The sequence below is a fragment of the Furipterus horrens genome, unplaced genomic scaffold (genome assembly GCF_987537825.1).
Source record: "Furipterus horrens unplaced genomic scaffold, mFurHor1.1.pri manual_scaffold_2, whole genome shotgun sequence".
NCBI lineage: Eukaryota > Metazoa > Chordata > Mammalia > Chiroptera > Furipteridae > Furipterus > Furipterus horrens.
This window is the reverse complement of record NW_028327172.1, coordinates 171,457,311-171,581,193: the sequence shown is the minus strand read 5'-3', so window position 1 is coordinate 171,581,193 and position 123,883 is coordinate 171,457,311. Positions and strand designations below refer to the sequence as shown.

The 123,883-nt window shown below is 36.9% G+C and overlaps 2 protein-coding genes across 5 annotated transcripts; one reads left to right on the top strand and one right to left on the bottom strand.

Moving 5' to 3' along the window:
* Positions 1-4,535: 4,535 nt before the first annotated feature.
* LOC150019987 (alpha-fetoprotein-like) lies at positions 4,536-37,548 on the top strand. The gene is given in 12 exon segments (XM_090267384.1): positions 4,536-4,667; positions 5,983-6,194; positions 7,970-8,102; positions 10,711-10,812; positions 11,827-11,955; positions 17,862-18,076; positions 19,580-19,712; positions 21,289-21,386; positions 25,067-25,205; positions 26,159-26,385; positions 36,847-36,979; positions 37,495-37,548. Coding segments are annotated over 12 exon segments (1,707 nt in total).
* Positions 37,549-50,158: 12,610 nt separating this feature from the next.
* On the bottom strand, positions 50,159-108,988 carry RASSF6 (Ras association domain family member 6). Of its 4 annotated transcripts, none has more exons than XR_016509105.1 (12): positions 108,934-108,988; positions 98,261-98,359; positions 79,290-79,368; positions 75,079-75,215; positions 64,768-64,865; positions 63,444-63,628; positions 59,434-59,535; positions 59,058-59,109; positions 54,620-54,738; positions 54,415-54,512; positions 53,796-54,313; positions 50,159-51,820 (listed from the first exon to the last, which is right to left on the bottom strand). XR_016509105.1 is itself a non-coding variant. In XM_090266769.1 (12 exons), exons 2-12 carry the CDS (start codon positions 98,317-98,319, stop codon positions 51,787-51,789), a joined length of 1,017 nt encoding a protein of 338 aa, XP_090122895.1. In that variant the 5' UTR covers positions 98,320-98,359; positions 108,934-108,988; the 3' UTR covers positions 50,159-51,786. The 4 variants fall into 4 exon arrangements, 3 of the variants coding, with proteins under 3 accessions (XP_090122895.1, XP_090122897.1, XP_090122896.1); XM_090266769.1 differs by having other exon boundaries at positions 50,159-51,825; positions 54,265-54,313; XM_090266771.1 differs by having other exon boundaries at positions 54,265-54,313.
* Positions 108,989-123,883: the final 14,895 nt, after the last annotated feature.

The window sequence follows — 123,883 nt, the reverse complement described above, 5'->3', positions numbered from 1 at the left end:
AGATGAGCTATTTGTGTAGGGTCATATGACTAGTGATTGGTGGAACCAAGGTTTGAGTCCTCTAATTCCAGAAGAATATTCTTAGCCCCTGTACACACTATCTCTTGGTATGGCCATATTGTGTGCCTTATAAAATCTGCTATTTAGAGAGAAGGGGGAGGACAGTGATTCTTCTCTCTCTTCATTCCAAGCCAAAATCGCTGTTATGTTGGAGCTGTAAGTGCTTGGCAGAGATGTTTAAGGAAAGGTAATGATAGGAACTGCGAAGCCAGGAAATGAAGGTTGGTCATGGGTTCAGGGCCTGATCATCCTTATCAGTCTCTAAAATTTTAAGGCTTTTAACCTTTCAATGTCTGAAATTGAAGGTGATGATCACTTAATAAATACTACCTGAGAATATTCATAGAGTTCCTTCAGAATAACATTTAGGGCATAGTTTTGGGGATTCTTATTCATTTATGCAACAAATATTTATTAAACTATTATTGTGTGTCAGTTATTGTGGATACAAATATGAGCCAATTATATATGGTTCTTGCATCTTGCAGGGCAGGGGAGAAGGACCATAAGCAAGCAATCACATGTGATGTCATAGGTGCAGGGATGGAAGATGGCCCAGCTGTGGGTGTACCTGGCACAGGCACTTAGTGTAAGCTGAAGATGCTGGGTGAGAAGGGGGTGTGGGGTTTCAAATTCCTACTACCATTAACTTGCCGTATGGCCTCAGACAAGTTCCCTACAACCTACGACCTCCATTTCTTTGTGTAGGATGTGAGAATAACCTCCATGTTACAAAGGTTTCAGAGAAACATATTAAATTACTCTACTATAACATACCAATACAATGGCCAACAGATAACAACTATTTATTTCATAAAGCTATTTTGTCCTTTAACCATTTTTCTAAGTACTCTCACTAATGAGGATATCAAGGAAGAAAGTTTTACTTAAATAATAAATTATAAGTTCAACAAAGAGAAGTGAAACAGAGCACAATTAGCTAATTCAATTTCGTACCTAACAGTGGATCCTATTCTGCATCCAGTACTATGCTAACAGCAGCAACTATGAAACCTGAGACCCAGGAAACATGTTACCATCCTAAGACTCTATCACAGAAGAAGCTGCCATACAGCTCTCCTGATGTGTCAGAGAACAAACTAATACTAACCATTGCGATATGAGGGGGAAAAGGAATGATGTATTCAAAACACATTTTTTTTTCATGGGGAAGAGAGGATTCAGAACAACTTACTTTGTGTTGCTCAGATAGAGCTTATACCAGCAAATAAAACATACCTAAACTTAATGCAGGAATAATTTTTTAGTGCTAGAGATGGTTATAAAAGTGATAAGTCTTGTGGTGCACTAATGAATGTCAAGACTAATGAATGAATGAGCAGTCAGCACCCAAGCTTTTGGTGGGATTTAGGGCTCTAATTGTGGTTATTCTAAAGGTTGCTGTGAAAATAATATCAGTTAAAAATCATCAGTGTGTTTGTACTTGTGTACCTTCCATTTTTTTATACTAAAGGTCAGCATGAAGACCTTATTGTCTTAGAGAACAAATTCTTTGCTGTCTTTTGAGTCCTGCCTTTACTTAAATCATCCCCACTACTTGTCTTTCCTCTGGTGTAAAATTCTACCATTAGGCACTAGGAGAGAACTTAACATCTTTTTAAGCTTTCCAGAGTTTTACTCTGAGAGGATAGTTCCCCTGGGGAGTTAATTTCATGCAATTTTTTAAATGGGGAATTAATTTAGAACACATACAACAGGTTTTTTCCCCTTAGCTGCCAACACCAATCAATTAATAGTGGCTGTCCTGTGGCATTGTGCTATAAATGATTTTGAGGCTGAGTCTTCAGAGGGAAAGAGTGCAGTCACCAATTAGTAATGTCTGCAATGGTGACAGTGACAGCTCTTGCCCAAAGTATTTGCCATCCCTAGAGTAACAGGTCGATTTCTGATACCCAGAGATTTAGAGTAAGATATCAAGGGAACAGCTCTAAGGATGCATGACAGAAGAGGTGTTGAGCATTAAGACTATTTAGAGGACGCTGGAAAGGATGATGAAACCCTGCCAAAGACACTCTTCTGTTTGCTCACCCAGGCTTTCTATCACACTTGGCCATCGATATTCTTTACATTAGCCAATGTGTTCCAAATTTAAATTATAATAGTCTTGTTGTTGTTTTCCAGGCAACCCTATCTCTCTTACTTGTGATATTCCTTTGTCTTGATGACCAGAAATGAGAATATGTGGGTAACAGAATCAAGCAATGGACTGTCAGCCTTGGAGTTGACCTGGTCCAATCCTCCATCTATAAATGAGGAAACTGAGGATAGGAATGGCTAAAGCAGTAACCAGTGATCTCCCATTTCTAAAAATTTTGGACTTCACATTTATTTTAGATTTTTTATTTAATCAGTAATAATCTGTTTTCTATCTTAGACCCAAGAATTGAATGACAGGCAAAGCAGACAGTAGCTGAGGAATGTTGGGACCTCAGCTTTTGATACTAGTTCTTGGCTGATATAGGATCTGAAGTTAAACAAACATTCATTTCTACTTGTGAGTTCATGAGCAAATAATATGACCTTGAGTTTAATTATTCATTCAAAAAATGAGTATTGCTATTATGTAGTCATATAAAGTGCTAGACTCACAGCACGCACTCACTAAATTCAGTCCCATTCCCTTAGGTTTTCTCCAAAAGTTCCTTCTCCCTGCTCATCCCATGGGCTTGAAAATATGCCTAATGCTGGGACTGGGGCCTTAATCATTTATTTGACTCTGGGGTAATACATGTTTGTCTTCTCCCCTGACATTTTAGAACTTTGTACATGTCAACAGACATTTCCAGGAAATGAGGTATTTATCAGAAGTGTTTATTCATTACAAGGCCTACATGGTGTAATCTTGGAAAAACAAGTACATTGACATGATTTATTTTAAAATCCAGTGTTCATTAATGAATGGCTATCTGTCAACATTTCTTCATTGCCATGAATTCAATTTGACCTGGCTCATAGTCGCCTGGAGAAAATATTCACTAGAAAAATTAATTATTAATATTAACCACTTAAAAAGATTATGAAAGGATTCTTCAATTCTATCAAATGGTAGAACACCTTCTATAAAAGTTCATCTGAAATAATGAAGGCTGTTAGACTCATATTTTTTTCTTGTTTTTTTCAGCTACATTAAATGTCAGACTCTTCAAAGAAGTTTACTAGATGCAGGTAGTATATCCTATTTCCAATGTATGAATTCCATGTGCCAGGAGTAAGACACAATGACTACTAAAGTGCATATGAAAAGACTTACCATTCTCAGTGCTCATCACTGTCAACAGGGTCATTGAAAATTGCTGGAAATTAACTTGTGGAATGAGTAAAGGAAGAGGCTATTATATTGAGACAACCCACAGAAGACCTCGTTTTAGCCTTAATTTCACTGTAGGAGAGAAAATACTACATTTAAAACTTGTATTTAATATTGGATAACTGGCTTTAGCTAAATCAAAAGTGTTCATGGTAGCAGGAATACTATTAGAGCTACATTATTTAGTACCTATTATGAGCCAGGTACTGTGCTCAGTGCTTTGCACATATGATTTCATTTAATACAAACAACTATCTGTGTTAATGCAATTTATGTACATTTCACAGATAGAGAAACAGAAACTCTGAGAGCTTAAGTTATTTTCCCAAGGCCACATTAAGCATCAGAGCTCAAAGTTGAACTCAGAATAGCTGTCTCTAAAGCCTTCCCCTGTGTTATTATGGTAAATAATAATGGTTTCTTTATTTATTAGATAGCTGTTAAGCATTTTAGAAGCTATTAGTACAAGAAGGAAGAAATTGTTTTTAATTGAAAACATCTATGTGAATAGGGTGAGTGGAAGTGATGAAGAAGACAAAGATGATGAGCAAATCCAAGATGTGTGAGATATTACTTTTGCCAAATTAATCAAACTCCAATTTTCTTAATATTTCTTCAATGTGGTATTTAACCTAATGTGAAGAGTTAAATAACCAAATCATCAAATTTAATTAATTCAGATGTGTCAACGTAAGTACAAGCAACTTACTTGCAAGCCAGTGATAGATTTCAACTACATAATATATTTGAATAGGAATAAGTCATTCACAAAATACAGTTTAAATACAAGTAAGATATATTTGGTAATTTTTCTAATTTATGATAATTCACGCATATTTGGAAATGTATGAGTGAATAAATATAGATTTCAAAATTGTAAAGGGTGTTATCAATTTCAAAATTTTTCTCTTATGCATATAAAGTCTTTTTTTTTTCTCAGCAATGCATCACACTAACAGCCAGAATTATCTGGAGGAGAACTTTAGAGACATGTGAGTTTTATTATCAATATTCTTTTGTCTGAAACCTAAATCACATTAATTATTTGGGGGTAGGGAAGTGGGGCAATGATATAACAAGAATGATGGAGCAAAGGGGTTCAATTCTATCTTTAACACCTACAGTGTCTTGTTTCAGCATTAGCATTATGGTTGCTCAGTTTCTCCAGAAATCTATCTATGAAGAAGTACAAACCATAGTTAAAGAGTTACTAGGTTTTGCAGAGAAGTGCAAGAACCTCAAACTACATGAGTCACCTTCAGAATGCTCTCACCAATTGGTATGTGAATCATGTTCTGCCTTTCTCTCTCTCTCCATTTTTTTTTAAACTAAATTGCAATCAAAGATGTTATAACGAGGCCTTGTTGTATAAATTGGTAAGGAATTGTAATGCAGCATTATATACTATTCATACTCAAGATATAATTTATATATGTTAATAAACTTACAGTTTATCAAGTGGTTTCTTTGAATCAAAGATTCAAGAGAATGAATATAGTCTATAATGTCAATTTGTTAACTTAAGTTTGTTGCTCAGCCTCTGTCACTAAAGCACTATTGTTTGACATCCTTGTATAAAAGTTCCTGGGAAATTAAAGTACTTTTTAAAAGTTTCTTAGAGAATATGTGAAAGAAGAAAAAAGTGAATATTATTATGGGCTCTTTTCTCACTTTGTAGATAATCCCGGCAATTGTTATTGTCTCTTATAAAATATGTCCATCTTGTGATCATCAAATTCTTGATAAGCACTAACACATTCTAGCTATCTAGCTATCTGCTTACTTGATCAATTATTCTCATGCCAAACAATTTAAAATACAAATGAGTAGTTTTCTTCTTTATTTTAAATATTTTTACTACATCTTCTTGGGACTAAAACCTACCTTTTATTAGACTCTTTGTAGATATAGAAAAATCATTAGACTTATTATAAACAGATTTTAAATGAAATACTTCTGTCAGTGGCTAGTCTCACTTATTTTATAGTGATTTATTCTTATTTTTATTTCAAAAGATGAAGATTTTATGTCTTATCCCCCAAATCTGAAAACATGTCATTTGAGATTTACAGCATCCCACACATTTACTGTTATCCAAATATATTTGAAAACAAACTGAATTATTACATTTCCACTTGAAAATTTGACAATGAATATACCTTTCTTCAGAGTTCAATTCTTAAAATAAGTTGCCACAGAAACAAAACTAAAAACAATTAGGAAGCAAGGAAAGCAAACTACTATCTATTTATAGGTAGATAATTCTCATTAAAAATACCTTGATTTCTTTAGGGTCTGGATATTCTGGCTTATGGTTGTTTTAATATTTATGAACTGTATGAAAATGAAGCAATTACATAGGAAAAGAGAGAATGATAGATTCTATTTAGTCAATGTCCAACATGTGAGAATTTAGACTGAAAAACCTAAAAGGCTTTTGCTCAAAATATCTATGTCTAAGAATTATTGGATACAAAGTGTAACATTCTGTACTCAGTTGCCTTTCCTAAACAAATAATAATTCTTTACCTTTTTTGTGGTTAGGAATGCAGGACACACATGCTTCCACTTTAAGTTATCATTTCCTCCTACAGATGACTACCTTCTTAGAGCATATTTGTGATAACCAAGAAATGGCTGACAAACAAGTTCTTTCTGACTGTTGCAAGACAAATAACACAGCAAGACACAAGTGCTTCCTATTAAATAAAAAAGATGATGCAGATTACAGGGACATATTCCAAATTCCAAATAATGAGCAGATCTGTGAAATGAACAAAAACAATCCAGTGTCAGTGAAAAAGAGGTAAGTCACTTCTTCTTGCCATTGTCTTGGAAGAAGAGAATTTTTCAATTTTTTTTTTATAATAGGCTGTGAGAACACAATGCTTTATTACATGGGATTAAAGTAAAAATTTGAGCTACAATCTGTTTTTTCTCCCTTTAAATAACAATTATGGTCTCTGTGAACCCCACAGGGTATGTAAATATCTACATCAGGATGTTTTAAACATGACTAGGACCTGTAATGGACCCACCACCTTAAAGGTTAGATTAGTTAGACTGGTAGCAAATGATGTTGAAACATACAGTCAAGTAGACAATGCATAATAAACAGAGAGTACTGGAGACAGAGAGCAAGTAATAGCTCAGGCAAGGGGTTGCCATTTAGGATGTTCATCGGGAGATATCAGGGAGGGTATCTGATAGGCATGGACAAAGAGTCTGTTATTCAGAACATAGGAATAATTAGCAACCGTAGATGTCAAAGATGAATTTTCTACTCAAGAACTCTGATTCTATAATTTCTGCCTGGAATGGATAGCATTATAGCAAATGGGTAGGCAAGCTTATATTTTGGTTTTCTAGTTAACACGGGATATGTCTGTATGTTGAGAGTGGGGTGCTAGCAAGTGGTTGGGGTTTAGAGGCAGGAAATCCATACCCAGAGAGGTAGAAATGACAAGAGAAATGTAAGGCTTCAGTTTTCAAGGAATCCAGTTCTGGCCATCTTACTAATACTGTCTCAGATACCAGGAATAAGGCAAACATTTGATTGTTGGGTCTAGAGTGCAAGAGCATGTTGAAGATTTGATAGCAGACTTTAATCATGAAACTCTAGATCAGAGATGAATGAGCAGACAAAGTGACAATGTTGAATAATGTAATTTTTAAAAATCACCTCAAAAGGGCAGAATTGCCCCAGAAATTACTAATCTTTCAAGAAAAAAATTAAACAGGCTCAGCCACTTAGGGATAGAGTTTGGGCAGGTTCCCAAACCTGTCTGAAATTAGGGCAACCAAATGGGAAGCGAGCTATGAGGTTGGCTACTTATTTACTGTAGTGCTGTCTGCTGTAGGTGAGAATTATAGAATCAGATTTGGGTTGAACATTCAGAGATTAAAAAATCTAACCAATAGTCAGGCCATAATTTAATCTCTTCTTGAACATTTACAATTAAGTCAGTAATTAAGGAGTTATTTTATATGCTAATTTTAACATGTACATACAACTTTAAATATTCAAGAGAAAAATAATTTTCTAAATGCTTGCCTCATAATGATAAACCAAGACCTTTATTTAATTCTCAACTAAGGAAACTGTAATTTATGTCAAAGCTGGAGAAAAATCATCTGTTTGGGACTTAAAAGATAGCATAGCAACTTTCCTAGTCTAGAAATAACTTTTGGATGATCTTGAGAGACTCCTCTTCACCCAACAATAGCTTCTAAATTTAATTCCTCTGTGCTCATGTAAAATCCTGCATTTATAATTCAGTTTAGACTATTGAACTTTTTACCTTTTTCTACTTATAAAAGAGTAAAAAGTTTGAATTACTGATTTCCTTTCCTCATTGGACCAGGGGTACAGTTGGTCACTTCATGGGCACTCAAAATGTCTGGCTAACCTCACAGTGATCCATTCTAAACATTTAAGTATAATTGTGCCCTCATGTCTTTCACCATGATATTCTAGATGTTACAGGTCAATAAAACTAATGAATCCTAATTTTTAAGAAATAGTATCAGCACATATTCCTGAACTCCAAATCATACAACTTTGGGTTTGTCAAATTATAGGTACATCTATGAAACTTCTAGAAAGCATCCATTTTTGTTTGGACCCACTATTCTGACCATGTCTTCCTGCTATGAAACAGGTATTCAATCATGCTGCCAAGAAGAAAATAAGACTGAATGCTTCCTGATAAAGGTAAAATACTCATATGTCAACTGTTATTTAGGACCGTCCTGTGCAAAAAGTAGACCATGACCAGCAGCACACACACAGCCTGGCAGCTTGTTAGAAATGCAGAATCTGAAGCTCTTCTCCATTACTACTAAACAAGACTTGACTTTAACAAGATACCTAGGCAAGTTGTATAGTCTTTTACATTTGAGAAGCATAATCTAGCATAGATATTACTTCATGATAAATATTTAATATTTAAGTTACTATTTCTACATAACAGGATACCCCAAAATTTAGTGGCTCAAAACAGCAATCATGTCATTCTCCCATAATTTCCATGGGCCAGGAACTTAGGAAGGCTCATCTAGGTATTTCTATCTCATCATCTTTTGTGTGGTTGTACTCAGACAATAGATGGTTGGATCTGGAACTCTGAATGGCTGAAGCACCAAGGGGCTGACTCAACATCTCTTTCTTCTCATGTAATCTCAGGGTCTTCCCAAGCAGTCTTGCTGCCATTGACATAAGAATGTAAAAAACCTTCAGGGAATTTTTAAAAGAATTTGAGCCAAGATGATGAAAAATGAAGGAACCAAAATCTCAAATGCTCAGAAGAATGGCAGTTTTGCAGTTTCTTTTCTACATTTGGAATTAAGGAGGGGATTCCAAGAAGATTACATGAAGGTGGAAGAATGCAAGGCGGGAATTGAATACAGGATAGTTAACAACATTATGTGTTGTCTTGAGGGGCATGAAAAAGAAGCATTTCAAAGGTGCTAACATAGATGTACAAGGCTTGCTTAAGGGAAAGATAAACCTCTTGCTAAAGAAGTGATATGTCTTGGGCATGACTGCTCACCATAATGTGCCCAGTTAGGAATTTATGATCAGATCATCCCGTGAGATTACTTTTGGCTAGATTTATTACACACCTCTTTTTTTGTCCCCACTGCCTTGGCTAGCTTGAGCTTCCTTACAGTGTGGTAGCCTCAGGGCAGTTGGACTGCTACTTATGGCTAAAATCTTCATGAATGAGTATTCTAATGGATAAGGCAGAAAGTGTATGACCTTTTATGACCCAGACTCAGAAGATTCTTTTTCTTTCTTTCTTTCTTTCTTTCTTTCTTTCTTTCTTTCTTTCTTTCTTTCTTTCTTTCTTTCTTTCTTTCTTTCTTTCTTTCTTTCTTTCTTCCTTCCTTCCTTCCTTCCTTCCTTCCTTCCTTCCTTCCTTCCTTCCTTCCTTCCTTCCTTCCTTTCTCATATTAATAAAAAACTGAAAGTAAATGATCATGCAGACTTATGTCTTATTACCTGGAATTTCTGAAGAATGAGCTTTTTCATGAAGGTGAGTTTTGTAGATAACTTAGTGCTTACTATTTTAAGTTACAGAGTTTTCTTACCCTTCATTTTTTTTCTTGATGGATAACGTACCCCTATAATGTTAAGCATAAATGAATATTTTTAAGTTAGCTAAGAGTTCTTTCCTCCTCTACTTTGCTTTGTGACATTTACAGTCTTGATGTTTCCAAGATGTCTGTTCCTAGCAATCTGGCTCCAACCTCAGAAAAAATTATGTAACCAATTGTGCAACTTTATGAATTATGTCCTCAGAAACTCTCTTATAAAAAAATAGATAAGTATTTTTGTACTTAATTTCAAATGAATATAATACAACAAAATAAGTACAAATAGAATTATATTCATAATTAATTATAAAAATATAATTATGATTATTGTGACAGTTTTGTAGTTTGAATATTCCTTTTGTATACATTTTCTAACTTGTTCTTGAAAATAGCACTGTAAGGTTCAGGTACCCAAAGTAAAAAGTATAGAGCTCTATTGACATTTTAAAATATTACTTATCTTCCCACTGCTAAGAGTTATCAATTTTGGTATGTTTCCTTTTAATTACCTTTTTCTATTTACAGATTTTATTTTTCACTTTGTTGTGATCACACTAATAAGAGATTTAAATATCTTTCCTTTTGTTAGAAACATACATCTTTTCAAAAATAATGTGCTATTATTTACTTAACCCTCTCTCTGCTGTGGAGACATTTTTTGTCTCCAAATTTTTTCCATCATAACAAAACACGATGTTTTTCTTTTGTGTAATTATATTTTTGTTTATCTAGAAAAGTTTATTTGCAATAGTTTCAAAAGTAAAAATCCTGAGTTAAAGAATACAAACATATTTTGGGGGAATTCATTAATATATATTGAAAGACTGAAGCATACATTGTAGATAACTAGGAGACATGTCCAAGATGACAGTAACTTGAATAAAACCAAAATACAACTGTAAGACATATTGGATATTCCAGTGGCTCTCTGGACTTCACTTTGTTCAGTTTTTCCTTCTCACTTATATTTCAAATGTTTGCTCACTGGAAAAAGTGATCTCTGGGGAAGAGAAATGCTATTTTATAAAAACAAACAAACAAATAAACAAACAAGAACTCCCAAATTGTGCTGTTGCATTTGGCCTCTTTTAAGTAAGACTCAAAAACTTTCCAATTTTCAAGCAATATACAATTTTTACTTTTCTCTCTTCTTTACTAATGAGGAAATTAACTTTTTTCTGTTACTGCCGTATTTCTTTGATGAGTTCTTTTTCTAATTACAGCTGGAACCCATCAGAAAATACATTAGAAAAATATCTTTGATGCATCACCACTTATGTGAAATTGGGAGTAAATTCAACCACAAAGTGGTAAAAGCAGTGTAAGTTACCTACTTAGATTTATGCATTTTGTTGTGCTGGGTCATTCCTGTTTATTAAACTCATTAAAAACTCACTTGTCTTTCATTTAATAATGTCTCCCAGGACAAACCTGGTTCCTTTCTCTACACATATGTCACTTCACTGTTCAATAGGGAACACAAGGCTGTGCATGAAATTGCACAGTCTTCATCTCCACCCATAATCTCCCACCTCAATCTCTTCCATCTGTTCAAATCCTGCAGTCTCCTCTTCAGTGTGCAAATTATTTCAAACATGCAGAAGTGGGCACTTAATCATTAGGCACAGGAAAGACTGAAGAACAAAAGCTATTCTTTTCTCTGGGAAGATAAAGATTTGGCTCCAATGTTACACAGAACAGAAAAAGTTAGTGGTGTTTTTTGGGGGGTGGGGATGGATGAGGATGAGGTGGGAGAATAATCTGGTGTTATTCATTATGTCTCTTTCATGGCTCAGATTGTGTTTCTGCCCAAGTTGACCCCTGAAGACATGCATCTTCCTTATATCACCTTCTTCTCCAATTTAGGATGACATTGGGCTGCCTGGAAGCTCAGTTCTTATAAGGCAGGCCCATTTTTCCTATTTCTCGAGAAATTTGGGGGTTGTTGCTCAGTTGTCAACAGAGAGAGGCAAGGGATATAAGGGATATCCAAGCCTCCTGTAATTATTGTCTTTATGATGAAGAATTTTACTTGGAAAGTCAAGCCAGATAAATACCCTAATTACCTGTCTAAGAAACTCAACTCTTTAAGCAATAGTCTAAATTATTAAAATGACATTATCCATGGCTATGAGTTGAATCATGTTTGTTCTGTGCCTTCAATCCCGTATGGCTCTGGGTGCCATCACTGACGAAATAGAAAGCTTTTAGAATACACTCTCTTCAGCCTACATTTGCAAGTGCATTTCTATCCTTTTCGTTCCTCAATGAACTAGAACTGATTTTAGAAAGGAGCAAATTCACATAACTTTTGAAAATGACTTATTTTTCTTTTCAAGGAATTGGTTCTGTTGACTAAAAAACAACCTAAAGCTAACTTTTCTGATATTGCCAAAATGGCTATTGATACCAAAAATCTGCATCAGACTTGTTGTGAAGGAAATGCACTAGCATTTGTGTTTGGCAGGGTAAGAGCCTCTGTTTTCTTTTTTTTTTTTTTTTTAAGTATGTTTTATTGATTATGTTGTTATAGTAGTTTCAAATTTTTCCCCCTTTGCTCCCCTCTGCCTTCCCTCCAGCAATCCCACCCCCCTTAGTTCATGTCCATGGGTAATCATATATGTTCTTTGGCTTCACCCTTTCCTATGTTATTCTTAACTTCCCCCATCTATTTTGTACCAACAAAATATGCTTCTTAATCCCTGCACCATTTCCCCATTTCTCCCCCTTCCCCCTCCCAACTTATAATCCTCCAAATGATCTCTATACCTATGATTCTGTTCCTATTCTGGTTTGCTTAGTTGGATTTTGTTCTTATTTTTTATATTCAGTTGTTGATAGTTGTGAGTTTGTTGTCATTTTAATGTTCATAGTTTTGATCTTATTTTTCTTAAGTAAATCCCTTTGACATTTCATATAATAATGGGTTTAGCTTCACCTTGCCTGGGGAATTCTTCATCTGCCCTTCCATTCCAAATGATAGCTTTACTGGATAGAGTAATCCTCATTGTAAGTCCTCACTTTTCATCATATTGAATACTTCTTGCCAGTCCCTTCTTGCCTGCAAAGTTTCTTTTGAGAAATCAGCTGATAGTCTTACAGGCACACCTTTGTATATATAATAACTCTCTGCTTTTCTCTTGCTTTTAAGATGCTTTCTTTATCTTTCACCTTTGGCATTTTAATTATGATGTGTCTTTGTGTGGTCCTTTTTGGGTCTAGCTTGTTTGGGACTCTCTGTGCTTCCTGGACTTGCATGTCTCTTTCCTTCACCAAACATGGGGGAATTTCCTTCATTATTTTTTCACATACATCTTCAATTTCTTGCTCTTCCTCTTCTCCTTCTGGAGCCCCTATAGTTTGAATGTTGGTATATTTAAAGTTGTCCCAGAGGTTCCTAAGCCTCTCCTCACTTTTTTCAATTCTCCTTTCCTCATTCTGTACTGGTTGACTGTTTTATTCTTCCTCATGTTCCAAATCATTGACTTGAACCCTGGTTTCCTTCCCTTCAGCATTGGTTTTGTGTGGATTTTTCTTCGTTTCATTTAGCATAGGCTTCACTTCTTCCCTTATGCGTTTGCCATACTCAAGCATATCTGTCAAGCTTGTGAGCATCTTTATCACCAGTGTTTTGAACTCTGCGTCTGTTAGGTTGGCTATCTCCTTGTCACTTAGTTCTCCCACTGGAACCTTGAGCTGTTCCCCCTTTTGGGCCATACTTCTCTGTCTCCTCATTCTGACAGGCTCCTGTGTTTGTTTGCCTCTATGTCTTAGGTAGAGCTGTCGCTTCTGTTACATTGTAAGGAGCAAAGCCTTAGGTTTTCTCGTCAGTAGAGGGCGACCTGTTTCACCACATTGTGGCGCTGTATGTGGGGGAGGGGTCTGATAGGGAACAATGTCACTTGCTCAGCACTCGCCCCTTTTCCAGGCACTTCTTCCACTTCCATATGGGACTGGCACCTCTCTAGCTGTTGCCCTGCTCATTGTTCCCAGAGCAAGTGGGTCTGCGGAGGTTCTAGGACTGTGGGGGCCTTTTAAACAAGCAGACTCTGCTGACAGACTGGCAGTTTCTGCTTCCACCCCAATCCCCACTGCTTTTCACAGTCAGAAGCAATGAGGCCTGATTTTCCCCAACGCTGGGACTGTGAGCTGTGTGATCTAGTCTGGTGCTGGGAGTGCTCCCCAGGTGTCCGTTCTGACTTTTAAAATGTATGACTGCATTTTCCAGCAGCCTACCGCTGCTGCTGCTGCTGCCACTGCTGCTGCCAGCACCACACCACATCCTCTCTGCCCGACTCTGCCCCTCCTACCTGTCTTAATGAATATTTCTTCTCTATATCTTTGTTTGCTGGACCTCCATGCAGTTCGATTTCCTGGAACTTCGGTTGTCTCTAGTTTTGAGGTAGTTCTATTCCTTCCTAGTTTTGGAGGGAGATGCAGCATGTCTGTCTATGCCTCCATCTTGGCAGGAAGTCCACTGTCTTCTTAAAACTCACTTCAGCCTGTAAAATACTTGTAATTCTTACTGTAGGGGAAGAGGAATGTGGGAGGATGAAGAGGGTAAAGGCAGTCAAATATATGGTGCTGGAAGGAGACTAGATTTTGGGTGTTGTGCATACAATGCACTAATGTATCATAGAATTGTACAGTTGAAATTTGTATAATGTGATTAACCAATATCACCACAATAAATTTAATTAAAAAAAATACCCTGTAGTTCTTAAATAAAGGTAATAATGGTATAATGAATCTTAAAAACTAATTATTGTTTATCAGGGTTTGATATTCAGTTATGTTAACTGCTAAAAATGAATTAGAAAACATTTTTTCCTTTAAAATTTTCTGAAATAAAAATTAAATAGTATTGAGACTTACCTATTCTGTGACTATTTGAAGGAAGTTGTCTGTGAAATGAGCAAGGATGAAGATAGGAACTGCTGTGACAGCTGCCCTATTTCTGTTGTTGTGGAATTATTTTTACATTTTTCAGTCAATTCTCATTTCTCATGAATTCTATACTTGCCAAAATTTATTTGTAACCCCAAAATCAATACTCACAGCACTTTTGTGGTCATTCTCAGACTTGCACATGCTCATAGTGGTGGAACAGTTGAGTTGCCTGCTGTGTGTAGTCCCAGCTGAGATGGAACCAAGCCGTGCTCTGGCTTCTCATACTGTAAACAAGTGTTCATTCTGTGGTCTCTTTAGTGCCACGTTTTCTTCATTTTTGTACTTTTTGTTGGTGATTTATTAGCTGTTTAAAGTGTCCCCAAGGATAGTGCTGAAATGCTGTCTAATGTTCTAAGCATAACAAGACTGTGATGTGCTTTAGGAAGAAAATACGTGTTTCAGGTACACTGTGTTCATGCATGACTAACAGTGCTGGTGGCTGTGAATTCAATGTAAGTAAATCACCAATATATATTAAATGAGGTGTCTTTAAATAGAAAGATACCTAAAACAATGTTACTTCTTAATCTCTTGGTGAAAATGTGGCCAGAGTCCTGCAGAAACCAAACCCTGTATTTCCCTGGGGTCAGTGATTCAGTATTCACAAGTTTAGTGTTTGTACAACAGCTGTGAATAATGATAATGTATTTATTTTGGTAAAGCTTTTAAGCATATGTTTTTCTTTAAGAAGTCTCCTTCATTAGCATTTTCTCATTTAGGAATATAGAGTTGTATTACTATTTGATAATTAAAAATATCAATAATGTAATTACACCTTCTTTTCCCATGTATTTGTGTTTTCTCCTTTAATTAATTGGCTTTGGGAAGGGACTATTACTCCTCCTTTTCCAATAGGACTTTGTTGAGAAAGAAACAAACCTGGTTTTATTCAGCCAAAGAGCACATTCTCGTCGTTGTTGTCGGCAGCCGTCCGTCGCGAGAGACGATGGCGTAGCTTCTTGAGAGTCTATCTGCACCGCCGAGAATGGCTGTGCAGTCCGACTCGGGAGTGACAATCCCTGCCGCACTTGTTACAGGTGAAGGCAGATGGCTGTTGTTGCTGCTGTTGACGCTGCTTCCGCCTCGATCTTTTCTGGACCGCCTCCTCGTTGCGCGCAGCCTCTGCCCGTGACGTACCTTGCCTGACCGCGAGCCTCCAGGCTAGGCGGTCGTCTGCTTGAACTTCCCATGTGTTGAGGTTTATGGAGCATCATGTCATTTCCTTTTTGCAGATGTCTTTAAACCGCAGTTTTGGGCGCCCTGTCATCCTCTGACCTTCTGCTAACTCGCAGTAGAGGAGGTCTTTGGGAATACGGCCTGCATCCATTCTTTTGACATGGCCGAGCCACCTGAGGCGTCTCTCACTAAGAACTGCATGCAAACTGCTCATGTTGGCTCGCTTCAGCACCTCGGTGTTGGGGACCTTATCCTGCCAGGCGACATGCAGGACGCGTCGCAGGCACCTCATGTGGAAGCTGTTGAGTTTCCTTTCGTGCCTTGCGTAGGTGGTCCACGTCTTGCTGCCATAGAGGAGGGTGCTGAGTACGCAGGCTTGGTAGATGCGCAGTCTGGTTTTCTCAGTGAGGCTGCAATTGTTCCACGCTCGCCGGTTCAGTCTGGCCATAACTGTGGCTGCCCTGGCGATTCTCCGGTTGACCTCCAAGTCGACTGACAGAGAGTTCGAGATGGTGGACCCGAGGTAAGTGAAGTCGTTGACAACCTCCAGGGTGTATCCGTCGATGGTGATGCATGGGGGAGTCCCCGTGCCTTGAGCCATAACGTTCGTCTTCGTCAGGCTGATGGCTAGTCCGAACTCCTTGCATGCGTGGGAAAGGCAAGTGACTAGCTGCTGGAGTCCCTCTTCGGAATGTGATGTCAAGGCTACATCGTCGGCGAAGAGCATCTCACGGATGAGCACCTCTTTGACTTTGGTCTTGGCTCGTAGACGGGCCAGGTTGTAGAGCTTGCCATCGGATCTGGTGTGAATGAAGACACCCTCGCTGCAGTCCTTAAAGGCATATTGGAGGAGCATGGAGAAGAAGATTCCGAACAGCGTAGGTGCGAGGACGCAGCCCTGCTTTACTCCGCTGCTGACTGGGAAGGCCTCAGAGGTTGCGCCGTTGTAGGACACCGTGCTGTGCATGTTGTCATGAAAGGACATGACCACAGCAAGCAGATGTGGTGGACAGCCAATCTTCCGTAGCAAGCTGAAGAGTCCGCTTCGACTGACCAGATCAAACGCCTTCGTGAGGTCAATAAAGGCGAGGTAGAGTGGTTTATGCTGCTCGTGACACTTCTCCTGCAGCTGGCGTAGGGAGAAGATCATGTCCACTGTTGATCGGCCAGCTCTGAAGCCACACTGGGACTCTGGGTAGACGCGGGAAGCAAGGGTCTGCAGGCGGGCAAGAGCGACCCGGGCACATTCTAGTTACTTAAATAATGCACACACTCTTAATTAGGAGTCTCAACCTGATCTTATAACATAGTTTCAGTTTACCACCCAGTCCATTCTCCTTCCTGAGTTCTTAATCTATAGTGCCACTGCTTAGAGGAAAATTTCATGAAGATGCCTAATAGATGTCTTAAATCATCTTAACTCTGCTCCAACATTGAACTCTTTGGTTTCCCTTTTTAGCCATCTTTTTTGAACCTATTATTTTCTCCTGAATGTCAATTTCAGTAAATTGAGCTATCATCAACCCAGCGTCTTACATCATTCTAGATTCTTTGTCTTCATCTCACCCCCACCTCCAATCTAATTATTTTTAATTTTGTCAGTTCTAATTCTTAGTATCTCTTAAATCTACAAAACCACTAATTTTCTTCAAGCCTCTTTATTTCTCAACTAAATTTTCTTGATAATCTCCAAATATCCCAATATCCTTACAGCTTCTCTTGTAATGCATCATTACTGTTTAATTATTTAACTCTCAACCAGATTAAGAGTTCCTTATGTGTAGAAACTAACTTATTCACATACACAATTATCTGTGTGTATGTTTGTATGTATAATGAATGTTAAATATGTAAGTATAATAGTAATATTATTGTAATATATATAGTAAATGACAGGAACAAATGTTTCCTAAATTGAGATCTTAAAACAATAACCATAATAACAAGACAATATAACTCTTCACTTGTATTTTGTTAAGCTAAACATGGAAACAATATTATAGTTTGTCTTCCTTTAAGTTCTTTAAAAGATGTTAAAAAGAGATTGTGACACCTCAGTAAGGTCAAATAGAAAAGCTTTTCTTATTAGAATGAGTTATTACAAATGACTTTTTTGGTGTCTCAGTTTGCCAAGGATAGAGCAATGTAAGATGTGAAGTTTTTTCTTCTTCTGATTTTCTATTCATAACAAAATCATAAATAAGTTTAGAATGAAGTCATCAAAATAACTGCTCCTTTTTATGTTTAGAGCCAGTTTATGAACTATACCTGCTCCAACCAGGCTATCCTATCAGGGGAGATCACTCCATGCTGTGCACTGCCAGCGCCATTCCAAGGGGAATGCATTATCAACTCAGAAAATGACAATAAGCCTGCTCTTTCATCCCTGCCACTCAGCCGGCTTACAGAAGACCAGTTTGTATGCAAACAATTCACTGAGAAGCAAGATGATTTCCTGCAAGAGTAATATAGATTTTTGTAAAATCTTATTGATGGAATATTATATTTATGGATTCTTTGGAATATTATCTTGATTTGTAAACTTAAATGATGACAGAGATTAGCCAATGATGTAAATGAGTGACTAAGTGGGAACTATGGCCAAGAAGGAGATGTCTTGTGGAATTCAAATTTGGCAGCTACTATATAAGCTACTGTATAGCTCTTCTAGCCACTAATTTGCCATATTGGAATGCAGGCATTGGGTAATTGGGTCTACTGCATTTTGAGAGAGGCTGAAAGTCTTTTGATTTTTAAATGTTGACAACTTAATACAAGAATTTTTAAAAATGCAGTGCAGGTCAAGTGTTTGTAAGCTTTGCTCTAACAGACTCAGAGTCATGTCTGAGTAAGAGCTTCAGATTGATATACCTGATTAGCTGTTCTATTTTAATCAACTTAACACCCATTACCAAAGCCATGTGTGGCATTTAAAGATTAGAGATATGGATAGAATACTAATACCTGGTGTCCATTCAGAAGTAGCTATTAATTTGTGTATAAGACAAACTGAGTTCAATATATAATAAAAGATAATATTTCTGTAGAATTGAAATACTTCTAAAGTCACCTTGTGAAGCATTATCTGGAGCAACTAAATTCTAACAAAGTATAAGAATTTGAGTTTTCTTTAAAGTTCTTTGTACAATGGCTGTAGCTATATTTCTGAAATTACATTTGATGCTTGCTTAAAAAGTAAATGTAACTTTCTGAAGCCTTTTATTCCTAAACATGTATTTGGTACTGAAAATGTTGATAGGCACATCTTTCTAGTGGAATTCACATTAGACTTGAGTTCCAGTCTAGCTTTGTCACATGTAAGTTTTGGAATGCAAGTCAAGCCCTAAATTTCTTCAGGCTTTTGTGTTCCAACTGTAAATTAAGATAGATGGATAAGATGACTTCTAGGATGCCCTCTGTGATTCTATGATTCCTTTGAAAATATTCTAGAGTCTATAAATTTCCTTTCTTGTAACCCAGAAGAACGTGTAGATTACGCATGAACTACTCATACTTGAAGTTATGTATGGAAAAGAGGGGAAGATGGTGATTTAATACCTAGCTAGCATTTTCTTTCAAATGGATTTTAATGCTTATTAATTGTAGACTCAAAGATCATTGAGAAAAGTATGTTCTCACCCAAATACTTAAAATTAATTTCTAGTAAAAGTAAGTAGGGCTCCTGAGCCAGGAACTATCAGCTAATCAGTATATTTTAGGTTTAAGTTCTGGATCTGCCACTCACTACTGAGTAGTTTTAGAAAAATCACAAAATTTTATTGATTTGGTTTCTTTATCTCAACATGTAGTCAATAAAACCACCCTGACAGCCTCCCAAGGCTTCTAAATGCCTTAAGGTCAGTTAAAATATTAAATAAAGTTCATAATTATAATTGGCTTTTGAAAGAAAACTCATAGCCTTTGGATTTTACTGTTTACTTTTAAATATGTTTCATATGGGTACAGGTTTCTTTATGAATATTCAAGAGGACATCCAAAGTTGGCGGTTCCAGTGATTTTAAGAGTGGAAACAGTATATCAAAATTTATTGGAAAAATGCTGTAAATTAGAAAATCCTCTGGAATGCTATAGCCACGGGGTAAATGCTTTTTTATTTTTAACCTGTTAACTTGTAAGTGGTTACTAACATAGGAAAAATCATAGTGCTGTTAGCAGTGTCATCCTTTGGTAAGATGATTATGCATGCCCTTGCTAATCGCATCCCTATAGCCTGAATTATTGCCATCTAAACCAAAGGCCAGTAACTCTCTGCAAATCACTGTCATAGACACTGTGCTTCACTGAAGCTTCGTTGTGCTATTTCCTTTTCAAAGTGAATGTCTGCGTAGCACAGTGTGTATGACAGCATAGCCTGTTAGGGTATGGGATGGTTGACTGCTTCTACCATGCAGGCCTGAAAACTGTCCCTATTTCAGACCAGAAATCATATCGTTCACAGGCAGCAGCTCCTGCTATGCATTTGACATAAAAAATACAGGTGGCCTTAAAATCTGACTGGATGATTGGTTATTCCTGGGTTACCAGGAACCAGGTTTCTCTGGACTTTCTTATTCAAACCAATTGCTTACATATTTATAGAGATTGGGGTGAGGTAGGGGTGCAGGGTGAAGAGACTATCTTGACCTGTCTGGGCTCAGGAAGGTACATCTAGCATCCTCCTGTTCCCAGAGGGAAGCATAAGTGAAGGTGATTTAGTTACCTATGGGTTAGCACACTCATGGCATCACCAGCAGACCTCCACAATAATCATTACTATAATGGCATCTTAAAGGATGTTTAGCATTAACAAAGCAAATTTACAACCAGTGTTCCATTTGTTCCTCATAACAGCTTGGTAACATAGGTAATTCCAGAATAACAACACTTTATAGATAAGGGTATTGAGTTTCAGAAGGTTCAAAGGACTTGTGCAACATCACACAGGCAGGAAGGACAGGGCTAGGGGTTAATACAGGCAAGCAGTTTGCACGTCTGGTAAAATATTCCCTATAACAAAAGCTGCTTATTAGGACCAGGTGGAGTGGGTTTGGTGCTCATGCCAAAGTGCTAAACCTGGAAGGTCACCTACATCTTCCCACTGGGATTTATTGTGTGGTTCAAGAACTCTTTGAATTTGTGTTAGCTCTTAAAATTCAATTTGATTCATTCAATGTGTATTTGTGAAATGTTTTACTATAGTCAAGGCTGGTACATGTTTTTATTACACTGTGAGTTCTTACTACAAATCTATATTTTTACACCTATATCTTTATTTCTCTATTTGTTATTTATGTCAAAGGTGGTATTATTAAAAATAACCAACATATACATACTGACTCATCAAACTTAGATCTATAAACTACCTTTAATGATCTTTCTTTGGCTTGATGAATGATTTGCCTTATGCTTATAAAATATGCCATTTTACCCCAAATGAGTTTTTATCACAAGAAACTGAATATCAATCTTGCTGTCCCACTTTTTTCTCCATAAATACATGGCCATTCATGTTTTAGCATAATGTGTCTTTCAAGATTCGTTAACTCAGTAAGTAAATAAAACCCTGGGTGCAGGAAAACAGCTACATTAAACTCTTACAGAAGATATTTTTTCAATCTTATTTCAAGATATATTGTTGCGATGGTAGATAAACACTAATTATCTTTATTTTCCAGAAAGAGCTGTTCCAAAGAGTGGTTCGTGAAAACCATGAGCATGTTAAAAATCACTGTGATTTACGTGAGAAATTAGGAGATAGTAACTTCCATGACAGGTATGCTTGTAAGATCTTGTCCAGATTTATATTTGTTTAGTGAGTTTTTGTTAATTCCTGATGCTGAGAGTTGCTGAGAGTCTACATCCACCCTTAAAATCTCAGAGGCCTAGCTATCCTTATCTTGATAAAATAGATGTCCACATGACTTTGGATGCTTTTACACTGTTTTCCAGGCCAGATTCCAGATTTCAGTGAATGCCTGGAGGTTAGGGAGCCAAGCAGGTTCTGGCTGCCTTCCTGAAATCTCACACGGGCCTCCTCCCACATACCTGGACATTTAGGTCAGGGCTTTGCCTGCAATTTTGAGTCAAAACTGGAACAGAGATCTAATGTAAGGTCCTCTTGTTGCTTTCAGATTAGGTCCCATATAGCAAATTTAGTATTTTCACCACTGAGAGTAGAGATAAACAGATACCCTAGTCATTTGCCATAGGGAACACGCACAACTTCTTGTGTGTAAATGTTACAGTAGAATGAGCAGCAGAGGGAAAATAAAGGCAGGGCCCTCACCATTGCAATCTAAAAAGAACTTCACAGAGGAGGCTAGAAGCAGAGGAAGACAGGTCTCACCCACTAACCCAGCAGTCCTGAGCCTGGTCTGATAATATTTCCATGTGTTCCTACATCACAAGAAACACTATGTTAGCACAGGAGGAGGAAAGTCCTTGGAATTCTATGTATTATTTCTGCTATCTGGGAAGGGAAGCCTTTGAAACTGTGTTAACATCCCAAGGCTTGAAAGGCAGGAAAGAGCTCATAGGGCCTAAAGAAAGAAACCCATTAACATTGGGTATTCAAGCCCCAGTCTGGGAAAGCTAGCACCAGGTTTATCTGTCAATCAATATGTAACTTCTTCACCCCATCCCGCCAACCATATAAGTCCTCAGAACAAAGGACTCACTCTCTTGGCCCTTTTGCCACACGGGGGTGGAGGGTGGGGTGGGGGCTCTTGGCTCTCTGGCCACCCTAGGGTGAGCTTGCTGCCCTGGCCTCTGGCCACCCTTGCTTTTGCTCTCCCATTCACTAATAAATTTTACATGCATGCTGATAGGCTCACTGACCTGTAATTCTTTACTGTGTCAACATGAAAGAACCCAGGGTTCCTTCAATACCAGAGAGACTGGTAAATCCCATTGCATTTCAAAGACTAATATATCAAAAAGCAAAAGCCAAGTTTTAGGATTGTTTAGAATCATGCTAGAATAGTCTATTTAGAAATCGAATATTGAGGAAAAGTTCTCTTTGACCTAGTGACCCATATTATTGATCTTAAATGTCCAGAATAATGATCCCAAAAATGTATACTTGTTTCAGAGAGAATATTTGGTTTATTATTTTTTTCCTTTTATGTTGCATTCAGCTGCTAATGTCTAGTTTAAGGTTTAGATCTATGGTTCTCAAAATTCAGAATTACCTGAAGGACTTGTAAAAATATAGCCCCCACCCCAAGTGTTTCTGATCCCTAAGTCTGAAATGAGGCCTGGAAATCTGCACTTCTACCAAGTTCCTAGGGGAGCTGATACTGCTGGTCCAGGAATCACAATCTGAGAACCACTGGATTAGGTTGACTGTTTCATTGGATGTTATAGCTAAATTCTCCCCCCAACTCCATTATAATATAAATGTAATAATTGACTCTGATATTTTGTTGTCCTCAAAGTCAAGTCTGCAGAGTCTTCCTCTTTAAAATGTCTCTTCATATCCCTCAGTTTCCGCCACCACTCTCCTAGATCAGGCTACCCCTTTGCTCACCTGTATTACTGGAAAGGACTTCAAATTTTTCTTCACTCACTTTGCCTTGTGCCCACCTCCTAGCCATTCTTTATATAGAAAGCATAATTCTCTTAAAAACAATGTAAATCTAATTCTGTAACTAAGCTTTCTTCCTTCTCCTCTTTCCTATCCTCTGACCCCCATCAAGAAAATAAAAATCCCATTCAATGACTTCCCAAATGCTCCCCTCCCACTTTTCACTCCCCTGTAACTGACTATTTTTAATTATTGTTCAGATCTCAGCTCACTTGTCATTTCTTCCACGAGACCTGCGTCATTTCCCTGGGATGGGATTCAAAGCCTTCCTATGTGCACCTACAGCGCTTTGTACTCCTCTCACTCTGCCAAGCGTGCTTATCTATCTCCCCCACTAGCATGTGAGCCCCATAAGAGTAGGGTCTGTTTCCTGATCCTTGCTGTAATCCCTATCCCTACACATTGTAGACAATTAATAATGCTTAATTGCCTGTGCATATGTTTATTTAAGTCTGATTTTGCAGCCATCCAAATTAGCTATCATAGTTATTCTTGATAAGTAGAAAAAGAGGGATCAGGGTCGAGCAAATATTTTGTAGGTTAATTTTCCCTGAAGACAATAATTTCTAAAGTCTTCAGTGTGACAATACCAAGTTATTCAAGATTTATTTCTAAAGAAACAGTTTTAACAGAAACAAGTTGAAAACTGTTACTGAGGCAGGTTAGTAAGAAATGGGGAAAATTCCCTGGGAAATGGCATAAGGAAACTGAGCTAAATGGCTGAACAAATGGCCAATATGGCTGAGCAATTAACAGCCAGCTGATAAATCACAAAACTGTCCTCCCTAGCTTATGATGCTTAAGGGCACATGGTTTAAATAACCATAGTCAGGAAGGTAGATAACAAAGACCAATTAGAGCCAGACTAATCCAAACTAGAGTTAAACTAACCAGAGAATGATCCCAAAGCTCATTATACCATCATTATAATGAAAATTGACACCACACATAAAGGAGGAGAAGCAGAGGGTGGGGTGGGAGTGGGGGTGGGGGAGGATGAAGCTCTGACACTTCCAGAAGGGACCATATTAAGGACAAGAAGGTGGCATCAGAATTTGGCACCACAAGGCTTAGAGACAACCCTCCCACTTTGGAAACACATAACATCCCAAGGAATAACTGATCAGGTGCACAACTCACATGTTAGTTGGCCTGCATCCACTAGAATGGGTACTTTTACTTCTTTCACAGTGGCACCTGCGCCAGGGCCTCTTTCTTTTTCTCTACCTGAATAAACCTTACTTTGTTCTCACTCCAACTTGTCCTTGAAATTTTTCCTATGTGAGTCAAGAACCTGGAGGTTGACTGACATGTGAAAGGACCGAAAAGGTCCTGACAAGTCCTGGACCAGGGCAGGGCCCTCCCGTGTTGTGGAAGAGGTCTGATAGCATTATGAATATACACATATCTATAGTGTGCAGGAAATAGATTGATATTCTTCCAAATGTTCCCAATTGAAAGCAAAAAAAAAAAAATCTATATAGCTGAATCTTCTCAGTAAGCACAAATAGAAATATAGGATTTTACTAAATACTAGTGTAATTAGGGGCAGTACTAATCTTCTACATAAATAAGGTCACATGAAAGCTAGAAAGAAAACACCCAAAGCTACATTGTTTGTGTTTCTTTGAAGAACCTTTCTCTAGGCAACATGGTTAACACTACAAGGAGTGAGATTGGAAGAGAGTGCCAGGTGTATTGAATAAGCCATTGGGCCACTGGAACAAGGACTATAATGAGGGAATTAAACCCAGTTCAATGCCTTGTTCAACTTGAATAAAAAAGAATGTTGGATAGTGAGAAAAACTAGAATTCTTAATTTTAGGCACATAGTCATTTCCAGGAGTAAGAGGAAATTATTCTTTCAGGCTCCTGGTTCTTTATACTAAGAAAGCCCCACAACTACCTGCTCAAGAGTTGGTTATGTTCACGAAGAACATGGCAGCTTCTGCCACCAAGTGTTGCCCTTTGAGTGATGAGCAACAGTTTCACTGCATGGAGGATGCGGTAAGTACATTTGTGACTTCATGTTTGTCTGTTCTTCAAGTTCTAATATCTAACCTTCAGCAATCAATCTCATGTCAGTGGACACATCTATGAACCGTCAATGAAGCCTAATAACTCTGTCCTTGGGAGAAATTCTTTCAGCTCAGCTCATGCCAATTGACTTTGATTAGCAACAGGGTTAAGGCTATCATTTCCCTATCATTCAGGATGTCAGATTCAACAGGCCTTTGCCTGGACCATACCTCTGGGTCTATTTCTTGGATTTTCAAATCAATAAAAGTGACTTTGTCAGCAATTTCAAAGATAATGCTGACTTTAGACTAACTCATCCTAATCAAATGTATAGGAAAAAAATGACCAGTCTTCCTCCTCTGTTTCTTCTTTCCTCTCACACTACTACTACACTCACAACACTTTTGACACCAGACACCAGCTGGGTGTCCTGCAATTTAAATCAGTCCTAACACTATCCACCTGGAGATAGCATCAGCTACCACATGTTAAGCACTCCATTCTACAAGATTGCCTTCTACCCTCTTCAGATGGTAATTATATCTAGGTTGTAACCTGTGCTTCTGACCAATTAGCTATACAGCAGTGGATTCCACAACTCCCTTCTAGGGTTTAATTAACTTGCTAGAGTGATGCACAGAACTCAGGAAAACACTTACTTATGTTTACCAGTTGATTAAAGGATATGATAAAGGATATGGCTGAATAGCCAAATGAAGAGATACATGAGGTGAACTCAACTTGAGGGTGATAGAAAGAGGGAGGACAAGTGTCAGAACAGGTTGCTTCTGACATTTTTCCTTTTTCCCAAACAGTAAAACCCAGGCTGCACTAGCAGGAGCTAGAATTTGAGAATACTTAAATATAATTGCATCTTCTATGGGTAAGAAAATAACAAGGGCAAACCTAATGGCTCTTATTTTAATTCTCTTTTGGGAAAGGCTAAACTACTTCTTGGCACTTTATGCAGAAGACATGAGGCACAGCCCATCAATGCTGGTGTGGGTCACTGCTGTGATGACTCTTATGCCTTCAGGAAGCTATGCTTTGATGATCTGGAAGTCGATGGAACTTATATTTCTCCACCTCTATCCTGTGACCAGGTTATCAGCCTTAAAGAGGACTTGTGCAAAGCTCAGGAGGAGGAATTACAAACTGAAAAGCAAAAGTAAGAATCTTTGTCAAATTTGTTCTTCACTGCCAAGAAAGGAGTAGGTATAGAGAACCATAAAGTGGGCACAGATATACGTACTGCATAATGGATGGAGTAGCTAAATGTTACATTGGAGGTCAAGTAGAATTGAGAATATTATGCAACTTTGCACTTGTGGCTATCATGGGTGCTCCTGCAACTGGATCATTTATTGAGTTTGATATCTGTTGATCAGAAAATATTGACAGAGAAGGATATTAATATATTTTTCCTAAAATGTGAATTTCAGACATTAATTTTATAAGGGGTCTTGTACAAGTCAGGTTCCATGATCATATAAGTTTGGGAGTACTATATTTCTTTGCTCTTCTCATTATGTACACCTTCCATTAACAAGGAAGTTGGAGTTCTTCTATAATCTCTTTAGCTTGTTCTAACTTAGCATCATCTGGGCCATAGAAACTACTAAGATTCTTTAGGACCAGTATGCTGGAAACGTTCTTTGGAACATTTCCTTAGAGTGATGTGTATCACTTTTTATTATGTAATTACTTTTACTACCACTTCGACTGTTGTTAGGAATGACTGTTGTATATGTTTGAAAGAATGGTTTGGAGAGGCTTGCTAGTAGTTGGTAGCTGGGTAATAATGTAATAATGCCTGTGAATTCAACTCCTTGAATCCTAAATTTCCTTCTCCTACTTCCCCAGCCTCTGTAATACAGTTTCTTGTACTAGATAAGGCTTTGTAATAACCTCTCACAATATAGGAGAACAGGATATCACTAGAAACTCACAGTACTGGAAATAAATATTTAAATACCATGTACATCTTTTCTATGAACATGTAATACCAAAGAATACTCAAAATGGAAGGAAATTTAGGTATTAATCCATTGCCTGCACACCAAGATTAGGAAGGCCTTCTAAAACACATTGTGCAGTTTCTACATGAATATTTCCAGTACTGGGAAGACCATTTACTTAAAAGCAGCCTATTTATCTTTAGATATGCTTAACTAAAAAGCTCATCTTTTTATTTCTGAAGCAGAAATCTACTTCCTTGTCACCTCTAACTAAATCTCTACTTCTGACATTACAGAGAGAAATACTTTACAGATATTCTGTGAGCTAAATAAAGATAGATCCCTACTGTCTGACTGCAAACTGAAGATGAGGTACGGTCGTTTTACTCTTACTCTGCAGATGGACCTCCTGGGAAAGGAGAAAGGAATGGTGTGCAATGTTTTCTTAACTTACATATGACCATGGAAATGTATGTCTCTCTGTGTATACATTATGTATATAATATAAACATATATAATGTATACACAATATTTATAAATTAGAAAATTTTATCAATATAAGTTATTACTTTGCAAAGTGCTGTTCTGATTCAGTGGCTGTTACTGATACTGAAGCCTATTGATCAGAAATGTTGACAATAGAATACAGTATCTTTTTATTTGATCAGGGTTTTCCTATGCATGTTCTATGTAAAAAGGGTTTCTGCATAAACTCAGCAATAGGATTCAATCCAGTGCTCTTTTCTATTTTTCTTTCACAGTATGTATTAGAATATTTCATCATTCCACTCTATTGTCCATCCTCTTGCCCTCCTGCTATTGCATCCCATTGCCAAATCTCCTTTCCCTCATCCTTTCCTCATATGATACGCTAGTTACTTTTGCTGCAGAACAAATTATACTAAAATGTAGTAACTTAACACAGCATCACTTATCATTGCTCAAGCACCTATGAGTGGATTGGATGAGTCTGTTGACCTGGGTCAGCCTTTAACCATTCTCAGTGGTACTTACACAAGTCTGTGGTCAGCTGCTAAATCAGCTGGGGGCTGGCAACCTTGGTGAGCATGGATTATCTCTGCTGCATATGCTAACCCAGCAAGCTAACCCAAGCTTCTATATATGGTAGCTGGGGAAAAAGGGCAAGTGTAGAAGCCTCATGAGACCCAGGTTCTGAGCTGTGCAATGCCACCTCTGCTGTAAGGCAGGTCACAGGGCCAGCCCATATTAAAGAAGTGTGGAAATAAACTTTACTTCTTGATAAGAAGATTTGGAAAGTCATTTGGTAAAGGACATTGACATAGAGTAAGGTGGACAATTGGGCCCATGTTTGTAATCAGCCTGTCACATGCAAATTATTACTGTAGTTGTTGATGAATGTCAGGATGAATGATGACAATGATAAATGTCAGGATATAAGTGTGGGTCTGAGGCCATCAAAAATGATGGGGCATGGCCAAGCTTCTTACATGTAATAGAAATAAATAGGGACAGGGGATGTTAGAGTTTGATACACATACTTTGAAGGAACTATGACTTTTAAAAGAGGATGAAGGGGAGGTGTGTTGGAAGTAGTAAAAGAGAACTAGGTGGTAAGGTCAGTAGAGCTTAAGCAAAGATGGCCCCTCTTGAGAGGTCTTACAGAAGCTGTTTTCTGGGGAGCCATGTTTTCATATGGAGCAAGAAAGAGAAATTAATAAAAGAGGCTGCAAATATAAGGAAGGTTTCTGATGAGAAAGCCTCAAGTGACAAAGGAGAGAGAGGATGAGTTAGGGAGGACAGAGAGCAGGAGATGGGTCAGATTAGGCATGTGGAAACATCAGTATGGTGACAGGTGATCTGGGAGACTTAGACTTCTGACTGTGACTGAGGTGATTGAGGTATGACCAGCTTGACCTTGGAAGTAGCACATGCAGCACCCACAACTCTAGGGTAGCTGCTCTTGCCCTTGGCTACTGACAGCATAGGTGATTAAGAGCTCACAAGTGGGTGACATTTCCCTCAACTCTCCCTATTGCATCCACAGGATAGATTACATGAACAGTTACTAGCAGGTCTTAGAAAAGAGTCTACTTCCTTGCTGCTTCAGACAAAGAAATGTCCTTTTTGGTGGCATGAATCATCCATCTCTTCACCCCTACCCAACTCCTGAGCCTAGAGCCAAGATATTCCCATAGTCCAGGCATTCTCTCTTGGAATGAATTCTGTTGTGGATGGATATGATGTTAGAGGCCCACAAAAGGTGACTGTTCTAGAAAAAGCCAAAAGGTAAAATTCTGATTTCTCTGAATCAGCAGGATGCATTGAATGCCCTCCAACCTCTGTCAGTGAGACAGTTCCCTTATAGTGCCCACCATGCTTCCCACCCTCCTTACATGCCCCTGATCCTGTTCTCAGGAAAAGCAGGCCCTGGTCCTCCTTGTTCCTTCTCCCACAAGAGCATTGGTGTGGTAGCTTATTTCTAATTAATTAATTTATTCTAAGACTCATATCGTCGTCGTCGGCAGCCGTCCGTCTCGAGAGACGATGGTGTAGCTTCTTAAGAGTCTATCTGCACCGCCGAGAATGGCTGTGCAGTCCGACTCGGGAGTGACACGGTATCTGTCTCCTCCCGTGTTGAATCGACATCTTGCGATGACGCTGGAGTGTCCTCTCCAGTGAAGCTGAAGCTACAGAGCCTGGGCAGGGTGATATGGAGGGTCTGCTGTTGCCCATGCAGCAGACCCCCCCTCTCTTCGCAGCTGAAGGGTCCAAGGGAAAGACGGAGTCAATACAGCTCGGTTTCAGGTGCGCCGCAGGAGTTGCCGGTGTTGACTACAACGTCAAACCGCCTTAGGGACTCCGGCTCCGGATTTTCTGTCGGGGTTTACTCCCTTAGCCTTTCCCCTGAAGAGGTATGCCGCAAGGCAGTGGAGGTTTTTTGGAGTCAGAGTTTTCCTTCTCTGTAAGACTCATATAGTCCAACAATATTATCTTGCCAAGTGAAGCAAAGTGTGTTTGTTGCCTTGGCAATAAACACATTCTTATGGTCAGCAAGAACAAGGTTGCCACTTGTTCTGTTTTAATCACAGTATTTGCAATTCATTAGTCAGCTGACTCTTGAAATCCTTTCTTCATTTCCCAAGGTAATCTGATCACAATGTAGGCTTTAAAACTTTCCAATAAGCACCCAAAGCACATTTAGTTAATCATTCTTTCTTTAACGCAGGCTTGATGTGGAAACAAGAAGAGATCTATTTTACCACTAGAATGTAGGCTTTGCTTTCTCTTCAGGTTGTTCTTTGGGCATAGATAGGCACCACTTCATGTATGTCAGCTCGCTGAATTCTTACCACAAAATTTATGAGCTAGGTAACCTTATTACCCCATTTAATATATGAGGAAACTGAGGCTGTGAAGGGAAGAAGACCTGGTATGAGATCAGGCAACAAGTAGCTAGGTTGTTGAGCTAGATGTTGACCCAGACACCCAAGAAGTCTGGGTCAACATCTAGCAGACAGTGTATTCTAACCAAAGTGTTATAATACTTGTTACGTGTCAAACACGGAGCTCTTCATGTAAGGGCTAGGTAATAAAAAGTGTGACATATGGGGAAGTGTCGCTGTGCCAGGAAATTCACTGTGTTCTCTGTATAGTAACATAGAGACAGTTATTATGCAGATTTCTGGACTATTCTCCATGGATTCGTATTGGAAATCAAAGGCCAGACTGGAAAAAAAGTCCTCCAACTTTTTGGTACAGTGTTAAGGGCTCTCTCCACGGTGTTTTCACGCCTATATACTTCTGGCTGGCTACTGCAGCATGTTCTCTCTCTCTCTCTCACTCTCTGATACACACACAGATGCACACACACACACACACACACACACACACACGTGCGTGCAAACACAAAACAAGTGAAGGGGCTCCTGGGCTCCTGGAGGGGAAAGAAAACGTTCAGCAAGATAATAAAGGGAAAGTAGAAGTTGAAGTCATGGAATAAGATAGAGGAAATGAAAAGGACATAGAAGTTCAAAGTAAAAGAATTTCTAATCTGATTTGAAACATATTGAGTTTAAATGTGAAGATTTAAGACTATATAAAGACTAGAATGTGCTTTAAATAATAATGGTGCATAAATGTGATGAAAATAAAGGATTAGTGCCATAGAAATAAAAAAATTGAAAAAAGTTGATGTCATTGAGAATTAAAAATAAAATTTAAGATTTAAAGTTAAATTTAAAAATGTAAACTAAAAGAATAGAAAGGATCAGGGGAAATATTTTTAAATAAAAGCCATCCGATTGGTAAGTAGAGAAATCAGAGTTAGGGAGAGCTAAAAAGGGCAGGAGAGGTTAATCAGCTTCAAGCTTCTGACAAGTATGTGACATTGTTTATTGGCCAAGGAGGGTCCAGCATCCAAGTGGCACATAGACCCCAGTTGTAGAAATAGCAGCCTTTACATCTGGAGTACCAAAAAAAGCTAACATGACATCCTGATATGCCTGCTGATTCTCATTCCGAGACCTTCTGCCTTTTCTTTGAGACAATAAGGCATTTTAATTATTTAGTGCTCATAGATAATTAGAGTTATTGGATGTTTGGCTTGGGACTTTATTTTTCTGGTAAATATATTCCTTTATTGTTTTATAAAATTATACTTAAGATAGTTCTTTAGTTACAAGTATGTATCATTTTTCTTTTAAAAATAACTAAATTTTAATCTTCCATTACAGTTTACATATAATATTAATCTGTAATAGTTTCAGGTGTACAGCATAGTGGTTAGATAATCATATAATTTACAAAGTGATTCCCCCAATATTTACAGATCCCGCCCTGAACCATATATACCTTGTAGTTACTATAATATTATTTACTATATTCCCTATACTTTACATTCCTAAGACTATTTTGTAACTACCAATTTGTACTTCTTAATACCTTCACCTTTTCACCTAGTCTCCCAACCCCCTCTCTCCTCTGGCAACCACAAGTTCTCTCTCTGTGTCTATGAGTATGTTTCAATTTTGTTTGTATATTTTGTTCTTTAGATTCCACATATAAGTAATATCATATGGTATTTGCTTTCCTCTGTCTTATTTCACTTAGCATAATACTCTCTAGGTCCATTCATGTTGCAAATAGTAAGATTTCAATCGTTTTTTAATATTCTTTTGTGTATATGGACTACAGTTATTTTACCCACTTGTCTATTGATGGGCATCTGGGTTGCTTCCATAGTTTGACTGTTGTAAATAATGCTGTAATGATCATAAGGGTACATATTTTTTTTCAAATTAGTGTTTTGGATTTCTTTGGAAATATGCCTAGAAATGGAATCACTGGATCCTAAAGCAATTCAATTTTTAATTTTTTGAGGAAACTCCATACTGTTTGTTTTCCATAGTGGCTGCACCAACCTGCATTCCCACCAACAGAGCATGGAGTTTTCCTTATCCCCACACCCTTGTCAACACTAGTTGTCTGCTGATTTATTGATGGTAGTCATTCTGGCAGGTATGAAGTGATGTCCCATTGTCATTTTAACTTTCATTTCTCTGGTGATTAGTGATGCTGAGCAATTTTTCATATATCTATTGGTCATCTGTATGTACTCTTTAGAGAAATGTTGAAATCTTTTTTTTTTCCTCTAGGACTTTCTTTTTTTAAAGTATATTTTATTGATTATGTTGTTACAGTAGTCCCAATTTTTTCCCTTTGCTCCCCTCTGCCCAATTCCCCCCTTCCTTCCAACAATCCCACCTCCCTTAGTTCATGTCCATGGGTTATGCATATAAGTTCTTTGGCTTCACTCTTTCCTATATTATTCTTAACTTCCCCCTATTTTGCACCAACCAATTATGCTTCTTAATCCCTATACCATTTCTCCATTTCTCCCCCTTCCCCCTCCCAGTTGATAATTCTCCAAATGTTCCCCATACCTATGATTCTGTTCCTATTCTGATTTGCTTAGTTAAATTTTGTTTTTATTTTTTATACTCAGTTGTTGATAGTTGTGAGTTTGTTGTCATTTTATTATTTTTTTTCAGATTTAATGTGTTTTATTGATTAAAATATTACATTTGTGCCAATTTCCCTTCCCTCTGCTCCCCCCCACCCGGTGGCCCCCCTCCCTCCAGTTGTCCCCCCCTTTTAGATTATGTCCATTAGTTGTGCATACAGTTCCTCCCAACCTCTCTCCGTCTATTCCATTTCCTCCTACCTTGATCCCCAATTCCTATATCATCTCCCTCCCTTTCCCCATTCCCCCTCCCTGTTGACCTCCCCCCAATATGCTTCCCGTACCCACAGTTCCTTTTCCACTCTCATTGCCTATTTAGTTTGCCTTTGTTTCATCTCCCTAGCTTCTGTTTTTTTAAACCAGTCCCTTTAACATCTCATATAACAGTGGTTTGGATCTAATGAACTCTTTCAGTTTTATTTTGTCCTGGAAACACTTTCTCTGTCCTTCTATTCTGAATGGAGTTTGTTGTCATTTTAATGTTCATAATTTTGACCTTCTTTTTCTCAAGTAAGTCCCTTAGACATTTCATATAATAATGGCTTGGTGATTATGAACTCCTTTAGCTTTACCTCATCTGGGAAGCACTTCATCTGCTCTTACATTCAAATGATAGCTTTGTTGGATAGAGTAATCTTGGTTGTAGATCCTTGCCTTTCAACATATTGAATACTCCCTGCCAGTCTCTTCTTGCCTGCCACGTTTCCTCTGAGAAATCAGCTGACAGTCTTATAGGCAACCCTTTGTATGTAAGTCTCTTCTTTTCTCTTGCTGCTTTTAAGATTTTCTCTTTATCTTGAACCTTTGGCATTTTAATTATGATGTGTCTTGGTGTGGTCCTCTTTGGGTGTAGCTTGTTTGGGACTCTTTGTGCTTCCTGGACTTGTATGTCTATTTCCTTCACCAAATTTGAGAAGTTTTCCTTCATTATTTTTTCACATATGCTTTCCATTTTTTGCTTTTCCTCTTCTCCTTCTGGCACCCCTATGATTTGGATGTTGGTATATTTAAAGTTGTCCCAGAGGCTCCTAAGCCCCTTCTACTTTTTTCAGTTCTTGTTTCCTCATTCTGTACTGGTTGACTATTTTTTTTTTCTTCCGTATGTTCCAAATCATTGATTTGAATACCGGTTTCCTTCCCTTCATCATTGGTTTTGTGTGGATTTTCCTTCATTTCATTTAGAATAGCCTTCAATTTTTCCCTTATGCATTTGCCATACTTAAGCATATCTGTCAAGCCTGTGAGCATCTTTACCACCAGTGTTTTGAACTCTGTGTCTGCTAGGTCGGCTATCTCCTCATCGCTTAGTTCTCCCACTGGACCCTTTAGCCATTCCCTCCTTTGGGCCATACCTCTCTATCTCCTCATCTTGACAGACTCCTGTGTTTGTTTGACTCTGTGTCTTAAGTAGAGCTGTCACACCAGTTACCAAAATCTGCCTTTAAATTGGATTGTTATTTTGGATTAACACCTTATTAAATATATCAGTGGTGAATATCTTCTTCCAATCAGTAGGTTGTTTTCATTTTGTTGATGGTTTCCTCTAGCTTGTTATAGTCCCATTTGTTCAGTTTTTATTTTTAAATTTGCACTTGCCAGAAGAGACATCAGAAAAGTTATTGTTCAGAGGAATGTCAGAAATTTTACTGCCTATGCTTTTCTCTAGATGTTTTATGGTTTCAAGTCTTACATTTAGGTGTTTAATCTATTTTGAGTTTATTCTTGTATATGATGTAATAAGGTGGTCTAATTTTATATTCTTGCATACATATGTTCAATTTTTCTTACACTATTTATTGACTAAACTGAATAAACTGTCTTTATCCTATTGTATGTTCTTGCCTCTTTTGTCAAATATTAATTGACCATATAGGTGTGAATATATTTCTGGCTCTCCATTCTTCTCTTCATCTATGTGTCTGTTTTTATGCCAGTACCATGCTGTTTTGATTACTATAGCCTTGCAGTATAGTTTGATATCCAATAGTGTAATACCTCCCAATTTTTTGTTCTTTCTCAAGATTGCTGTGGCTATTTGAGGTCTTTTGTGGTTCCATATAAATTTGTTGGACTATTTGTTCTAATTCTGTGGAAAATGCCATTGGTATTTTGAGGCATTAAATCTATAGATTGTTTAGGGTGGTATAGACATTTTATTGATGTTAATTGTTTCTATCCATAAACATGGTATATGTTTCCATTTATTTGTATCTTCTTCGATTTCTTTCTTCAATGTCTTATAATTTTCTGAATATAGGTCTTTCACTAAATTGGTTAGATGTATTCCTAGATATTTTATTTTATTTTATTTTGATGTGATTGTAAATGGAATTGTTTTCTTAATTTCTCTTTCTGACAGGCAGTCTAGTTATTAGGATTTGGTTCTTTAATGATTGTTGATGTTACTATTGTAATTATTTTGGGGTGCCATGAATGTTTAGGTAAGCAGTAAAATACCAGTTAATGTACATTTCCTTTACCCTTTATGCCCTTTTTTTCTTGTGGTTAAATCTCTCTTGGTTTAGGACAGTAAAAATAAAAGGATACATAACATTGGAAAATTTGAAATACTATTTTATTAAATAGAACATAGGTTATAATTTTAAACACTCAAGGTGGTTGAAACATTTGTTCATTTAGTTGTGGGGAAAACTCATGCTATGAGAGAAATCTGTGATGATTGTGAAGGCACTGAAGTTTCAAAATAGTTTATTGGTTTTATCATTAATAATATCAGAGGGCACCCTGGCTGGTTTGGCTCAGTGGATTGAGCGTCGGCCTGCGAGCTAAGTGTCGCTGGTTCAATCTTCCAGTCAGGGCACATCAGAGAAGGAAAACTCTGACTCCAAAAAACCTCCGCTGCCTTGCGGCATACCTCTTCAGGGGAAAGGCTAAGGGAGTAAACCCCGACAGAAAATCCGGAGCCGGAGTCCCTAAGGCGGTTTGACGTTGTAGTCAACACCGGCAACTCCTGCGGCGCACCTGAAGTCAAGCTGTATTGACTCCGTCTTTCCCTTGGACCCTTCAGCTGCGAAGAGGGGGGGTGTCTGCTGCATGGGCAACAGCAGACCCTCCATATCACCCTGCCCAGGCTCTGTAGCTTCATCGCAAGATGTCGATTCAACACGGGAGGAGACAGATACCATGTCACTCCCGAGTCGGACTGCACAGCCATTCTCGGCGGTGCAAATAGACTCTTAAGAAGCTACACCATCGTCTCTCGAGACAGACGGCTGCCGACAATATCAGAGGGACTCTCGACTTCCAGATGTGTTATGCTCATAATATTTATTTGGAAGCTAGTTGTTTAGAATAAATGTTGTTCATAACAAATATTATAGGAAAAACTATTTAATTTAATATATATAACCTATATACCATCCAATGAAATGAAAATAGAAAAAAATGTTTATCCTAGTAATGATTATATAAAATTAATTAAATGTATTATAATAATTATATTGAAGAGATGAGCTTGAAGAAAACTGTGTTAAATAAAACATGAACATGGGGATGAACACTGTGAAAACTCTGTGCATTTTGAGGACCTTTATACATAGAAGTGAAAGTGGTGAAAAGGCACGTGCAGCTTGAAATAAGCCAGGTTTGCAAGCTGGCCTCCTAGAACTCAGAGGTGCTTTATTTTTGTCACTCATTCCTGATTCAGGCTACTCAGCAACCTTGTGAAGCAGAAACTATATGCAACAGAGATGCAGTTACAACCAATTATTGTGGATTTCACTCATCTGGTGGAGATGTGCTGCCAAGCAGAAAAACGTGAAACGTGTTTCCAAGAAGAGGTATTCCTGTTTTCCTTGTCTATTCTCTTAGCACTCTTAGGGTTATTAAAGTTTTAAAAAACCTTTTCTCCATTCCATCCTAACTGGATTATGAGAAACTTACAGTCTAGATCGGGGATCTTCAACATTTTTTATCTCATGGCACACATAAACTAGGTAATAAAATTCTGCTGATATGACAAAAATAGGTGTACTTTTGATGAATTTACCAAACAAAATAATGGTGTTGCAATTACCCACCCTCTTTGCTCCAAAGTGACTTTTAAAAAAAAATTAGGTGCCAATAGTTGTATATAAGGATTTCTGGTACCAAAATTTAACCAGTCATCTACAACCTTAATATGCAAAGTGGTTAATAAGATGCAACTGTATTTTATAACCTATACATTTATGGCTCAAGACAGACCATTTATATTGTTGTTATGGTTTTTATTTGACAGTCTAAGGGAAAAGAGGTCAGCGCCCCAATTAAACAGTCAGGTATTGCATGTTTTAAAATTTCTTGCATCATGCAGGTTGAAAATCATTGGTCTAGATGGATTATTGTAATTGACTACATTTGGGTTTAGGATACGTTAATATTTATGTTTATTTGAGGAAACTAGGACTGTTAAACATGATTAGAGATAAGTACAAGAGTCATGCCACTGAATGCGTTATTTAGGATTGGGCGTGATAGGAAGAAGGATGAATTGAAGACTGGTAATTATAGAGAAATGAGGTCCTTGGAAATACAGAGAAATTTTAAAGAAATAACAGTTTAAAGATTTGTCTGAGCGATCTGCAGTTTTATTCTAGAAATTTTTGAGGGCACAATCAGGAAGAGTTACAAAATGTAGTTTGGGCCTGAACTAGGGAACCTAAGGATTTCACTTTCCCAGTAGCCAGAAGGTCACTAGATCAGGGGTTGGAAAATAGAGAAATAAACAATGGCCAGAAAAGAGTATCTATTTTTGCACACACACTGAACTGACTGCCAGAAGACTATTTTCTGTTATTAATCTAATTGCATATAATTAAGAAGTAAACAATTTTTCATAAGATGGTAAGTTGTGTGACAAATTTCAAAGAATGTCATGGTGACATAGAATATTCATGTAAATTAATGGAGAGAACTTGGGAGGACTGCTCTCCTAGGGGCATGATTTGAGTAGCAGAAACTCACAAAGGGTAGGTAACAGTATCTAAGTAGAGAAAGGGTAGGTAACAGTAGTTAAGTAGAAAAATGCAAGGGTATAGTTAAAAAAAATAAGGCAGCATTTGTAGTCAAAACAGGCTGGGGCTGGTTGGGACTAGGGCTAAGTTTGCAATGGCCCAGGAAAATGTTTTTACAGGTAACAATTTTCATGAATGCCTTAATTAACTTCAGTGGTTCTTTTCTACCTATTCGGCTAGATTGTACCTGCCTGTTACATTAAAAGTCATATATTTATCGACTAGTAAAGAGTAGGCAAATTACAGCCCTCAGGCTAAATTGGTTCTACTTCCTTTTTATGTAAATAAAGTTGTATTGGGACACAACATGCCAGTTTATTTACATAATGTCTACCACCGCTTTCTGTCTACAACAGCAGAATTGACTAGTCACAGCATTAAGTTGTGAAAGAGACTATATGAACTACAAAGCACCCAATATTTACTATCTGGCTGTTTACACACAAAAAAACTGCTGACTCCCAGACTAGCTGATACACAAAATGAAAATAATCACCTATACTAGACTTCATTTATTTATTTTAAAGGCTTTTTACTCTTTTTGTAAAACATTCAGAAAACATTTCCCTGAGTAACAACCCGATAGCCACACAAATAACACTTCTGCTGAAGGGCACATGTCTGTGAATTTCCAAGGGGATTTTCTTGAAGTAATCTGGCTCTTGAGTATAAATAGTACTTCCTGGAACTATTTCATCAATAGCATAAGAAGATTTCTGTGTGCTTTTTCCCATACTCTTTGCCTAATAGCAATCTTTAACTTAATGGTTAAAGACCCCAAATATTTTTTTCTTTTCATCCTCTTCCTTTTCTATTTTATTGTAGGGTTTCTTCCCAAGTTAATGAAAATAATAGAAGTTATCTGAAAGATATGTTAATTAAAATTTGCTAGAATTACCTCTTCAAATAAAAATGCTAATTATATGTAATTATGCACCATCTCTAGAGTTTGGCCCAGTTAACTTTTGTATGATATTTCTCAGGCAGTGATTCTGAAATTTTAGCCTATATCAGAATCACTTTCAGGGCTTATTAAAAGCAAATAATTGTTTTCACCCACAGGGTATCTGATTCAGTAGATCTGGGATGGGCTCTGATGATTTGCTTTCTAACAAGTTACCAAGTGCTGCTGACGTTGCTGGTTTGGGGACCACTTTAGGAGCCAATATTCTAAGGTGAAAGCAGATAATCATGAACTGTTTCCTCAACTCCTTCTGATATTTTTATATGTCTATCTATTAGTGAGAAGTTGGAATCAAGGACAGTAACATAAATAATGAAACAATTGGAAAAAACAGGTTTATAAAAAAAAAGTGAGAGAATTTTTGGATATTAAATATAAAGATTAGTCTGGAATATTAAAAATAACCTTACAGTAAAGAAATAAGCTTAGAAAAAATGTGGAAGTAAATGAAGAAAATATTTTGGAAGTTTTATTGTCAAGAATTGTGTAAGTCTTTGTTCTGTGTGTGGGAGGAGTCTAAGTTTGACTGTAGTGTAAAGGAACACTACTTTGTGGCTCAGGAGTCTCCTTGGAACCACAATCCCAGAAGCAAAGAGGCTCAGCCACTGTCAATCTGCAGATGTTCCAAATCAGTTAAAAGACTAACTGCTCCACGGGCCTTGAGGCATTTTCTCTGTTTTCTTTTCTGAGATTATAATAGTTATATAAGTAAACCTGTTCTGCCTGTTAAATGAGAACATAAGCAGGTTTGAAGATTGCCTTTCTAGTTGTGACTCTTGGGAGGATGAGATGTTTTTAGACAAGATGGAAGCCATATTTTGAGAAGCAAGACAGAATGTAGGACAGTTCCAAAGAGAAAAGAAGTGAACCCAAGTCAATGTTGGATGTTGGCAAGAGCAAAAATGAGGCATAGGGAAGGAATAAACTAAGAAACTCAGCTGTACAGGGTGAATATGGATCATCTGAAGAAAGGTGTTTCACAATTTTATGAAATAATAATGTGAATTATAGATATCAGCAGGTTCAAGGAGAAAATGCTGTCTTTCAGTTCAGTGGGGAGTGGTAATTATAACCTGAGATATTTTCTAGCAATGAAGAGAATATGTAGAGAAAAAAGTTAATATAAATTAGCAGAAATTTGGGCAGCTTAAAATGATGATTTGAAAATAACTCATAAATTAAAAAAAAAAAATCCTTACCCAAGAATATGTTTATTGATTTGACAGAGAGGAGAAAGGAGAGAGAGGGAGAGGGAGGGAGGGAGGGAGCCGGGAGACAGAGAGAGAGAGAGAGAGAGAGAGAGAGAGAGAGAGAGAGAGAGAAACAAGAAACATTGATTGGTTGTCTCCTGCACACCTCCTGACTGGGGCTTGAACCGACAACCTAGGTATGTGCCCTGTAGGGAATCAACTCACAGCCTTTTGGTGTATGCGACAATGCTCCAAACAACTGAACCACCTGGCCAAGGCATGAAAATAACACATGAAATTAAATAATACAAATAAAAAATAAAGTTCTGCTTTTAGATGTGATTAACACAAGTTCTCATGAAAAGAGCTGTTGGTTTAAGTAGTCTGTACTTAAAACCTGATGGGTCTACTATCAAAACAACTGCAATCTTGGGATACATTTCTGAAGAAAAAAGCAAGCATCAGATTAAGCAATGTGACAGCCTCATTCTATATGGATCAGGTTGTTCTGGGTTACTATGTTCAGTTTCTTATAATACATTACTCAACTTCTGAAAATTATGTAAGTAATACATGACCATGATAAAAGTTCAAACAGAAGAGCAGGGTATGTTTCCCATTCCCAAAAGGCAATTCATTTTATTTTTTTTATTTTTACTTTTTTGACATTAAAAATTTTCTTTTAATTTTCTTTTTCTTTTATAATTGAATTTATTGGGGTACCATTGGTTCACAAAACCTTACAAGTTTTAACAAAACATCATGTGCACATTGCATCATGTACCCATCACCCCAAGCAAAGTCTCCATTCTCATCTCCCCACTTTGTCTACCTCCACTTACCCTCCACCAATTTTAAATTTTCACTTTTAGTTTCCCTAGTTATTACCATCATCACTTCAATAGTTTTAAAAATATTACCATAGTAAAGAATATAGTGTACACTGTACTTACACTGTCTTCAACAACTCTTCCTGCAGACTCTTTCTCAATTATTTTTTTAAAGTATTTTTAGTTCTTATATTGGTTATATTCTGTTTACTGGTTTCTCAACTTCAGTCAGCATCTGATAGTTCTCCCAAACATAATTAACATTTGTAAATTTTCTTTGATTTATTTGCCAACTCTCCTTTTTAAAACTATAACATTACTTCTATATTGTCTGGATTTATTCACCCTGCTTTGTGAATATAGATTTATGTATTTTGTTAATAGTTAATGCTAAAAACAGAAAACCATTAAATAGTATATTCAGTAATATATTTACTTAAAATATTATTCACAGAAATACTGTGAATAAATTGACCCGTAGGTTAATGACTTATGTATCCCCTAAAAGGAAATCTTTTTTCTTCCTACTGTCAACTGCAATAAATTATGCCTTACTGTTTAATTTGCATGTTCTAGTATATCCTTTCTGAGTTTCTAATTACCTCCTTTTTCTATGTTGACAAATAAAGCACCCACTTTCATCACACCACTAAAATATTTCAGGTTCTTAATCGTACAGATTTCATAATGAATATTCTATCATTTTAAAGCTATATTTCAAAAAGTCCTCTGACTTAATCTTTCAGTTTGAATCTAGTTCTTTCTAACACTGATTCATGGCTGTCCACATGGGGTTTCTCTTCAGTGTAATCCAGGGTAAATTTGATTATTTCTAAAATCATAGCTGTGTTTTTTTCTTGTGTTCTTCTAAGTTTTAATGGGCTGCATTCATGTGTGTGTATGTGTATATACATATATATGTATATATTTTTTCTTTTTTTTTTCAGATTTAATGTGTTTTATTGATTAAAATATTACATTTGTGCCAATTTCCCTTCCCTCTGCTCCCCTCCACCCGGTGGCCCCCTCCCTCCAGTTGTCCCCCCCTTTTAGATTATGTCCATTAGTTGTGCATACAGTTCCTCCCAACCTCTCTCCGTCTATTCCATTCCCTCCTACCTTGATCCCCAATTCCTATATCATCTCCCTCCCTTTCCCCATTCCCCCTCCCTGTTGACCTCCCCCCAATATGCTTCCCGTACCCACAGTTCCTTTTCCACTCTCGTTGCCTATTTAGTTTGCCTTTGTTTCATCTCCCTAGCTTCTGTTTTTTTAAACCAGTCCCTTTGACATCTCATATAACAGTGGTTTGGATCTAATGAACTCTTTCAGTTTTATTTTGTCCTGGAAACACTTTCTCTGTCCTTCTATTCTGAATGACAATTTCGCTGGATAGAGTATTCGTGGTTGTAGGTTTTGGATTTTCATTACTTTGAATATTTCTTGCCAGTCTCTTCTTGCCTGTAGGGTTTCCCTTGAGAAGTCAGCTGATAGTCTAATTGGGACCCCTTTGTACATAATTCTTTTCTTCTCTCTTGCTGCTTTTAAGATACTCTCTTTATCTTTAATTTTTGACATTTTGATTATAATGTGTCTTGGAGTGGTTCTCCCTGGATCCAGTCTCTTGGGAACTCTCCTTGCTTCCTGGACCTGCAAGTCTATTCCCTTCCCCAAGTCTGGGAAGTTCTCCTTTATTATATTTTCACTCAATTTTTCAAGTTCTAGTTCATCTTCCTCATTCTCTGGCAAACCAATGATTCTTATGTTGGGCTTTTTATAGCTGTCCCAGAGGTTTCTGATCCTCTCATTGTTGCTTCCCATTTCCTCTCGCTGCATTGGTTGACTGCTTGTTCCTTCTCCATATTCCAGTTTGTTGAAATGAACTCTGGATTTTTTTTTCTCACCATCTATCTCGTATGCGGTTTTGTTCCTTTCGTTATGAAAGTTTTTCGCTTCTTTCTTATCTTTTTCCTGCTCTTTTGTGAATTCTGTAAGCCACCTGATAACAATGGCCCAGAACTGAGCCTCTGACAGGTTTCTTATCTGTTCATCTGTCAGGTTCTCTATCTGCTGCCTGGTGAGCTGTGCCACCGGGATTTCTATAGTTGTCTGCCTCATTTTGACAGATGCGTTTTGTTTTCTTGGGCCGGCTGTCCGGGGCAGTGCCTGTGTATGCGTCACAAATCAGCGACTGGCGCCTGTCTGCGACCTATTTCGCAGCCCTGTGGTGCTTTCTTTGGGGGCGGGGGTCCAAGATGGATTCACACAGTTATTCAGCTAGGAGACTGGGATCCGTCCTCCTGCCCCCCTGGGCCTCACTGTTCAAGGCGATGCGGCAGCCGCTCTCCCCAGCGCCGGAGTCACGCACCGCCAGGGGCTTGACCGCAGCCGGGATTCCTCGCCGGGGTCGCGCACCGCCAGGGGCTTGATGGATCTGGGATTCCTCGCTGCCCGCCGTTGTCCAGGTGCGACCGCAAACAGCACTGCCCTCTTTAACTCTTACCTGCCCAAATGGCACCGCTGGTTTATAACTTCATATGTTGGACTTCCGTGTAGTTTTATTTTCTGGAATTTCTAGTTATCCTTTGTTTTGAAGTAGTTGTATTCCTCTCTAGTTGTAGAGGGAGACCTAGCGTGTCCGTCTAAGCCTCCATCTTGGCCGGAAGTTGTATATATTTTTTCAAATATTCACATGGGAGATAAACTTTCTGGTTCTTGTGTTTTTATTTAATTAATTAATTTATAAATGACCTGGTGACATTAAAAAATTTTTTTAGTTATTGATTTTAGAGAGAGAGGAAGGTGAGGGAGAGAGGAAAGAAGAGGAGAGAAGATAGGAGAAGAGAGAGAGGAGACAGAAGAGAAAGAAAATTTATTTGTTTTTCCATTTATGTATGCATTTATTGATTAATTCTCGTACTTGCCCTTACTGGGTATCAAACCTGCAACCTTGGTGTATAGGGTTGATGCTCTAAGCAACTGAACTACCCAGCCAGGGTGGTCCTTGTATTTTTAAATATTACTTTGTCCATATTTTTTGCATAGCATTTTTGCTGCTGTGTCAGTTAGGATTCTTTAGTTGTCAATAATAGGGTCAAATTCTATCTGACCCAAGTAAAATTTAGTTTATAGAAAGGATAGTGGTGGCTTTAGGAATCTTTAGGAAGTTTGAAAAATGGGCTAGGCAGAAGACAAGAACAAAAGCAGCTCATAATCAATGACTTTCTGGCCTTTCAATGCTGATACATCTCCTATTTTTGAACTTTGGTATATTGGTTAATGTCATACCAATGGCTTTCTTTTTGTTTCCCATAAGATCATCTATATCTCTTACATTGATATGTTTTTTATATTACCGATAGGACTTTTATATATTTTTTTGTATATTTTTACTGTTATCAAATTGGCATTTTGGAAGATATGAAAGACAACACATTTAAAAAAAATATTGACAAATTATGTCCCAAGAGTATCTAGAGTGGAAAAGGAATTGAAAAGCATGTCCCAAAGGATATGGAGAAATAGACTGGTAATGTTTATCCCAGAGTCTTAGGACGGGTGACTTGTTTGCAGTCTCACAACATGTCCAGGGTTATAGGAAATCAAAGAGTGGCTGATTTGGTCTCAGTATAAACAAGATGTTTCCTCTTTCTTTTCTCTGTTATCTACATTCCACCAGATGGGTCCATGTTGTGTATTTCATAACCTTGTTCGGGCCTTACCTCAAGATGTGGAGCTATCCTCACTGCTTTTCTCATTCAGGGCATTCTTCATTATTATAGTAGTCTTCTCCAGTGTCTTCCTCCTAACTTATCTTCACCAAAAACTCCCCCCACTCCCAGCACTGGTTATCATAACAAATTAGAAATTTACCAAAAAACTATGGAATAAATAAAGTCAGGAAGGACTGATATAGAGAAATATGAGTTATCCCACTATTGTTAGGTTCAGAGAAAATGAATAAGATTATATATGAAAGTCCTGAGGTTGCTTATGGGAAAATTCCTCATAAAGATTTATTTTAAGTCATGGGTTACCAAAAGAAGAAGATAACTTAAAATCCAGCAGTACCATAAAAAAAATGAGTCTAAATAGATTCCAATCTCTCTATATGACTTAGGTGTGGTACTGTTTGAGGGTAGGAAGGAGGACAGAATTAATAGGCTTCTAACCATTTTCCACTGGATTGTAGGGGCTCTTAGGAATGTAAGTTTTCTGTGCCCCAGGATGTGTTGTGTATGTATGTGTGTATCTCAGCAGTAGACTTCTGCGTTGCCCATCAAACTTTGCTAAAGATCTCATTTTTATTGATCTATCTGGGTTTCCACAAATGATGTTTATGTGAATAACAACAAGACAGATAAAAATTGGGGAAAAATGATGAAATTTATAGAAAAGTCTACAGCAGTATACACGAAGGGGGTAGAGATACTCTGATATAAATAGCGGTTTGTTCCTCTTAAATTCCTGTACTTGACTATGAGATGATTTAACATTAAATTAGCCTAGAGCAGTTTTAAAATTCAGTGAGAAGCTGCTGTTGATTGTCCATTTTTGCCCTGCAGCAAAATTTTTGTGATGAGACAGCAAATTTTTACATATTATAAGTCTGGGGTCCTAAAAGTGGGAGAGGCATTGCAGTTAATTAAATCCTCTAGCTAAGGGACTAGGCCTGAGAGAAGTTCTAAGGCATTGAGAAGCAGGCACCTCAGAACCCATCTCAGGCATACAATAAGGAAGTCTTAAAGACTTTCTGTTTGGGGATAAGAGCTGTTTAAAAGTTTTTGTTTGTTTATTTTTTTCCTTCTCTCACAAATGTGCTTATTTGCTTTTTTTCTTCGGAGTCCAAACTGATCGAAAAGTGCCAGTCTCTCTTGGGAGGCTAAATGAGTCCAGAAAATGTCAATGGAGGATCTTCCTGAGGGCTACATTTTATTTTACATGCATAATGAAACCCATGTCTAATATTCAAAATAACACAAGAATCAACAGTTATTTTTCAGTTACACAGGACATTACTCAAGAATACTAACCCGTCTATACTAAGTCTCCCCTTTTATACTAAGCAGAGAAACCTACCTATGGTAATCTCTATACACCTACTTTATTCTTCCTTCTCCCCATTAGCTTTCTGCTTCTTAGAAGCAGCAACAGAAATATGAAATCAAGGGGCCTTTGAAAAGCTTCAGACTGATGTTATGGGCTGCCACATCCACTAGACACTGGCTGCTGGGTGTACAGAGTCAAAAAGACCCAAATGCAACTGGAGTTTCCATCTATACCACTTCTATAAATGATTATTAAAGAATTGAATGAAAGGTGCTTTATAATAAAGTTACCTTCATAATCTTTTTGCCTTTCATGTTTACCCTTTATGCATGTTGCTGACATTAGAAACAAAGGGTCCTAACATATTTAAGTTAAGCTTTCAGTGATAATTTATAATAGTCTTTTCCCTGGATCCTGGCATAACTGACACAAAGAACTTAAGAACTTTTTACTTTTCCAGATTTTCTTTTGTGTGATAAAAAATAATATTTTAGTGCTTACTGAATAAGTGAATTATTTTTATCAGGGAAAAATGCAATTCTCATTATAGTGCTTTTTACTTGATTCTAAATATTTTTCCTTGCTCTAGTGATTTTAACATGTTTATATATACTAGCAAGTTAAACCCAATAAACATTTGTTAAGTAACTATTATGTTCAATATGCCCTACTAGGTGCTGCAGAGGATAACATGAATATGAAAAAACAAGATCACTAATGAATTAATAAAGATATAAACACATAAGGAATTATAAAAAAAGACAAGTTTCAAGTTTCTGGTGTCACAGGCAGATTTAACTGATAATATGATATACAGGAGTTTTTTGACCACACATTGTCACCGAGACCATGGAAGAACATGATCAAGGACAAAATACGGGCATAGTTTCCACAGAGAGAGATGTGGTAGAGTGTGAGGTGTTTCAAGCAATGATGAGTTAGTCTGGCTAGGTTTTTTTGTTTGTTTGTTTTTAAATATATTTTATTGATTATGCTATTATAGTTGTCCCAGTTTTTCCTCCTTTGCCCTCCTCTTCCCAGTACCCATTCCCTCCAGCAATCCCCACTTAGTTCATGTCCATTGATCATGCATATAAGTTCTTTGGCTTCTCCATTACCTATATTATTCTTAATACCTCCCTTATCTATTCTGTACCTACAAATTTGTGTTTCTTAGTCCCTGTACCTTTCCCCTATTCTCTCTCTTCCCCCTCCCAGCTGATAACCCTCCAAATGATCTTCATATCTATGATTCTGTTTCTGTGGTCCTTGTTTACTTTGTTTTTAGATTCAGTTGTTGACAGTTGTGAATTTGTTGTCATTTAATGTTCATAGTTTTGATCTTCTTTTCTTTTATAGTTGCCTTTAACATTTCATGTAACAATGGCTTGATGATGAACTCCTTTAGCTTTACCTTGTCTGATAGCTTTACTGGATAGAGTAGTCTTGGTTGTAGGTCTTTGCTTTCCATCACTTTGAATACTTCTTGCCAGTCGCTTCTAGCCTGCAAAGTTTCTTTTAGAAATCAGCTGAGTCTTATGGAAACTCCTTTGTAGGTAACTCTGCTTTTCTCTTGCTGCTTTTAAGATTCTCTCTTCATCTTGAACCATTGGCATTTTAATTATGATGTGTCTTGGTGTGGTCCTCTTTGCATCCATTTTGTTTGAGACTCTTTGTGCTTCCCGGACTTGTATGCTCATTTCCTTCATCAAATTAGGGAAGTTTTCTTTCATTTTTTTAAAATAAGTTTTCAATTTCTTGCTCTTCCTTTTCTCCTCTGGCATCTCTATGATTTAGATGTTGGTATGTTTGGAGATGTGCCAGAGGCTGTTTATTCTATCCTCTTTTTTTTTAAATTATTTTTTTCTTCTTGCTGGTCTGATTGAATGCTTTTTCTTCCTTATATTCCAAATTGTTGAAATTTGATTCTCGGCTTCATCCTCTCCACTGTTGGTTTTCTGTAGATTTTTATTTTACTTAATGCAACTTTCATTTCTACCCGGGTCTTTTTTATGCTATTGAAGTACCCAATGAGTTCTTTGAGCATCCTGATAACCAAGGTTTTGAACTCTGGATCTGATAGGTTGCTTATCTCCATTCAGTTTAGGTCTTTTCCTGGTGTTTTGTTCTGTTCTTTCATTTAGGCCATATTTCTTTGTCTCCTCAATTTGGCAGCCTCCCTATATTTGTTTCTGTGTAATAGCTGCTTTTACTCCCTTAGTGGCATGGCCTATGTAGCAAAGGCACCTGTAAATTGTGTGGGGTGGAGCCTTAGGTAACTACCAGAGAGGGCAACTTGCTTCACTGCTTTGTCAGTCTGTGTTGGGGAGGGTTCAGAGAGGGGACGATGGCACTGCCTGACCTGTGGAGATTTGTCTGGGAGGAAGCTGTCTCCCAGCACTCATCCTGTTGCCATCACTTCACTTTCTCCCATATGAACTTGTGCTCTTCTAGCTGTTGCCCTGGTGCTGCATCCCAGAGTGGGTAGGTGTGCAGAGTGGGTAGGCTGAGAATTTTGTGGGTCCTTTAAGAACAGTCTCCTGAGAATCCTGTGGTTTTTCTGCCACCCCAATGCCTACTGGTTTTTACAGGCGGAAGTTATGGGGATTTGTCTTCCTAGTGCTGGAACTTTGGGCTGGGTTGTCTGGCCTGGGCCTGAGATCACTCGCTCCTGAGGTATCCCTCTCGATTTTTATCCACTGCACATGAATGTGGGACAACCTGTTCTGCAGCCTCTCTGTACCACTCTGTATCTCCGCACCTCTCTATATCTCTGCCCCTCCTACCCATCTTGATAAATGTGGCTTCTTTAAATCCTTGGTTGAACTTCCATACAGCTTGGTTTTCTGACAAATCTGAATGATATTTGTTTTATAGTCTAGTCATAATTTTTCCTGTAGTTATGCAACGAGGTGAAGCATGTTTATCTACAACTCCATCTTGACTGGAAATCCCAATTTGGCTAGTTTTAAGACAAAAATGAAGTATTTGAGGGCATAAGATTTAATGCAAGATAAGGCTACAATGATGAATGGGGACATATGGTAGTTTAATTATAACAGCTAATATTTATCACACTTTTATGCAAAGTGCCAACCATATGTTTTAATTGCATTATTACATCTATTATTCCTATAACTCCTATAAGCATCCCATTAGGTAGATACTATTATTCCTCTTTTACAACTGATAACACATACAGAATACCAGATTGAAGAAGTGTGATTTAGAGTGAAGCCATACTATGGTGGTTTAAAAGTGTGGATTCTGAAGCCATAGATTCAATTCCTACCTAGCTCCTCTTCTAGAGTTTAGCAAATCTCCTAACCTCTTCATGAATTACTTTTCTCGTTGATAAATTTAAGTTGAAGGAGTAATTTCCTCAATGGACCATAATGAACATTAAATTAGTTGATACATGTAAAGGATTTAAAATACTGCTTGGCAAATAGTAAATGCTATTAGTTTGAACAATATAAAATTGTTGCTTTTACAGGTCAAATATTGACAATTTCAAATGGCCCAGTGTAATAGTTTTTAGCTATTATTGTTAATTTAAAAGACAAATGGGTGCCATTGAAGGCTTTTGCAATCTCTAATTGCATCCTATTCCCTTCTTTCCTTTCACATGTAGTCATACCACATAATAGTACATTGTAGTCTTATCTACCTCATCAACTGTATTGCAAATGGGCTTCTTTCCCATTCAGTTCCTGAAACCAATCTGAGCAGCCCTAAACAAAGTACCATAATAACTGCCTATCTGAATATTTCATATAACTAAGATAATGAACTATACCACCATATTAAGAAAAAGTATATAGAACAAATCTATATGTATTTCTTTAGTAGCTGGATCATATTTGTAAAAATGGAAGCACACATACAAGAAATTTTACAAAAAATGTTTCAGATAATTTATTCACTCATTCAATAATTCATTCAGTCCTTTTATTCAGTTTATTTTTATTGAGCACATCCTATACACAAGACACATTAACTACAGCAAAGTATACAAAGATGAATGTGACAGGTCCTGTGTCATTAGTAAGTATAACATTATCTGGAATTGAACTTGAACTATTGTATAACTGGTGGTGAAACATCTGGACTATTAAAACAAGGATAAATGGTTTTGTGACAAAAATTTATATTCTTCTATTTTGCAAGGATGACTGAAGTGAACAGATTTTTGTCTCAGAAGTTGTATTAATTTTCTATCATGAAGCACCAACTTATTCTAAAATTTAGCGGTGTTCTACAACACACATTTGTTACCTCACATAGTTTCTAAATACCAGGAAACCAGGAGTGGTTTAGCTGGGTTTTCTGGGTCAGGGTCTCTCATGATGTTATTTGACAAAAGATGTAATCATCTGACATCTTTACTAGAGCTATCACGTGGCCTACTCATATGGCTGTGGAAGGAAGGCCTCGTTCCTTGTTTTTTGGCAAAAGGTCTCTGTTCTCATCATGTAGGCCTTTCTCCAGGGCTGCCCTAAATATGGCAGTTGCCCCCCACCCCCAGCAAGGACGACGGCACAGTGGCCTTATGACCTCGTCTCCAAAGTTAGGTCTGTCATTTCTGCTTTCCTCTGTTCATTAGAATTGATTTACTAAGTCCAATCCATTTTCAATATGAGGAAGAATAAGCTATACCTCCAGAAAGAAGGAATATCAAAGACACTATGGATGTATTTTAAAACTACCACAGAAGTGATGTTAATGTCTCATTTAAATAATGTATTTGAACTTTTCTGGATCTAGTACAACTATTTGCATGTACTTGCTACTTTTTGTTAGTAACTTTTTAATCCTAGCTTTTCCATTTCCTGATTTAAAAGTAACACATCTTCATTATAGATTACTTAGTAAGCATAAAAAAATGTACAAAAAGTGAACCATCCATAACTCTATAATACAGACATAAGCACATTTAACACACTGTTTTGCTTTCTGAGTTGTATGTACAAATATTAGTGTTCACACACATGTAAACAGATATCTTATAGATAGTAAATATTTTATAATATTTTTATTTATAGTCTTATTTAGATACATAAAGAAAATTTACTCCTATAATTAAAATTTATTTGAAAACAACTCTAGTAGCTGCATAACATTCCATGGAAAAATATATCTTTTCTTCTTTCATCTTTTTTTTTCTATTTTTGACATTTAGGCTATTTACTTCTGTTAACAATAAATAGGAATATAGTAAGTATTTTTGCATAATGTTTTTGTATGTCTGATTATTTCAATATAAGATTCTAAACGTATAATTAAATATAAATTTATTGATAAATTCTTTTTTAAAAAATTATATACATTTGTATTTCTATCAGTAGTTTGAGGCCCATCTTGTAATTTGTTGAGTATTTAATATTATCATTTCTTAATCTTTACTAATAGACCAAAAAGTATATTTTACCTTTGTTTATTTTGTGTTTGGTTGACATGCCAGTTATTTTATTGTCTCTCTGCTCCAAATTCATTCTTTGCTGTCAGCTTTATGAAACGGATGTGAATCCTTTAAATGTTTTCTTTGCAGCTTGCGTGTCATGCTTTGTCAGTAGAGGGCGCCAGAGAAACACTGTGCTTCAAAAGAAAAAAAGTCAGTGTTTCCTGACTCCTGTGGGCTGGGTGGCCTGGCTCTTGGGAAGCTGCCTGTTTTTCTCCACTACTCTGCCCAGAGTGGTTTCTGCAGTGCTAGGTGATGGTAGCATGCAGCTTTCTCTAGCATTTATTCCTCCAATGCCTTTTCCAGTTTTTGATTGGGTTTGTGGTGGCATAGCCTGGAGTCTCAGTGCAGGCCTGTGACTAGCTCAAATCATTGCTCTGCGCACCTTCTCTTCAACTTGGTGCAAGCTCCTTCAGAGGGCCCTGTGGGGCTGATCATCTAGTGAGCCACTGGCCTGACCTTTGCCCCATGTGGCCTGAAGGGTGCCACAGAAACAAGTCATACACAGAGTTGTACTAGGTCTCTTCACAGGAGGCTCCTCCAGCTCTCAGTCCTAGCAGCGCCCTTCTTTCTCTGTGCCAACCCTGGAGCCTTGGCTTACCTGTTCCTCTAAACCATTTCCTGGGGACCTTCAGATACACACCCTATGTGACCCGAGCCTTGCACCTGCAGCAAAGTCCCAAGTCTCTCTGCACACCTGCCCAGCTGCCCCAGCAGGCCCGCCTCCCAGAGGTTGCTCCTGCTTGCTCTGTGGCTGTGGCCTCGCCCTGGCATGGGCAACCAGCCAGCTTTGTTATGCAATGGGCTGTAACCACACCTTCTCCAGTGAATTCTGAAGGCCTCAATCCAAGCTTTTCCTTTTCTGGAGCACTCTTTCTCAGCATTAGGCTGGCCTTTAGAGTTCTCTTTCCATCTTTTGCTTACTCTCCTATCATAACTTAATAATTCTTTGTACTAAATATCCCCTCTTTAAATTACTGTGTGGCCTCTCTCTCCGGGCTGGATGCAGACTCATACAGTTGATCACTGTTAAGACAAAACTTGTTTCACATGCTTAGTAGCTATTTGTATTTCCTCTTCTGTGATCTTACTTTACATGTTATCTGCCCTCCCCCCTTTTTTTCTATCCAACACTCGGTATTTTTCTTCTGCATTCTGTAGACTTTCAATATATTAAAAATAAATCTTTTGTCATGTTTATGGCAGGTACTTGATGCTACTGTAAGTTGTTTTCCTTTAAGTACACTGACTTATAACTCACATTTGCCAATTTTCTTACTAATTGATAGGTGAAAAGATAAAGATGCAAGCCTCCGTTTTGTGCAATAAAAAAAGACTTACTAGGACTGAACAGGTCACAGCACACTTCCTCTCATCCAGTTTAGGTTTTGGTGACACTAAGAAGTAATACTTTTGTCTTAAAAATGTTTCATAAACCAACAGGGTTTAGTACAGACAACTGTATCCCATAGTACAAGTATCGTATTCAAACAGTTTAACACAGCATGTATGAGGAATGCAAATGGTGGTAGTTTACTGAGTAGAGGAAAGCTGCATATGACTCCATTTTAATATAGAGTTCATAAATAAAATCATAGATGAAACTTGTGGCATTCTCAGTGTTTTCTTTTTCAAATTGGTTTAGCAACTTGTAAATAACTTGAACATTGTTTTATAGAATGAGATCTCTTGAAATAAAAGAGCAGCACTCAAGAGTCCTTGCCTAACTTCAGCTACTACAGGTTTGCATTGTCCTTTGTATTCATTCAGTAACAATGGTCATTGAGGGCCAAGTCTTGGCTTAGCTGATTAAATATGTTAGGCCTCTGTGGTGTATATGTTTGGAAAAATAAAGAAAACTAGTTTAACTGACCTAAAAAAATTCTTAAGAATACTTCTGAATGTCATCAGTGAAACAGAGTAAGAAGAACGGCTCAGGTTGAGAAAATTACAATTTGGATTTCTTAGCAGAGTCCACAAGCTTTTCCTTCCCAAAAGACTGATAGCTCTGATGTTATAGATAGCCAAAAGTCACCTGCCCACATAAAGACAGCCCTAGATTTTATGAAAATACTAGAATTTTCAAAGAGCTATAAGACACTGTTACCATCAGATTCCTTGGTGGGGGAAAGTATGTGCTTCCACTTTATTTCATGAGGTGGCAGCTTTTACTTCTGAGTCATTTCTGAGAGTTGGTTGTTGATATTCCAGTTCTCTTGATAGTTCAGGCTAAAAGATGTTTAAACTGTATGATATTGAAGACGCCATTTAAATTCCAGCTCATTGAGTGTTTCACTATAAAGGCTATTGGAATACATAGTATCCAAGCTTATTTCAGTTACTGAAACTAAGTTCAAGCTCATTTCAGTCTAACTGTGAACCTTAGTGAACCTCATCATCTCAAAGAGAGACAAGCTTTTCCAATATTCAATTTTCTACAGATTCAAGTTCATATATATTTGTATGAATGCAAGTATAGGATATATGCACTCATCAAATAATATCTCTCTGATTTTGTTGAAGTGTTTTAGCAAGAGCAGCTTGTACTACTAAACTGTCGTCTCTGTTTTTACTACCTGTTTACTTTGAAGACATTTCAGTATAATAGCCTTTTCTGTACTGAATCTGAAAATGAAAAGGAGAAAAAGAGTATTAAAGTTTGGACACATTTTGTGCATTGAACCTATTCAAGGAGCAAGCACCCGGCATGCATGTTCTTGACTTACTTTGTTGTTATTCTTTGAATCTCTCTTTTTTCTTCTTCATTTAATCTTTGAAGAATAGATTCCAGGAGAGAAAAATGAAAGTTAATGTACTGAGCCACCTGAAAAACACACACACACATACACAAAGAGAGAAAGCAGAGCATTTATGGGAGAGGTATTGAGTCAGGAGGAAGCAAAGGCAGATTCAGGGTGAGGGCACTCATACATCACTGCTAATTTCCTCGATATCTTTATCCATGAGGAAAATGCGAGCATTCTCTTTGGAAGGTCCCTGTAGGAGCCTATGCAGCAGTGGAATGTCTGTCTTCTTTAGCCGTCTCCTTTCTGTGAATGAAAACAAGAACCAACTACAGTCAAGAGGCCAAACCAGTGGAAAAGAAGAAAGATAATTTGGTCATTTACTTTCTTTTCTTTGCTCATTTTGAAAAGATGTGAAAAAAACCTCCCCTCCCCCAAAACAACAATAACAATAGTAAGAAACAAACCCAGGTACAATAGGAGACACTCATTCAAAATAATTAAATTGAAATTAAAACCTTTAAACTAACTATAAAATGGACTTATTTCTCTTATTATCCCTCAAAGTTTGACTCAGAGAATTCAATCTTGTCTTTGGTTAGTATGCTCAAACGTCCAGCCCCATTTATTTCTTTTATCGAGCAACACACTGCAAAATTTCTTTATAATTTTTCATTAGTTCATTCATTCACTCATTCACTCAATACATATTTATTCATCCTTGTCTACTTCAGTTAATGTAATTCCATTTTTTTAGTTATTTAGGTTCAATACTTTGTAATTATCTTCAATTCTTCCCTTCTCTTTTACTCCACATCCAATCCTTGGGTCTTCCCTAAACATATATTCAGAATCTTTTGATATTAGAGTATTTTATTATTTCATTCATCTGTGGGCTTCACTCATTCAGCCATGATAATAAGATAAGAAAGAAAATAACTTCTAGTTTGGTATATTCCCAGTACTTCTAATTTCCAAAAGTTGTATATAAATACTCCTACCACAAAAGCATCTCTAGCTTTCTGTCAAAGTAGCTTTCACATCTGAGTTCATTTTTATCAGAATGAAGCATGAACAGAAGAGAGTGCCCTTATAATCATCTTTTTTTCTCCTTCCTTGTTTCTCTCAAATATTTTTGAGTTCCTACTATGTGTCATGTATTTTTGTATAGTTCTGGGTACACTATAGAATAAAACAAAGTAAAATCATTTCCTTCACAGACCTTACATTCTAGTGGACGATACAAATAATAAAAAATAATAATAAAATATGCCCTAAGTTAGTAATAAGTATTCAGAAGAAAAATAAAGAAAAGAAGGGCTGGGCTAGAATGTATGTGTGAGTAAGTGTGTACAGAGGAGAAGTTTGCAATTACTGATAGGGTGACTGGGGAAGGCCTCAATGAACAAATAACATTTAAGTAAAGACCTAAAAGAGATGAGGGTGGAATCATGAAGCTGTTTGGGTTAAGGGTGCTCTAACTAGAGTAAGTAAACAAGTAAAGCAGCCCTGAAGCCAGGGCATGTAGTAAGCATGGAAAAGATGAGGGGAGGGTTAGTCAAAGCTGAAGAGAAGTAATGAGGCCACTGTAAAAACCCTGACTTTACTGTGAGAAGAGAGACCATAGGAGGAATTGAGAAGAGGCTCACATCTCAGTCTGACTTACACTATAAATAAACAGTCTCTGCTATATTGGAATAGACTGAAGGGGAAAGAATAGACCAGTTAGTCCTTTTTACATTATCATCTATCTATAACATAAATTCCCTTGGGCTCTTAAAAGTTCTAAAAGTTAGAACTTTTCTCATCCCTAGGCTGAACTTACCCTAGGGAAAACACCAAGAGAGGGTCTAGAACACAGAAGCCCACAACTGAAGTGACATTATCTATTTCTGTTTCCACAAAGTCAGCATTTACTCCTTTAATTCTTCTACCATTTCTGAAGCAATAAGGAACCCTGATAATTTAGCTCCTCTCATCCACTAGAATCCTTTTTTGAGCTCTGTATCTTATGTTAACTTGGTTTTGCATTTTCAATTTGTTCTATTCTGGATATTATAGAGCAAGGTTTCTTAATGATTTTGCTTCATGGTCGCCTGGAATAATTATTAGAAATACATATTCTTAGACTGTTCCCAGATCTGGAGGGGCTTTGGAATTTGATTTTAAATGAACTCTACAGGTAATTCTGAAGTGCGCTACAATTTGAGAAACACTATTATAGATTATGGGCCTCATCAGATAAAGGTGTTGAAATGCACCTATCTTTATTTTCCAGATTATTACTCAGACAGGTGCTGTATGTTGCATTCCTTCCTCTCTTATGATTATTTTCAGTTCTTGATTTTATGTGCAAGAAATTTTGACACAAAATATAAGTGATATTGATATTTACAGATAAAATTTTAAAGACCTACATTTTTACAGGAAAAATGGACATTTTCTCTGATTATAAAAATAACGCATGCTATTGAGGAATGAAAATGGGGTACACATTCACAGTTATCAAAAAAATAAGTTCCAAAGCCCTAACGTGCAGCATGGTTACTATAGTTAATTAAGGTATTGTACACTTGAAAGTTCCTGAGAGTAAATATGAGACGTTCTTACCACAATGGAAAAAAGTTTACATAAAGTGATGCATGTGTTATTCATCTTGATATTGATCATCATTCTACAATGTATATATGTATCAAATCATTATGTTGTGTACTTCAAATATATATAATTGCATGTCAATTATTACCAATTATTCTTCAATAAAGTCAAAACACACCAACACACACATGTACACATACACACGCACACTATTGTAATTGAAACTACAGAGAGAAGTACAAAGCAGAAAGTAAAAATCACCTGGAATCTCAGAACTCTGAGACAATCAACATTATCATTTTAGTACCATACCTTTATATATCTCTTTATATACAAAACATATAATCCGTAAAGATAGTAATGTACTAAAATAAAATATAATAGTAATATTTTATTGTAGACATTTTTTAAACTGTGGTATTTTTCATACCTTTCACCCTGATCATATGATCATATCTACCACATATTTAAAAAAGGGATTTATAATTATTTTATAAAAATAGAATCATAGATAAACATTTTAGGCATCTTGCATTTTTTCATTTAATGTATATTATAGAATTTCTTCCATTCAGTTTGTGTAAATCTAACTCATTCCATTTAATGTCTGAATGATAATCACTTATTTAATCATTTCCCTATGATGAGTAACTTTAGCTTTTCGTCATTATTAACAGCTTTGCCCATAAATCTGTAGGTACTAGTCTTTTTATTTTTTAGAAATAAATTCTCATTGGTGGGATTTCTGGGATAAAGAATACATATGTATACTGTAAATTTTAATAAATACTGCTATAGTGAATTCTGAAAAAGCACAACAGTTATATTTTCACTAGAATTGCATGGAAGTACATCTTTGTGTACACTAGCCACAGGTGGTCATTTAAAAACATTTTGCCAATCTGATGAGTGGAAGATAATTTTGCATTGTAAATTGAACCTGCATTTCCATGACTACTGCATTTCTTTGAATACTTGTATTTCCTTGAGTTCAAGCCTTTTCCTAAAAAATATTTACTGGCCATTTTAATTTTTTATTCTTTGAATTGCTTTATCATACTTTTTTCTTTTTTTACAGAACTGGTTGCAAGAACTCTTTGATATTTTAGATATTAATATTTTTTCTGATCTCCTACACAATTTACTGTTTATATATTTTACATGTTTCTACTATTTTATACCAGTCAATGTTTTTCCTAAACTAGAATATGAATATATATACACACAACCTTAGAATTTTAAAAAATTTATATGTATATTTCTTATGTTTAAGCTTTCAGATAAGGGCTTATTTTTGTATATGTTTGGAGATACAGCTTAATTTTCTTATAGTTATTTTGACATCAACATGTATTATTTTATTTTATTCATTTCTGGCTTAAACATTCTGACACTTAATTTATAAGCTGGGATACTTCTACAATCTAACATTTAATTTTTTTCAATTTTGAGGTTTTCAAAAATTTGAGTATCACCTTATTTTTTCTCTAATCTCTCACTAGCTGCTCCTAGCATCCCACAAGCAATACCTTCCCAATGCCCTAGTTCTGACATTTTACGCCCTACCAACAACTTCAGACTGTTTCTCTACCTAGAAAGAATAACACTCCTACAATGTGTCAGACACTCTGCTAAGAAAGATAACAAGATCAGAGAAAAATTATATGCAATGATGACTCCAGTTAGAGTTACAGTGAGAAGGAAAAACTAAAAAGAAAGGAGTACAAGAGATCAATAATGACTTAATGCTTAACAATTACTGGAAAAGCTTCTGGGAAACTTCATGGATTATTGAGGGCTCTAGATCAGTTTAGATAATTAAGTGTTTGGCTAAGAAGCAAACTCTTTTGTGTTATAAAGTTGTCTAGGGTACCTTATTCTTTGGTTCTTCTAGAACACCCTCCCCTCCTTTCTTCCTTCTCTCCCTTTCTTCCACAGAATGAAGTAAACTGCTCCTCTGCCTTCCTTGTGGGCAGAGAACTGTAACACACAGGAGACAGGTACAAAGAATGATCAAGCTTTCTTACCTCCTGTTGCAAAAATAATGTAAAGTGCAAAATCCTGGGCACTGTTTTCAATCTGTCAGTGGAAAAAAAATGAACAGACTTGAATTCTTTGTTGTCATATGATGTTTACTAAGGCAACCAGACCCAGATTATGTATCCATTTTCTCACATTCATTTTTCATTTTTACACCTAAAACCTTCTCTGCTCCCTGGGAATAATGTAATTTCTCAGGGCACAATTAATAAAAGATGTCATACATAGGAAAGGATTCTTCAGAACTGAACATCTAATTTAGATTTACATGTTTATAGGTCTTTTTCATAAGAGAGAATTTATGTGTCTTGTTGTTAAATTATATACAAGATATTTATACCTCAGTTCAGTGATAAAAATTACCTTAAATTTTTGAAGAAGTTGCTTTATTACTTCTTCAGTGTTCATGTTACTGTTTACTCTGACCTTAGTTTCTGATCCAAAGGCTGGAGTGAAAATTGATGTCTAAAAAAAAAAAAAAAAAAAAAAAAAAGACTGTCATATGTTTTAAAATTATAGCAAATTAACAACAGTCAAAATTTTGAAACTGGCCTTCTTTGGGAAAAAAAATAAAATAAAATAGAAATCCAAGATCACCAGTATAAAACACTTCTTTTCTTGCTTTTGCTTTCTTTGTTGTTGTTGAGTATCATGCCTCTTTTTAAGCAGACATATTGTTTCTAGAGTAAATTAGTAAAACATAATTCAGCTATTTTAAAAATATTTTCAGTAGATAATCACACCATTCTTTAGTATAATTTAAGATTTAAGAATAAGTTAAATATTATAACTAAACACAATTGGTGGAAATGCAGATTGGTGCAGTCACTGTGGAAAGCAGTATGGAGATACCTCAAAAATTAAAGGTGGATCAGCCTTTTGACCCAGTGTTCCCACTTCTGAGAATATATCTGAAGGAACCTAAAACACTAATTCAAAAGGACATGAGCACCCTTATGTTCATTACAGCATTATTTACAATCGATGAGATATGGAAGCAGCCCCAGTGTCCATTAGTAGATGAGTGGATAAAACAACAAGGGGACACTTTACACAATGGAATACTACTCGGCTGTGAAAAAGAAGACAATATTACCCATTCAGACAGCATGGATGGGCCTGGAGAACATTATGCTAAGTGGAATAAGCCAGTCAGAGAAAGACAAATACCATACTGTTTCACTCATATGTGAAACAAACTCAACTAACAAGCAACATAGAGACAGACTCATAGATGGAGAGCAGGATGACAGCTAAAGGGGGGTGCTTAGGGGGTAGAAGAACTGAGCAAAAAGGAGAAAGGACTCATGGACATGGACAACAGTGTGGTGATTACTGTGTGGAGAGGGATAAAAGAGAGCTAAATGGTAATGGAAAACTATAATAGAAAAACGTGGAAAAGAAATATTGAAAAAAAAAATTTTAATTAAAAAGTAAAACAAAAAACCAGCAAGCTGAGTTTCCAAGACCAAAGAAAAAAAAAAGTAACACAAGCAGGCATTTTTAAACTCACATGCAGCACTTTCCTCCTGCATAGAAATAATTGTTCTAAATTGTTTTTAGTTTGAACCATATGAAATCACTCCCTCTTGATTCATCAGAAATGATCCAATGTTGCCAGTTTCATATGGTTCAGCCTATATCTCAGCTGAAGGTTGGGGTAAAAGTGCCACCAGCTGAAGCTCTATGAGGTCTGTTCATAAAGTATCCAGCCATGTAATAAAAAAATAAAGACACTTATTGAAGAAGATACAAGATATAAGAAACACTGTACATAGGACATGATGCCTCAGTCCCCTGCACAACAGGCTCCTTGGACCTCACCCAGTTCTCCCAGTCACCATCAGCTCTCCCATTGTATTTTCCTGAACCTCGTTGATGGTTTGAAATCTCTTTCCTTTCAAAGGTGATTTTACTTTTGGGAAAGGTCAGAAGTTGCGGGGTGCCAAATTTGGGCTGTGGAGGGGCTGAGTCACCTGGGTGATTTGATGTTTCACCAAAAAGCTCTGCACCAGATTTGATGCATGAGTGGGCATGTTGTCATGATGAAGCTGCCAATCACCAAATGCCCATAGCTGTGGCCTTCTGAATCATCCAAATAGATTCTGTGGAGGAATGTTCAAGCTTAATGCAAAATTGGATGCAGATTCATTGCTTTACTCTCTCAGTTGTTTTGCATTTGATGGCCACAGTACACATGCTCACTCAGTGGCATCTACTGCTCTGACTGACTAGTACAGTGGAGTCATCATTGTTCACACATGAGCATTCCGGTCCACTCTCCTTGGCTGCCAGGTTACATTGATATTGTTTTTGTGCAAACCATTCTCATTATATTAACAATGGCTGGACTTTTTCCAGACAGATCTTGTATGGTTTGATATCTTCACGGAGTTTGACAGTAGCACTAGATTAGGATTCAGGAGACCTAGATTCTAGTGTCCACTAATTCCAATTTTTTCAGCTCACTTAAGATTGAAATCTGAAGAGGCCTTAATGAGTTCATTTACAAAACAAGAGAGTAGGATTAAATGATCTCCTAGACATTCTCATGTGCCAACATACAATGAATTTGAAATCTTTTTCAGAGTTTTATTCTAAGATGACTTTCTTTATATCAATTTTGTTGGCCAAAACATATAATACAACTCCATTATAAAGTTATTTCTTATTGCATGGATAGAAATATGCTACAAATCAAATAATATTCATAACTTATTTACAAATATCACAATGTAAGCTCTAATATGGGTGTTATCCACAGCCTAACAATATTGGCATTATCAAGAGTTTCATGGTATAAAAACACATTTAAAGACTAAGTCATTTAAGTTTAGAGACACTCATAATTACATACCCATTGATAGAGTGCTTTGGGTTTTGGGGTATTTTTTTTTCTCTTTTTTTGCTAGTTATAAAATTACAGTGAATGACATTTTTATAAAATACTTGTAATCCCAGCCTGATCTCTTTCAATCAACAACAAAAAAGCTAAGGTAAATTGAGTTCTTCCTTTGTTTTAGGCACTGTGCTTAACTCACCTTATTTCATTTAATCCCATTAACAACTTTGTAAAGTAGGAAAGATAAAGGAACTCAGGCTAAGAAATTGAGTAAATATTTAACTTTGCTCAGCAAAAGTTTGAAATTAGATCATCAAGCACCCAAGCATTGACTCATTTAAGCACTGCTACATGGCCAACTTAGTGCTGATTTCATTTTTATCACAGGAAATCCCATCTGGAAGCCAATCATTTGGTATAATGTGGCTTTCACAGCCTTCTTTAACACAAGTCATCTCACGAGAGCACCACGCATAGCTTAATTCTGAGAAGAAGAAGAAACCAGGGAAATCTATAGTTGCACATTAGTTGGGGACTGTCAATGTCACTTTATGGCCAGAAGGATAATCCTTGAACCAAAAACATGTCTAATTTGAACAAAGAATTTAGAAGAAAGGTTTGTTTCCACCAGCCTCCAAAGGCATAAAAGGTGGAAGAAGAAAAAATAAGATAAAAATCCCTACAGGAAAATGCTTAAGATAAATGAGTTAATATTTTGAGTTAAAGGGCTTAGAATGGTACCTGACACAGAGTAAGTACTTCTGAAGTATTTATTCAATGAATGGATGAATAATTACTAAAATACATGACACAAAAAATATTTGTTTTAGAAAAATGATACAGTTTTTACTTTCAGTAAAGTAAATGTCTTACAAATAGTATGAAAAGGCACATGTAAAATGAACACATATTAAGTGAAAAATCAGAATACAAGTATGATCTAAACTATAGCTATACTTGTATTAAAAATAGCAAGTGTATTTGTGCAAGACCTGGAAGGCAACATGCAAAATAAGAACTTTGATTTAATAGAGTAAATAGGGCTGAAAAAAAATTAAATGTTATTTAAATGTTAATGTTTCATGTACTGATTTTTTTTGCCCATGTTCTGCACTCCTTTCTGGCTGGGGCACCAGTGAATTCATTTTTATATTTCCAATGCTTGGCATAGTACCTTCCACTTAGATAAAGTTCATCCAACATGGTGGCTAAGAATTTGGGTGCTGGAGTAAGACAAAGCTGTGTTCAAGTTCAAATTTACTACTTAAAAGCAGTGTGACCTAAGACAAATTGCTTAACCTCTGTGAATCTCAATTAACTCATATGTAAAGTAGGGAAAGTAATTGTAACTACTTCATAGCATTGTTATAGTGATTAATGACAAAAATTCACCAAAATCAATTCAAAACAGTTAGTTTAATACCTAAAACACAGAGACTACCCAGGAAATATTAGATATACTAGTACTACTGTTATTGCTAGCATAATAGACAACACTATTTTAAATTTTATCAGTAGAATTATAACTCACCTCATGGTTATAAAAGTGTCCATTAATAGAGGCTCTCTGTCTCTGTCTGTCTTTTCTGTTCATCATTGGAGGCTTCATTCTTTTTCTCACCAGGGCTGCTTCACTCATGGTTCTATAGAGCAACGGTGATTTGGACTCTTCATCTGCATGAAGCTTCAGAGTGCTACTGTGACAAGATAAATACTCTGGGAAGAATAAAGATGATAAGGCCATATCATTTAGCTGCCTACCTCTTTGCGTCCTGGGTGGATTTGTAGATGTGTCTAATAAGTAATGTTGTAGCTAAACAATGGACTCTAATGCTTTTAAACAGTGAGAAAATAACTATGTTCTCATGTAGGAAGAGAGCCTGCTGGTGACATTTGTGTTCCATATTACCTTGAGACTTTAAGTATTTTTCTATTATAATTAGAATATCATAAAATAGTCATGAGGTAGTTAATCTTCCTCTAGTACTGGTCCTAAAATACAAGTGGATTTTTATGGTATCCTTGGTGTTCAGATATTGAAATTCCCCTAGGTACAGATAATTTTTTTTTCCAAGTGGCTAATTGGAAAGACCCTTATCTAAAAGATGTCTTAAGAAAAAGATAAGGGAATCCTGAAAGAAACATGTTCATTACAGAATATGGTTTGTTACAGTGACAGCAGAAGAAGCTGAATTAATAATAGTTTAAAAACAACTAAACATCAGAAGTTGTTGGTAAACTCAGGAAGGTAATGCCAAAAGGAACCCTTGTTCAGTATGAAGCCAATTTGGTAATATCACCACCCAGGACCAATATCACCCCCAGCCTCAGTCATCTTCCTTCTTGGATCTCCATCTATTACACTAAAAACAAAGTTCATGTAAAATGCAATATTACAACTGACATTTAGTAGAGTTTCAGTAAATGATAGCCATTGATGTCACCACAACAATAATTATTATTGTTATGACTACTTATGTTACTTGTTATAGAAGCTGCATTTTCCATAGGTTTTGTATGGCCTAACATAAAAAGCTACTGAGTATAATAAATTATCCTAATCCTTGAAGAAAATATTGAACAACTTTATGAATATAAACTTTATTTAAATCAGTAGCTCTCCCTAAAAATTTGGGTTCTGGAGTCATCCCTAAGTGACTTGATGTAATTTTTAAAATCATCGTATCTTTATATAACCAAGTAATGTTCTTAAACATCATACCGGAACTATAGTGATTTAAGTGTGCTCCTAAGAGCCTTTCATAAAAGCATAAAATAAGAATTATTTATGTAACAGGGAAATGGCTATGATCCATGTATCAAAGCCTCTTCGTTAATAATTGTTTGACACTGACCTTCCTGGGAATTCATTGTTTCAGATGATGGAATCTGGGTCCTGTCCAGTTCACTAATATTATGAAGATCATCAAATTCTCCCCAGCGTGTCATTCCCCTGAAAAATAATAAATCTTATAAGTGACATCAATTTCATTCATAATGAGGTCTGTGATAGTTTTTGGACTTACAGAATTAATATTATAGGGGCCTCTGTAGGTAGATACATCACCCTAGTTTATAACAATTTTACATTATTAAAATGATGTTTATACCAGAGTGCCCAGCATATATTTTAAATACTTCCTTTACATATTGTTGCCATATCTTGACACAATAATCTAGTTACAGACTGAAACACAAGATTATATAGATTCTGTAAAATGTATGTGCAAGTAGAATTAGTAGGAACCGACATAATCCATTGTTATAGAGAGAACTTATAATGTTCTTAAGAGAGATTAGACACAAGTGTTCATTCTGCCAACATGCATTGAGTTCCTGTTCTTTTTTTTCAAAGCATTGTTAGGTAAAGTGGCTTCAAAATAATCAAATGGTGCCTATCTTTAAGGCCTTGACTACTGTGAAGAATGTAATTTGCAAAAAAGGAAAGTGTATGGAAACTTCTTTTCTAGAAAACCATGATTTATATGGGATACTAACAATTGTCAATATATTCTAAAGCTTGGAATAAATAAAACTGGCAACTGCTTATTTTTTTCCATGTGGGCCAACACTCATCTATTTTTGTTTGTTTGTTTATCTGGCCTTAAGCAAGTTACTTATCTTCTCTGTGACATCTCTATAAAATGGGAATGCTACATTATAACCCAGGAACCATTAGAGATCCAAGCTATTCCTGGCCCTCTCTAGCTTAATGGATACTGTTATTGATTGGGCCAGTCTTAGTTTTACTGTGAGTTCCTTTCATAATGCCTATTTCCCTTATGACAAAAAAAAAAAAAAAAAAATTCACCCATAGGGAATTTGTGACATTAACTTCGGTGGTAACAAAAAATGCTTCCTAATATTAGTGGTCATTATCTCCAAATCAATAAAGATGATATACCACATAAACAAAATGAAGGATAAAAATCACATGACCATATCAACAGATGTAGAAAAGGCATTTGATGAAATCCAGCACTCATTTTTGACAAAAACATGCAGAAAGTGGAAACAGAGGAAACATAACTCAACAACGGACATTTATGACAAGCTCACAACATCGTACTCTATGGGCAAAAACTAAAAGCATTTCCCTTACGTTTAGGAGGAAGACAGGAAGGTCTGCTTTCACAACTCTTATTCAACATAGTATTGGAAATCCTACACATAGAAATCAGATAAGAAGAGGAAATAAAAGGCATGCAAATTGGAAAGGAAGGAGTAAAACTCATTATTTGCAGATGACATGATACTGCATATAGAGTAACCTAAAGATTCCACCAACAAAACTACTAGAACTGATAAATGAGTTCAGTAAAGCAGCACAATACAAAATAAATAACCAGAAAAGAGTTGCATTTTTTATATACCAATAATGAATGATCAGAAAGGGAAACTAAGAAAACAATCACATTTACAATTGCATTTAAGAAAAACCCAAAACCTCATAGTAAATTTAACCAAGGCTGTAAAAGACCTGTACTTGGAAAATTATAATACACTGAAGAAAGAAATTGGAAAATATACAACTAAGTAAATGTATATACTGTGTTCAGTGATAGGAAGAATTAGCATCATTCAAATGTCTATACTACCAAAGCAATCTATAGATTCAGGGCAATTTCTATCAAGATAACAATGCTGTATTTCACAGTACTAGAACAAATTTTCCAAAAATTTATATAGAACTACAGAAGATACTGAATAGCTACAGCAATCATGAGAAAGAAGAACAAAGTTGGAGGAATCATGCTACCTGATATCCAACTATACTGCAAGGCCATAGTAATCAAAACAGCCTGATACTAGCATAAAATGGACAATCAGATCAATGGAACAGAATAGAGTGCTCAGAAATAAGCCCATGCCATTATGGGCAATTAATATTTGACAAAGGAGAAAAGAACATACAATGAGTTAAAGATAGGTGATTCAATAAATGGTGGTAGGGAAATTGGGCAGATATGTGCAAAAAAATGAAAATAAGGCTGCCGTCTTACACCATACAGAAGAATAAACTCAAAATGGTGTATAGACTTAAATGTAAGACATGAAACCATAAAAATCCTAGAAGAAAGCATAGTCAGTAAAATCTTGGATATTTCTCATAGCAATATTTTTTCTAATATGTCTCCTCAGGCAAGGGAAGCAAACAAGAAAACAAATGGGACTACATCAAACTAAAGTTATTTTGCACAGCAAATAAAAACATCAGCAAAATGAAAAGACAACCCACTGAATGGGAGAAAATATTTGCCCATGATAAATCTGATAAGAGGTTAATATCCAAAAAAGAACTTATAATAATACCACCACCAATAACAACGACACCCAAACAATACAACTTAAAAATGGGCATAAGACCTGAATAGACACTTCTCCAAAGAGGACATACAGAGGGCCAATAGCATATGAAAAGATGTTCAATGTCACTAATCATCAAAGAAATGCAGAATAAAACCATAATGAGATATCACTTCACACCAGTCAGAATAACTATCATCAGTAAATCAGCAAACAAGTGTTGGTGAAGATGTGGATAAAAGGGAACTTTTGTGCACTGTTGGTGGAAATGCAGACTGGTGCAGCCGCTGTGGAAAACAGTATGGAATGTCCTCAGATTTAAGAATGGAACTGTCTTATGACCAGTGATTCCACTTCTGAGAATATATTTAATGAAACCCAGAACACTGACTTGAAAGAATATTTACATCTCTATGTTAATTGCAGCATTATTTATAATAGGCAGTATTTGGAAGCAGCTCAAGTGCCCATCATTAGATGAGTGGATTAAAAAGCTGTCAAGGAATGTGTATAAATGACTCATGGACATGGACAACAGGGAGGAATATGATTGTGGGAGAAGGGGTGGACTGGGTTGGGGGGAGCAATGGGACAACTGTAATTGAAAAATCAAAAAAAAAAAAAAAAGCTGTGGAGTACTATTGTACTTGGCTGTAAAAGAGAGGGAAGTCTTACCTTTCTCAATAGTATGAATGGACCTGGAGAGTATTATGCTAAGTAAAATAAGTCAGTCAGAGAAAGACACATACCATGTGATTTCACTTACATGTGGAATCTAATGAACAAACTGAACTAAAGAAATAGAAACAGACTTAAAAATAACAGAAAATAGACTGACAGCTGTTAGAGGGGAGGGGCATTGGGGAACTGGGCGAAAAAGGTAAAGGGAATAAGGGAAAAACCTCATAGACACAAACAACAGTATGGTGATTACCAGAGGGAAAGGGGGAGGTAGAAGAGGATAAAAGGGGGATAAATGGTGATGGAAGGAGACCTCACTTTGGGAGGTGAATACACAGTACAATATACAGATGATGTATTAGCAAATTATACATCTAAAACTTATATAATTTCATTAATCAAGGTCACACCAATAAACTCAATAAAAAATTTAAAAATACCAGTGGTGGTAAATATGAATAAACATGATCTTCTCTCCCTTGATTTTTGAATTATTTTGAAGTCTTTTTGCAACTTTTATATCATTTAAGCCTCACAATAGCCTTCTGAAGGAGACAAGGAAAATCTAATGTATTTGTTAATTAGTTTCACAGTGAACTCTACTACCTAGCATATAGCCACTCAGAACGAATGTTGTAATTCCCAAGAATTGTAGGTAATAATTTTAACAAAAGGAGAAGTGTTTAAGTCTTGACTCAGAATCTAGTTATGATTGTGAGAGATGATATTATCCATTCCCTTCAATCTACGGAAGATTAATAAACGGAGAGGCAGATAAAATTATCATAGAAAATTGGGTGGCGGTTGAAAAGACAGAATTCCAAAGAAAAGCAAAAACTAAAAAGGCAAAGCAACCTGATCTATTTCATATGGGGAAATAAGATAGATAACCAAGAATGCCAGACCAGTGATGTAGTATAAGTTCTTGGAAACTCTAGCAGACTTGACTGATACCTGTTCTCATTTTCTTATAATTTAGTGGTTTCTTATAAATCAATATATGCAGTGTTTAAACCCTTTACTTCCTACCATTGTAGGAGACTACACCAATTTTAGTTCTGGATTGTATAATTTGAAGTATCACCATATACAACTTTGTCCATGATTAAGTTTGAGGGCAGTTACCCAGAGTTTTTCAAAGAAAACTGATTAGAACTTTATGTAATCCCAAATAGTTAAATCTGCTCAAGTACAAGGCTGTTTGTATTGCTCTGACCAAACTCCAGGATGTATACTATTAGCAAATTTAACTGTGGGGAGGTTTTCTAATGAGTTGTAAACAAACAAACAAAAAAAAAGAAATAGAAATTTGATAGACAAATAGAATGTGGTCACTTCTCTACTCATATTGTAAGAAAAAAAAAAACACTATTGATATTCTGCAAATGTACACCTGTCTGTATTTTATTCTGCCATGACTTGTTCAAAATGTCCCAAAGGTGACTTTGGAAAGAAATGAAAAGAGGAAATAAAAACTGATACAAATATATAGGTTCCAGTGCCAGGAAGAGAAGTTCCCATAACTTCTGGCTGTAAAACCCAGCAGGGATTGAGGCTGAGGGAGATGGAGGGCTCCTGGAGTCCTAGGCAGTTCCTCTTAAAGGGCCTGTGCATGGACTTACTCAGACTCCCTCCCTTTGAGATCCAGCACTGAAGCAGTAGCTTGAAAGGCACTAGAGACATACAGGGAGGAACTGAATTGTCTGATATCAGCATGAGAGCTGGGGGAGCAGCTTTCTCTCAGACAGAAGTGTGGGTAGAGGCCATTGTTCCTGTGATGAGCCCTCCCACCACAGAGCTGGCAGGTGGACATCATATTTCAGTCTCCATCAACTTGGTTCACCCTGTTCACCCTGCCCTGATGACTTCCTGAGACTCTGTCCCTCCCAACTTTCAGGCCCACCCAAGCTGTTTCTCGTGGCTTTTCCATGTGAATGAACTGTCTTGGCTCATGCTTCAGATTTGCCTAAAATCTTTCAAACAAGCAGCATCTGGCCTCAGTGTGTCCCTTACCTCTTGCTAAGTGGTCCCATCCCTGGCACTAGCAGCAGCTGGTCTTAGTTTACAGCTTGGCACTACCTGGGCACCTCCTAGCCCAGTACTAGTAGCAGCCATCAGAAGATCACTCTGTAGTTCATGTAGTATGGCCCTGGGTTGAACACAAGGGTGGCTGACCTTGTCCCGCACCTCCCAAGAGCTCCCAGAGACAGCATACCCACCGGACACGTTCATACCACATTAAAGCATCACCATCTAACCATCTCCACAAATGGCACACTCAAAAGGTGAACTCAGCAGGTGCCAGAGCCTTTCTGAAATAAGTCCTGCTCTGTGGGGTGGGTGTCTGCATAGCAACATGTCCCAAATGAAAGAGCAGAACAAAACTCCAGAAAAAGAACTACAGTAAACAAAATGGAGACAAGCAATCTATTAGATGCAGAGTTTAAAACCGTGGTTATAAGGATGCTCAATGAACTCAGTGAGAACCTCAGCAGCATAAAAAACAACTAGTCAGAAACAAAGGATACACTAATTAAAGTGAAGAATAATTTACAGGGACTCAAAAATAGGCTAGATGAAGCTGAGAGTCAATCAGTAATTTGGAATATAAGGAAGCAAAAACACCCAATCAGGACAGCAGAAGAAAGAAAGAAAAAAAGAAAGAAAGAAAGAAAGAAAGAAAGAAAGAAAGAAAGAAAGAAAGAAAGAAAGAAAGAAGGAAAGAAGGAAGGAAGGAAGGAAGGAAGGAAGGAAGGAAGGAAAGAAAGAAAGAAAGAAAGAAAGAAAGAAAGAAAGAAAGAAAGAAAGAAAGAAAGAAAGAAAGAAAGAAAGGAAGAAAGAAAGGAAGAAAGAAAGAAAGAGAGAGAGAAAGAAAAGAACCCAAAAAATTAGGAGCATGTAAAGAGCATCAAGTGCACCAACATTCACATCATGGTAGTTCCAGAAGGAGAATAGAGAGAAAATTGAAAGCCTGTTTGAAAAAACAATGACAGAAAAATTTCCTAACTTGGTGAAGGAAATAGACATACAAGTCCAGGAAGCACAGGGAGTTCTAAATAAAATGAACCCAAAAAGGTCCACACCAAAACACATCATAATTACAATGGGAAAAGTAAAACACGAAGTCAGAATTTTAAAAGCAGTTAGTTATCTACAAGGGAGCTACCATAAGACAGTCAGTTGATTTTTCAAAAGAAACTTTGCAGGCCAGAAGTGATTGGCAAGAAATATTCAAAGTGATGAAAAGCAAGACCTACAGCCAAGATTACTCTACCCTGCAAAGAAGGAGTAGGAGGAGGAGCAGGAGGAAGAAGAGGAGGAGGAGTAGAAGAAGAGGAAAAAGAAGAAAAAAATGGTAATAAATACAAAAAATAAAACTAGCATGACAAACTGATGATTCTCTCTAAGGATGAACTGAAAGACAAGATGGCAGCCCTTCCTGCAGCTGAACACACAACTTCTACTTCTTTTACTCTATATCCACCCATTGAGAATATCAAATATGTGATCCTGTGACAGCAGAGGTGAAATTTTGCCCATAGAAACCCAGTATGGGGAAGGGGACATGAGGCAAGTTTTACAGAGTGATGGAACAGTCCATTTTTTTTCACAATTTCATTTGAAGCTCAGTATTTAAATGAACGAGGGCATCTATGATTGAAATGAAACAAAGACTAGTACCTTAGGGACTATGCATCCCACTATGTAAGGAGAGGCCAGGAAACAGACATTCTAAATTATGCTGCACCTTCCTGCTGAGAGTTCAGTTTATACCCAAGAGGGATTCTTGGCTAATTATTCACCACTGAATCTAATCTTTCTTGTGTGGGTGAAAGAGAGGAATGAGATCTTTTTATGACAATGCTTACCCACCAGAAAGATCTTATACACTGCAAGTGCACACTCAGACATTTTCCCATAAGTCTCATTACTGTGGTAAGAATCAAGGAAAGTTTTCCAAGGAATTCTTTCTCAATCTTAAATAAGAGGAGATAATTATTGTTTGATTCACAGAAATGTTCTGATAAAAAATGAAAATGGAGTCCATGGAGGTATATCATGAGGATGTTAATTTATAATCTACCACAGTATGTGGACAGACATCATTATTGCCTTGTGTACCTGGGCTCTTGAAACTCAACCTGAAAATCAGAATTCATAGGAACAAGTTTCTATATTTTATATTGAGATATAAAAATATTATATTGGGATATTTAAAATAATGATGGCCTAATGTGATAATATAATACCTTACTGCATCCCCTTGACATTTTCCCATAATATTACATACTTATCAAGTTTTCATGAATCAAATCATTAAAATGATTCAAAACAAGCTGTTTGCTCAGACAACTTTGCAGCTCAATGAGTTCTTAGGTAATATGAAGAATGAAAGCTAATTTTGCCAAATTCATATCTTGTACAGTTCTTTAAAAGCAGGACCCAATGTCTCCTTTTCAGTGATGCACCTACTCATTGAGAATCATCAACCTCATCAGTCATATAGTACCTGAGGGTGAGGGATGCAGGACTTCCTCAGGCTGCCTAAGTCAGTGATCTCCCTTCCACTCTTCCATAAGTCTTGGACTCTTTGCCCATTGCCAGTCCTTAGCTTGGATGTAAGACTAATCAGAAGTGGTGTGTGTACAGATGGTTCTCACAACACAACAGAAGTAATTTAGCCACCAAGCTACTGGGGGCTCTATTTGATATTATATTTTGAGTGCCTTCTTTGTGCCAAGCATGCTGCTGGGCAATGGGATAGCAAACATGAATAAGGCATGTTCCTCATGCTCAAGAAACTCATGGGCTAGAGGGGCAGATGTGTGCATAACAATATAATTAATGGTATGCTCTGAAGGTGATAAAGAAAAGTTGTCAGTACACCTAGTACAGACTGAGGGGTCAGAAAAATCTTTCTGGAGAATGTGTTATCTGAACTAAGTCTTAAAGCATTGGTAGAAGAGAGCCAGGCAAATAGGTATGGAGAAGTAGGTAGACTTCCAGGAAGAGTCAGTAAAGTAAGAAACTGCATGCTATCCATAGGGAATTACAAAATATTCAGAATTGCTGGAGCATCATGTTTGAGAAAGATCGGCAACATGCAAATTATAGTGGGGCTTCAGCGTTTTCTTCAAAGGAAGAGCGGGACTTCCCTTAAGGAAGTATCTGGTTTTTCTTGATTATGGCCTAATAACAGATTAGGGAAATTGTCCTGGCAGCTCTCTCTCCACCCTACTTTCTGCTAGAACTCTTGCCCACATACTTATGGATGGGAGGATGGATGAGGTGAAGGTTTAGTACCTTCATATACATATAAAAGGGAGCTGAGCTGCAACCTCAAGGATTAAAGAGAAAGAGAGGTCATACGGAAGATCTCTTTTAAGGTTTTTTAAAGCAATATCCATACTGTTTCCATAATGGCTGCACAAGGGTTCCCTTTTCTCCACATCTTCACCAACACTTGCTATTTGTTGACTTTTTGATAATCGCCATTCTGATGATTAGTGATGTTGAGCACCTTTTCATACGTCTCTTGGCCATTTGTATGTCTTCTTTGGAGAAATATCTCTTCATGTCCTCTGTCCATTTGTTGACCAGATTCTTGTTTTATTATTATTGAGATGTATGAGTTTCTTACATATTTTGGATAGTAATTCTGATCAAATATATTATTTGCAAATATATTTTCCCATTTTGTAATTGTCTTTTTATTTTGTTAATGGTTTCCTTCACTGTGCAGAAGAGTTTTATTTTGAAATCCCATTTATTTTTGTTTTTTGTTTCCCTTGTTTGAGGGCTCATATCCAAAATGGTATTACTTAGAATTATGTCAAATAGTTTACCACTATATTTTCTTCTAAGTGTTTTACGTTTATCATACAACTCAGAAATTCTGCTTCTTGGTATTTATTCAAAGAAAATTAGAACACTAATTTGAAAAGATATATATGCCTCTATGTTCATAGCAGCATTATTTACAGTAGCCAAGCTATAGAAGCAACTAAGTATCTATTGATAGAGAAACAAACACAGAAGATGCATACACACACGGACACACACATGCATGCATGCACACACACACACACACACACACATAAAATGGAACATTACTCAGCAATAAAAAAGAGTGAAATCCTGCCATTTGCAACAACATGGGTGGACTTAAAGGGTATTAAGGTAAGTAAAATAAGACTGTTAAAGACAAATATTGCATAATTTCACCTGTATGTGGGATTTTAAAAAATCAGAAGAAATGGACAATCAAAACAAAAATAAACTCATAGAAACACAGAACAAACTGCTTGCCAGATGAGAGAGGGGTGGAAGAATGCATGAAAAATATGAAGAGGAATATGTCAATAATAGTGTTATAAGTTTGCATGGAGCCAGATAGTAATACTTAGTGTGGTGTCCACATAGTAAGATATATAAATGTCAAACCACCATGTTGTACATCTGAGTTTAATATAATATTGTATACCAACTAAACTTTAATTGAAAATTAAAAGAGAAAAAAATGGAGAGACGGATGAGGAAAACAGAAGAATATATACATAAAATTCCCTCTGAGAATATTTACTGGTTTTTCTAAAAATCATAAAAGGTAATGAAAGAATCAGCCCAACGTATTTATTCAAGGTACAGTGGCATAAACCCACACAGAGAACTGTTTTGTGCATTCACTGAGCTTCAAATGCACTTTGCTGTGCCTTGTTGAATAGGATCGAGACAATTAGGTGGAGCATAATTAAGTCTCCTTTCAGAAAGCAGAAAGAGCCCTTGTTTCAAGAGAAATTTAAATTTTATCCTTTTGTGTGTGTGTGTGTGTGTGACCAGGCCAGGGCTAATGAAATATTGCCTTTACATTTTGTTTTTTTCCAATGAAGGGATGCAGTGCTCCAGGAAAGAAGATACAGCAGAGAGGTCAAGAGCACAGACCCTCGAGCCCATAAATCTGAGGTTCAGTCCAGTTCTGCTGTACGGGGATTGGAGATCTTGTATAATTTCTTAACCTCTCAGAGCTCTGGTTTCTGAGTACTTACCTCATAGAGTTGTTGAGGGATTAAATGAGATTGCATATAAGCATTTAGTAGAGCTTCCACCTTTAAGAGTGCATACAATAAAGGTAAATATGAATATTATCTAAAGAATTAAAAATATGAATGATAGCTTACATTTTGGAAAAAACATCTGGTGACTTCATAGTAAAAGAAGGGCTTTGCTTTTCATCTTGTATTTTTAGCTGTATAGGCCGTTTTACTCCCCAGAAGATGTCCAACATTCCTTCAACAATTAGTTTACCATCTTCAGCCTAAGGAAGAAACCAATCACCTCAAACATTGTTTTTGCATTATTTATAAAAGGTAGATGTTTTAACTGAAGACATAGAAATTAAATATGGAAGACATCTTAATAAATAAAAACATAAATTTCTAAGTGGGATTGTTTGGCTTTTCAACCTATCTACAAAATAATTTTGTTTTTGAAACATTAAAAAAATTTTTTTTGAAAACAGCTTTAACCAGTGAAGTAATTCATAATGGTAATGACATGCCTTTCAGAGGGTACAGTATGTTAAAATGCTTTCTGAACTCTATGATTCTTCAATTAAGTGGAAGTTTAATTCTCTAATTCGGTTTAACTTAAAATTCAAGTAGAACTAAAGACTGCACTGAACTGGAAGTCACAAGGATAACTGTTGAGAGATTTAGTGGCTCTTTCCTAATTTCTGAACAGGAAATGTTTAATTCATAAAGTTATACAGAATGAGAAAAATAATGTATATGAAAACAGTGTAAAATATAAAACAAATTGTTTTTTTTACTACAATCAATAATATTTGAATGATGCCTCCTGAGCTGGAACTATTATAACAAAAAAGGGAATTCCATGTAACCAAAGAAAAATTAGCAAATATCTATTAAATATTTACTTACTTAGTGGATGTAAATATTAATACCAAAGTATATTCTTAAAAAACTTATTTTATAATCTATTTTTCTCTTATTTATGTAAGTCATGTGTTATTAAAGTAATGTGTTAGCATTATAGGCAATTTGGGAAAAAAAATGAAACTAAGAAGAGTCATATTCCAATCAGCCAATAACTATGTTATTATGAAAAATTAATTATTACAAAATATAAATGACTCAATTCTTATTTCAAAGTGTAATGAAAACTCCAAACCCTGAAATCAGACAAATCTGTGTTCAAACACTGGCTCTGCAACTTCTTAGCTGTGTGAACTTGGACAAGTTGCTGAAAGCTTTAAAATTGGGCTGCTTCTTCAGGAGAATGAATGTCAGAGTAGTCCCTAAATCATAGGACCTGGTATTTAATACCTGCTCAGAAAATATTATTACTTATTATTTATTTGGCTGGTAAACATAGTTTGAGCCACTTCTGAAACAAAGTTTTGCTTATTCCCACTTTTGAGTTCATATTTCAGACTACTGAGAGGTCAGATTACTAATAGTTGTTTTTAATAACCAAACACAATTTGTTCTTAGAAATGGCAGAAAATAATGCTGATACTGCATTTCGGTTATAGATGCGTAGCATCCTTTCTTTACCTAATTGGTTTTCAATTAATCCCTTACATCAAACATTCAAAGAGTAACTGCTCTTCTGAGGTTATATAATTCTTGCCTGATTAACCAAAGAATATATATGCATAACCCATAGACACAGACACCAGTGTGGTGATGGCCTGAGGGAAGAGGAGATGGGAGTTGGGTGGAGGTGGGCAAAGGGGAGAAAATGAGGACATCTGTAATATTATAAACAATAAAAATAAAGTGAAAAAAAGAAGAATAAATACTCCAACTATCACATAAGGAATATCAGAATATTTTCTAATTTCAGAAAACATCTCTTTGCAGATTAATTATCCCTGAAGGCTTATTTGCACTTACATAATTTTCTTGTTCCAATTCTTAGGTCTCTTCCCTTCCACAGCTACACAAATATCCTTGGTGATTTCAAGGATCCCTACATGCCATCTCTAAACAAACATCTGCTAACTTTGTGTCTTCAGCCCAAACCTCCTCCTTGAACTCCAGCTGTCACATTGCCTACTTGACATCAAACTTAATCTGTTTTTAACTAACTCATGATAGCTCTTCCATAAATATTTTCTTCTCCTAGATTTTTCCATCTTGGTAAATAGCACCCCTATCCTTGAAGTTGTTCAGGCCAAGAATTTTAGAGTCACTGTTTATCTTTCTCTCATACTCAACATTTAGTGCAAATCCTATTAACTCTTCCTTAAAAATATATCCCTAATATGACCACACTCACCACATCCACTACCATGATTTTGGTCCATGCCATTGTCATTGATGACCTGGATTATTTCAAGTTTCTTTCTGGTCTATCCCATTCTCCTCTTGCCCGTTCCACATATTCCCAGTAGCCTGAGAGATCCTTTACAGTGAATCCTTTTAGATAATATCACTGTTCTGCTTGTAACTCCCTAGCGGCTTCCCATCTTATTCCAAGTAGAAGCTCAAGTCTTCACAAGACCCTACACACTCTTGTGCTTTCCCCTTCTCTGTTATCTCTCTAACTTCACTGTCTACTAATTCCCCTTCTCACAAGGTTCCTGCCATGCTGGCTTCCTGTTTTCCAGGGGCAAAATATTTTTGCAGGGTGTTCTGTCTGTCAAAATGTGTGTCCCACAGACTTCTGCAAAATTTGCTTCCTTACATCTTTCAGAGTCTTTGGTTAAATGTTCTCCCTCCCTACCCCACTTAGATTCTGGAGCTTGCTTCCACTTTGATGTTCTCTACAGCCACTATCACCATCTGATGTGCTGTACATTTCACTTCTGTTTCTTGTCTGTCTACTAGAATGTAAGCAGCATGAAAGCAGTATTTTCTGTCTAGTTTTTTTAATGGTATATCCCCAACTTATAGAATAGTGTCTGGTACATGGTAGATAATGAATATTTGTTTAATTCATTAATCAGAGATTAAGGAAGCCAAATGTTATCCTTTGTGGACTGCCTTTTTTCACATTGTTGTAAGTCAGAAGATTTGGAAAATTCTGGATTCTAATTTTGTTGACTAGTGAGTAAAGATGGAAAGACTAAAAAAATTGGATATTTTCACTGTATACTTCATATATTTAAAAAAATTATACATGACATGAGATTTCATTTAAAAGTTAAATGAGCTTTCTATTGTGAATTGAGTACTGATTCACAGGTTTGGAAAGGGATCACCTCAACTTGTATGTTCATAACATCAAAATCTAGACATGTTCCTAAAGATAACAAACTTCTTAACATCATGAACTTTGTGAAAACTATTAAATAAAATACAAATCATCATTTTCTTTAAATTTTGATTTTTTTAAAATTTTCCATTTTTAAAATTATAGATATTAGAGATCTAAGATATAGACCAATATTAAAATAATTTATAATTTGGCCCATTTTTTTCAAAGTAATTAGTTATTCTTCTGTACATTACTACATCTGAGAAGATAATTGACATATCCAACTGCACTAAATTATTTAAGCTCACTAGTTTACAACAGAATGGTTTGTAAATACCCTTTTGTCTCACTGCAGATTTAAACCAAATAATGGTGGCCTAAAGTCAGTGCTCTACCATCACATTTGAATATTTAAAACAGAATCTTAGAAAATTATAATGTTCCCTGGGACCAGAAATATATTATAAAGATGGGAAGTGATCAGCATTAGAATAAAAGACTTATTGGAGAGACCTGTGGAGAATGAGGCATTCAAATGAATGAATGAACAAAAGAGAGAGAGAAAAAAAAGAAAGAGAGAAAGAAAAAGAAAGAGAGAAAGAGAGACCTGTGTACAGTAGCCTGCCAGTTGCACCCCTAAAAATGCTTTCTAGCTTCAGAACTTTCCTGAATTGTTTCTTTAACATTTTTATTATGACATGGTACACATTCATTTTAATATTTGTTCATTTTAACAATCAAATTAAACTATATTACAGATATGTTATGATTTATTTGAGCAATTCTCCATTGGTAGAGATGTAAGATACCTTAAATTTTTTCCATTAAGAATGATATCCCTGTGAAAATCCTTCTGCTTATATCCTGGTGTATTTATAAGAAAGTATCATATTAGGATAGGTTTCTAGTAGAATTTCTGTTCAAAAGTTATTCATACATTGTTTTGAAAGTAGAAAGCACTTTTCTAGCCACAAAAAGTGCTTAGGAAGTCAAAGATGTCCCAGGAGTGGAATTTTTGTGATATACGTTAAAAAGTTATGATCAAGTTTCTCACAGATCATTTGTGCTGTTGGCTTATAGACTCCAACTTATCCTGACTTCTCTGCACTGTTATGGACTTTTTTCCCTGTGAATAAACTGTATTTCATTTCATTGATGGACTTACCTGTCCATAGGAAATATGCAGATTTTTTTGATTCTCATAAAAAATGTTATAGGTCTTCAATAAAGAATTAAGTTGTTCCCTAAAAAAAAAAAAAAAAAAGTTACAATCAGCCTTTGGCTCTTTAATGGTGAAAGTCAATGATTGTGCTTCCAAGTCATAAAGGTATGAGATGGAAAGAAACGGTTCAATGGGATTTTACTGTTCTATCATTTTAACATAATGTTGGTCATTGAAAACTGAAACCTTAGGACCCAAATAAATGTTAAAGGTGCTAATTTGTAAATAAATAATCGAAGAAGGTGCATGAACGAGGACAAAAATGGCGAGGAGAGTGTTCTATAGCAGAAGACAGCTGTAAAATAGGGATTTGGTTTTGCTTTCCTTTTTTGTTTTGTAACATTTAACCAACCTAAGTGAAGCGCCTAGAATTTGTCTGACATTGTGCTTCCCACTGGGGATGACAGATCAAAGGTTCAGGAAGGGTCACTACTCCTGAGTATTTGCCCCTTTGTCGCATGTGGCCTCTGAATGGGGGGGGGGGGGGCACTGTTTCCTGCCACACCTCCGTCCTTTTTACTGTGACACCACAGCTCAAAATGCTTGTCTGAGCTACTCTGTTGGTCCAAGATATTGTCTCTCACCCGGATTGTTGCAATGGTTTCCTAAAAGCCCCCCTTTGTCTGTTTTCAACAGCAGGAGTTATTTTAATGTACACTTGGTCATAACTCTCTTTTGTTCAAAACTTCTCATTATTAATGCCAATATCCTTCCAATGATCTCAAAAGGCCAGATGTGACCTTTTCTGCTGTTATACCTTTAGTCTCATTTCCTACTTCTCTCTCCTTCACTCACCACTCTCCAGTCACTGGCCCCTTGATGTACCTTGAACACTCCAGGCACATTCTCATGTCAGAGCCGTTATATTTGATCCCTCTGCCCAGAACGATCATCCTCTCACACCATCACAGTGTTAGCATGTTCATTTAAAAAAATATTTACTCAAAAGTCATCTTCTCAAGGAGTCCTTCTTGACCACCCAATGTAGAAGTTTTCCTTCTCAGACATTCATATCCTGTTTCCTTGTTTGCTCCTGCCATTTAGACAACACCTAACCTTATATATATTTTACTTACATTCTTGTAATAGATATAATTATATATTCCTATATATTATAAGAACATAGGTTTTTATAATATTGTCTTATATTCTGTCCCCCTACAATCCCCAGACCTTACCTCCCTGAGAGTAGGCATATCTGTATGTTTTGTTCACACTCCATTTAATGTGCCCAGAAGAGGGTCTAGCACATAGTAAGAACTCAGTAAATGCTGGCTAATTAAAGTGATCAGAGAAATTATTATTCCTAAAACAACAAAACACAACTTAAGAAAAGGGAAGAGACTTTAATATATATATATATATATATATATATATATATATATATATATATATGTGTGTGTGTGTGTGTGTGTGTGTGTGTGTGTGTGTGTGTATTTATATGGGAGAAATCTCATGATATTAAACTTCCAAATATATCAATCACCAAAATTCTTTTGATCCTCAATATGTCTCTCTCTCATAAGAATCTTGACTCCAGGACTTCCAGTCAAGATGAAGGCCTAGACAGACATGCTGCATCTCCCTCCACAACTAAGAAGGAATACAATTATCTCAAAACTAGAGACAACTAGACGTTCCAGAAAATTGAGCTATATGGAAGTCCAACAAACAAAGATATAAAGAAGAAATACTCATCCACACAAGTGCAACAGTTCTATTTAAGACATGGAGGCAAACAAACATAGGAGCCTGTCAGGATGAGGGAACAGAGAAGTATGGCCCAAAAGAGGGAACAGATCAAGGTTCCAGTGGAAGAACTAAGTGACAAGGAGATAGCCAACCTAACAGATGCAGAGTTCAAAACACTGGTGAAAATATGCTCACAGGCTTGACAGATATGCTTGAGTATGGAAAACACATAAGGGAAGAAGTGAAGGCTATGCTAAATGAAATGAAGGAAAAGCCACACAAAACCAATGGTGAAGGGAAGGAAACCAGGGTTCAAATCAGTGACTTGGAACATAAGGAAGAAAAAAATCTGTCAACCAGTACAGAATGAGGAAACAAGAATTGAAAAAAATGAGAAGAGGCATAGGAACCTCTGGGACAACTTTAAATGTGCCAACATCCAAACCATAGGGGTGCCAGAAGAAGAGGAAGAGCAAGAAATTGAAAGTTTATGTGAAAAAAATAAAGAAGGAAAACTCCCCAAATTTGGTGAAGGAAATAGACATACAAGTCAGGAAGCACAGAGAGTCCCAAACAAGCTAGGTCCAAAAAGGACCACACCAAGACACATCATAATTAAAATGCCGAAGGTGAAAGATGAAAGAGAGAATTTTAAAAGCAGCAAGAGAAAAGCAGAGAGTTATCTACAAAGGGGTGCCTATAAGACTATCAGCTGATTTCTCAAAAGAAGCTTTGCAGGCAAGAAGGGGCTGGCAAGAAGTGTTCAATGTGATGAAAAGCAAGGACCTACAACCAAGGTTACTCTATCCAGCAAAGCTATCATTTAGAATGGAAGAGCAGAGAAAGTACTTCCTAAGCAAGGTAAAGCTAAAGGAATTCATCATCACCAAGCCATTATTATATGAAATGTCAAAGGGACTTATTTAAGAAAAAGAAGATCAAAATTAGGAACATTAAAATGACAACAAACTCACAACTACCAACAACTGAATCTAAAAAATAAAAACAAAATCCAACTAAGCAAACCAGAATAGGAACAGGATCATAGGTGTGGGGATCATTTGGAAGGTTATCAGCTGGGTGGGGGCAAGGGGAGAAATAGGGAAATGGTGTAGGGATTAAGAAACATAATTGTTAGATGGAAAATAGATAGCAGGAAGTTAAGAATAGGAGAGGGTGAAGTCAAAGAACTTATATGCATGACCCATAGACATGAAGTAAGGGGTGTGAGATTGCTGGAGGGAAGAGGGGTACTGGGCAGAGGGGAGCAAAGGGAAAAAATTTGGGACTACTGTAACAACATAATCAATAAAATATCCTTAAGAAAAAGAGAAAAAAAAAAGAATCTTGACTCCACAAGGGCAGGAATTTTGGTCTGTTTAATTCATTGCTGTCTTTGTAGTGCTTAGAACAGAGACTTTCTCATAGTAAGTTCTTATTCAATAAATACTGAATATTAAATGACAATTCATGTATATTAATTTTTACATGTTTAAGATCATGTAACCATTCTTTTTCCTTTTGACTTTTTTCTCTTGTCACTTTTCATGTGCACATTTTCAAGGATCAATACACTCCACACAATCACCAAAAACATTTTTCTACAGAATTCCTGCATGCTATCATTCCATTTCCCAACTGGGTTACTTTAGAATTTCAGTGTTAATAAGTATTTCTGTTCTAAATATCAATGAGCACACTGATTTTGTCCCTTGGAGTCATTTCTCTGGGATAGTTCCTAAAAATTATAGTACTGGTAAAGATCATAAACACTTTTATAGTTTTTATCATTGAGTGCCAGAGCAGCATACAGACATTTCTGGTTCACTTGGGATGCAACTCCAGATATGCTGATCTGTGAGAGTTGTTACTAAATCAAATTGATTTTTACATAATCTTATTCCCTCAGCTTCTGTTTCTGATAAAACTGCACAATAAGGTATAGTACAAGTATCCTTCAAAATATTTACCTCAGGATTATGTATAATTAGAAAGATTATTCTCTGAGGACAAACTATTTGGAAAATATTTCTGTATCTGAACAAAACCTGACTAAATCTTCCTCCACAGAAATAATCCTCCAAATGACCCAGGGAATTGGCAAACTGTAGTCTTTGGCCATCTGCTTTTTTGTAAATAAAATTTTATTGGAATACAGCCACACTAATTTGTTAGCTTGTTGTCTATAGCTGCTTTCCTGCTATAAATGCAGAGCTGAATCACTGTGACAGAAACCAGATGTCCCAGAAAGCCTAAAATATGTATTATCTGGCCCTATGCAGAGGAAGTTGGCCAACCTATTGAATACCACAGAAGCCCTCTAATTTTTTTTACCACAGGCAGGTCTTTCTGGGTGTCAATGACACTTTGAGGGAATATTGGAGTGTGGAAGAAGAGTAGAGCAAGCTCAGTAAAACAGTGTTGAAATAAAAGTAAGTAAGTTAATGGTGCAATAAAGCTAGATATCAGCAAAGAAAATTCAGAAATTAGCTGAATAACTATAGCAATAGTGAGTGCATTCCAAATATTGAAAGAGTATCACATTTTAATTGTATGATCCTGACCAGAGGAACTTTTGAAGATGATTCATTTACACAGCTGGTGAAACAATGGGTCTAATACAACATGGAGTAAAATGTAGCTTGTAACATTCTAAGTTGACTTGTTGGCATTAGGGGCACAAGAAACTGAAGTGTTATTGTCAAACTGACTATCTTCTGACTGATTCAAATCCTGTCCTCTAACAGAACACCTGTACTGATGGTCATTCATTCCTACATTCACTATGTGAGCACAGTCAAGAGGCCTCAGTCATTTACTGAGGGGGAGTGAGAGCTTCGAGGAATAGATTTACAGCAAACTTCAGAGGGTAAGAAGTAAACCAGGAAGGTGTGAGGAGCTTACCAGGTAAAGTAAACATTTACAAGGACATGTAGCTCTTTCTATAGTTGTGGAGAAAGCTCAAGGAGTTGGGATTCTGAGTAAAACATGTAAAATGGGGAGCGGTGAGCAATGAGCTGAAGAAGCAGACAGGAACTGCGTGAACCATTTTCAGAAGCTTAGAATTCACCCTGCAAGCAATGGGCAGCTACTGAAGGTTCTTGGAAATAAAAAGACATGATGATGCTAATGCCACTGCAGAACTTAAGGAAAACAGAACTTAGCACAGGACAAGATGCAGCAAGATGAGTGGGCCCATTGCAGCAGTATTGGGGTAGAAGTGCAGGAGCTAGGCTATGTTTCATGGAAAGGTGGCCAGATGTCCCACATATATGGAATGATCTAATTTCTAAAAGGGACCTAAAATAAGTATAGGGATTATGGGGTTTAAGAAATCCAAAGGTAATCACCAACGAGTTATCTAGGCAGTCCCTAGTCAGGAAAGGGTACACTGATTTAATATACACCATGATTTGTCAATGGTAATTGTAACAGATTTTTAGGGTACACTTAAATGCTACATAGGGACTCCCCCTAAACAAGACAAAAGAGAACCCTTCCCTCTCAGCCCCCAAAGAATTCACCCAACCAAAACCAGACTGCTTGGTAACTGTTCAATTGCCACAACAAAGCTATAAATTGGGTGATAAGAAATGGATTCCACACCCAATCTTCTCAGTTTATAAATCTGTGGTATAAAGAAGCTACAGGGGTACCCAAGAAGTAGATGCAAGGTTCAAACAGCCTGTAAATTTTCTGTGTGATACATAAGAAATTGATTTTCTAAGATCTGAATGCTTTTAGAAAACATTACACAGTACCTAATCTACAGTGTTTTAATAAAACTAAGGAATGGCTAACTTCCATGTAAGCTGGGCATCTAACTGCATGAACACAGAATCATAATATTCCCCAGACCAGAAGCTGACACTGTGCCCTGGTAGTGCAGAGAGAAGATCATGATAGACGCTGATGGATGTCCAGAATTTCTCCTTACAGCTCCTGGATGAGTGCTAGCCAGAAAGAGACTTAACATGGAGCGACAGGTGTCGAAAAAAGATGCAGAGGAGAGCCCAGGGCTCCTCTTCCTTTAATGCTCCCAGCTCAGTTTTAATGAGTATTAGCAGATCCAGCATTAAATGTAAAATTCTTAGATGTACTTTGTACTTTGTGGCCTGAATTGCAGCTGCTCAGCAGATGGGAATTACTCATATTCTGATGTTTGCTGTGAATAATAGACTTAGTAAGAAATGAGTTCTTCAATCTTATCACACTATTTAGCTGCCCAGAAAAAAAAATTTATTGGATATTATAAAACTGTAATATAAATGGACATTGGACAGCATGTTGTGTGAAAGTGAGTTATGCCCTGCGTAGATAAAATGGATGTCAAATATTAGTAGTAATAAAAGTTCCCTCTCTCGTTTTACTAATGATTAATGGCATAATTAAGTGGATATTGGATTCTTTTCCTGGAAACCAAAAATCCCTGTCCCATTCTTCATTAAGTGATTCTTACACTTCGGATTCACTGAAGGCAAACCAGAAAAATTGTTGCATTCTGTATTCCAACATAAACTTCAGAGACTGCCACAAAGCACAAAATAAACTTCAGAGGAAAATAGAGCCCAACATAGCCAGCAAGGCATTTTTGTGACTGTGCTTCCTGAGTTTTTGTTACTTCTGCCTCTTGGAGTCTTGCTGAGAAATGTTCAGGCTCCAAATCAGGCAGCTACTGACCTGCTTCGTGACAGCAGCGTTGGGAACAACATCCTGCTGTATGTGTTGCCTTGTTCAACAGCAGGAATCTAAAACATATGAAAGAATCTCTTCAAAGAGATGAAAAACTGAGGCAGAATAAAAATGCTAACTTGCTCTCTTTCACTGTTTTTTTCCCCTCTGAAAAAGCCCCCACACCCCAAATGATTTTGTTCCCAATGTTAAATTTTAGTAATGAGACTAACAATTGCATGTTAAGTTCAAAAAACAATTTAAACTTACTGTATGTTTTTCTAAAATAACCATGAGTTAAACATGTAAAAGTAACAGATTGATCATCTGTTGGGAATTAAGGTTGTAATTTTTATTTCATATGTTGTACTTCTTATACCTCCCAAACTCTACATAATAAGTGCATAGTACATTCATAATGTTTCCCTAATTTTACTTCCATAAAAACATAATATAAATGCCTCTATGTTTGGGATTAGGTGGAACCAGGAAATAGGAGAACAGAGAATAAGTGCAGGCTTATCATTAACACATTTGCCAAAACAAACCATCGTTCCATATTTCTGACACCTGCAACAGTAGCAAAATCCTTTTTTAAAAAATTTAATCTTTTTGTACTTTTCTCCATTACCATTTATTCCCCTTATACCCCCCTGCCCCCAGCAACCACCACACCATTGTTCATGTTCATGAATCCTTTTTCCTTTTTGCTCATTCCCTCCAACCCCTAACCTCCGCCCCTCCAGTTCTCCATCCATGAGCCTGTCTCTATTTTGTTTTTTAGTTCAGTTTCTTCGTTAGATTCCACATATGAGTGAAATCATGTGGCATTTGTCTTTCTCTGACTGGCTTATTTCATGCAGCATAATGTTCTCCAGGTCCATCCATACTGTCATGAAGGATAAAACTTTCTTCTTTTTTATGACCAAGTAGTATTCCATTTTTTAAGTGTCCCATAGTTTTTTTATCCACTCATCTGCTGATGGACACTTGGGTGCTTCCAGATATTGGTGATTGTAAATAATGCTGCAGTGAACATAGGGGTGCTTATGTTCTTTCGAATTACTGTTTTGTGTTCCTTTGGATATATTCCCAGAAGTGGGACTGCTGGGTCAAGAGGCAGATCCATTTTTAATTTTTTGAGGTATCTCTACACTTCTTTACATAGTGACTACACCAGTATGCATTCCCACCAACAGTGCAAAAGGGTTCCACTTTCTTCACATCCTCACCATCACTTGTTTGTTGATTTATTTATTTTTATTTTTAAAATTAATTTATTGTTTTTTTCTATTACAGTTGTCCCACTTTTTCTCCCATTGTTGATTTATTGATAATAGCCATTCTGATAGGTGTGAGATGGTATCTTGTTGTGGTTTTAATTTGCATTTCTCAGATGATTAGTGACATTAAGCATCTTTTCATATGTCTATTGGCCATCTATATGTCCTCTTTGGAGAAGTGTATAGTCAGGTCCTTTGCCCATTTTTTAATTGGGTTGTTTGTTTTTTGGTGTTGAGTTTTGTAAGTACTTTATAAAGTCTGGATATTAATCCCTTATCAGATGTTGAAATCTATTCTTTTAGATGTTAAGGTGCTAAGAATAAATGTGATATTATCATTTTAAGGAAAAGGAAATCTTTCTACTGGCAGATTGCAGGTTGAAACAGGTTGTCATTCCAATTAAAACTATAATAGTTTCATGTAACTGGCCCACTGACACTTGCTCCACCACCACCCCCCTGCCCCCCATTCTGAAGTAAGGGGCAGGAGAACGCTGTTCCTTCAGACATTCCTGGGAGGACGTTTGTTGTAGTTTCCTATTGCTGCTATTACAAATTACTACAAGCATAATGGCTTTAAACAACACAAATACGTATATTAGCTTACAGTTCTTTATGTCAAAATGCAGGTCTCACTGGCTATAATCAAAGAGTCAGCAGAGCTGTATTTCTTCTAAAGATTCTAGGGGGAGAATCCATCTCTTGGCTTTCTCCAGTTCCTAGGGCCTGCCCACATTCCTTGGTTTCTGGCTCCCTTTTCCACCTTCAATGTCAGCACTGGCCATTGAGTCCTTTTCACCAGCAAAACCCTGACACTGAACCTTCTCAAATAGCTCCCTTATGATTACACTCGCTTTAATCTCAACTGATTAGCAACCTTAATTCCATTTGTAATCTTAATCCCTTTCACCATGTAATGTAAAATAGTCATAGTTTTAGGGGATCAACTTTGAGAGGCCATTATTCTGCTTACCCTGAGATTTAAGAGTGCCTCCTATCTAAATAGTGTTGGAACACCTGGGAGACATCTTGTTAGAAATCAAAATCTGTATTTTGATGAAGATGCCCAGGAAATTTGCACATACATAGAAGCGGAGAGAAGTTGTGATGTAGATAATCACCTTGCTCCTAGATACAAATCAGTATTTAAGAGTAACACATGTCAAGTCTAAATACTAAATTCCTCGTTCAGTTTTTTTGATGTAGGTTACTCCCACACTCATTCATAACCACCCAAAATTTATAGAATTACTATCTAACAGACAACATGATAGCTGCTGGGGGCACTGCAATCTATACAACCAATGAGGGCCCTGCAGTGAGTGGCTGGACTTACTTTCTGCAGGAGGAAAGAGAAGAGAGAAGAAAAAAGAACAAATAGATAAATCTGCTAAGTTTACAGAGGGATAAGTGCTATGAGAACAATGACACAAAATCATGTGATCCAGTGCATTGAAGAGGACACTTTAGAAAGGGCCATCAGGAGGCCCAGAACACTAAACTGCAACTTCAGTAATGGAAAGGAGCCAGCCATGAAGAGCCAAGGAGAGTGTTCCGGGCAAGGGATGCAGTGCCACATCCTGTGTGCAGGACTAAGCTTGGCATGGTCGAAGGAGAGAAAGAGGGAAAGAGTAGTTCAAGATGAGGTTCTAAAGACCCTTCAGGCCAGCTCGTGTTGGGCCTTAGAGACTCCTTATGGCAAGGATTCTGCAATAGAAACCTTTAAGGATTCAAGCAAGGTGCTTTGACTTACATTGTAAAGGAAACTTCTGGCTGCTGGGGGAGAATGGACTATGGGCACAGGTTGCCCAGTTACAAGGCTGTTGCAGTTGTCCTGGCAAGAGATTATGGTGGCTTGGACTAGATGGTGAGAAGCAGTTGCATTTTGGAGGTGGAGCTGATTGGACTTGCTGTGGGGCAGGGTATAGAGATGAGAGAATGGAGCAATGAGATTGGTATCTAATGTCTATGGGCGAGTCTTGTTTCTCATTTTTCTATGAGTTAAAGTTTCATTTCAGGATTTTCTAATACATGCCTTATAGACTTTTTAAAGCTAGTTGAAAAGTAAATACAGCTGTGCCATGCAACACCAGTCATTATTGGAACAGATGCATACTGGCTGTAAAACACACCCTTTGTGTATGAACAGCTAGAGGTTTTGTGCTTGTTAAGGATGACTGCCCGGACTTCACAGTTTGATGCCTTTTGTTCCTTTGGGATGGGGAAATGATATCCATCTATTCTGCTAGTGAAGTCTTTCAGTTACTTTGCTGATATGCCTTTCAGCCTCTTGGACTATTGGGGTTGTTACAAGAGTGTCTGAAACACAACAAGTGGTCACTGATCCTCAGGGCTATCCTATCTATAAACGTGAGCTAGACAGGAGTTTTCTTTATGTCCCTCTTCTGTGATGCTGCTATGACTCTGACCATGGATCCTCCTTCTATTTGGAAAACAACAACAACAAATATATATATATATATATATATATATATATATATATATATATATATATATATATATAGGCAACCACCATGTTTCTGGGCATCTTCCAACTATTCTGCATACTCTATACAGAGTATATAGAACGTATCTCATCATATCATCTGCTTTGTTTAACATCCTTAAATGTTCCCCATTGTGCTTGGATAAAAACCCCTAACGCTTATCACAATAGATAAAGTCCTGCTTGGTCTCTCTTCCTCTTTAGTCTCCTTTCAAATGATGCTTTTTTCCCTCTGTGTCCTGCCCCTCAGCCACACTGAATACCTTTCACTTGCTGGAACTGTGTGCCCTCTGGCCTTAAAAATTTGGGGCTGACTCTCAGAGTTAGGAATGCTCTCCCGTTCTTTCCCTTAAACTTGTTAGCTCCCTCCACCTTTAGAACTCTGGATCCTTCCTGCTTAAGCTAGGTCCTCATTCTCCCCTAAAACTGGGTTTCTTTGCTTTTGAACACTTACCCTCAGTTTCTTATCAGGCCTTTAGACCTGTGGTTCTCAAAATGTAATTCCCAGACCAGTAGCATCTCTGCCACCTAGGAACTTGTTTGAGATGCAAATGATCGCTCCAACCTAGACATACTGAATCAGAAACTCTGGGAATGGGGTCCACCAATCTTTTGTTTAAGAAGTTCTTTGAGTGATTCTGATGAAGGCTCAGTTTGGAGATCTATAGCTCAAAATTCCGTTCCCCAGTTTCTAGTACAGCTTCTGGCTTGTAGTATGCTCTCAGTAATTATTTATTTAAGGAATAAAATATAGAAAATTAAATCCTGACCCATTTTTAGATAGAAAAAAACCTTTCACCAGTTTAACTAATGTATCCAGAAATTCAAGTAACTCCATAGGTTAATATATTTTTAGTCTTTGAATTTTGATTTTATCAGACTCTATTGGAATATTTTCAGTGTATCTTTGACAGGTAGATGATCTTATTATTTATTAATGGATTGAAGTAGTGAAACAGGTAAATGTGAAGTAAATGCATTTTACTGAGGATAACAGTCATTGATATGTTTAATGACTGTTAACAATATATGCTCATTGGGAAAATATTGATGTAAAGAAAGCTTAAAAGTGACCTTTTTCACACATCAGAGGGACAATTATTGACCTTTGTGACATAGTAACAAATGTGATAACCAAATTATCCTAATGAAAATTTCTTTTGTTTTCACCAGATCATCAAACATAAATAATAAGAATTTTTTAATAAAATTTTAAACACAATTTCCACATAGAAAAAATTTCTCATTCTTAAAAGAGATGGCCACTAAACATGACTCAAATGTTCTCCCTGGTTTATTTTAGAATCCTGGTTTCTTATAAAAATATGTCTGAGAGGGTGGGCTCCCTTATCCTTTACTAAAGACAAGTCAAGTGGACTTCAGGAAAGTGGTGCTTTCTCTTTATAAACCTGCATTGAGGGCATGCTGAGGCATGCCGTGTTTGCTCTAGTTTCTTTGCTGAAGAGGAGGTCCTGCTGTGAACTTGGCAAATATTGCCTTCTGGCTTTACTGGCCAGGTAGAAGCAGCCTCTGAACACTGGTTCTTTGTGCTGAATTTGTGCTCAGAGGTGCCGGTGGCGGGTTCCTTTGTTTCAGCAAAGGGTGCTGGCTAACACACTTGGAAAAAGAGACTATTTGGAATAATGCACTTTCTACTAAAATTTATTACCTCATGCTAATTAAAGTTATTTACCAAGGACAGGAATGCACACGTGCCTTGTGGCTGCTGTTGGAAGAGTGGCAGCCTGCAAGGGTTTGTATTAGGTTCCTAAGTAGGAAAGCTGTTAGCTTTTGAGAGTGAAATCTAACCTGCATTCTCAAACTGAATTCACACTTTTTTCAAGCACAGGGTTGGCATTTATGCACCTCTAAAGTGCCCTGATTTTGGCCTAGGACCTGAAATGAAAGCACTTCAAAAGCACTCATGTGAAACCATTAAAAAAAACAGCTCACTTAGAATATTAACCATATGAAGCAACAAGAGTAGTGATCACCCCAGGCAATGAAACAACAACTAGAATCTTAGTCATTTAAGCATGAAGCTAACTTATGCCAACCCATTTCACCCAAGGAAGTTTCTAAACTCAGAATTCTCGTCCAGCAGTAAGACAAATTTTATATTGATTATGGTGCTATTAATATTAAAAACTTTCATTTTACTGATCATATGTAGTTCTCATGAAATTTGCTAAAACCAAAATTTCCATCAAGCAGGTTCTATTCTCTTATTAATTCCCATTATTTTTGTGTATCCTGTGGGGAAAAAATTAAAATCCGTTAATAACTTGGTAATTCTGTCTTGTTTGCTAGAATAATGAATGACTAGTACAGAGTGGAAGCTGAATAACTATTCATTAAGTGAATAAATAAATAAAGGTGTTTGCCAGATTTGTGACATATTAAATATCATTGGTGGTCAGCGATATTATTATCATTTCTGGCCACTACTTCGTAAAGATTTCCCTAGGACCCAAGAATTTTGTTTATTCCAGGCTGTCTGAAGCCCTTGGGCTTTAATCCTCTCCTATTCTGAGCAGTGGTTCTTAGACTTCACTATGCGTCAGAATCACCTAAATAGTTCTGGGGTGGAACCCAGGAGCTGCATTTTTCAGAAGCCTCTGATTGGGAGGCAGGTAGCTCAGGGACCACATTTTGAGAAAGGCGTCTTCAAGTCAAGGGTTTGTATAAATGTTATAATATTTTACTTTACCATCTGGAGTTCCAATTAATACACGGATAGTAGGGAGTGAGAGGGGCTCTGGGTTGTAGAAGGTAAACTATCAGTCCTCATTTTAGTCAATTAAAAATATGACACAAAGTAAGGGTCACTAGAATTACAGATCTTTCTTTGGAAATATCCTCCTAAAAATATGTAGTTTCATTATGACATACTTTATTGCAGGCCCATTATAAAATGGGAAGGCATATAGGTGCTCTAATTTTGTTAGTTTTCTTTCTCTTCTTATATTCCTGATTATTAGAAAGTATTTATAATAAATATTTTCAGAGGTGAAAAATAAGGTTATTTTGAAGGAAAGTGATGAACACATTCCAGCTAAGAGCTGTGGCTGTGCTACCCAAACTAATTATTCATGTACTGTGTTCATGATTTTGGCTAACTCCAAGTATCATCTATTGTCAATGTTTTTCTAATTGACTCCTCTTTTTAAGTAAGTTTTTTACTTATCGTGAGCAATAATGTTTGTAAAATCAAAAATTTCATGTGTTTATTATGTTTTTCTAATATTTTCCATAAATGTTCAAATAAAAATCAATGACCTATGTTTCACTTAAAATTGTCCAGGTGCTCCACATTGGGAAACAGGATGCAGAAGATGCTTAGGGCTAGCCCTTAGAGGGCTTGTGTTCTACCTCAGGAAACCACGCATCTGCTATGAGACAAGAAAGATAAGCCCGGAGACGTAAGCTGTTGGTGAGAGAGAAACTCATCAAATGTTTTTAAAAAGCTAATTTTTAAAAGGGTAATGTTAGATTTATTTCTACTCTTTGATCCAGTAATTTTGCTTCTGTGAACTAGCCTGTGCGTATTTGAAAAATTGGAGCCATCTTGAGAGTCAAAATTAAAGGAATGACTATATTAAGATACTTCCATATCATTGAATGCTACAATGTCTTTAAAACCATCTTTAGAAAGATTTTTAATGGTAAATAAAAATATTTCTAATATGATGCCAGGTGTGTAAAACAAGATACAGTATGATCTCAACTATGGCAAACAGAATTCTTAGAAGGTGGGGACTGTGACAAAATTAAATAGTGTATATCCTTCCTCAGTAGTGAGAGGATGGATCATCTTCATTTTTTAACCTATATGTTTCTGTATTTTCTCAGCCTTTACAATTACATAAAATATAAATATAAAATATAAACATAAAATATAATAATTTATCAAATTATCATACTTAATAATTTAGAAAAAATATTTTAAAAGAACAAATATACAAGTAATTAACACAGGCTAATTAAACACTGCAGTTCAGGGAGGATTTCATGAAGAAAATAAAAAGCTGAGACTGGGAAAAAATATATTATGAAAGAAACAGAAGTTGAACTGGTAACTACTAGTGTCCTGGTCAGTGAAAATTTGTGATTTTCATACTGCAACTTCACAGATGAACAAAAGAAGGGATAGAAGTTACCACTGGTTGGTCATGGCTAAAGTGAGATTGACATAAATCTTATTAGACCTGAACTAGGAGCTCTATAAAAGTGGAAGAAAACTGTTCTAAAGAAAGGACCAGGAGGATAAATAACCTAGAAAGTAAAGAGAAATGCATGTATACAAATGATGGGAGTTAGCCAGAACAGAAATACTGCTAAGAGCAGACAGGAGTCAGGGAGGGCATAAAAGCTTCTCTATAACATTTGTCTTGAGCTTTTTTCAGGGAAGAGAGGTTAATGCCAGGTTGTGCAGACAGGGGACTGTGGATGGAGGTTACCTGGTGCCTGTTGAGAGTCTATTTTAACCTGGTTGTAAAGGTAAGTCTAAAGGTTTGAGTGAGAAAGGCCCTTGCTTCCTCCGGAATTCAGGAGGTAGAGCTGCTGTGTCACAGCTGAAGTGACTAAGGGACAATAGCTGTAACCTCAGAGGCTGCAACCTGAGAGGTGGGCCCCAGAAGCAATTTAGCAATGCCTTGGTGGGGCAGATGGGAGTCATGATTCCACGAGCTGAACTGAGTCATGCAGAGTTGAATAACAGGAAAATATGTACAGGGGTTAGTACATTCTTCTCTTGTGCTCTGTACTTTTCCTTCTCTGAACTTCCCTCCTGGTGTGGGGAATTTGTTTTCCTGGTTGGTTAAACTTATACAGCACAAAAGACAAATAGGCAAAAAGGAACACTGGTGTAGACCTAGGGCTGTTGTCTTTGGAGACGCCTTTCTTCCTTCTGTAATTTCCTTTGGGAGGAGGCAAATGCGGTAGGGGGACCTTTTTAGGCTTTCTGGTGTTTTACCTTGTTCTTCACCTTTTGTCTGTCTCTTGGGAGCCTCTTACTTTTTATTCACAAGCTCTCCCATCTTCCCCATCACTATCTACCGTGAACCTCATTTGCCTCTTGTTTCTCTTACAGATCACTCAGTCTTTTTCTCATCTCTTCCTTTTTCTTTTTCTCTTACCAAACTACCACCTTTCTGGTCCTCTCAACAATGGCCATCTTGTTAGCATGTCCATCTCTTACCAGTCTCTAGGACCTCCTGTCCCTTTTATTGTATTTTTTTATGTGGAGCCTACCTTCCCTGATCTTCAATGTGAGTCACCTGTACCTAAAATTTAAAAAAAAAAAAAATTTTGTTTTTCATTTTAATTTTATAATTGCTCAACTTCCCTCTTCTCATTGTATTTCTATCAATACTTCAGTTATTTTGACATCCTGAAGTGGTGTCATTCATTCAGTTATCCTGACATCTTGAAGTGGTGTCATATATATTATAAATGGCATATATGTAGTGGGTAATATATGTTTTTTCCTCCATTTTTCATATGACATGGCTGGATACCTTCTGGACAGACCACACACACACACATGCACACACACATACACACACATACACATACATACACACACATGAGTTCTGTCCAGAAAAAGTGCAGCCATTGTTAATATAATGAGAACAGTTTGTGTGACATAAATGTAACCTGGCAGTGAAGGTGAATGGACTGGAACGCACATGTGTGAACAATGATGACTTCATTGTACTGATCAATGGGGGCCGTAGACGCCATTAAATGAGAATATGTATGTGTGGCCGTTGCATTCAAAATTATTGAGCGAGTAGTGCAATGGATCTGCATTAAATTTTTCATTAAGCTTGAATATTCCTTCATGGAAACTAGTTAGATGATTCAGAAGGCTGCAGCTATGGGCAACTGGTGAGTGGCCACAACAACACGCCCGCTCATGCATCACATCTCGCGTAGAGTTTTTTTGCGAAACATCAAATCACCCAGGTGACTGAGCCCCTCTACAGCCCAGATTTGGCTCCCTGTGACTTCTGGCTTTTCCCAAAACTAAAATCACCATTGAAGGGGAAGATATTTTAGACTGTTGATGAGATTCAGAAAAATACAACCAGGCAGTAGATTGTGATTGGGAGAACTGTGTGAGGTCCCGAGGTGCCTACTTTGAAGAGGACTGAGGCGTACATTGTCTTATGTACAATGTTTCTTGTATCTTCTTCAATAAATGTCTCTATTTTTTCATAGTACATGGCTGTATACTTTCTGGACAGACCTTGAATATATGTAATCTGCTATATTGCCCACCCCATCACTGCTCTTCCTCCCTGTACAGTCTCCACAGTTACTTTGCTTACTTTGCATCCAGCATACTTCTTTCTTGCCTTCTTGTTTCCTCTTTTTCTACTTTATTTCACAGTTTTCTAACCTTGGATCTTGAATCTTCTCTGTTTACGCTTATTTCCTTGCTGATCTTACTCATTCTGAACTCCTAATATTCTACCCTAAACCTGCTCCTCCTATAGTCTTTATAATATCAGAAAATTTTAACTCTATTCTTCTAGACCCTTGGAATCATGCTTGATTATTCTTTCTTTCACATACTACACCTAAATCTTCAGGAAATCCTATTGTCTCTTTCTTCATAATGTATCCAGAATCTGACCCTTTTCCCCTCTACCCGTACACTGCTGCCACCTGGGACAAAAGCACTATCATCTCTACCCTGGACTAGCAGCTCCTTGACAGTTTCTCAGTTTCTACTCTTGTATCTTCTTCAATCTGCTCTTAACTTAACAGCCAGACTGATACAGTCACCCATGTACACAATATCCTTCAATGACTTCTCATTGTGTAAGTGGGAAACACAGAGTCTCACAACGGCTTCTGAGACCCCCCATGTCTGGCCCCATTATGTCTCTAACTTCAACTTCAGCTGTCCTTTCTGCACTTCTCCACACTTGCTTCCTCCTCCTTTACAACAAGTGTCTCTGCCTCAGGTCTGTGAACTTGCTGTCCCCTTTGTCTGGATGATCCCAGCCAGCTACCCACACAGCTTGCTCAGTCACCTCCTGGTTTTTATTCTAAAGTTACTTTCTCACTGCGGACTTCCCTGGTTATCTGATATAAAATATCAGCCCGTCTCTCCACTCTCAGAACTCCATACTCCCTCTCCTGCTTTATTTTTGTTCTTCATACCTTTCAGCATTTAATAGTATATAGTTCCTCATTTATCTTAACATATTGACTGTACAGTTGGCCCCCCTTATCTGTGGGGGATACATTCTAAGACCCCAATTGGATGCTAGAAACTGCAGATAGTACCAAACCCTATGTACACTGTGTTTTTCCTATACATACATGCCTATGATAAAGTTTAATTTATATATTAGGCAATTTCATGGGTGGAAGATTCTTTCTTACCATAGATCTTGGCAATCTCAGCATAAAAATGTTTTCTTGTTGAGAACTTTCACCTTTATATTTAAAGGAAGCACTTACAGTTTCTCTTTGGCATATCAAAATTGCCAACATCACTCATATAGTGCTTTGGGACCATTATTCAGTAAAATAAGGGTGACTGGAAGACAAGCACTGTGACATCAGAGCAGTCTACCTGATAACTGAGATGGCTACTAAGTGACCAGTGGGTGGGAAGCCTATACAGCTTAGATGTTCTGAACAAAAGGATGACTCATGCCTCAGGTAGGACAGAGTGGGGTGGTGAGATTTTATCACACTACTCAGAATGACACACAATTTAAAACATCAATTTTTTTTATTTTTGGAAGTTTCTATTTAATATTTTCAGATGGCAGGTAACTGAAATTGTGGAAAGTGAAACCATAGACAAGGAGGGACTGCTGTTGCTTTTTAGAAGGCAAACCCATGAAGGTAAAACCTTTGTTTGGCTCATTGCTAAATGCTCAGGATCAAAAGGAGTACTTGTTCATGGGGAGCAGTTAATAAGTATTTGAGGAATGAATAAATGAATCCACTACCTCTTGCTTTATGTCTTTTTCCTTATACTTCATGCTGTCCTCCACCTGTGACTTTATCCATTTTTAACTGTATTTTTTCCCTCTGCTTTGCTGTTTACAAGTTTTGCACCATTTATATCCACTACTCTCTCTCATTAATTTGGCTTTGTTTCTTTTTGTTGTAAGACATGGGTCATGGTCCACTGCCACTTGTTTTTGCTTAGCATTTAATCTTTCCCTTCCTCAGGTGCTGCCCTAGCTACGTGAAGTTCATCTTTTCTCTTATAATTTTTGCATCCCACTTCATTATTCCCACAGCAACACAAGATGCTCTTTGCTGTGTATGAGAAAACAGCTGTGGATGTTGGCCAAATATTGCATAATCTAATGTTTAGAAAGAAACAGTAAAGAACAAGTGTGTCCTGAGGACAAGGGAGAGAGAGGAGAGGACAGGAAGCCCTGTGTTGGGTCCCAGGGCTAATTCTTTGGATAAATCATTTATGAGTAGCCTTAGATCCTTTATTTAATGCTGTTCCTGAGAATTGTACCAACTAAAATATAAATTTAGCCATTAGTGAAATTAGGCCACAATTTATAAAATATGAGTGATTGTTCTATGAAAGGCTATGGTTTGGCAATCTTTAGGAACATATTTATTCAAACTTCTTATTTAATGTCTCAACTGATGATTTTATATTAATTGATCTTGTGGGTCATAGATCATGCTTAGAGTAGCATACTGCTAGGGTATAATGTACAAATGACTGGCAACTAGAATAACATATAAGACAGGCATATAGTTACCCAGTAAGGAACATCCTCTCATTGACGAAGATCCAGGAAGAGCACTGGTGGGCCATCATAGTCAGCTTTTCCCCCTTTCTGAGATCATGTAAGGACACCCTAAAACATTAGAATAATATTAATAATATGTTCTTACGATACATTCACAAATCATTTTCTGACTAAATCAGTTCCTGACCAAATTGTATTTTTTGTGTGTGCTCCTGGTGTGTAAAAGTATTTGAGGAGAGTATTTAAGTAGTGTTTCACGTATGGGCATGAGTGTTGGGTTTGCAAGGGAAGGAAAAGGAAGATATTTTTTGGCATTTGCCTGCTATGGATCTCATGCTCTGTATGTGAGCTAATTTATAGATCTTATCTCATTTAATTCTCAGACCATCCCAGCAAGGTATGGACATATTACCTCCATTTCAAACACTTAGTAAGTAGTGGAACAGATCACTTGAAGTAAGGCCTGAATGTCTTCAAGGACTTTATTTTTTTTTCTGTTTCACCAGTTTTTATAGTTTAGAAAAGATTATACAGATTGAATTTTTTTTTTTTTTATTGTCTATAAATCTGTCCATGCTAAGATTCTTTTCAAGACTTTTTTCTGAGGGAATTAATTTTGAGGGCAAATAGATGTTCTCCAAAATCTTCAATTATAAGAAAACAAGCTTAGAGTCCAGAGTTTTAGCTATAACTCTCTGTGAGTATATTTCTAAGTGGCATCCTCTAACCCTCCTTTGCGTGATTGTTCATAAGATAATCTGTTTCGGGAACAAGTGACAATGTGCTTTCTTTTCTGTCTCCCCATCCCCTTCCTCAGCCCCAACACATTTAAGTTTTTAGATGATTAGGTGTTTTCCCCTGTTCTTATTACCCAACATGTGCTTTTGAGATAAATCTATTTTGTCTTTTTTGATATCGTCTTCCATCTTAAACTGAAAATTATATTCTTCATACAATTTGAGGAAAATAGTCACAAAGGAAGAGGAACATATAATTTAATTTTGACAATCTCTAATGAAAGATGATAAAGAGGACATATAAAGAATTATTGCATAACTTGACAAACAGTCTTTCCATGGATAATCAATTTGAGAGACTGCCAACTGAGGGATAGAGAGAGAGAGAGAGAAAGGCAGCCAGGGATGAACAATATTTCTATGAAAGTGCAATACAAGCCACAATGCTGGCCCATGATAAATGCTAACCATTTGCAAATTTATAAGAAGAATCCTGGGTCAAAGTTATGCTGATAATCACTTTACAGAGTTGATGGCCACCTTAGCTACACTCCTGGTAAGGAATGTATCTAGTTTGTTCAAATTCGGCATTACTCCTATTATAAAGAATCTTATTTCTGAATTTTTAGTGTTCGATTTGTAATACAACCTCAGGATTTTTTTTTTTTCATTTTTCAATTTATCCACAGTTCTGAGATGACCAGGTTTTTAGTGATTTAAAAGTTATCCTCCTATTCCATCTCTGTATAAATTCATAGGGGTGGACATGTCTAAAGCTGCTGCAGAGCTTATATTTTATTGAGGAGTATAAAGATAAAGAAAGAGAAGCCACATGAAGAATTCTGCCCAACTGGAATAATGTTTATGAAGGCTTGCTGGTTATATTTTATAGTAAAATCTCCAGAAACTTATTTAAAAAATTTAGATGTCTTGCTGTTACTATATCTTCAAATAAAATTTCTAGAATCTGGTGGAGAAAAAAATATAGTCAGGTTTAAACGTCTGCTTCCTTAGCAGTTCAGTGTTATCTTCTTTAGAAAGATATTAAATCCCAGAGGCTTCTGTCATCCAGAAAGAGGCATTTTGTAATCACTGAACTTTTTGTGGCAATATGGGAATACAAGATAGCTGTAGTAGAGAGGAGATCTTAAGGCAATGTTCGGAGGTGTGAAGAAAAGAGAAAACTGTACTAGGTAAACTGAAAAACTATGAAATAAGTGGCCCAAGGCAAGAAAGGATGGACCAATTTGGTAAGCTTGTTTTGGGAGTATTTCTGGGAAGAACTTTCTCCTGAGAGATTTTATGCAAAGAAACATATTCATTCTATTACAGAAATTCAATCCAAACTGGCTGAACTCTGCCCATTCCTGTAAACATGATTTTAAGTTTTCAGGCAGCTAAAATCACGCTCAGACTTGCAGGGTTGATTGAGCATGATGTAACATCCTTGAAGTCGCCTTCAGGCTCTGGAAACTGTGGCCAGACATTAATAATATCCTCCTTTAGGTCTTCATGTAAGTGACATTAAGGTATGACCAGAGATTTTAAGTATAATAATTTCTAGTTATTCCATCTTGCAAAAATGGAATATTGAATTACCATTGTTTAAAGCCTATAGAATCACAAGGGTTATAGCAGAATAAAAAGGTATGCTGGAGAGAAAAGATCATTTATTTTTTACTTAAAAAAAGAAAGGGAGAAATTTCCTTCTTTCCCATCTGAATTAATTATTTTGGTTGGAGTAGGGTGTGTGGAAGATATTTCACGTCTTTTTTCTCCAGGAGAATAGCAATACAAAATAAAATACAATAAGATAAAAAAGAAGAAGAAAAGCTATCCTCACAAAATTCCTGATGCATATTTTTCCTTGTAGCACATTGTTAGTTTGAAATTCTATAGTGTATTTGAAAGCTATGAGTACACCTCACCAGGCATATTGTAGTAGTCTCTAAGGTGAATAGTTGACTGGTTTCCCATTATGCTTTTACCATTCTTATTTCACATTGTCTTGTTTACAAACCTTCCTGGGATCTCATTTTTAAGCAAATACACCCAAGTTCCTTAAACTGACTTTCAGGCTTTCTGCAATTCCACCCAAGCCTACCTTTTCAAACTCAAAATTGAAGCTTTTCTTTAACATCAGGCCTTTTAGTCTAACGAAATCTCAAACCACTGAATCTTCTCACCAGTTCCTTTGCACAAGAGGGCCCTCGTCGCTACAGGTCCAGATGTCTGCTTCTTTCTAGGCCTTGCGCAAGTGGGACCTTATCAAATCTCCCATAGCATGTTACCTATACGGCTGTGATGCCACGTTCTGCATTCCATTGTGCATTGTTGTTACTGAGTTATTATACCTTTTCTACTCATATTCTCTTGCTGAAGGAATGTGTTTCTCTAGCTGGGAATGCCATCCTCTTTGATAGCACATAATTGGAGCAAGGGGATCTCATGGAGAGCACTAAAGCCGGACGGGTCAGAAGCTCAGCAAACTGGGCAAATTAACTCTGTAGGTCAGAAGCTACGCAAGCATTTTAGGCTTCCTTGGGACAGGGACTCAGCATGTTCCATGAGCCCCACAAATTCCAGTTACTGATTCACAGGATTTAGTCTGGGTTGTTTGGTTACACAGCCTTTGTTCTTACTTCTAAAACCTGACTTCTGTCCCTAGATTTGTCAATGTAATCACCGGCAAAAAAAAGTTACTGATACTCCCTAGAAAGATTTCCCCAGTGGCCACCTTGCTGCCCAAACACTACCTTCTTCCTTCTGAATCCAGATTATTTATCATCTATTTCTTTAATTTACCCCTCCTAGCACCTCTCCTCCTACATGCCAATTGTTTATTTTCTCTCATTATTTTCTCTGCCTCTTCTCAGCATTTGATAAGGTTGATTGTTCCCTCCTTTTCAAACATCTCTTTTCTGAAGGCTTTTTAAAACAATCACAACAACCCTGCCTTATTTTCTTGCCGTCTCATAGGCCTCAACGTATCAGCCTCCTCTGCTGACTTCTCTAACAATCGCAAAATGCTGGCTTGTTCTGTCCTTGGCCGTCCTGTCTACACTTTCTTCCAAGTAATCTAGTCCATCTTCAGCCCAGCCTCTCTGCTGAGCTCCAGACCCACGTTGCTACCTACTTAATCCCTCTGGATGTCTAACAGCCACCTCAATATCCACGTGGCCAAAACAGAACCACTGACCTTTTCGCATGGTCCAAAATTCCCACCTCCACATTTCTTCCCTATCTACCCCATGAAGCACCAGAATTAAGACTCAGCCTTATTTTTTCCTCTTTCATCATAACCAGATTCCAATCCAGACATAACTTTTACCGATTGTACCTTCATATGTAACCTGAACTCACAAGCTTCGATTTCCAAAGCCACCACTTTGAGCCAAACCGCCATCATCTTTCTCCCGGATTATTCCATCAGCCTCCTGACTGGTCTCCCTGCATGCACATTGTGACCAGTATCCCATTCTCCACACAGCGTCTAGCAAGATAATTTTAAAGTTTGAATCAGATATTGTCATCCCATGATTAAAACCTTGAAGACTTCCAAAATTAACTAGAATAAAATAAAACCTCCTTATAATGACCCACAAGGTTCTGTCAATCTCTTCAACATTCACTCCCCTTTTTCCCTCACTAATTCCATTTCATTTACATTGGCCCTTTTTCTGGTTTTCAGTCACCTCCTAAGCTTATTCCTGTCTCAGGGATTTAAACTTGTTGCTCCTCTTAGTTGGAGCCCCTGCTCCCCTGATGTCACATGACTGCCGATTTCCCATCACACGGGTCTCTGCCCAAGTGTCTCTTCTCTCAGAGGCTTTCCCTAGCAAGTCTTCATCACTTTTACATTATTTTCACCTAGTTACATAACAGTCTCTAAAAGGATCTTATATATTTACATTGTCCATCATCCTTAACTACAACATTAATTTCTTACAATAGGAGCTTTTTAAAATTTGTATGTATATCCAACTATTAAAATTTTGCCTGGAACATGGAAAGAACTCAATTATTTGTAAAGTGACTGACTAAATGTAATCCCAAAGGATTATGAATCAATGATAAAATTTTTCTAGACCACAGTTAAAATGGAGTTTTAGCTGAGACTAGAAGCTGGAGATATCTGGAATGGAAGAACCACCTTACGGAAGCCTCTTCCAATCACAAAGTGCAAATTGATGGTGATGGGCTGAAGAATCATTGCAGTGGCTTCCTGACTGGCTTCCTATTTGTTATAAAATAGCTAAGGTTTCATTAGAGATGGCAAACAACAGCTCTGTAAACTCATGATCTATGCTGAAGCTAAGCAGAAGATTTCAAATGGGATTAAAGGATTTCAAAGCTCTTAACATTATTGTCTAACCTTAGGAAGAAACACAATTGAATGGAATTTAGGGAAGAAAAAAACAGGATAAAATTTTTGTTCTTAGGCTGCAAATGGTAATTGAATAAGAAATAATATTGATAATATTGATCACGTCTGAATAGAAAAATTGGCTAAGCAAAATATTCAAACAGTCTAAATACCTGAAAGGTAAAAATGTGATTTGGTAAAGGTCTCATTTTATTGTTAATTGCTGAAGTGATAAATAGATCTATGAACTCATAGTTTTCCCTCTCCATTTCCATTAACCATGATTCATAGCAAATTAAAACCTGTCTAGGCCCTTGTGAATATCTTTTAAATTATAAAGACTTGGTAGATTTAAATTATAAAGAGTTGGTAGATTTAAGCATCTGAGCTAAATCTAAAGACTTAAGGGAAGGATAACAGAGGTCATGATTAGCAGGGATGGATTTATAAAAACAGGAAAAATTATAGATATAGACGCCTAGAGTTCTTACTTTGGACATTCACAATTATTTTGAGAGACCATAATAAACTATGACTTGAAGAGGAAGGCAGTTGTTATAAATCTTTGTACTTTACTGGAAGACTCTTCAGTCCTGGTGCCAGAGCTTATGGATTAGATTGGGTACGCAATAAGATTGTTTATTTAATAAGTGTGGTTATTTATTTTTTCATTTTGTCCAGACAGAATGGAACTCAAGGGATAGTAATTAGGTAGGTTAGCAATTAAGTTCTGGAAAAATAAACAGCTCCAAAAGTACTAGGTTCACATCAGCCAAGGTGGCTCCGCAGGGAAGGAAAGAGTCTAGGCAGGTAGAATGGGTCTGAGCAGCAGACAGACCAGAAGCCTGAGCAGGCAGAACGGGAGCACTGAGTGTGTGGGCAGCAGCGCTGGTGGTGGCCTCCCCCTGCTCTGTACCCTGTCTGCATGTGGGCTTGCCCTCACTGGCCAGTTACCAGAAGGAAGCCAGAGGGTAGAAGGGGAGCCCAAGCTGCAATTAGCTCAGATGGGCCAGTCATTTAAAGTACCTTCCTGTGCTCAAGCATGGATTAATTAAATGGTTACTTGCTTAAAAGTGGAAAATTTGGTTCTCTCCTTTGTATAGTCAACAAATATTTCATGAGTTCCTTCTCTGGCTCCACTCCCATGCCAACCACAGGAAGTATAGCCTATATCTTTGTGTGCAAGGCCTTGTTTCTGAGGTCAGTGGGTGCATGCAGCGTCAGGATGTCATAATTTACAATGAATTAAAAAAAAAATACAGATGTTAAATTCCCTAGATTCTCTAGCCAAAGAGAATTTCTGCTGTCACTGAACTTTCACAGGAAAATATCTGCAGCTTTCTAATTACTTACAGCTTTCTCTTTTTAACTAGTATATTTTATTTTATTTTATTTGACTATTTGCTCCTTTAGAATAGAATTATTACTTATTTCAGTTTTCTATTATGTAGAATGAGTATAGATATCTAAGTATATATATATACAAGTATATAGATAAAACATATGTAAAATAATAAATATATTCAGTATATGGGGAGGTGTATAAAATATTAACAGTAAAGTTGAGAGTTATGAAACTAAGTGATAATTATTATTTCATAACTACTTTTAAAATCATATGCAAAGAACATGTATAACATATTCCATAAAAGTTACTAAAAAAAAAAAATAACACATCAGAAAAGCAAGTGTATGTTTCAATTATGAAGTAAGATTATATTCAAGGTTGTACACTCATGCAGTTCTTTTTTTAATTATTGTTTTGGCTTGAAGAAGCAATGGAAAGTTACAAATATGTATTCTGATCTGAAATAAAGCTCTAAAGAAAATGAAGTTTTCTCTAAGCTAGAATCTTGTAGTTGAGAAGAAAATATCTATATACAATTATCTCATTTTAAGGACATCAGAAAAAAACACTGTTATTTCTACACATTATCCAAAGGAGTCAAGAAATGTGTGGTTTCTGGGAAACATTTGGCTACATTTTTTTACTCTGTAAAGAATGTGTCTCATTTGCAGAGATGGTAAAAGTTAAGAGTTGGAGTATATATAAACTATCATTTTATTAAGTGATATTGATTGCAGTTAGGAAATGTTTGTTTTGATGTAAAAATGAAAAAATGTATCACAATGCCTGAATTAAGACAGGACTAAACAGGATGTGGCTCAAACAAGCAGACTTCTTTGTGAGCGTGCCATTGCTCTCAGTTCAAGTAGAATCTAATTTGAAATACCAAGCTTTTAATATCCTATTACATATTTACACAGTGCTAAGGCCATGTGTTTTGTTCTTCCTAGAGTGCCCTCAGGGAAGTGAGGGAAGCAAGAGTAGTAGCAGCAGCAAAGTAGCTTTAAGCCATGTCCGGACTCAAAGCTTCTTGCCAGCACAGTCTGGAAGGAAGCTGCTCAGCCTGCCAATGCATCTTCTGGAATTGCTGCTGTGGTACAACTCAAGGATTTTTCACTTTATCTAACTTTCTAAGAGGAGATTCTAAGGTTGATTTAATAAGTATCCTGACTCATCTCTCCTGTTCATATGCTGTCTGCAAAAGAACTGGGCTCTTCTCCTGAGGTCCAATTACTAGGCTCTGGGATGATGATGAAGTTGTCCTTCGGCCATTTCAGCTGCTAAAAGAACACCTGTATCACTTAAAAAGAAGATGCCTTTATGAAAGCAGTAGTATTAGTTTGGTACTTGAGATGATGTTACAAAGTGATGAAATCACTACGTTTGATAGCTTTGAAAGACGTAAGATTAATTTTTGTAAAGAGCCTAACCCTCTCTAACCCTAGACTTGACTGCGAAGAGAGAATATTCAGAAGACGTTTTTTTCTCAGGGGTTGTATTTTCAATCGATCCATACCTGAATATTTTTTAAAAACCTAAAGTTTTATATGAAACCCATGTATCTCTAACAATCTTAAATTCTCTGTCTGCATTGTGACCAATGAATCTATACAAGCAAATTGAATGTTATCATTAGAGTTCTGTTTCAATTAAAAGTATAATATGCTTTCTATTTTAGGAAGTTAAACAAATATCAGATGTAAATTTTTATATTACATTTCTAAAAGACATATTACATAATGTTGTACTATTTTGAATATATTTCAAAAGTCAATTTTTTCTTAATCACCCTCTCTCCCAAAACATTTAATAGTTTATGATAAAATGTTATATACATCAGAAATAGTAGAAAAACATATGTATACTAAAACAGTAGGAAGATTTACCTCCAGTTAGTGGTTCTTTTATGTTTGTAGCTAAACCATACTAAATGCAATCAGACCCTGGAAGACAATAATGTAGTAAAGTTCAGTTTGTCTGGCTTTAGAAGTCTATCCACAATTTTCCAGTCAATATCCAATTATAAGTACATTGGAGAATTTAACGCTACCATTTGAAAAAAATCATGTCTATTGATAGATGAATAAAAAAGATGTGGCATATACAGGAGTGGACAAAGGTAGATTTACAGTTGTGAGTGTATGAAACACATTTTATTTGCTATTGTAATAATCATAAGCTGCATGTCTTTTCCATGAGAAAAATTGTAAGCCCACTTTTTCCCACCCTCATGTATACAATGGAATATTACACAGCAATAAAGAAATAATGAATTCTTGCCATTTATGACACATGAATGGATTTAGAGGGCATTATGCTAAGTGAAATAAGTCAGGCAGAGAAGGATAAAGACTGCATGGTTTCACTTATACGTGGAATCTAAAACAAAACAAAACAAAAAGAGACTCATAAAAACAGAAACCAAGGGATACTTACCAGAAGGGAGGGGAAGGGGGATTCCGGATGAAAAGGGGAAGGGGAATATAGCCAATAATATTGTGATAAAGTTACACAGTGATAGCTGATTACTAGAATTAGTGGGGTAATCACATTGCAAAGTATAAAAATATTGAATCACTGTATTATACACCTGAAACTAATATAACCAATATAAGGTTGTAAACAACTAGTCTTAAATAAAAAATAAATTTAAGAAGGTCAGGTAGTATCAGTATTCAAAAAAAATGACATTAAACTACGATTAACTGCAAACCACTTAAATGTTTTACATTGATAAATAAAATGATACATATTCATCAATGAAAATGCTTTGCTAGTCACAGCTACTACATCTGCCCCTTCCTCAAAGTTATCAACATTAATAAAACTAACAGCATTAATAAAATGCCCTTTAAATAAAATTTTATAAAATAAGGTCTCTTGCCTATAATTTAAGTTTAAGAGGCAAAGACCAACAAAAAACAGGTCTCTTTCTTTTATATTTTTGACCATCAGCACAAATGCAAGTCAATATCACTTCAATACAAACAGTATGATAATGTGCTACAGTGTAAAGACATGAACTCTATGGTCTAATTTCTCCAGTTATTCAAGAAGCAATCTCTCTTATAAAACTCAAACATCACGGGTTCCACAATATAGGATTGTGTGCAATTCTCCAATTAAAATTGTATTTTATATTATATTTTATATTTGAAATAACAGATGAATATAAATGTGACTTTTCCAAAGTAAAAGTCATTGAGTAGCAAATAAGTTTGAATTCACCACCATCTACTCTATTTGACAAAAATGGCAAGAAGTCAGATGATTTCGTTGGTACTAAGGAAGGTGATACTTTCCCACTTGCCATCTGCTCTCATGTCTTGGATCCACTCTCTGAAAACCAGTTCAACTCCAGTACCTCCCCAACGTCTACAGTCTCCCCAGCTCAGCTCATGCTTCCTGATCTGGCCCATTTGGCAGAGCAGCTTATTTCTTAGTGCTATTTATAGAACACTTGCTAAGTATTTAATACCCATCTAAGCCTTATTGGTAGATCCTGTTAGGATGCTCATGTTTATAGATAACAAACTAAGGCTTGGATAAGTTAAGTAACTTGCTAAGGGACAAAATGCTAAGTCACAAAGCCACGACTTGAACCTATGGCTCTCCTGCCTCTGAATTTTATCCATAACTCACAGACTTCCATTTAATTTCTTTCACTGTTTTGTGTGGTCTTATATCAGAGATCCTTTTCAATTTTTTGTTGTTGTTGGTGGTGGTGGTGGCGGTGGTGGTGTGTGTGTGTGTGTGTGTGTGTGTGTGTGTGTGTGTTTGTGAGGGAGATGTCTCTGTAGTTTTGTGGAAACAAACAAAAGTTTAGCTGAACCCTCAATTAAAAAGACCTTTCATAACTGCTGATTCAATACAATGTTGTAACCCTAAGAACCCTCAGAGAAAGGAAGATGTCATGCAGGAGTCTAGTATTTCTGAGAGAGTAAGTGCAATTCCCAAGTGCTCACTGAACTATTTCCCTGGAAAAAAGGGAGGAGGGGCTCAGTGGTCACACTAACCCCCCGCCCCCGACCTTCCCGGCTCCCTCCCTCCTTTTTCCTCTCCTCACGTGCATACCTTGGTCGGGAAAGAGCACTCTGAAAAAAATCAAGAGAAAAAGTAATGTCCGGGTTTCAGGTTGCAGATGCATTCAACAGGGCTGGCTGTAGATTCTGCTTTTCCCTACCCCCGTTTTCACCTGTTATTCACACTGTGAGCAGAAGGGCCTTTTTACCTTAGTTGGGCTGAAGTTGCTTCGCTCTTCTGCTGGGTCACAAACTGGCCGAAAATCAGCGCGCTCCCACCTGTCCTGGAGGTCCGTGCCCAGAACAGGAGGAGGGGCCACAGGGCTAACCTGAGCACCGCTGGGGTTCTGCTCCCGGCAGGCAATCCTCCTGCACACACAAGGTCATCAAGCCCAAGAAGCTGTTTGTTAATTATTACTTTTTTTTCACCACCGCAGGGAACTGTCAGAAACCTGAGCCACTCCCTGTGCCTCAGTGCATGTTGGGAGTTTACTTTTTTACTTAGGATCAGCTGATAGAGACACTTCTTTGCTCCTGGTCACACATTTTGAGAAGTGAATCGAGGGTCTGATTAACGCTTTAACCACTGAATTGGACTGATCCTAATATCTACTCTATCCAGATTATAGAGAAATAGCCTATATAAATACTGACCTGGACTAGGACTTAATGTCATTATTCACCTTTCTTTTTTAAATGTTCTCTTCTAATTAGAAATTTCATACTTTTTTGTTCTTTCTTTCTTTTTTCTTTTTTCTGCTTCCTTTACCCACCAGCACCTTTTCACCCAGGACCATGCTTCTCACACCTCTGAGTGCACCAGAAACCCCCAGTATAACCTGCTACCCTCAACAGGGCTTCAGCACCTGAGAGACTCTGATCAGGTCTGGCTGGGCAGGCATCTGTATTTCTTTACAAGCTCCTTGGAAGAATCAGGTAGACGTCAAAGTTTGAAAACTATTGTAATAAAGTATAAAAGAGGGAATTAGTAATGATTTAGATGCTACCTATTGAATTGGATTTGGGGATTTTGCTTTTCTTCAGGACCTCCAATTTCAAGAATGCCACCAAGGACTAGTTAACTAGACTTACTGTGGTGATCATTTTGCAATATATACAAATATTAAATTATTATGTTGTACACCTGAAATTAAAATAATGTTATATGTCAACTATACCTCAATTTTAAAAAATGAGTGGATAAAGGCATTGACACAGTAGAAAGAAAGAAAGAAAAAAAAAGAAAGAGAGAAAAGAAAAAAGAATTTCTCTGAAAATTATCAAAATAACAAAGTTTTTTATTTTTATTTGAAATTAAATAAGATCAGTCTTAAAAAAAGTGGAGTGGGGAGAAGGAATAGGGAGACACCAAAAACTTAGAATTCTTCAGATGACAGAAGCTGTGGAAATACAAAGTAAAGCAATTATGATAAATTTTTAAGTTGTTTTTTAAGTATAAACCATAAAGCCTTCAAAAGGAATTAAATATAACTCCTGCAATGAGTCTAGTAGGCAGAGTTGACTTCTGATGTCTTGAATGTTCAAGTGTTAAATTCACAGATTGGCCACCACTCAAGATTTTCAGGTCATATTTGATAGGTACAGTCTTTCAAAAAGTCGGCCAGTTTATCTATGGTATGTGGAGATCAGAAACAATCAGATTTATCATTCTTTGGGCTATTTTAATAGGATTAGACAGATGGGTTTACTGGGTCACAATCAAAACTGGTACCACCTCAGTTATGAGGACAGTGTGACTTGTGAGTACTTGTGGGTGTTACTCTGATTGCCTTGCTGGTACCACAACTCCCTGCTGGTATGGCCTGACCTTTGAGTGATGACTAACTGGATGTGCAGTGTCGACAGCTCCTAGGCTTCAGGGCATAGTTGTTCATGTCCATGCTCCACCCCTACTCAGAGGGATTATTTGTTTATTATCAGTATATGGGGAACCTTGTTTTGCATGTTTTATATGCAAGCATCCTGAAAACCCTTATTCTGATTTGCAGTTGGTTTGCTTTAGTTAGAGGCTCAATGACTCCTTTTGTTTTTGAATATTCACCCTTTTGTATATGTAATGTTTATTTTGTAATATAAAAATATAAAATTACACAAGTCCAATGTGCACATTTTGGAAAACACAGACATGTAGAGGTAAAAAAATCACTTACAATTTCATTTCTCAAATATAGTTACTATAAACAATTTGGTGAATGTCTTCATTGACATAGTTCCTTTATGGGTATTTACCAAAATGCTATTACATTTGGCTTATTGTTTTATAACCTGCTTTTATCACCTAAAACATACTATGAACAATTTACCATATGTCAGTCAGTTTTTTTGTCCTGCAATGCGGTTTTAACTGGCTACACTATATTACACCATATGGATATAACTATTTATTTAATCAGTTCCCTATTGTGGAAATTTATATTACTATAAACAACAGTGTAGTAATGTTTATATATAACTTCATACAACCTTGACTATGTCGTTTAGCTGCATTAAAAAAAAAATGTTGCAAGACAAAAGGGAATGATCTTTTAAGAGTTTCTCTCAAAAAAAGTTCAATTTTATACTCTTGGAGTAACTCCTGAATTATTATTCTTTTTTAAATATTTACCAATTTGAAAGGTAAAAAAATCATATTATATTTTAAATATGTACTTGTTTATTACCTGTAACTCTTTCTTTACATTTACCCTGTATTTTGTTTTTTTTGTTTATTGTACTCTTTGTTCATCTGTTCTGTATTGATTTATAAGATCTTTTTATATATTAAGCACATAAACTCTTTGTCATATATGCTGTGATTATATGTTCTAGTATTGTTTGCCTTTTAGTTTTTAAGATTTTTTTGACATACAAAAGCTTAAAATTTAAATAATCATTCCATTAATATTTTTTATTATTGCTTACACTTCAGTGTTAAAAAAAAGCTTTCGTATCCTTAGCACATATATGTGTATATATATATACATACACACACATATATTTTCCTTTTCCTTCTAATTTATTTAGCTATTACTTATTTGTTAAATTTAGCATTTCAATCTATCTGGACTTAATGTTGTTAAAAATGGGATATCTAAATCTAACTTAATTTTTTCTAAATTAATAGTCTATTAACTAAGTACCATTTATTAAATACTTATAAATTATAAGCTCCACAAGGCAAGTACTATGCTTTATTGTCTTTTTTATCCCCCAAGCTTAGTCCAGTGACTGGAAGGCTCATGGTGGCTGAAACCTAATGCTGAATAGTCACTCTTGATTTTTGCTCCCTCCTTCCCACTCCTGGCAAGTCCTGATGTTTAGTCTCTGCATCCACTACCCTCTGGATTAGGAAGCATCAGTTCTTGCTCTGGTATTATTGATGGCCTTCTGAATGGTCGGCCTCAACTCTTGTCCCACTACAGTCCACCCTTCACCTATAGCCTGTGCAATCGCTACAAACAAAAATCGGGACATAACACCATCTTTGATTGCCTTTGCTGAAAAACTTACTGCTGCTTGACCACACCTTCACCTCCCCGACCCCATCTGTGATAAAATCTAAAACTGGACTTCTCCCCATGGCCTCCAAAGTGCATGTGACCTTGCCCTTTCCTATGTCTTTGTCTCTATACTTGCTGCCCTGGATTGCATTTTATTCCTGGATCAGACCAAGCTGGTTCTGCTTCACAGCCTATGCACTTGGTGTCACCTCTGCTAAGAAAGCTCTGCTCTTGCTGTAGTTGATTTCTTTTCATTTTTCTGTGATTTTTTTCCTCAAATATCACTTCCTCATATAACAGTAGAAAATTGCAACAGTGGGAAACTGTAATGCACCCCGCCATTATTTTGACATTTTTTCTGTAAATGCTGATTCTGATGTGAAGCTTGTAGATGAACAGCATGTTTGTATAAGAATCCTAAGAACTAACTTCAAAAGATACAGACCCCAACCCTCAGGCATCCCAGATCCAGGAGATTTGCTGACTTCAACCATGGAGCCAGGATGACGTGAAGCTGGGATGATGTGAAGCCAGGCTGACTAAACCAGGGTGATAAACACCGGACCATCACTTGCCTTATCGGAATGGACAGTGCTCATCTGCATGTAGAGAACATTTCAACCCTCTCCCTTATCTCTTTGTTCTGTTCCCCTCTCCCTCCTTATAAATACCTCTGCCTCCACTGAGAGGTGGAGATGGGCTTTGAGATGTGAGTCCCCCATCTCCCAGGTGGCTGGCATCTATCTGCAAATAAACCACTTTCCTCTACATCATCACCTGTCTCCTGAGCATTGGCTTTCCCAGCGGCAGGCAGCCGGACCTGCATTCGGTTACACTCAGAGAGACCACGCATGACTGATCTAAATAAAGTCTTCAATCTTTCTCTATCACAGTCCTCTATTTTATTGTATTAATGTCAATTATTACTACCTGGATGTATTCTACTGTTTTGTTTATTATTGAATGTATATTTGCTTTGGATGATCTATTTATTTTACACCTCTCATTAAAACATAATAAGAGGGACCTCAACTTCTCCATTCTCTGTTCTGTTCTCAGTGCCTAGAACAATGTCAGGCCTGTGTCAGAGGCTTAAGAAACATTGGTTCATCAACAAATAATGATGGCTTAATAAATGTGTGTTGACTAAATAAATATAGATCATACTTTTTCCTGATTTGAAAGAACACTTTTATCAAGTCTTAAGTACAAACTTTCATTGCTATTTCTAGCCTTGTAATGCTATAGATAGCTGCTCAGTATAAAAAAAAATAAGGATTTAGTTTATATTTAGTATTTTCAACATTCACAGTTGTCATTAGCAATGTCTCCTAGGCCAGCAGGCTAATGCATATCAGTAATTGATGACTTTATGTCCAGGAGAGAAAGTCCTCTAAAAGTCGATTTTTTTTTTTTTTGGTTGTTGTTTAACGACTTTTTTTAGAGCATTGACGTGTCTGCTGGGTGGACTGTAGTAAAGGCTCTGATTTCTTCATGCCTCCCTATATCCTTTGGAAGGACTTTCCTACACTGGTTCTGGGTTTGGCCATGTGACTTGCTTTGGTCAAAGGGTCAATACGAAGTGATATAAGCAGAGACTCGAAAATCAGTTGTGCACTGGGGCTTACCCTCTTGCAGCTCTTAGGGCCCTGAACCACTGTACAAACAAGCGTGAGCTAGTCTGTGGGGTGATGGGACCTTGGCCCACTTGCCACATTACCCCAGCTAACAGCCTAAAAGCAGAGCCACTCAGCTAACCGGCAGCTGACTGAAGACCCTGAAATGAGTCTTGTTAAAAACAGCAGACCTGCCCAGATAAGCCCAGCTCGAAGTGCCAACCCACAGAAACATGAGTTGCATCAATGGTTGTGTTAAGACCCTAAATTTTGTTGTGTATGTTTTAGAGTACAAGCTGATACATCTGGTGTGTTTTTCTCACACACATACGCATGTGCACACATACAAATGTGCATACACACCAATATATTGTTATTTAGAAAGTAAGAGAAATACTTGTATCACAATGTGTTCCTACCACAATTCTGCTGCAGGGATGCAATTCTGTCCCATAGAAATGAAACAGAAAAGCAGGAGGGAAAAAAAAGCATAAAAAAGATGTGAGTTATCTTGAGAATGGTTTATTTCCACAAATCATTAAATCAGTCCTGAAAATATTTAGAGATGATTGTAACTTGAAAAAAATACATGGAGAAGAAATTGCCTGATTCTGACACTATGTGACCCAGTTGTCACGGGCCACTCATATGAGTTTGTTTCATGGCATTATGCCTCATTTTATATCTGAGGCAGTACTTGAACATGAAGCCTAAGCTATGCACTGAGTGAAGTGAAAAAGGAAGCAGAGTATCTCCAAGCATTGAGGGAATTCCCAATAATAACCTATCTGGAAATTGCTTTAATAAGGAAGTCAGGCACTCATAAGGAAACATGATTATTGCATTTGCAATATACAAAGTTCAAAATAAATATATTTTACCATTGGGGATTTTGCCATAGAAATCTTAGTAAATTATAACATTAATTCTCTGGGAAAAAGTCCCAACATTTATCTTGAGCTTGAAAAATAAACTCATTTCCTGTTTAAATTAAGGAACATGTAATTGTTTTCCTGTAAAAACAAAGACTTTAGAACGTTGATTTAAAAAAAATTCTTTGATGAGAAAAATAAGATAAGGAATAAGAAATTCCATTTTAAAATTCCCCCAAATTTTAACTAAAGCAATGCTGCTACTGATATATACATCATTTAAAAAAACTTGTAGGTAGACGATGAATTTTTCTGACACCTCACCCTTCAATGATTATTGTATGTTCTGCATTTCTATTGACTTTTGAATCAGGCTAAGATTTGTCCTAATAATTAAGAAAGATGTCATACAACTGCTTTTATAGCTTGAACAATGAAAAATAGTTATATTAATTGAGAGATGATGCAAATAATTTCCACTTGTAATGCATTTTTTCTCCTCTAAGAGGAAGTTTCTTACCTTCAATATGGACTGTTTTTCAATAGTGTAATGGCCAGTGGAAAGAATTCACCTTAGTCACTGAAAATTTACTTGAATGTGACCAAAATCTGGGTGGGGATATCTGTCATTCCATTGATCACCAGGGTTGATTCTGCTAATCTGGTTGGCTGTGCTGATGTCCCTTTCTCCCTCACCTGCTCCATGTCCATCTTTCCCAAAGCTGTCCCTCCCCAAGGTGGAAGAGGACCACCTTCTGAAATAAAGGAGAAATTTCCTTTGGTCAAGGGTATAGAAGTAGCTGCCGTGCAATCCTGCTAAAACCACCAAACAAGCTCAGAACATAAGGTAGTCAACTTTCAAGACTCCAGAGACATTGAAATGAGGTGCTGCATGTAGCAGTCACCCTGCACCAGGCAGGGCCAAGATGTCATACAAAAATAATCTCTGCCCTCCAGGAGCTAACAATCTTCAACATTAAGATGGACTCCATTCATCTTCTCTGTCACAGGAGAGAAAAAATTTAAAAGTACATGGACTTTCAAAATTCAGTGACAAAGACTCACAGAACAGAAATAGTGTTTTGATAGATCTTAAGAGGTAGAAGATGTAAGGGTTTTTAAACAAATGTACCCTTTAAATTAGTGCAGAATCATTTGCAAATAAATGAAATATGTAATAATTTTTCTCCCCTTCTAAATTTTACTGCTGTTTAAAATTGGTAATTGTGTACAAAACATGAGAAATTCTGTTTCTCCATTCCTCTCCCTCAACACACACACACACTTCTTCTTTGAAAATTTTTAAAAAATTGATGAGAGAGAGAAATAAATACATCTATTTGTTGTTCTACTTATTCATGAATTCATTGGTTGATTCCTGTATGTGCCCTGACCGGGGAGTGAACAAACCCACAACCTTGGTGTATCAGGATGATGTTCTAACCAAATGAGCTATTTGGCCAGGGCTACATAGTTCTTAATATTATATAAGACATCTCTTCAAGTTTTAAGGGAAAATAAATAAGGCAATAATAATAATAATAATAATGTATTGTATGGAAAACTTAAGTGATAACAGTTTGGAAACAAGTAAAACAGCTGAATGCTATGGAATGTCATATTCTTGCCTGGACATTGTTTAGGGATGTATTTTAATAGTGATCCTATTTTTAAACAAAAAATTGGAGTATTTGGTCTGATTCCTGGACAAAATACATGAAATTAGAATTTGCTAGGAAATCATGGACATACATGTGTTTAATAGCACAATTCTCATTAAGGCAGACTGTACGCTATGAGGTCTGTACTTGTTCCTTCATGTTTGCCCTGTGGCTGAAGGACCATATCATTGACCGCTCCCATCATCTCACATTTATTCCAACCATCCTACACTAGGTTCAGCAGTCATGCTTGTGGGTAACAAGGTGGTTTTTTATTTTTTCATTTAAAAGGTCTTGTACATAATTGTAGACTTTTAAAAATGTTATAAACTACCAACTATTGTTTGTCTTAGAAGGACCCACAGTTGTTTTCTGTCTCAGCCTTAATAACTATAGCTATATGCGGGTCATATATTCTAAGCATCGGTGCTTGTATAATTCCAGAAAACAGGATTTAGTTGAGCTAATGTTGGTTATAGCCACAACATGCAACTCCTGGAAAAACCCTATTTGCACTAAGAGATCCTTCCTGGGTGAATTTTTGTGATGTCACATGATCACAGCATATTGGCAGATCTAGGTTTAACACTTTTTAAAAAATGTATACTCCATGAAATCATTATCACACTCAAGATAATGAATGTGTCCATCAACCTTAGAAGTGTCCTCATGATTCTGTTCCCCTATTCTGTCCATATGAGAATTTTAATGGTTCCACATCTTTGCCAACATTTGATATGGTTAATCTTTTTAATTTTAGTCATTCTATCAGTTATGTAGTGGTATCTCATGGTATTCATCTGCATTGCCTTAATGATTAATGATGTTGAGTATGTTTTATGTGTTTTTTGAATATATCTTTGTGAGTTTTTAGAAGTTTTCTAATACTTCAAGACTTTTCTGGTGAGACCAGTGGTGATATTGACAAATGTGATTTTATATATATATAAATGAAATGTACTGACATTTTGAAGATCTGCATAACTCAGTAAATGAATATTTCCCAAAGAACTAATACATAATGCCACAAAACCTTGTATGGGTAAAAGATCCATTCAAAGTTCAAAATAGACCAGTGAACTTTATTATAACACACTATAAAAAGTTTGTTGATGTGGTTTTAGATTCCACATTGCAACTAACCTTTAAGAAATTGCTACTTGTTGAATGTTGGTATAGTATCAATAAAGAATATCTACAAGTAACAAAAAAAATTTTTAAGAAGAAATGATTAAAAAACTGTTCTTTCCAACTATCTATGTGTATGGCACTGGCTTTGGTCAATATTAAAATAGACTGAATGCAGGGATTGTGATCCCTCCAACTTTGTTTTTCTTTTTCAAGATTGGTCCACATCACTAGTTGTCAGAGAGATGTAAATTAAAACCACAATGAGATATCACCTCACAACTGCCAAAATGGTCATCATCAATAAATCAATAAACAACAAGTGCTGTCAAGCATATGGAGAAAAGGGTACCCTAGTGTGCTGTTGGTGGGAATGCAGACTGGTGCAGCTACTGAGGAAAATTATATAACATTTTTTCAAAAAACTAAAAATGGAGCTGCTTTTTGACCCAGTGATTCCACTTCTGGGAATATATCCGAAGAATCCTGAAACACCAATTCAAAAAAATTTATGCACCCCTATGTTCACTGCAGCGCTATTTACAATAGCCAAGTGCTAGAAACAGCCATAGTGTCCATCAGTAGATGAGTGGATGAAAAAACTGGTACATCTACATAAGGGAATATTAAGCAGCAGAAAGAAATAATTCCTACCTTTTGTAACTGCACAGATGGAACTGGAGACTGTTATGTTAAGTGAAATAAGCCAGTTAGTGAAAGGCAAATACCATATGATATCACTTATAATTGGACTCTAACAAACAAAATAAACTAATGAACAAAATAGAACCAGAGGCATAGAACCATGGAACAGATTGACTGCTGTAAAAGGGCAGGGGTGAGGTGGGGACTACCTGAAAGAAGGTGAAAAGATTAGTCAAAGAACACGTATGAAGAACTCATGGACACGGGCTGGTGTGGCTCAGTGGATTGAGTGCTGGTCTGGGAACCAAAGGGTCGCTAGTTCAATTCCCAGTCAGAGCACATGCCTGGGTTGCGGGCCAGATCCCCAGTTGTGGGGCACAACATTGATGTTTTTCTCCCTCTGTTCTTCCTCCCTTCCCCTCTCTCTAAAAATAAATAAATAGAAATCTTTTTTTTAAAAGTGCTTAAAAAAAAAAAAAGAACCCATGGACATGGGCAATGGGGTAGGGATTGACTGTGGTAGTGGAGGGTGAACTAGATGGAAGGCGGCAAAGGAGCAAAAATTGGGACAACTGAAATAGTGTAAACAATAAAATAGTTTAAAAATAGATTGAAAGCAGAAACAGATAAGAGAATGCAGATTTTTATTAAGCTAGATATCAAATAAATTTGCAAATTGCAAAACAATGGCACTCTCTCTAGTACATTTTTGTTTTGAAAAATATAGTTACTTTTCATAAAATACATAATTAACACGTAATGATTTGGTTTTTAAAAATAAATTAACAGGTACATTGAAATTTTTTCTTAGTTTTAATTTCTAACACAGTAAATATTGGTAAATATAATCTACATAAGCAGAAGTTTTTTGGGGTCTTGAGTGATTTTGAAGAGTGTAAAGGAGGTCTAGAAACTTAAAAAATTGAGAATCACTGTTTGGAAACAAAGAGATGTGTGGGACCTGGAATATTTGATTTGGGAGCAATTAGCATTTAGCTGGTGATTTAAAGTTTATGTGGATTAAATTGCCCAGAGAAAGTTTATAATGGAAAAATTAAAAAAAAAAAAAAAAAACCAACACATAACTAAATCTGAAATTTAGTTTCTTAACCTCTCCAAGTCTTTATCATCTACAACATGAGAATAACATGGCTTACCATTTGAAAAGCTGTCGGCACAAAGAAGCACTCAATAACTGGCATTTACTTTTTATCTTTCTTATTAGAGATAACATACAATGAGTTTCTCTGACATTTCCCAGGCTACTGTTTAGTTAGGTGCTCTTAGTTTTCTGTATGCAGGAGGAAGTGGAGAAGAAAATGAGAGGAGAGAAAGCTTGACTGGGGCAATGAAGGGAAAGGGAAATGTAGCTTGGCCTCTGCCCTTACGACACTCATAAAGTTTAAGCTACCCCTGCCATCGGAGATGACTGGTTTTATTAGTTCTTTCAAATTGAGTTTAAGTGTTCTAGCCATTTTGCAGTGTGGAAGAACACAGAGATATTGGGATCAGATGTGATTTGAATTTTGGACCTGCTCCGTACTGGGTGTGTGAACTAGGGCAGTTCACTTCTTAGAGCCTTAGTGTCCTCTTCTGTAAAACGAGGACTTTAATAGAGACCTCAGCTGGGAGTCATAGTATGTTACTAGTTGTCAGTGAAGTGCTATATAGAGTTGCTGAATAAATATCAGTTATTGTTGTTTGCTGTGAGCAGGAGAGGGCAAAGATCTCAAGAGCCACAGAGTAGTGCTTCCAAGACTGAAGTTTTTATTTATAACTGAGAAATGGAATTAAATAAAAATGAAAGTGAACTGCACAACAAAAAAATTTAGAAAAAATTTTGAAGTTTTTCTTTTCCATTGTGACTCAAGTATCTATTTTAATCTTTCCCAAAAGGATTATAGATATCTATATCTTTATCTATATCCATATCTATACCTCTATCTGTATCTACATCTAGATCTATATCTATATTTATCTAAGTGACAAACTTAGACTGAGGACAACGAAAATTAAGTTTAGGTGGGGAGAGTAGATAGACGGAGAGAGAACAGAGGGCGAAGACAGGTAGCTAGGATAGGATATCCCAACCAATTCCAAATTTGAAAGACATTGCAATGTCTTTCAGTCCTAGAATTATGTTTTACAGTTGTGGTTCTATTGTCATTTGCCAGGCCTTATTTCCTTTGTATCTCTGAATTGGTTTATTAATTTAAGGTTGATTTCTTTCCCTAAAATGTCATAAGTATGTTGGAGACAGCATGGTACAGCTGGAGCAGAACTTGGTTTGAATTGTAGCTCCAGCAATTTGGTCAGATTAATTAATGTGACCTATATTATTGCGTTCTGCCATGTTTCTGGTATTGCACTAAGTTCTGATGACATGATAGTGAGCAAAGGCACTACAATCCCTGCTCTCGTGGGCCTCAGCGTATCACGTGGGATACAGACAATATTTAAAAATGACACTAATAAATGCATAATTACACACTTACATCAGTTCTAAACTGTATTATAATGTAAGGTGGATTGGAAAAAGAACATTATAAACAGAAGAAACAGCATGTACAAAAAAGATAGCAGAAGAGAGCGGGAAAAATTACAACACTGAGAAAAGCCCAGTGTAGTTAGAGTGAAGGCAGCCAGAGGAGAAGGTGGAAGCTCAGTTATCTTGTCTGCAACCTGGAAATAATGCCGTGTAGGGTTAGCGAGAGCATATGATACTGCCCAGTGTATAGTGGCTACTCATTACATGGTAGCTTCCATTATCATTACATAAGTGCTGCAGAAACATACAGTTTATAAACCAACCTGGATCTATCCATAGTTTTATACTATTGTTGATTATATTCTTTATGTTGAACTTTACATGCCCATGACTGTTTTGTAACTACCAAGTTGTACTTGTTAGTTGCTCCATCTTTTTCACTGAGCTCTGTAACACCCCTTGTATCTGGCAACCCTCAGTCTGTTCTCTGTATGAGTCTGTTTCAGTTCTGTTGTTTACTTTGTTCTTTAGATTCTTTATCTAAGTGAAATTATGTGGTATTTGTCTTTCTCTGAATGACTTACTTCACTTATCATAATACCCTCTAGGTCCATCCATGTTGTCACAATTGGTAAAGTTTCATTCTTTACATATATATATGTACCACATCTTATTTATTCACTCATTTATTTATGGGCACTTGGGTTGCTTCCATATCTTGGCTATTGTAAATAATGCTGCAATGAACATGGGGGTGCAAGTGGATTTCTTCAGATATATACTGAGAAGTATAATTGCTGGGTTAAGAGGCAGTTTTACTTTAAATTTTTTGAAGAACCTGTTTTTCAGAGTGGCCACACTAGTTTGCATTCCTACCAACAGTGCACGAGAATTCTCTTTTTCTCCTCATCCTTGCCAACAATTGTTTGTTCATTTATTGATGATGGCCGTTCTCATTGTGGTTTTAATTTGTATTGATGAAGAAGACATTTCTTGATTCACATAATGTCAAATAAACCTTCTCTAACATTTTAGTTGTCCCATCCTTTACCCCTGACCACCGGCAGACAAATGCGGCCCTTTCAAAGCCCAGCAGACCTGTAGTTGAGGGAGAGAGTGGGGTGTTTTCTCTGTGTCTTGGGCTATGTAGAGGCTTGTCAGTGAGAAAAGAAAGGTCGGAAGGACATGTTTGAAAAGATGGAATGAAGGAGTAGAAAAACTCGATGTTCTAAATATTTTTTTCTGCAGGCATGTCCTGAAATGTGACATTCCATTCCTGTAATCTGTCATTTTCTACTGTACAGGCAAAGGTTCCAACCCCCAACATGTACCTGCAAGCAAAGGTCTAAACAAGGAAGCTAATGTAGAAAAATCTCTTTCAGCAGTATCAACAAAATTGAATTGAAATGCAGATTTAAGAGTCTTGAGCCCATTTGGTGCCTTTAAAATGGACTCCAGAAAGAGTGGCCCGTAGCCCAGGACTGGAGCACTAACAGTCTCACCCTAAATCCTGTCTCCACTTCTAATTTCTCTTAGTTTCTCCATCTGTACAACAGGGATAATGGTGAAAATAGTAATATCTACTTTACAGGTTTGTTGTGAGGATTAAATGAGTGAACATAGTGAATGTGCAAAACCTTTAGAACAGTTCCTGGTACACAGCAAGCATGTGTATGTGTTAGCTATTATTTTAATGCCTGAAGCAGGTAACAGTTTTGTCTCTCCTCCCTTTCCAGTGTATACACATTCATACACACACACACACACACACACACATATATACATACATACACACATGTACATATATATTCATATACACACAGACTCACAAGGTTTTTATGATACAAGATGTGTATAATCTTCTTAGGGTGTTGTATACAGTTAAAAGGGGTTTGAATTTAATGAGTTTTCAAGTACTGCAGCTATTAAGAACACTAGACAAAAGGAAGAATGTTTTAATTTCTACAGCATTTTTCTAGAGGCTAATGTTCTTTCACAGTAGTCAGTGCAGGAGGTAGAAAAGAGTGTGGTTGATGGGGTATTTGGGGGGCAGTTTCTCTTGTTCTTCGCAATGTTATGATCATCAATCCCCATCAGTCTTACCAGCTGCCCCATCCCCTGGAACTCACCCCAGAAACATGAAGGCCTGGGGAAAAGATCAAGAGAGAGCAGGGATGGGAGTTGAGAATTTGTTGCATCTCTTTGCAGACGGTTTAATCTCCTGCCTTCATACTAAGGTCTTGTGACCACCTTTACTTACAGAAGACTGAACTTTTTCAGGTTGAAACCCCACGTGTTTCCAGGCTTTGAGGAAACAAGAGAGGCTTCACTAACAAATAGCAACTCTCCTCCAAACCCACATCAGCTGTCATCAGAAGCAGGGTTTAGCTTTTTAAACCTCGGGCTCCTATTGGTACAGGCCCACGGAAGCCAAACCTTAAAGACTCACATTTCGGTTACAATTTTACAGCCTGAGGGTTACCTTGCTCCTGTCAGTCTCTCCCCTTGGGTCTGGTTCCTTTGCTATTCCTATAAGATTGGGGCACTTGAGGATGCAGGAAGCCCGGCTCAGTGATGTTGAATTGCAGCTCCAGAACAGTGTCCCCAGTTTCTCCTCTCTACACGTGTCCCTGCCTGACCTATTCATGACTTCTTACATTGCAGGCTTCAACATGTTTTTCTTTGCTACCACTGAGAGTTGCTGTGTTCCTGACCTTCTTTGCTCTAATTGTTACCAAGCTAAGGTGCGGCTCATTCACATGGCAACTTGGTGTAAGACCCAACAATTAGTGTTGAGAAAAACAGGTCTTTATTTATAATATTACAACCTGGGATGGGGGTACTGGGAGCACTCCTGCTCAGAGCCGTGTTCTGCCCTGGGACCCAGCACTTCCCTTGCTCCCCAAAAGGCTATAAGCCAAAACCGAGCCCAATAGTTCCCCATTCCTTATCTGTCAGCTCTCTCCTTCAGGATCTGGGGTATGTCGTCCCCAGTCTCTGTATAATAGTAGAGGAAACCATATGCTGTGTTACACTGGATTATGGGGAAGTCCAAGAAGGGCACAAATCCTAAGAGAGTGTCCTCTCCACATGTCCCGAGTTCCAAGAGTCCAGATAGAGTCCAGGTCTGCAAGGCAGAGTCCTTGGTGGCTCTGGAGTCAGCTAGAGCAGGCCCAATCAAAGCAGCAGCCTGCCTGCTTTCTTACTAGCCCAGGCCGCATGGCTGAATCATCCCTATGAACTGCATAG

What these genes read in the sequence shown, in the direction of transcription:
- RASSF6 (XM_090266769.1), bottom strand. Translation starts at nt 98,319, where the DNA reads ATGATGGCCCACCAGTGCTCTTCCTGGATCTTCGTCAATGAGAGGATG. An exon ending in CCAGATGTTTTTTCCAAAAT is followed by an intron (nt 64,866 to 75,078) that starts GTAAGCTATCAT and finishes ATTATTTTTCAG; the next exon opens with GGGAATGACACGCTGGGGAG. An exon ending in GACACTTTTATAACCATGAG is followed by an intron (nt 59,536 to 63,443) that starts GTGAGTTATAAT and finishes TTTTTTTTTTAG; the next exon opens with ACATCAATTTTCACTCCAGC.